This window comes from Amphiura filiformis, chromosome 1, assembly GCF_039555335.1.
Source record: "Amphiura filiformis chromosome 1, Afil_fr2py, whole genome shotgun sequence".
Taxonomy (NCBI): domain Eukaryota; kingdom Metazoa; phylum Echinodermata; class Ophiuroidea; order Amphilepidida; family Amphiuridae; genus Amphiura; species Amphiura filiformis.
Genome location: NC_092628.1, coordinates 56,630,239 through 56,774,417, shown reverse-complemented (window position 1 = coordinate 56,774,417; position 144,179 = coordinate 56,630,239). Strand labels below are relative to the sequence as shown.

The window sequence follows — 144,179 nt, the reverse complement described above, 5'->3', positions numbered from 1 at the left end:
TTGGGACATTAGAGCACATCAGACATATCGAATTGCATTCTGAATACGAAGAATGTCATTCTGATATCAAATAATTTTGATTTTTGAAATTCGCAATTTAATACACATTTTATGGCAAATCATTAAAATTGATATTTTGATATTTAAAAGTACTTGAAGTAAACTTTATAAATCTGATGATTTATACTTTAAGTGTATGTAGGTGGGATGAAAAGCCGACGATCAATTGAAAATTTTGACCTTTCGTATTAAGATATGGATTTTTTTTCCCAAAACACCAAAAAAATTAGGTCTTTTTGGAAAAAAAATCCATATCTTCAATATGAAAGGTCAAAATTTTCAATTGACCGTCGGCTTTTCCTCCGTGCTACATACACTTTAAGAATATATCATTAGATTTATATAATTTACTTCGAGGACTGTTATATATCAACAATTTGAAAAATATCAAATTGTTATAATTTGTCATAAAATTTGTATTATATTGTGATTTTCAAAAATGAAAATTATTTGATATCAGAAAGACATGCTTCGTATTCAGAATGCAATTCGATAGGTCTGAGGTGCTCTCATGTCCCACAAAAATACTGTCAAAACGCAATAGACGCTCATTTTGGATCCCTTAAGAATATGTCATTAGATTTATAAAATTTACTTCGAGGACTGTTATATATCAAAATTGTGATTTTATTGTCATAAAATTTGTATTATATCGTGAATTTCAAAAAATGAAAATTATTTGATATCAGAAAGACATTCTTCGTATTCAGAATGCAGTTGGATATGTCTGATGTGCTTTCGTGTCCCACAAAAAATACTGTCGAAACGCTCAAAACGCTCATTCCAGATCCCTTAAGACATATAGACGTCAACATTATCAATATTATTGTAACTCCAACTTCCACAATTCGCTAATGATACCACATTATTAGTTGCTGCATAGCCTAAATAATACAAAAATAGACACAACACCTCAAGTTATGGAAGTAGTATGAATTCAATTAACGTGGTAAATTTCGAAATTGAATTTCATGTCGTCATCAGAGTCCTACCCATTTGACAGAAATGGGTGTTTTGTAGTTGAAATTGACGTATTCCTGTATCGTTGTCCCTCTGATTATGTATATTTTTAAGTGTATCAATACTTATTATGGATACGATATCGAATAGAAGAGCTTTTCAAAATAGCATTATCAGTGATCCCCATGAAACTCAGAGAGAACTGTACAATGTGGGCAAATAGTTCAAAACTTTATCACATTCTCCCGAGATATCTTTTTCATGAACATTTCCAATAAGAGAGAAAACCGTGTTGCTGCACAAATGTGACGCTCCATTCAATTACGTGTTGCTGTAGTGTCCTTACGGACAGAAACATTCAACATAAACGATATACAAAATGTCAACGTTTATCCAGGGAACTTTAATGGTTTATCCTTCTAAATGTGACTTGCTCTGCTATCATTTTCACTTGCAGAGTACATAATGTATAGAACGCAAACTTATACTTCCTACAAAAAATGATGATTTAAAAAAAAGATTTTTTGATTTTGCAAATAAATGATGGTGCCTTCGAACTATTTTTTAAACCCACATAATCATGAATTATGATATACATTGAATATCGTTTATGAATAAATTGATAAGGATATCTTTCTTTAAATGACACATTGGGGCAAACGACTCTTTTCCTTGGAAGAAATTTGGTAAATGTTCCAACTTACGAAATTACTGTTTCTTTAATAATAATAATTAAGTAATAATAGTATAGACATGATAGAACAGCTAATAATGCACTCTTAAAATCTTGACAGAATGATCTTATCATTCGACAGTTTATTATTTGTAATATGCACATATTTGACGTTTGTCTCTATTCTTGTCGCACCCGAAGATAGCCCTACCACAGGGCCTTTTTTTACACACTATATACTCCGAGACACCATGCTATATCCTAAGAACTGCTAAAAACCCAGTGACAGCTCACAATCCACTAACTTCTGTCCGGCGGTTAGTGGGTTAAGCAGGTCTCGGGATATATAGCGAGCGTGTCTTAGAGTATATAGCGTGTAAAAGAAAAAAGAAAAAATGCCCTGTGGTAGGGCTACCCGAAGGAAAGACAAAGACGAAGGGAATCAAATGTATAATGTAACACCTGAATTAAACCCGCCAAAATAATTCACAAGAAAGATGCTTCAAGCATATGAACCAGATGTCAGCTGCACCCAGACATTTACACTTCAGATGAAAAAGACCTTCATTAACAATTTATATACCTGACTAAATAAAAAATCTACTACAAAGTTCATTTGTAAAACTGTAATAATTTGATAATCGAAAATATATGGAGCACTGTGCTGTCAATGGAAATAAATATAACGTCAATTTCCGCACCATGCAATGCAAGGACTGATTTGGAAGCTGAGTCTGATACTGGAATAGAAACTTAGCCTAGAGATGGAGCTATATTTAGTAACTACTGCTGACTAATGTACAGTACTCGCTATGTTTGCCCCTGAGGGCACTTCAATTTGAAATGGATATAGGTGTAGGGCTGGCGCTTTTGCACTAAGGGGCATTCGGTGAGAGCAACATGTAAAAAATATGGGGTCATTGGGTGAGAGCATGATTTTTGGCATTCGGTGAGAGCAAAATGTTAAAAATATGGGGTCATTGGGTGAGAACATGATCTTTTTTTTTATAATGGAATCTTTGGGTGAGAACCAAAACAGCGCCACAAAAACCTCGAAAATCAAATTTCTAGTTCTAAATGGCTTCAAATTTCTTAAATCAGTGATAAATGAAAGTTGCTGTTCAAATTGAACTTATAAGGGTCTTTGGGTGACAGATCAAATGGAAAAATAGGGGGTCTTCGGGTGACAGAGCGCGGATGTGTTCGTAAAAAAAATGGGGTCTTTGGGTGACAGCGATGCTGAAAAAGGGGGTCTTAACAGCCCTACATACGCGTCACCTCCAAAGTTGGAGTGCCCCCCGGTGTTTGCCAATGGAAGATACATTGAAATGTAGTCATGTTCATTTTGCCAAGTACATTCGAAAATAAGTTATTTTGCATGTGGGAATTTGTATATAAATTGGAGTTCGAGTGGACAATGGGTGTAACACATCCATCGTAAGAATAAATGCATGATAATGAGACCAATTAAAGGGAATAATCGGAAATAATTAGGGTGATTACGTAACTGATGCATGTTTGAACCACATTTTGTAGTTTGTTCTCAAAAATTACAAAAATTGGACAATTATCGTCGTAGGGTGACGATATAAGGATGTGAAGCTAATACTGGTATGCGGCGCTAGTGCGGCGTCGATTTTTATGGTTTATGGTTTATTTTATTTATTTTATTAGTTCTTATTTTGCCTGGGGAAACCCCATCAGTGCAAGCACTGTTTTTCAGGGGTGCCCAGGGGTCAAACAAAATACATCAAAATCTTTTAAAAACACATACATTAAATTTAAATATGAGAAATACAGATAACATGGAATTGCACATACAATATACTTTATAAAAACACCGTGTAAAAATACATCTAAATACCCATGCCAGCTGGGATTACATTAGATGCACATAATTATAGTGAAGGAGCATTTTAAATATCAAAATTGCACGAGGAAAAGTAATGAACTAAAAATGGTGTTATGAATATAATATATGCTTGAATGCTCCGAGACTTACTGGAAGGGGATTTTTTTGCTATTTGAGGTAATTCATTAAATGACACCACCCCTCTTGATATAAATTTGCGTTTGTCAGAATTATTTTTGCATGAAGGGGGGGGGGACCAGATTTCCCTTAGAGCATGCTCTCGTCATGTGGTTATGGGTTTTATGAACATGATGAAAAATATTGCACAGGTTGGAAGGAAGACTGCATGCAAGACTTTTGAAAACCATGACATTCAAATGAATGGAGCGACGATCATGAAGCTTTTGCCACCAAGGGTGCGAAGCAAAACGTTGGTAGGATACCTATGAGGAAGACCGAGAATTATCTTACCTGCTGCATTTTGAAGTTTGTCAATTTTGGAAAGATGCCGTAAGTCTTGTATGCATTCCCCCATACAACGTCACAATAGTCGAAATGAGGGACAACAAGTAATTTAAAAAGCAAATTTAGTGTGTGTTGCGGGAGGATATTGCGAACACGCCTAAGCAAACCGATACGTTTATTTATTTTAGAGACCAATTTATCGGTGTTAACACTCCAAGAGAGAGAAGGGTCTAACTAAATGCCAAGATATTTAAAACAATTTACATTATCGATGGGGTCGTTTTTGATATAAACATTGAGAGACTCTTCGGTCCTGCCTAACTTTTGTTGAGTTGCAAACAACATGGATTTGGGGTTTTTTTCAACTGATTTACCCTTTACAAAAATGGCTGTATCATCAGCATATAAATAGACCTTGGAATCAGTACTCGTAAGGTGGTTAGAGAGGTCATTTACATAAATTGTAAAAAGCAGGGGGCCAAGGATTGACCCCCGAGGGACACCAAAATTTACGGGAGCCTTGGTAGAGTAATGATCTCCCACTTTGGTTATTTGGAAACGATTATTTAAATACGATGAGAACCAGTCAAGTTCTACGCCATGCATTCCTACACTCTGAAGACAGAACTGTCTAGCTCCCGATGATGCACCTATATGCATGGATGATCCTCAAGGACTGGGTCAGCCTGGATGGCTTCAGCAAGCTCCTTGCCTATGTTGGGAAAAAAAAGCTGTTAAACTCATTGACAATTATCTCACCATCATTAATTACTGCATCTTTGACCTTTAAGCTATTTATCGGTTCATGTTGGGAAGCAGGAATCACTGTCTTAATGGTTTTCCATAGTTTACGAGAATCTGTACCAGCTTCCCTAATTGAGGTCTCAAAATATTCCCTCTTTAGCCTGGTAGCTAAATTGTTGACCTTATTTCTTGTTGCTTTATAAGCTGCCCAATCATTCTCAGACCTAGTTTTATGAGCCTTGGATTTTAAGCTCTGAAGATCTTTTATGAGGTGAAGATACTCCTCCAGGGAGGAGGTTTGTTTGGGATCTTAATCTGCTTAAAGGGCGCATGGCTATCACAAACTGGAATAAAAAGGCCTTCAAAAACATTCCAAGCTAAATCCAGGTTATCCGAAACCCCGGTCCAAAACCTCAATTTTACCCCAGGGTATATGTTTTAGGTCATTTATGAATGCACTAGCATCAGAGGAACGATATGATCTTGCTTTAATATTGCGGGAAGGACCCTTCACAAGCTTCTGTGATTTTTTCACAGCAAACACAAGCGAATGATCACTATATGGAAAAGTAATGACACCATTTTTAACAAACATTTCTGGACGAGAGGTCCAGATATGGTCAATACATGTTTCAGAATACTGAGTCACACGGGTTGGACTTGTAATAATTTGAGTTAATTGATATGTATACATGATAGACCGAAGCTTTTTCCATTCCCACTCATTAGGCTTTAACATGTCGCAATTGAAATCACCAAGACATAGGATTTCGGCAGGTGTTCTTGATGCCACACTGAGTTCGCTAATTTCGCCGAAAACCAATTCCAGGTTCTCAAAATATTCATTGCAAACTGAAGGCCCATACACGATGCCAATAAGGACCGGGTGGGTGTTAGGCAGTGTTAATTTCATAGGTTTCAACCTTATTTGGCTTAGGTTTATAACCTTATTTGGCTTAGCTTTAAAACAGATGAATCAAATTTGTCTCAAGCCTGTTATGAATGTATTTTCAACCTTATTTGGCTTAGGTTGAGACAGATGAATCAAATTTGTCTCAAGCCTGTTATGAATGTATTTGTCTCAAGCCTGTTATGAATGTTTTAAAACTGAGATCTGATTTGGGCAAAGATAATCTGCTTCATTGGATTTGGGGCGATAGACAGGGTGTCTTAAAAACTGATTTGGAGGGAACATGGAGTTTAAAAGAAAAAACGATTTTGAGCGGAACTACTACGACAGATCTGTCAAGATGCGAAAGAATAACAACAAGAAGAAGACAATAAATGAGATACATTGGGCCATCAATAACTTCAATGTCGCGTTAGTTTGAAACTTCAAGATATTTCAAGTCTTGAACTTGATTGGAAGAGTGATACTTGGCCCCATGACTTTGTCTGTTCATCACTTCGATAAATGGCTGTGTAACAGTGGATCTACGCCTATGCTGCGTAAAACGTGATGAGGAAAACAAGTTTGGTCAGAGAGGTTTACGCCAGCTCAATATTTTGTGAGTGCTTTATTACCAGTATGCTTCGGTTATATTTCTAAATGCGCTTTTATAAATACGCACGTGACCCATGGGCACGATATACCAAGACGAACAAGCGTGACCATACATTGAGCACTATACAGAAAAGGATAGGAACTCTGTAGATAAATATCATCAAATTTAAGTTGAATTGCAAAATTATTACACACAGTGCGATTCCGAATTTGTAATGTGTTACATTTTGAAAGTATTTGACGACGGAAAAAAATATTCAACGACGGAAACGTTTACAATAAAATCACAAAGTTGAACAAAATAGACTATTTTGCTACACAACAGTCTCATGTTGTTCCGCCTTTGCATTCAAATGTATAGGATTTACTGTAAGATTTACTGTCTATAAGCTGTTATGGCAGCGCGGAGGTGGTCACGTGCGTATTTATAAAAGCGCATTTATAAATATAACCGAAGTACACTGATTACAGAAACACGTTGTATACGTGCATTGAATCTGTCCCTGTAAATAAATGAGAGGAAGTTGCATTAATTTTGTGGTTCATGTTCCAAATTAACGTGTCATGTTGTCATGGCATCGTATTACATAGTTAATCAATACACAGGCCTAGATACTGACGTATAATTAATTCCATGGAATATCACAATAAATGACAAAATATGCAAAATGTCAAGCGCTTTGGGCTTTGCCTAATATCATTACGCGCAATTATTTTCGCTTCTCTAGTAAGCTATAGGTTACAAATTAAAGATGTGATGATTTTCATAAATGTTCATAAAAATCTCATTGAAATGTTTTGACAAGTCACTTCTACAATAAAGGTGCGAATCTCTGACATATATTTTCATCGATTAACTTTGCCTGGAAAAATACAAGTTTAAGGCCAGTTGGATGGCAGGATGCCATATTTTTCTAGTTTTAACCATTTAACTCAAACACTGCAGTGTACATTAATACATCAATCTTATGTGAAATGAGCCAATGAAGCCAATAAAATCGCATTTATTTTTCCATAAGTCTCACGGTTCTGGTGTTAAAGCAAATCAAAACATTTTTATTATATCAAATGTTTTTGGGCGTTCCCCCTCCCAAGAAAAATCATGCACATGGGGCGGAAATGACACCCCTTATATCAAGCCTTAATTAGGATCTCCTTTACCATATGTCTTGTGTGTCAAGTTTGTTTGTCTCAATATTTGAGTGCAAACATGCAGTTCTCCTCCGACCCACCTTCGTGTTAAACTTGTTGAGCTTGCGATATACGTCGCATCATAAACAATAAGAATTCTAATAGACTAAAGGAACCAGTCGGGAGAGACGTTGTTCGGAAAAACCCTCTAATACACTAAAGGAGCCAGTCGGGAGAGAAGTTGTTCGGGAAAACCCTCTAAACAGCTAAAGGAGCCAGTCGAGTCGGGAGAGAAGTTGTTCGGAAAAACCCTCTAATACACTAAAGGAGCCAGTCGGGAGAGAAGTTGTTCGGGAAAACCCTCTAAACAGCTAAAGGAGCCAGTCGAGTCGGGAGAGAAGTTGTTCGGGAAAACCCTCTAATATACTAAAGGAGCCAGTCGGGAGAGAAGTTGTTCGGGAAAACCCTCTAAACAGCTAAAGGAGCCAGTCGGGAGAGAAGTTGTTCGGGAAAACCCTCTAATATACTAAAGGAGCCAGTCGGGAGAGAAGTTGTTCGGGAAAACTAATAAGCTTGGCCCTCCAATAATATTTTTAATAAAATTTATTGCACAACTCGTGTTTTTGTTAAATTTCGAAGAGATTTGGATTTTCCTTGCTTTAAAAGTGCAGTGAACCTTATGTAATATGCATCAATGTTGTTGTAAATGTCGTGAATAGTTTCCAGAGTCATAAAATACAGAATCGTGAGACCAATTTTCTCAGCAAGATCATGAAGATGTTTAACAGGTTTTAACCAAAAACATGGTTTCATTCCTCAGTCGCTTGCACACATGAGTGGCAATGTTTCTTACAAAACGTTTCCTTAATAGAAAAAAAAATCAATTCCATGTTTCTATAAACGGCTAAATGTTTGTTGATTCCCATTATATTATTATTATTAAATTCAATCGGTGACTCGTATATTAAACAGAAACAAGTGATTATAGGGATTGTGTATACGTGTCTTCAATTTAATACCTGAAATTTATGCTTTTTTGAGTTTGCATTAATTCTAATATGTTTGGATATTTTAATAATTCAAAATCGACTCAAGACTTCTGTTTTCTTCACACACCAATTTAGTATTTCTTTTTTGTTATGACCATTTCATAATTTTTTTACAATGTTTTCACAAGATTCTTTTATATTCATAATAAAACTTACTAATAGAAACAACAGAAAACTAAATCAAAGTATGAAGTACCTGCTCACATTAATCGTTAGCACTCACATGGCGGTGGTGTATATCGAGGACTATACCGCCTTATATACGTCTAGCCCTTTTCTATTCACAGATTATCCATTGTATTCCTTTTGTTTGAGGTTCGTTGCCTCGACCATTACCTAGAGTAATGGAGGTAGCTAGCTGCCCAGAGACCATTATCAACACAATAGCTCAAGATGACGGTCTCGGGCAGCGAGCTAAACAAAAGGAATACCATGGACATTCTAGAAACACTATGGAAAGGATCACAACATACATGTAGAATCTGAGTTGGTTACTAGTCTCAGATAGAATTTTGGAAAAAATGCATTTACAGCTCGATTTAAATGCAAATGTTACATGGCAAGAGAAAATTATAGAGGGCTCCTGCAGTCCATATAACAGTAATTCATATAACACCACTGATGCTCAGTTAGATTTATGCAAATTAAATTTTAATTAGCATAACGAAGTAAATATTCATAAGTAAAAAGTAACCGTTTCGTTGAATGTAAACTCAGTACATGTATATAAACTTGCCATTGGTTTTTGGAATCTGCCTTTATCCTTGCCCAAAACGCTCAACGGTCCATGCAAATGAGCTGCTAGGCAAGAACCCCCGGATACTACCCGACCAGGGGAGCTTCGCAAACTAACCTGCGGTACTCATTACAAGTCAAGAGGCTGGGGGTGCAAAGCCTTACTGTGACCTACCCATAATGGGGAGCACCATTGGACACAACCACACCACCACATTGGGTTCGTTACTTTTAATGCACTCGGTGTTTCTACCGTCCCGACTCAAACGATTCTAGAAGTTGTTCTCACAAGCCCCGCCTACTTTCCCTGCCTTCTCGGCAACCCGGAAGTAACTTTTTCCATTGGTTTGTGTGGTGCAAAATGAGGAAAATACCAATATTTGGCAACGAATTACAGGAATTCCATTCATAGATCTCGACTGAAAATGGATACATTAGGTAAGTAACACTTTCATTTATGTCATATCAAAATATTGTTGGAGATCTATGACCAGTTTGGTAGATAATCGAGTTGAAATGTGGGCATGTTTTTGGCATGGTCTAGGTGGGAATAACAGGTTCGTACATGTAAACTCAATGGGAATCTCTTACGACTAGGCTAAAATACAACAATATTTTGTAAATTTTCCTCGTAAAGAAAAGATCGGTCAAGGAAACCTATATGAATATGTTGTCAATACTTCACTTGACCCAAATATATGATTTATTTTTGTAATGAGAGAATCGCACATGGAATTTTAGAGGGATTTTGATAGCAGTTCCCGCACCGTAGAAAAGCTGCTCTGTCATGAGCCGGAAATTCCATCATGAGCCTAGATCCTGATTTGTTTTGCCAATTGAAGCTTCTAATGTTGGCTGAATGTTTTTGATGATATCATGAAAGTCAATCTGTGACAAGATGTAATTTTGCTACGGAAAGTGCTATGACAAAACGATTTTCAGTTTTGGCTTTCTTTATAATCAAGGAGTTTAATTTGATATAAAATGATGCAGTGTTTGATGGCAAAATTTGACTGAATTCACCTTTCAGGGGATGTAATTTTCTTGACGGGGGGTCATGAATATGTCGGTGACTGAAGTCAATTTTTATGACCCCCCCTCCATCGCGGATCGCGGGCTAAAATTTTACGACCCCCTATCGTGGGTCAAAAATTTTAGGGCCCCCTTCTGTCAAAATTTTAGAGCGGAGTACACGAAACGCGTTAAAATTTTTGACCATAAGCGTAAAGAAGGCGCACGGAGAGCGCAAAAATCTTGCATTGTATAAAGATTGTGTGCACATTTTGTTCAAAAAAGTGTAAGAAAAGTTACACCAGTCGCCAGCCCTTAATAATTCTATAACCCCCTATTTTGATTGCTACAAAAATTATAACCCCCTATTTTTGGTCTTAAAATTCTATGACCCCCCAGTATATTCATGACCCCCTTCTGAAGAAAATGATAGCCCCTTATACCTATAAGGGGCTCAGCTGTGCAATAATTATGAGCCCTGGAAGGAGGGTAAAATTGGGGGCAAGCAAGCGATCCGAGGGGGGGGGCAAGCAATTTTGGCACACATTCATGGGGTGCCTTTTAAATAAAATGCTCTAAAAGGCTTAGGAAAACAGTATGGAAACGCTGAAATATGCAAATTTTCATGCTCGCTGTGCTCTCAACATACCTAGACCTTTTAAGGCTTGCAAATTGGGATCCCAAAAAATCTGGCATGTGTTGGGGGCAAAGATTTTTGGCAGGCCAAAAGAGGGAGGAAAGCGATTATTTTGCAGGCTGAGAGGGGGGGCAAGCTATTTTTGGTGGGTCGTTCGGACATTTTATTACCCCCGATAATTATTGCAGCCCCTAATATGGCACATAAATGAACCCTGTGGTGTGCAACCGATGGTGGAGGGGGGATTGGGGGCACCAGAAAAAAAAATACACTTTCATTGCAATCAAGGGAACAGCTAGCTGGGGTAAATCTGCCACCACCGCCAAGGGGGGGGGCTGAATACAGATGCATGTGCTCATTTGGGGAAGTGGGTGGGCAAGGATTTCAAACCAAGCCGCTGTAACAGCCCCATGCGGGGGATTGTGCCACTGTCCCAGCTTTACCCTGACAAATTTTCTAAAATCCTCTTTTTCTTTTTCAGGCCTACTAAAAGGTCAGAGCTACACTGTACAAGTAACAACCAACTGCCAGACACCATTAACCAATGCCACTGTGAGCCATTTCATGTCACATTTTGCAGCGGAGGCAGATGGAAGTCATGGAATTCAATCTCACTAATTGAAGAACAATACTTGTGTTGAAAGTCGGGACTCATAAATTAGGTGTAACAGAATGTGTGAAAATTTATTAAGATCTATTAGAAATATTCAATCCAATAGATTAGAATTCAATCTAATTCAATTTTAATATATGGGATTAAAATTGCTTAGATTGATTTTTAACCCCTTAGATTAAAATCAAATTAGATGTATTCAAATTAGATTTTTAAAAATCCATCCAAATGTTTTTTAGATTAAAAATCAAATAAGATTGAATTCTAGATTGAATATTTCTAATAGATTAGATCCAATTTTGGATTTGTCCCAGATCACAATCACTTAGAGGGAATATGCTGAATTGTATTATAAAAATAAAGACTGCACAAAAAGTAACGCAGCTGTTATAAACATGCCTGTAGCGTTTGAACTAATAATTGTGTTCACAATATTTCAACATAGAAAGAAGGATGATTTATTTACGCGCATTTTGATACCCCATTAGTCCAATCTCGTTCAATAATAACAACACAGCAGTGTTTTTAAAGAAAAATACCCAAATTGAAAGTTGCGGTTATTTGTATTGATATGAAGTCATTGATTGAAACCATTGATTGCTGTAAATGGCAACTTTTAAATTTGTGGTTTTTCTTTAAAAGCACTATGTACTGTGTTATCAGTATTGAACGACATTTCACAAATGGGGTATCAAAATGAGCGTAAATAAATCATCCTTCTTTCTATGTAGAAATATTGTGGAAACGATTACTAGTTCTGAACTTATAGGCATATTTCAGCTGTGTTACTTTTTGTGCAGACTTTTATTGGATATCTTCCATCACACAATAGAGGATACATGTAGTAAAAAATCCCCATCATTTATTATCTATTAAGTAGGTGTGTTCAACTGTTTTGGTTTGTTGGACTTCCTTCTTCATACTTTTTAATGAAAAAAATAGTGCTTTTATTTTTCACTTCCTTACAGATCTCAAAATAAATTAAAACAATGATCAAAGCTACATATTCACCATGCATTTTTTTTTTTTCATGAACTCTTGTCTTTCTAATAATTATGTACCAGAGAAATAGGTGTAAAAATACATTTAGTAATGAAGTATGAGATAATGAGTGCAAAAGACCATTTATTTACAGTCTATTGGCAGCCACTAGTCTTTTGAGAAGGCTTTTGTTCAGACCTTCATTTGGGGGGACCCTTTGTCAAGGCCATTTGGCACCACTTGTCAAGAGGAATGAAGAACACCTTGAAGTTAACAAAGATCAGGGGCACAAAGGCCAAAACTGAAAAACTGCAGGCAATGGCCCTGACTGAAATTCGAGTCCAGCTTGTGTGTTAATATGGTGCCTTCACAAAAGACTACATTGTAGCATTGACTGACATCGGCTAGTCTTTCCTGAAGGCTTTGGGTGTGAATGCATTGATGCACAGTCACAGCTTTCATGAAAGAAACAGTGTCTGCCAATAATAAACTATGAACACTTACACTCCTTTAAAAGCATTTATAAGTCAAGGGTTTACATGTAGGACCTTCTTTTATTTTAGTTTTATGTTAAGGGTTTACATGTAGGGTCTTCTTTTATTTATTTAATAAATAACAGACATTAACGAGGCCTTATCTGCAATAGCTGCCAAGTGTCATATTTTAGATAAATTATCAAAATGTCTATGGGGCAGCTATTGCAGTTAGGCCTTCTGGTCCTAAACCCTTGATTAGTGGACTGGATACTCATCATATTTACGGGATGAAGGTAAACCAGTAGCAGCTACTAAACAATTTGGTCTACAATTACTCTATCCTGCATCCGCTAATCCTAAGGTGCGCTAGTCATAAATGTCACTAGTCCAAGAAAAAAATGGTCGCTAGTCCTAATGGCTGCAGATTTTCCATTGCTAAGGTCTTGTAAACCTTATTTATTTTTGGACTTGTGAACCATTTCCTATTTTTTTCGGACTAGCGATCCGTATTTTTGGACTAGGGAACCTTGGCTATACATTGGTTCCCCTCAAGTTCAGTAGTGACGTAGGTGCATATTTTAGTGGGCGCCCGTATTGAATCGTAAAAGCGATAGTTAATTGTGTAGCAAAAAAGGGTGGTTCGTGTGGCGCAGCCATGAAAAGACATTGATGTCACTGCTGAATTTGAGGCAAACCAAAGAAAAGTGCCTAGAACATTTCCAATAATTCCATGCAACTTTTACAGCCTGTAAGGAACTATGCATTACGATTACATCACATGATGTCAGAGTCATTTGTTGAGGTCCTTATTATTTTAATAATTGAAGCAAACATTTACTAGTTAGTTTATGCACCACATAAATTACTATGCAAGTATTTAAGTTCTCATCAAATGTTCACCCTCCAGAAAAGATTTTCTTCAAAAAATTTAATTGTTGACATAATGTTGGGAAAGTTTTCAATGCATGCGAGTGATAGCCCTACTACGGCCTTTTGACTGTGGTGGTCCAAAACCATGCTATATCGTAAAACCTGGCTATATCCAGAGAACTGCTAAACCCCAGACTGCTAATTCCCCCTTTTGGGTGGAGCGGTTAGTGGGTTTTAGCAGTTCTCGGATATAGTGTGTTTAAAAAGCCCTATAGTACGGCTAGCGAGTGATGCGACAGATAACAGATGCCTGCTGTTGACTTCCAAACCATCATCCTCTTTGTCTTTCACGAAACCAGTATCCTCAGTAGTACTGCTGCACCTGGAAATTGGAATAAAATAAAATAATAGCCAATGATTAATTATTACACATTATTATCAGGATTATGGTATCTAGGCTGTTTGTGTTTTAAGGGGTACTACACCTGCCAATTTTGTGCCTATTTGTGCATTTTTCTCAAAAATTATAGGGCATTGGGGACAAGTAAGATATGTATATTATAGGGGCAAGGACTACAACTACTGCACTGGAAATTTATATCAGCACAGACAACAGTTGTGGAGTTACAGTCAAAAATGAGGGAAAACCAATATTTGATCAAAAAATCAATAACTACATGTACTTGCTTTGAGTTGCTGAATTTTCAGTACAGTAGTTGGGAGTCCTTGCCCCTATACATATCTTACTTGTCACCAATGTGCTATAATTTTTGCGAAAAATGCAAAAAATAAGCACAAAATTGGCCAGGGTGTAGTACTCCCTTAAAGCCTTAATTTAATGTACTATCTTTTTAAATTTTTAGATTTTCCTTCCAAAATGATAAATTATTGTAGCAGAGTCATGATATCTATTTCAATAGGTGTGAGGTCAAAGGTCATAAAGTCAAAAGTAGTCACTTGCAATCATTTTGCAATTTTAATTTTTTTTATGAACTGTGAGAGCGGAGACAGATTTAAAGCACTAATCTGTAATTTACTAAGTCTACTAGTCGTGCATAGTTTCATGGGCATAGCCATCTTTTTTTAGTAAGGAGGGCAAAATAAAACTTAGGTGGTACACAAAAAACTCTGCATTGCAAAAAAGTTGCATCATACAATTATACATAGAGAGGTTGTATGTCTTTGAGCTTCTAAAAAGGCTTTATTGGGACGTAGTACGCAAAAATTTCAGTATTTTACACTATTTTCGGTCATGATCAGGTTAATTTCGGTGAAAAGGGTTCCTTGTCCCTTTTCTTTTCTTTTGCCCTTCTGATTTTCTCTTTTATTTTTTGTCTTTGGTTCACTTTCATTTCATATATACCTGTCGTGCCTGAGAATTAAATATAGGAACACATAGGAATAAGGTACTGGCATTTTGTGCGGTGTGCTGCACCCCCTCGGCTACCACTTTGTAAATGAAATTACTTACATCCTCCTCAATAAGGAAAGCTGTGCTGTTCGGTTGCAGGTGCTTTGCTTCAGCGTGTGTTTATAGTTCAGATTTTTGGAAGATATGCCTTGCTGAATGGACCTTTCGTGTGCCAGTTTCTGGAAATACAATACAGTATGACATTGTAATTAAAGCCATTGTAACATTTGCTAAGGGGAAAGCCCTGAATATTTTTCAAAATTCTGTTTTTACACGATTGCTTTGTAAACATATAGTAGGCCTACATACTCTGCAAAAATCAAGACTTTATGTTTGCTCACTTGCTGTGGGTTGGGATTGAGACTGAAGATGAAGTCAAAATCATATTTTCCTATAAACGAATCAAATTTCACGCATTCCTGCACCTTAATGGCGGCCATAGCCGCTGACGGGACAAACTATCTCACCTAAAATGTGAAATGATGCGCCTTGAAGGATATTTTAAACTGCATTCTACCACCCGTGTTACACGCAGACAAAAGAATGATGACAGTTTACAACACAAAAAGAATCTCACATCAAATTTTAAGCGGGTTTAATCCACCCAATTGGGCACTCACAACACCTGTTTGGTGCATGCAGGGACCCTAATAAGGCCAAATAAAAAAATAAACATGTTTCACGTCCCTCCCGCTTCCTTTTTTGAGGTTTCTTCAAATATATTTTTATTTTTTGAAATTCGGTTATAACTTTTCAAAATATATGTCTAGGAAGTTAGGATGCTTTCTATAGCCTTGTTAAGATACAAGAAACACGTTAGGAAGGTTTTGTGATCATTTGAGGGGTGTAACTCTCCTCCTTTTTCCAGGCATTATTGTATACGCTAAAACACTGAGCTCTAAGTATGGCTATTTACACCAATTTTGTGATAAAAATAGAAAATAAAAAGACCCCTCTTCCTCCTTTTTTTCGAAAACCCGGACGTGAAACATGTTTTTTATTTTACTTGGCCTAATGGCCGACCAAATCCTGACCATGACTTGGCTCGTTGGATTCGTCTATACTATAGCGAATCCTCACTGCCAGTTAAAATTAATGTTGTGTCGTTTAGTTTTACTTGTGCATTAAAAAAATAATGAGTTATAAAAGAAACTCACCTTGCAGAGTCGAGGTACAAACAACACACCCAACTAGACTCGCTGAGTCTCATGGACGCCGTTCCTATGTCCATCATACACCCAACATACTCAGCCAGGAGAACGGTATACACATACACGACATACACTGTATTGCAATGATCATGAATGTACAGTCATGACAGTGCATGAACAACAGATCTGTGTGGTGCAGTGGTGAATGGGACAAATCTCGTCATGTTTTCGTGTAGTCCGAGGTGCTCTGACGATAACACTCCGATCGCCAGGCAATCTACGTTATTAACGTTGTAGTAGGCCAGTGGGACAACGAAAACGCTACGTGAACGAGCTACGTGTAGTAGGCCAGTGGGACAACGAAAACGCTACGTGAACGAGCTAGTTTTCGTGGTATATTCGATGTCCGTGGCCTTAAACTGTCCTTATCCATCATGTCATTTGCTTCTCTAAATATTCAGTGAATTGAATACTAATATTACTATTGCAAACTAGTCCAAGCACGTCGCTAAAATGAGGCAAATAATTCGATTTTCGCAACTGGATACTTCTGTCAGTGTTATGACTGTCGCAAAAACAGCTGATCGAGGTCAGAGGTGAAATCTGTCAATCAAACTACTTTCGCGCATGCGCAAATGGCACACCTGAACTTAGGGAAATATTTTGCCGAAGGCATTGAGGTGGTGTGGGACACAACGTTACTAGGTCTTTCAAATATCTGCTTATAGGCCTACTCACATTTTTCTAAGATATAAATTTCATGGTGTTGAACCAGATTGTAGTCCAACTCTATATAATTTGCATTATTCATTAATCATTTGAATAACAATGGTCACGGGGTGAATAAACTCCAGCGGATTAAAGCAAGTGAATAACCTACCAAACCACTTCAAATACAATTGTCAATTGAGATCAATTCTGTATTGATTTGATTAAATCACTTGCATTTGTCATTAAATAGACTCGCACGCAGGACACATGGGAAGAATATTACACTATCTCGAGGTGTTTTTATTTTGGGAAAAAAACCCACAACTTTTACAAAATAATACATCAGTTTTTTTCCATTTTGTTTTTTGGAAAATGAATACACTTTTACAACAAATTCGTTTATTTTTGAACCGTTTATCTTACATATACGGCGAGCAAAAATAAACGAATTTGTTGTAAAAGTGTATTCATTTTCCAAAAAACAAAATGGAAAAAAACTGATGTATTATTTTGTAAAAGTTGTGGTTTTTGAGCATGTTAGTCGCTCGGAAGGCGAGACCCCGAAGGTCTCTTTATCTACTACATCTCTGTTAGCTCCCCTCAGTTAGCTCCCCTCAGTAAAAATGACATTCATAAGGAAGTAATAAACATAATTTTTCACCAGGTTCACCGTCGCAAATAATAACTGAGTCAGGAAGAAAAAGTGACCCCGACTGGGAATCGAACCCAGGACCTCAGTTTACAAGACCTGTGCCTTAACCACTTGGCCGCGGGAGCTTCGTGATTAGACAGCGGTCACTTAAACTTGTCTCCTCCCCGCAAGTAGCCCATAGTATAGTTTTCCATGTTCATAAGCAAGATTGCATTGACATTTTAGAGGAGCTAATGGAAATAATGGCAGTGTTAAGGTGGTACTACACCCCTTGATAAATTTCTGATTTATTGTCGTGAATCACTGAAATTTCAGTGAAGTAGTTGGATTCCTTGCCCCTATAATATACATAACTTTTTAAAGTTATTTTTGGGGAAAAATGCAAAATTAGTCACACAATTTATCAGGGGGTGTAGTACCACCTTAAGCACCCGATATGTTCGTACTGTTCCGTGATGGGCCAAACTGGCGCAAATGAACTTAATCTAGAATGATAGTGTTGGTGATTGGTCTCCGTGTTAAATAGAAAACACGATACTAAAAAATCGGACAACACGTTTTCAAATTAAATGTCTGCATATGGTCACCGTATTACAATCAGACTCAGAACTTGCTGTGGGGGAAACAAAAACAACCACCTGCACATGATAAAACGTGTCTGTTTATATTCCTGATTTCATCGTCATGTTTTCCCATTGGCTATATATTCTTTACAAAAGTCAGTATTCATTTCCTAAGATGTTTTCTTGCAAAATGGTGAGGATTTTTACAAGAGCTACTTCATACAAGTTTGAATAGCTTTGGATTTTTTTAACGTTTCCATGACAACGTTAATTAACTGATTTTTATCATTTATAATTATTCCAATATTATCAGCCACCCACACTGAAGGATTACATGAATATTCACCCTTGCATTATTTGTAGTTTGTAATCATTTTCTTGGACGTTATATTTCAGTTAAGAAATTGGATAGCAACGTTTGCATAGTATTTTTTGTGGGACATGAGAGCACATCAGACATATCGAATTGCATTCTGAATATGAAGAATGTCATCCTGATATCAAATAATTTTGTATTTTGAAATTCACGATATAATTTAAATTTTATGGTAAATTATTAAAATTTGAAACTTTTGATATTTTTGATATTTAACAGTCTTCGAAGTAAACTTTATAAATCTAATAATATGTACTTAATATAGCTGAGATGAAAAGCCGACCATCAATTGAAAATTTTGACCTTTCATATAATATTGAAAAACAAATCCCCCCAAAAGACCTGCATTTTGTTGATGTTTTTGGATCAAGTTTGATGGCATTCCAGATCAAATTGATCTGAAATCACATAAGTTCATATTTGATCCCGGTTCAGATCAAATTTGATCCGGGCATTTCAAGAGTATACGGTATTAATAAATAGGGCCAACATTTACTAGGGGTCCCTATTGAGCACAATTAATTCCCTTTGACATAGCTCCAAGAAATGAATCAACTGAAGACAATAGTAGATATGCCCTGTCCGCTGTCAAAGATGGGAGTTTGGCATTAGTGGCACTTCTGCACTAAGGGGCATTCGGTGAGAGCAAAATGCAAAAAATATGGGGTCATTGGGTGAGAGCATGATTTTTGGCATTCAGTGAGAGCAAAATGTAAAAAATATGGGGTCATTGGGTGAGAACATGACCATTTTGTAAATGGAATCTTTGGGTGAGAGCCGAAACAGCGCCACAAAAACCACGGAAATCGAATTTCTAGCTCTAAATGGCTTTAAATGTCAAAATAAGTAACAAAATCAGTGATAAATGAAAGTTGCTGTTCAAATTGAACTTGTAAGGGTCTTTGAGTGACAGATCAAATGAAAAAATAGGGGGTCTTCGGGTGACAGAGCATGTGTTTGTACAAAAATATGGGGTCTTTGGGTGACAGCGACGCTGAAAAAGGGGGTCTTAACAGCCCTACATACGCGTCACCTCCAAAGTTGGAGTGCCCCCCCCCCCCCGGGGTGCCAGGAGTATTCTGTTGACGATAAGAGTGAGACAATGAGCCAAAATAGAAGTTGAAAAGGAGGGTTGGAGTCACAGATTGGATACTTGTGACTAGTTGTGGCTACATAACACCCACCTATCCACCACCCCACTTCGCACACCCATATCCGATGTGTTCATCCCCTCTGTTATCAGTAATTACAGTAACAAGGTAGACTTTCCCTTTCCTGGATGACCTCATAACTTAAACCAACTGCGGTATATCAATATCTACACACTCAGCCCATCTGCCCACAAACACACCCCCATACACCTCATAATACAACCCTTGTAACGAATAGATGTAGCGAAGACCGGTTCCGTTGGACCCATGTAAGCCTTTAAAGATACGGAAGGCATGGAAGGTGTTGTTTTTGTGCTGATTATGAATAATTATGCATAGGCCTAAGTAAGTTCAACCATGCTTTCGGGGAATTAAAAAAAACTGAAGCGATTTTCCCTAACATGTCAATGTTTCGTAAAATTGATTCCTGTAATTTGTAGCCCATACTGTCAGGTTTAGAGAAAGTCAGAGTCAGTGTACAAACTTTTTGAATACCCACAAGAAAAAGGCCCCATGTCATAAACTTGATCGATGCTTTTTCTTGGTGACCCCCCCCCCCGGGGGGTACCAGGAGTATTCTGTTGACGATAAGAGTGAGACAATGAGCCAAAATAGAAGTTGACAAGGAGGGTTGGAGTCACAGATTGGATACTTGTGACTATTTGTATACAGAAAGCATAAGACACCCTTTGTCATCTGGTATCAGCAAGTGCCGCATGCAATAACGGGCCGCAATATATACGCTAAACTAACCTAACCCTACTAACACTAAGGGTTGGTAGTATATTGTAGCCCATTTTGGTTTCAGAAAGAAAATAAACGTACCGCATCAAGGTCATGAAGGTAGACGTTCCTACAACATAAACCAGCTATATATCAATATCAACATCTCACCCATGCTTACAAAATATAGGCCTACACCCCACACACAAACATAAAAAAACCAAATAATTTTAGATATACACATGCACCCTCACAAATCCCTCCACACATACCCCAATACACCCAAAGTTAAATTGAATCATTTGGTTCACTTTGTCCGCTGCATGGTTCCAGACAGGGCAACATCAAAGTAGACTTTCCTTTTCCTGGGTGACCTCACAACATAGCATGATGAAACAGCTACGGTATATCAATATCAACACCCGATCCCACCTGCTCACAAATACACACACCAACAAACAAATATTAGATAGTGCTATTATTATAATACATACCCTTACAAACCCACCCCACACAACACCCAAGGTTAAATTGAATCAGCTGGTTCATACCTTTGTTCTCTGGTATGGTATCAGCAAGGGCAGCATCAACAGCAAGGTAGACTTTCCTTTTTCTGGGTGATGTCACATCATAAACCAGCTCTATCAATATCTATACATCCCATCCTACCTGCTCACGAATATACACACACACCCCAACAAACATTACATTTAGGCTACATAACACCCACCCATCCACCACCCCACTTCGCACACCCATATCCGATGTGTTCATCCCCTCTCTTATCAGCAATTGCAGTAACAAGGTAGACTTTCCCTTTCCTGGATGACCTCACAACTCAAACCAACTACGATATATCAATATCTTCACACTCAGCCCACCTGCCCACAAACACACACCCATACACCCCATAATACAACCCTTGTAACGAATGTATGTAGATGTAGCGAAGACCGGCTCCGTTGGACCCATATAAGCCTTTAAAGATACGGAAGGCATGGAAGGTGTTGTTTTTGTGCTGATTCTGAATAATTATGTATAGGCCAAAGTAAGTTCAACCATGTTTTGGGGGAATTTAAAAAAAACTGAAGCGATTTTCCCTAACATGTCAATTTTTCGTAAAATTGATTCCTATAATTTGTAGCCCATATACTGCATGTACTGTCAGTTTTAGAGAAAGTCAGAGTTCGCGTGGACGGCGTGGTACATCCCTGTACAAACTTTTTGAATACCCACAAGAAAAAGGCCTCATGTCATAAACTTGATCGATGCTTTTTCTTGGTGTTGAGCTGGCATTTTGTAAGGAAACGATAATTCAAGCCAAATGAATAAGACTTGTAGGATCTCGTCAAGTCTCGACATGATACTTTTGATTACGCGATGACATTTAGTTTTGTAAGTCTCTATTATAAGGGAAACTATATGTGATACAAAGTTGTAGTTTTACACAGGAACGACATTTGCTGTTTTCTTTATGTACTTTTTAATGGTCGTTTATAAAAACATTACATGAAGCTATTTTTGGATCATGTCTCACAAAGGCTGCGCGTGTAATTTCCTGAGCATTGTGTTATCTTATGAAGAGAAAAGATCATTATACGAGTATTATAATATGTTGAGAAAAATGCAATACAATACTACATTATTATGTTATTTCACTAGTCTATATAAAAGGTTACATACGTCTGTGTTACATACCACTAATAGACCTGGGCGATACATGGAAATACGACTATTTGTTTGCATGACATCTGAAAAGACTGCATTAAAATCGCTGAAATTTATCAAGTTATATAGCCAAAAAAGTACTTTTTAGGGTTTGATGCTTCAAAATGGTATATTTTCTCTCATTATATGACATTTTTGTTGTAATAGTACCAAAATTCATACATACGGCTTCGGTTTTTAGTAAATATTCGCCCTACCATATTGTAACTTTCAGCTTCGAGGGCGCACTGCCATTTTAAGGTGTTTACGGTTCAGTGCGTTAAATCAAGAAAAGTCTCAGGTCAACCTATGTTGAGTTTTTGATCATTTGACATCTAAACCATAGGCCCTATAGTTTCACCTGATATTAGTGGCATTTAACTGTGAGAATTCTGAATATGAGAAAATTCCACCCGAAATTAGCCATTTTCCCATGTGTAATATATAATTAGTGGTATTTAACCATAAGAGTAGGGGGTGGCGTAGCCAGGATTTTAGTCTGAGGGGCAAAGCCAAATTTTTGTCCCCATTTGTCAATTTTTGTCCCATTTTGAGTCATTTTAAGGACACTCTTTGCAGTCCACATTTTATCCCTGAAAAAATCGGGGGGGGGGGGGTCCCCGGCTCTCCCTGGCTACGCACCTAGGACCTACCATAATTCGTACCTGATCGTGATTGGTCCGCTTCCTTCATGTATCACTGATTAACCTTTATTCCAACCCAATCCTATTCAGTTTCACCAAAGTTTGACCTAAATTCAGAACCAATGTGGAAATAATGATGCTCTGTAAAATATGCTAAAAGAACAGGTGCCAGCAGTGTCACACCTACTTTGTAACATGAATATTCATAATCTTTTCCTGTTACTTTCTGTTGCCTATTTTAACACATAAGCCCTTTTTGAGAAGGCATAGCAAAGAAAGGATGAAAGGTGTTTTTAATGCAGACTCATCGTGTGAAATCACGTTGCAGGTGCGTTTTTGACAATTTCTACTATTTTGTGTTACTAGTTCACGCCTTTCTACAGGTGGGTCCCTATATAACATGCATACATTATATCACCATCTAGTAAGACGATACATATGAAAGGATCGTAAATTCTCAATGTTTAATGATTATTATAAAAACATGGCGTCTGCATTCGATATAAAGGTGATATTAACTTTTGACTGAAAACTTGACAAATCAAATATCGGTGAAATACCGTAAAACCTCGTCTACAAGCATATAGAGTGTTTTTGATTAAAGCTAAATTAATACGATACATGCGTAAATATGCCAATACAATAGATTGGTCTTGCAATAATACTTGTTTATATATGCTTGGATCTGTAATTTATTTGCTCAAATTCCATAATGGCACCTGGATTAATTTAGCTTTCATCAGAAGCATTCTATATGCTTGTAGACGAGGCTTTACGGTAGGTGTGTTCATTTTTATCATTATTTGTCTTCAATCACGAGTGGGGAATCCCGTGAAACTTTTCATCAGTGAATACCTAAAATCATAGTATATTTTCACATTCTTCAAATTTATTATACGTTTACATGTAGTTTTGGAACATTTTTACTTATAGGTATCAATCCCCGGGTTGGGATAGAAACTGAATCACATCAGTGTCAAAAGTTGATATGGCCTAATATGCTGGACTTCTATGCATCACATATTCTATAATCTGTGTATGCATGCTGGACGTACATCACTCGCAAGTGGATCTAGCCAGTTCTGACGACATTATCAAACTGAGCTCTTAAAGGAGGATTTCGTGATCCTAGCATCCTCTTTTTATGACATTTTCAGTACATATCCACGAAAAAGCTTATTCCCATAATTTCAGTTGATTCCGATTTTGCGTTTGCGAGTTATGCTTGATTATGTGTATTACACTGCTCCATAGACAATGCGTTGTAATTTTGTTCTGGTGCACCAGAACCAAATTCAAATTTCACGATATCTTTGCAAAACGAATTAATCTGCAAGAAATATTTTGTACATAAACATTATGTAGCCAGAGGTTTCCATTGATATAAAAATCTCAACTTTTTTTGAGAAAAGTGGGGGGATGAGGCTGTGGATCACGAAATGCCCTTTAAATAGTGTTACACTGTAAAAAAATACCGTTATTTGATGGCACTTTTCCGTAAAATTACCGTGATTGATTGACATTATAGCATGATTAGTGACTCGAAATTGCATTATTTTTACGTTTCAGGTACAGTGCGATCAGGAGAATGGTATGATCCTTCTCTCTAAACCATTTTGTTGTCTTTGTTTCAAGAGTAGCAACTCTGGACCTTGTCACCTTCTCCATTCACATCTGAAACTATACCTGTTCTTTTGAGGAAGGAGCATCAGGGAAGGGCAGGCAAGGGTTCTGACTGGGGATTCAATATAGATGCACGTGTTCTCACTCTTCGGTTTACTTAAACCCCGCCATTGCTGGAATATATTAAAATTCATAAAATATATTTTTTCTCATGCTTATTAGTATATTACCTCATTAGTTTTCAGGAAGACGAGCATCAGGGAAGGGCAGACAAAGGTTCTGATTTTAGATGCCCGTGTTCTCACTCTTCGGTACGCATAGGCCTAAACCCCACCAGTGCTGGAATCAGGGTTTTCTTTAAGCATTTTACTGAAGGGGTATTTTCAAATTTTTTTGACCCTTTCAATTGTGAATTTTTCCTCTGAAGGAGTCAAAAACATTGCCCAAGGGGTATTTTTATAATAATATAATTAATAATAAAATATATTTTTAACAACATGTGTGTTTTTGGAGCCATATCCGGATTGGGGTGGTGGGGGGATCTCCCCCAATATTTTGCCAGGGGGATCCCAATGTTGACGCCTGTATGTTGGTTTCTGACCAAATTAATCTCATATTTGGCCATTTTAGCCCCAAAAGTGCACATTTTTGCGCGCTTCTCGCGAATTTATTCCACTTTTGCAACATATTTCAACAGTTAAGCTTCAAAATGGCAAAATTTGTTGTACCATAAACTTATTCTTTCTCCAAAAGGTCCTGGATTCACTATACTTCAAGACACCCCCCCCCCCCACACACCCCGGGTCAAAAAGAAATCTACGCCACTGTTTGGAGCAGTGGCGGATCTAGAGCAGTCAGAAGGGGGTGGGGGCAATTTTGGAAGAAAATAATAATATTTAAAGATGCCCCCTGAGAAGTAAGAAACTTTTGCAAAATGAAGACCCAATTGAAGCAATTTGGTGGATCATTTTGGCAATATTAATGTGTACAATTTTAGTTTAAAAAAGCCGAACATTTGTGAAATGAGCAGTCCATGGAGTCTTTCGTGGACGGCAAGTTTTCCCTATTATGGCAGGCCTATAAATTGTGTTAAACATAAATTGGCAAATGTCGAAAGCAGAAGTGAAAGTGGCCATTTGTTTATCAACTACGCAGGGTGATGTACCCCCTTAGAACTTGGAAAATTTTGCAAAATGAAGACCTAATTGAAGCGATTTGGTGGACCATTTTGGCACTATTACTGTGTAAAATTTAAATTTGAACAGTTGAAAAGCTGAAAATTGTGAAATGCCGGTCCATAAAGCCGTTTGTTGTCCTACATATCGGGAGTATAGGTCCTATGCCAAAAGCCGAGAATAAATACACAATATCAGGTGTTTCTCTATTCAATTTTTTTCTATTTCTCTTGCAATATCTGAACGCGTACGTTTTCAAGATTTTGTACGCATTGGACTTTGGAACTAGGGATTTGAAGGAGTCAGAAAATTGCCTGAAAGCGTAAATACGCGTGTTTTGTGCGTTAAAGAAAACCCTGGCTGGAATATATTATTGTTAAAATTCATAGCAATATACTTTTCCCATGCTTATTACCTCGTTTATTTTATCATTCCGTGCAGGTACATTCATATCAGCTTTCACAGTGTTTTGTTGCGGATTCACGGAGACGACGCCATGCAAAGCCTTCTTCTGGAATCTCTTTGCTGCTATACTACAGGCAATAACATTTATCTTTATCGTCGGCTGGATATGGAGTATTTCATGGGGGATGACATTTGTTACTTTGTCAGGTCAGTGTCAAAGTTCAAAACAACTGAGAACAAGATTTCATATGTGAGATAAAATTACATGATTTAAAAAATGAAGAAGGAGGCGGCCTATATGCTTCACCCTGGCAGGGCGTAAGACAATGCGAAACACAAATTAATATATGCGAGGATCGGAAATAAACGATGCAAGCCCGAGAAATTATAATTTAAATGACGTGATTGGGGCTCGAGCAAACTGGCATATGAAAATATTGAGAGAGAAAAAAAATCAGGACTCAGCGGGAATTGAACCCCGGACGCTGGATTACCGGTCCAGTGCTTTACCACTGTCCTACCTGAGTTCACAGTCGGTACTCGGGCAATCTCAACTTAAGTCCCCATGATAACTCTCTCATTGTGTCTCAGCGGCCAATTATATATATTAAATAATGAAGAAGGAGGCGGCCTATATGCTTCACCCTGGCAGGGCGTAAGACAATGCGAAACACAAATTAATATATGCGAGGATCGGAAATAAACGATGCAAGCCCGAGAAATTATAATTTAAATGACGTGATTGGGGCTCCGATCCTCGCATATATTAATTTGTGTTTCGCATTGTCTTACGCCCTGCCAGGGTGAAGCATATAGGCGCCTCCTTCTTCATTAAATATATATATTGGCCGCTGAGACACAATGAGAGTTATCATGGGACTTAAGTTGAGATTGCCTGAGTACCGACTGTGAACTCAGGTAGGACAGTGGTAAAGCACTGGACCGGTAATCCAGCGTCCGGGGTTCAATTCCCGTCTGAGTCCTGATTTTTTCTCTCTCAATATTTTCATATGCCAGTTTGCTCGAGCCCCAATCACGTCATTTAAATTATAATTTCTCGGGCTTGCATCGTTTATTTCCGATCCTCGCATATATTAATTTGTGTTTCGCATTGTCTTACGCCCTGCCAGGGTGAAGCATATAGGACGCCTCCTTCTTCATTATTTAATATATATAATTGGCCGCTGAGACACAATGAGAGAGTTATCATGGGGACTTAAGTTGAGATTGCCCGAGTACCGACTGTGAACTCAGGTAGGACAGTGGTAAAGCACTGGACCGGTAATCCAGCGTCCGGGGTTCAATTCCCGCTGAGTCCTGATTTTTCTCTCTCAATATTTTCATATGCCAGTTTGCTCGAGCCCCAATCACGTCATGATTTAAAAAAGTTAAAAATGAGAATCTTGCTATTTTAATTGCGATTTTTTTTTTGTATTTGTCCGACAGAAAAGGTATATTGCTTTCATAAACACACGCACAAAATTATGATATTACACTTTTCTCACATTTTTCGCGCCGCGCCCATATTCCAGGTATTGCTTGGCTCGTATTTAAAGATTCGCAAATTGCATCGTATGTCTTAAAGCAATCTTTGCAAAAATATTAGTTCTATGTTAAGCAGGTGTTCTTAGTTGCATGTTTTGAAGAATGACAGATTAGCGTCTGGTTAGATGGTGATATGAGATTATCTGAATGCTGAATCACAGATCGAATCGTGTTTGATCATAATTATGCGAGACTGCACAAATGTACTTCCTGAAATTAACCCCCATTTGGGCCATAATGAGACAAAAGAGCAGAAGATGCAAATCGTAAGATGATATCTTTCTTCTGTTAAGTCGGTCTTTTCATACATCGCGGGTATAACATACATAAATGATATGGTTCTATGTAAAGAAAATTGCTCATGTCAAGCTATAGACTAATATAAGAGCTATAATGTCTGTGATTATGGTCAAGAAAAGAAAATGGGAAAAAACATGTTAAAGGTTACCATTTACCAATTCAATTTGCAATTATTATTAATTTGTTAACCAACCTTTACTTAAGGGAAGGGGTATGAACGTTTGGACAGTATTTATTGTGGGACATTAGAGCACATCAGACATATCGAATTGCATTCTGAATACGAAGAATGTCCTTCTGATATCAAATAATTTTGATTTTTGAAATTCGCAATGTAATACACATTTTATGGCAAATCATTAAAATTGATATTTTTGATATTTAACAGTACTCGAAGTAAACTTTATAAATCTGATGATTTCTACCTAAAGTGTAGGTAGGTGGGATGAAAAGCCGACGATCAATTGAAAACTTTGACCTTTCGTATTGAAGATATGGATTTTTTCCCCAAAACACCCAAAAAAATTAGGTCTTTTTGGGAAAAAAAATCCATATCTTCAATATGAAAGGTCAAAATTTTCAATTGATCGTCGGCTTTTCCTCCGAGCTACATACACTTTAAGACTATATCATTAAATTTATATAATTTACTTCGAGGACTGTTATATCTCCAAAATGTGAAAAATATCAAATTTTAATAATTTGTCATAAAATTTGTATTATATCGTGAATTTCATAAAATGAAAATTATTTGATATCAGAAAGACATTCTTCGTATTCAGAATGCAATTCGATAGGTCTGATGTGCTCTCATGTCCCACAAAAAATGCTGTCGAAACGCTCATTCCAGTTCCCTTAAGACAAATGATATCAAGAACGCTGATTAACATTACACGTGCACCTAGCGAAAATTAACTGCGCAAAAAGTATCATCAGTAGGCTACACTTAAATATCTTAACGACAATAATCCTAAATTATCAAATAAAGTAATCAATAGATGGATCATTTTGTTCTGCGTATATTGACACCTCACGATGCAGCTTTATTTTCTCAAGTATACTGATTTGAATGGAAACACAAATCCTTTGAAGAGGGACACATTTGGGATATTTCTTCCTTCGGGCGATTCCCACCGACTCTTGTAACAGGCTCGTTACAGCGTGACAGCGCAACACACACTCGCCGTGCTCATAATGAACGTGTTTCGAGAGAAAAAATCTATGCAAACATTTGCCACTTTCGAAATGCTCCCTCTTTTTTTCAAATTGGTTTAGGGTCGCTTCTCCGAACTATTTTAAATCATGAAGGATCGCATGTCTGAGTAGGCCCCCTATCATAATTCTTTGAAAATCATGTCCGAAAGATTTTTAATTTCGAGGTCGTTTTCTTTGAATATACATTTACATAAAACCCTTCGAAATATTGGACACAAGTTTGAATCCAATGCTTGGTTCATGCGAAATCATTTGTATTTACGTTCGTGTTGGACATGAATGCCAACCCTGCTGAATAAATACACTCACACATCTTGACCTCAATTTTCTCAACAACTTTGGTCAATATCGCTACAACTTTTTTGTGCGTCAGATTCTAGGTGCATTTTCAGCCATTTAGTTTAGACGAGTCCCAGCTGCACATCACCACTCAAATCAATTGAAAGTTGAGACCCCCCCCCCGTACGTGTATAAATTCACCTGCTTTTAATGGATAGACAATGTTTAAAATGTTGCTTCTTGTCCCGGGGCTTCTTGTGTATCTTGAAGATCGAACTCATCACAAAATAAAGCTTATCTCTCAGTTCATAAATCCTGTAAGAGATTTACATTTACTACATTAATGCCCGAAGGCTGCATGGTGTTATGACAAAGAAAGAAAAAACATTAGATGATTAGATCTAACATGAACAAGTGCAATTTTCATTGCTGCAGTAACATTAACAGCGCATGTTTAATTGCTTTTGTGATGAAGACTATATAAATTTATATAAGAGGCAAAAAATTTAAGGTTATATCTGAAAATGCATTGATCACGCTATTAAAAATTAATGTTTGCAACGTGTATAAATCTTCAGACCTGTAATGTTTTTTTCTGTGTCTTCTTTTTTTTTACAGATGAATATCGTCATGAGAAGCTTCGGGGAAAAAAGAATTACAAACCAGCCGGCTCGCCAACCTAGTCTCTGGTACAGCTCAGTAAATAAAATAATCATCAGATATAACCCATAAAGACTGCAAAATGTTCCAAAAAGAGACAAGGAACAGTTAAAGCTGAGATCCGCACATCCATTGTGATAATTCTCTGATCAGATAAGACTCACTGTTACGTCACTGAACAGAATGTGTGCTTTGGAGAACATCTGCAGAGAAACCTTACAGGTTGAATAGACTCCGGCACAGCTCACAGTCTACTGCAGCTCAGTGATTTGTTTGCAAAAATGTTGTTTAAACTTGAAATAACAAGGAAATTGTATTGTTGTATCGAACAAAAAAATGCATCAAACTGATATGAACATCGTTAAATTTTGGTTAAATAAAAGTACAATGTAGGCCTTGCGAGTGTGAAGATTTTGAATCCGTCACAATAATGCATCGAGCTGATAGTCGATAGTGCAGGTATTTTGTATATTATATGTCAGATGGGTGACAACTTTGCGGATAGTTTTATCTTTAACTCGTCATTTCGTGAAATTGAAAATGTCTGTGAATAGCTGTGAATGCCGAAAGTTGTATGTTGATCCTAGCATTTAAACTTCAAACTTTGAAGTTTATACAGGTAGGCCTATTCGGGATTTATTGTGAAGTTTAAAGTCTTTATATCGTACCATTCATTCATTCGTGCAATAAGTAAATTGCGTTTTCCGAAGTTCGTCGAAATAAAATCAAAACAAATATGGTATTCAGACAAAAAACTTGATATGTTTTACTGGCTCAGCAAACACAAAACGTTTTCGACATCATTCGTAAAAGATTGGAAAAGTTTGTCAGAAAATGTTTAAATGTCGGGTTATCTTGATTATACAAAGGGTACATAAATGGTATAAAACGTTTTCATAACAAACAAAACCTTGTTCTGAAATGGTATTGCAAAATATTCTAACAACGTTGTTTAAGGGCTGGGGTATGAACGTTCGCACTGTCGCACAGTATTTCTTGTGGGACATGAGAACAAATTAGACATACCGAATTACATTCTGAAAACGAAGAATGTCCTTCTGATATAAAATAATTTTGATTTTTTTTTTTTTGCGATATAAGACATATTTTATGGCAAATTATTAAAAAATGATATTTTTGACATGTATTTAACAGTCCTCGAAATAAAATTTATAAATCTAATGATATAGTGTATGTAGCTGGGAGGAAAAGCAGACGATCATTTGAAAATTTTGATCTTTCGTATTGAAGATTTTGATTTTTTTTCCAAAACACCTAAAAAATGAGGCCTTTTGGGGAAAAATGTGTACGAAATGTCAAAATTTCAAATGATCGTCGTTTTTTCAGCTACACACATATCATTAGATTTATAAATTTTACTTCAAGGACTGTTAAGAGCTGGAGTATGAACTTTTGGACAGTATTTTTTATGGGACATGAGAGCACAGTGACATATCGAATTGCATTCTGAATGTCCTGATATCAAATAATTTTGATTTTTTTTAAAATTCGCAATTTAAATATCATGTTTATGGCAAATGATTAAAAATTGATATTTTTAATATTTAACAGTCCTCGAAGTAAACCTCATAAATCTAATGATATGTACCGTCTTAAGGGGTGGGGTATGAACGTTTGGGCAGTATTTATTTTGGGACATTAGAGCACATCAGACATATCGAATTGCATTCTGAATACGAAGAATGTCATTCTGATATCAAATAATTTTGATTTTTTGAAATTCGCAATTTAATACACATTTTATGGCAAATCATTAAAAATTGATATTTTTTATATTTAACAGTACTCAAGTAAACTTTATAAATCTGATGATTTATACTTAAAGTGTATGTAGGTGGGATGAAAAGCCGACGATCAATTGAAAATTTTGACCTTTCGTATTGAAGATATGGATTTTTTCCCCAAAACACCAAAAAAAATTAGGTCTTTTGGGAAAAAATCCATATCTTCAATATGAAAGGTCAAAATTTTCAATTGACTGTCGGCTTTTCCTCCCAGCTACATACACTTTAAGAATATATCATTAGATTTATATAATTTACTTCGAGGACTGTTATATATCAAAATTTGAAAAAATCAAATTTTTATAATTTGTCATAAAATTTGTATTATATTGTGATTTTCAAAAAATGAAAATTATTTGATATCAGAAAGACATGCATCTTATTCAGAATGCAATTCGATAGGTCTGAGGTGCTCCCATGTCCCACAAAAAATACTGTCGAAACGCAATAAACGCTCATTCTAGAACCCTTAAGGTTAAACAAAGTGTTGAAGGGCTTTACCTCCAGAAAAAATATATTATTACCTTATACGTAAGAAAATATGTCTACTTATCATGTGAAATAAAAAATCCGGAAAAATTGTGTGAAAATGTGTTTTTAGCCTATTTTTTTAGCTGTTATCAAGCACTATTATTCGATTTGTTTACAAGCGCCAAGCAACTGTCGTCTGGGAAAGTGATTGACATCTTTATTATTAGAGAAGAATGGAATCTGTATAGTTCATGAATATTCATGTAGTATTTACACAACCTGTATCCCAGCCATTTTTGCCTAGTTATCGTAATCGTTCATATAAGACGCCCATATGATCCATGGTGTTAAACTGATATTCAACAACTTTATATCTCTCGATCTTTGCGATCCGAAATATTGAATTTCAACTTTAGGCACATCTCTAGCAAGGTAATAAATACCTGTCACAAATAGAGGTCTTGAAATGTTACTTGCAACGTTAAAAATGTGAATAGAGAACAAATCGGGTTCAAACATGCTTCAAAAATATGAAGGTAATTGTCAACGCCTACTACCAGAATAGCCGGAAGAGGGCAGACTTCATAAGGGAGTGTTCATATATTTTAGTGGGGACAAAGAATTTGGAACTTATTTCGGGAAATTTCCTGGGTTTTTGGTTTTGTTTTTTTATTTTATCTTCCTGTTCGGGTGTTTCGGTTGGCACATTTTCGCTGCCGTGTGTACTTTTCCCCACGTAGGCCTACAGGGTATAAATCCCGGGGTATAAATAAATAAATGAATAATAACATATAAAAAAAAGAATCTGGAACTTCAACGTCAAAAAACAAGACAAATTGTACCCTGCTAAAAATATCAACCCATATCCTCTCTGAGAATAAAAATAATAAGACTCCAACCTCACCTGCAAAAAATATTTTTTCGGGGATAATTTATAAGGTGAAATGTGTCGTGGGGATGTGCGGCAGATTTGGGGTGCATTTTCAGCCATTTAGTTTAGACTCTGTTGTATTTTTAGCCATGATTTTATTGACCCTCAGTGTCATGAAAATTAGGTTCAAGAAGGGTATTTTCAATAATTTTCTCGAAAAAGTAAATATTTGCGAAAACTTTCAGTCCAAAAGTTGATACAATTTTGGGTCTGTTTTCTTCAAATTTGGTTTAAAATCGTACCGTAGTTTTTCGGAGTCACAGCCTCACATCCTTACCCAAACCAGCTTGAGAAGGTTCCCCGGGTGTGTGCAAATTTGTAATTTATAGGCCTACACTCGTTATTTAAGCCTAAAATCAAAGTGTTAATACCATTAACACTGCCATGGCCCGTTTTGTCGTGATGACTGGCTTCCAAAATGTAGGCCTATTTTAAATTATAAATCTGGTCCCGCTAGAGGTGTGTTTTTACCCGCGGAGGTCTCTCCCTCGGGTTCGTGGATGTGCCACAGTTTTGGGGTAGGCCTACCTTTTCAACGACTATGATGGGTGGGTTTACAGCGAAGACCAACTTTTGGGCGCATTTTGGCAAAAGTGCCCTTAAAAAAGCGCCAAGCTAGGCCACATTTGGATGACTTTGATCCCCGCGGTACAAATGTTTTGAAGAGACCCGCCCGAGGTGTTTTATTTAAAAAATGGTCGGGCCTGCTAAAAAACCCTCCCGGAATCAAGCATGGGTAGGCCTACCAAAATGCCTTGAGACCCCAACCCAGCGCCGGGACCTACATGACATGATATTCTCCGCGAGTCCACCAGAAAATATAAAAATACAACATTTTGATAGGCCTACTATATTTGTCTGTATAAAGAGCTAGGCGTACCGGGATTTGCCGACTCAATGTTCATTTTGAACCATTAATATTTGAGCCACGGCGCTCGGGAATGTGAAAAGCGGGGGGGGGAGTAGGAGCAACAAATTATTCAGGACGATGCGTGAGATTTTACTCATTTTCCAGCTTTTTGCGTGAGATTTATTACGTAGGCGTGAGATTATACTACCTTGGCGTGAGACCGTGAGAAAGTGACCCAATGCGTGAGACTCACGGCCAATGCGTGAGAGTTGACAGCCCTGCTTGTAGGCCTACCGCGTATGTCTACCGTGATGACAGTAGCGTAGCTGCCGGGGGGAGGGGGGCAATTGCAGAAATTGCCTATTTGGGCCCCCGCCCTAGTGCAAGGAAAAAAGAGGGAAAGGGGGGGGGGGGGGGAAAGAGGAAAAAGAGAGGAGAGGGTGAGAGGAGGGGCAGAGAGATGGGGAATCCAAACGATATGCAATGTACAGCTCAATAGGCCTACCATATACGATTATGATAAGCCTGGCAAAATTGTCTATTTGGGCCCCCCGCCCCAGTGGGAAACTTGGTGGATATTTGGGCCCCTCCCCATAGGGCCTACAGTCTTGCCCCTCCTGGAAAAAATCCCAGCTACGCCGCTGCGTGATGATGTTGCAAAGTTGCGGAAGTTCATTCATAAATTTCCCATTTCCACTCGACAACAACAGACCAGCACGCAGCGCGCAGTAGCTAATCCCCGAGCTAATCAGAGACATGTGCGTTTCTCTTTCAACAGAAAATAATGTGACCATGTGACTGACACGATGTAGGCCTACGCTTCAAATAATTATGCTCTCGGCGTCAAAAGTATGATAATGGAAACAATTTATAATGAACACTCCCTTATTTAGCCACACCTTTCTCGTGTTGCCTAGTATATCAACAAAATCCTACACTATCGCCTTCCCTTGGTAAAATCCCTGATAAAAACTCGTGATATTGAAATTGAATTTCAGCGCCAGAACTTCCGTCATTCTAGCATCATGGATGGATAGGCTATGCAGTGGCGCCGCTAGGGGGGGCAGTATTTCCCCAATATTTTTTCTTTCTCATCCAGTTTTTAGGCAAAATCCCCACAATTATGTAATTTTCCACTTTTGCAGCAATTTCAAGTGCAATAAGTGCCCCTGTCTCAAATTCACTTCCCCCGGGCCCCATGCCCGGAAAAAATTCTGGTTCCGCCACTACGGGTATGGCCATAGCTAGGGGCGCCCCCCCGTTGCCCTTGGTTATGCTGGACGTATGAGAAATTTAGAGCTTGTTCAATTCCGCCAATTTTAGAAATTTTAAAGGTAGGCCTATATACAGTGTAGGCATGTATATAGCCTATAGAAAAACGGATCACAGTCAAATAAAATATTAAAATCGTAGGCCCAATAATTTTACTAATGGCATTTATTGAGCTGCTCACTTCTTGAAAATCCTATGGTTTAATATTGATATTATATAATTGAGCTCCTTGTCAAGCTCCTCAGTAGGCCTACACATAGGAGAGTGACTAACTGAGCTCCCGCTATTTTCAGAAATGAAGGCCTGGCCTATTAAATGAATAATTAGGATTGAGGCAGCCTTTTGTTTCATTTTACAGAACTTTTTAATCCCCCAAAATTAGTGGGTTTTTTTAATGGGGAGTAGGCTTTTAAAACGAAATTCAAATTTGGCAATATTTTCCATTGCTTAATGAATTGATCTGCGTGAAAATGCCTAAACATGTGGCCAGAGCGGGATGACTGGTATAAAAATCTTAACTTGTGAGAAAGGACGTAGGCCTATGGGGTTGTATGAGGCTGTGGATCACGAAATGCCCCTTTAATGTGTGCTAGGTAAAGTCATTCTTCCTTTCGACCTGCCAAAATCAGTAATTTTATTCCCTCCCCGGCCCCGGCTTGCCAAAAATTGCTTTCTCGAAAGGCTGTGCAATCAGTACCGGTATTAGCCTACTAATTATAAGCCAAAATTTCCAAGCGACTCGCTAAAATCGCTTGCCTCCCGTCTCGGCCAGCCGAAAATCGCTTGTCCGCACCCCCTGGACTGCCAAATTTTTGTGGCCCCTCCCCTTGGCCTGCCAAAATGCCCCATCCCTTTGCATATAGCCTATATATAGGCATATGCCAATTTTTGGGATCCCCAATTTCCATACCCATACCCATACCTTAAATGGATTTCTAAATATCTACCTGTTGCAAGCGCAGCATTGGCGCTGGATTTTAAGCTAGAAAATACCTAAATATTTTAAAATCCAAACTCAGCAACACCACTTGCCCTCGGCAACACCACTTGGCAAATACAGCCCGTCGTAACAATGTCGTACGTAAACATGTGTTTTAAAAAGAAATGAGAGTGTCACTTCTGTCCAAAAAAATTTCGAATTTTGGCCTTGAGCAGCGACAATCAGAGGTAAGAAAAACACAGTATGACGCAGCTTGAAATATAGAATCACTATATCAATTTTGAAGTGTGTACTTCAAAGCACAAGCCGAAACGAGGTGAAATGGTTCGAAAAAAATTGATTTCGCTGTATCTTTTATCGCGAAACTAGACAATTTGGCAGCAGCGAGTCGGAAAAATAGCAAATATCTCAATTTTCTGCTATCGAAATGAAAATTTAAATAGCACCTGCATGCAGAAGAGGGTTTATAGAAATAATGTAGGTCAGAATTTTGTCTATGAAATCTTGCACGGAATTATTATTACTGGTTACAAAACGACATACAAGTGGAGGCCATTTTACTTCAAATTCGGCCAACATTTTAAGCTTACATAAAAAATCGAGACAACCAATATCAAGAATGAATATGCACATTCTTTTATTGACTTGTTTGTAATGTGCGTCGAAGTTCCCAACAAAATCGCCACTTCCAATGAGAAATTATGGCCGTGTTCCCAAAAATCTTGATGCTCCGGATATTGAAAAAATTTGAAATGTTTGAAAAGTACATTTCATTTTGAGCCAAGTGGAAAATTCAAGCATAATAATGACCCTTACACTTTCAGCTTTTAGACGTAGTTTGCGTTTTCTCTCTCGATATTTATTTCCAGAAATAGATAAGTTTAAAGGGGGCTACGTGCATCCCATTTTGCTTCTGAAATGGCAAAATTGTGTATAACCTTAAAGCGTATATAGCTGGGATGATAAGCCGACGATCAATTGAACATTTTAACCATTCATATTGAAGATATACATTTTCCCTCAAAAATTATTTGATATCAGAAGGACATTCCTCGAAGTAAACCTCATAAATCTAATGATATGTACCGTCTTAAAGTGTATATAGCTGGGATGATAAGCCGACGATCAATTGAAAATTTTAACCTTTCATATTGAAGATATACATTTTTTCCCAAAAAATCATTTGATATCAGAAGGACATTCCTCGTATTCAGAATACAATTCGATATGTCTGATATGCTCTCATGTCCCACAAAAAAATACTGTCCAAACGTTTATACCAGAGTCCTTAAATATGAAAAAAAAAATCAAGTTTTAATAATTTGCCTTAAATTTTTTATTATATCGCCAATTAAAAAAAGAAATCAAAATTATTTGATATCATCAGGATTTTCTTCGTATTCAGAATGCAATTCGATATGTCTAATGTGCTCTCGAATTTCCCAAAAATACTGTCAAAAAAGTGTTGACGAAATATTTGGCAAAAATGTTGCAAAAAATATTTTACAATAACATTTTGACAATATTTTAATAACGTTAATGTTGTGTGTTTTCATACAAAACATTTATGAATCAAAACCTAATTTATCAATTTTCAAACATGGATAAACATGATAAATAGGCCTATTCAATGACACATGAATATTGGCAGAAAACTTCTTTTCAACAAGTTTTGTCTCGTTTCCAGCCGGTGGGACACAGACTCCAAGAAAAGGACAGTCACTTTTTCATTGTCTTGATGCACACATTCGGTCGGTCCCTGTTGTAATGTATTAAAATACAGTAGAGAGATTGCTATTTCCAAACGTAGCATCGAACGTACGTGGAATCCATTCAAAATCTCGTCACATGAGAGTGCTTTTGAATAGATTCCACGTACGTTCGATACGTACGTTTGGAAATCGCAATCTCTCTATTATTATGGAATTTACGTTTGATGGAATTCGGTGTAATAATCAATTGTGGTACAAAATGGTTTAAGCTGAATGAAACAAATGTTGACAAATGAAATTGTAGCCAAAGTGTACATTTGATTTATATTTAGTATATTTTGAGACAAGAGAGTGTAATGAACTGTGTTCTTTGTCAAATAAAAATCCGATAATTATGATAAGCAAATGATGTATCCAAAATCATGAATTTAAATGAACAAAACATTATACAAAATGTTGTAAATTTACTTCATAATCTCAATTTGACTCTGTAGTGATGTATATATATATAGTTATGCTGCATAAATTATATATGTAGATCAATTGTAACTATCATTTGTACATGTATTTATTTGTATAACGTTACTTTGTACGATTATAATTATAGCAAATTATGTGCAGTTACTTCATATTCCAGAATTTTCTGGCAAAATTTGAAATGCTACAAATTGTTTGTATTTTAGTATTACAAATAAATTTCCAGCATTATACAGAATATTTCTTGACAAACCTCTCAACAAACACAAAAATGTTTTGTTATAGTCATGTCATGTTTGGGCTTGGTCAAAAGCGTTTTAAAACATTTGAATGTCGAGTTAAGGGGTACTACACCCCTGGCCAATTTTGTGCCTATTTTTGCAATTTTATCAAATATTATAGCACATTGGTGACAAGTAAGATATGTATATTATAGGGGCAAGGACTACAACTACTGTACTGAAAATTCAGCAACTCAAAGCAAGTAGTTATTGATTTATTGATCAAATAGGGTTTTCCTCATTTTTGACTGTAACTCCACAACTGTTGTCTATGCTGAAATAAAATTTCCAGTGCAGTAGTTGTAGTCCTTGCCCCTATGATATACATATCTTACTTGTCCCCAATGCACTATAAATTTTGAGAAAAATGCAAAAATAGGCTTAAAATTGGGCAGGGGTGTAGTACCCCCTTAAGGGTCTTGAAAATGTTCTGAACACATTTTATATGAAAAACACAAAGTTTTAAGAATGATGTTCAAATGTTATTGTAAAATAATTTTGGACAAACATTATTTGCAAAACATTGTGTTGACACTTAAATATTAGAATATTTTTGCAGCAAGTTTTCAAACATGTTTTTGAATGTTAGTAAAACGTTTTCTATTAAAGCCTGACATTTAAACGTTTGCTGTAAAACATTTTATGTTTGTTGAACATCCATTTATTATGACAAATTTTTATTTTGTCAAATTTAAAATTAGAAGTTATTGGTGAATTAATAATTTCAATGCCAAATTAAAACATGTGAAAAGTTCAACACGTTTGAATTCTGTCGCAAAAGGGTACTTAGGAAAGTTGATTTAGGCATGTAACCTTTGTTTCATCCATTGTATAGGGTGAGATATTAGTGGCAATGAGGGTACATGATACGAGGATGCGAGGCAGATAGTGGCTTTTTCAGCCATTTTGATTTATTTGATGGCCCACATTTCATGGAAATTTGGTTAAGGGGGCACGCAGTATCACTCAAAGCGCCATTTCAGACATTGTTTTGTATTAGGCCTATATCTTTATAAAAGTAATAATGGCAAGTGCATAAATGTATACATTTTCAGAAAGGAAATGATGCGAATAATCCAATTAGTACAGCAAATTTCTGCAAAAAAGAGCAGTTTTTGAGATTTTCCTATGCCATTTTTTTGGTCCACCATAACAACTTAACTTAACTTAAATATTCAAATCAAAGAAAATTGCATATTTGTGTTATGAAGTCACAAAACTAAAAAAGGTTTCTCAAATTGTTTCTTAGGTTTTTTTTATCTTTCTGTGTTTTGTTTTATTTTTACAAGAAATCACACAAAAAATAATTAAATTCCAATCACATAAAAATAAATCAATAAAATAAATCAAATAAGATCACTTTCGTTTTTAAATTTTGTTTCTTCGTTTTAAAAATATGAGTCAAAAAGGATCAAAATGTGCCTTTTTTGTTTCAATTTTGAGCAAAATTTCGGATATTTTAAGGTATATTTTTAAGATGAAGAAAAATGTGAGAAAACCGTTACTAGTTTTGTAGGGGACCGAAAAAATTGGCATGGAAAATTAGATCTGGCTCTTTTCTCAAATAATTGAGAAAAATATAGAAAACAATGTCTAACATTTCCCACTTTGAGCGATCCTTCATGCCACCTTAAGAACGGGTAAGAGCAGAGTCCATAAACGTTGTGGTTATAAAAAACAATAACACCACCAAAATGTAGTAATGACTCTTGTGTTAAATTGTATTCATACATACTCACGATATTACGACGTTTCTGATTGGATTTGCGCTCTTTTTTGCTGGTCATAAATACCGTTTATGACCAGTACGCAAGGCATAAACAAGCTGCGTCACGCAGCGTTGGAACCCAATTAACACGATCCACGATTTGCTAGTGTTGCGTATCGCGCATGTCACCGCGCCCATCTCACGCTGGCGCAAAAAGATGACGCGTATCACGCGTTGACTCCGGCCGTTGACCTCATGAGCCGAGCTGCTCCTGCAAGTAGGCCTACTCATTTTCTTCCAATTTATGAAGGAAAGCGGTATGGAAATGTTATTTAAACTTGTAATCCCTTATTATTTTCATCTATATTGAATTGCTAAGAATGTTGGGTATGTATGAGCAGGGTTCATTCATAGGATTTGGGCATGATCGCTGTTTATGCCCTCGGCTCACGCCTCGGGCATAAACAGCGATCATGCCCTCAATCCTATGAATGAACCCCTAATTGATTATATTATTTTTGTTGATTACACTGTGTAATGCAAAAATCTAATTAAAGGTCACATCTTATTAGAGGCAGAACAAAGATAATTTTTCTTTTCCCAAATGCAAATTACAATTGCCACATGGTCACACAACCAATTTAACAAAGCAAACAAAAGTAAACGTCATATAACGTTGTTTAGTGGAATGTTAATTCAAATCATAATATTAATTTTCAGATGCCAACATTGTTTAGTCCAAATTAAATATCCTTCTGTTCATGTTTGATGTTCTTGTTCCGTAATAAAAAATAAAAATGTGTAATGTGACAGTAAAACATATTTAAGATTTAATTTTATCGCTAATTTAAGGACAGATGAAGTTATCCATAAATAGGCTACTTCATATTTTGTTGCTGTCATATATTTTGTGATAAAATTCATTTGTAATTATCTAAGGTTAACAAAACTTCTCTTTGCTAATAATTGGATTTTATCGATAAACATTGGACACCATTTTATATTTTAATAGATCTTCTAAAATAATTGTGACATTTGATGTCTGTATTTTATATTGATATATTTGGGAATATTGTCAAGTGAAATAATGCATATCATGCATGTATCTGAACATGTAACTTGTTTATAATTCAATGTTTGCCAATAAATTGTTTTTGAAACTATGCTCAGTTGATGCTTTATTATATCAAGTCATTTTCATAGATATGTGCACACAGATCTCAATTGTCATTAAAGATTTCCTCCCTTCAGGCATTTAGTGCCTGTGGAAGGTCATAAGCATGATAAGATGTACAAGGAGGCTGGTCCAATTACATCACATGTTATTTCCACCTTGGTACATGACACTGATCCCCTCTTACCACATAAATTTCATGCCAATATAAATTTCACTCCCAGTTTTTGATATAAGAGCCATTGCTTCCATCTCTAACCTATTCCTAAAAATAAATAAAATACTACCAAGACTCAAACCAGTCAAAGGATTTATACGAGCCAACAGGAACACCATCACACTAGGCAATCTATTGTGGGCTTTTAAATTCATCAACACCAAAATCTCAATTTCAATGAAAAAAAAAAGTGGTGATGAGGTTCAGTCCTTAAACTTGAGTGTTTCAGTATGTGTGTGATACTAGCCCATATCTAGATTACTAACCTAGTAACCTCATAAGGCAGCTGTAAATTATTATAATCCAAAATTGATAATCTCAAAATAGTACTTCAATTTACTTCCATCTCTACCCCTAACCCTAGGAAATAAATAAAATACAAATCGTAAGCTTCAACCAAGACTCTATGATCATCAGATTTTTACTTGCCAACAGGTACACCATCACACTAGGCAATCTATTTTTTTTAAATATAAATACTTCTATCAACACATTTATGGAATAAAACCTGAGCTGTATTAAAGTGAACAGTGCCACTAGCACTTTTATGGTTCTGGACCATAAATAAGAGCTGAAATCTACCAACAATTGCACATTACATGCAATGTTCTTGCATGCTGCAGCAGCATTGTCATTGTGTAGTATCGTTGGGCTAATTCAGTTGATATCCATACACCTCTATGGAAGAAATGAACCTTATCTCCTGCACAGGGGTGAAGATTTAAAATGGAGTCATCAATTAAGGTAATATCATTTGTAATTCACACTCCCTGGGAGGAAGATGTCTTCCATTGCGGTGCATAGATTTCAATTGGAATAACCCATTGAACTTGCAGTTAACAAAACTCGCACAAAGTGGCTCTAATTCTCAATTGTGCTGTCTGCTTAAGGCCCCGTATCCATAGGCTGTTCCCTTGTGGCGTGTGCCCTTGTTACGTGTTCACTTGTTCTCATGTGACCTGCCACACAGACAACGAACCTACGGCCACTAAGCAAAGCAAAGGTTCGTTGTCTGTGTGGCAGGTCACATGGGAACAAGGGCACGCCACAAGGGAACAGCCTATGGATACGGGGCCTTAGGGGGTCTTGAGCTTGGCTTAACATTTTGAAAAAAAACCCACTTCTACACCAAAACAAGTTTTGTGTAACTTTGGGCCTATTCCAGAGAGCCTGAAAATGCATGTTTCTCAGCTGCACTCCACATACCCACCCCGACACTATACTGTGCTTCGCCTCAAATTCGGTAGCGACATAGGTGCGTAGTTTGCTGGTCTCAGTATCAAATCATGTATGTAAAGATAACTGCACAGATGGAGGTTTGTTGACATGCTTGCGACGCAACCTCAAAAAAGCATTGACACCACTACGAAACTTGAGGTAAAACACAGTATATGAAACCCATCATCAGGTTGGGATGTTGAATTCAAAATATGGCATACTGAATCTTGAGATTTTCCAAGAGCAATAAAGAACACCATAATACAAATCGCAACACAATTTGACACAGAGTATGGAGAAATACCGTAAAACATCGTCTACAAGCATATATAGTGCTTTTGGTGAAAGCTAAATTAATCCAGGCATCGACCATCGACAGAATTATAACATTATGGAGTTTGAGCAAATAAATAGCTGATACAAGTTTATACAAATAAGTATTATTGTAAGACCAATCTATTGTATTGGCATATTTTCGGCTGTGTTGTATTAATTTTGCTTTCATCAAAAACACTCTATATGCTTGTAGACGAGTTTTGCAGTATTTTGAGAAGTGGTGGAGACCAATGCTCCATAACATTGATCAGTACTGGGCTACACAATACAATTGAAGCTAATGAAAAAAAATCAGATAATCATAAGTTAATCAACTTTATTTGTTTTTGTTCTTTGTAAACAGACGGACTATATATTTTTTTCTAAATGAGGATACAAGTTCTTTGTAAACAGGAGGATATATTTTTTACTATCTCTACAGATAAAACAATAATAAATTACATACATTGCAGCTCTTTATGGCAAAAGATAACATTGAATCATACTTTCATCTAAACCATTTCTATAAAATTACATACCCATACTTGCTATGATTGCTGTCCATATTTCCTTATAACTTTAAGCTCTGCTTCAATTTAACATTTAAAATCACTTGCTGTACTTTGGTTCATTTGAAGTTGCTAGTGACCAAGGAGCGTATTTTACTGGTTGCAGCATTGAACAGCGCACATAAAGTTAATCATGCATGTGTATGTACATGTGTAAAAAGGTGGTTTGTCAGCACACTTGCGGTACAAACAGCCAAAAAGCCTTGATGTCACTAACACACTTGAGGTGAAGCGGAGACGAATATTCGTCTCAGGGTGAAGCAAAATATAGATCATAAGTCACATATCTAAAGTAAACCAGTCAACACTGTAAAAGGCTACTTTAGTAATTATAGGACATACCTGGAATCCTCAAGTTTTTCTGTGATACATTGTACAGAGAAGCTTATGGGACATTCCCTGGAAACACAAAATGGGGGTAGGGGAAGACTTACAAAAAATGCTGTTTCGTAAAAATAAACCTGTTGTCACAACTTTCATTTGTTATTCATGTTAAATTAAGGGCATTCTAAAAATTTCTGTTGATCATCCAAAAATATGGGTCAAAACGGATAAAAAATATGACTTTTTTTTGTTAAATTTTGACCAAAATTTGGAATATTTAAGCCTATGAAAATAATATGTGACATGATCAAGGGGAATGAGTCACATGTCGGCCCTGGGCGAAAATGAGTTTTACCCATGTTTCTAAAGAGGATATTTAAAGCTCCCAGAAACTGAAAACCCCATGCTGATACGACTTTTCTTTGTGAAGTTTATGTCAATTTATCAATCACTGAAAACAATATAAAACAAAGGAATTTTAACACTTTCTTTGTCAATATCTCATAATCAATATTAGCGACTTCCGACTCATTTCCCTTGATCGTGTCACATATAAGCTTCTAATTCTAATATTTGAGAACACAGTCACTCCTTTAACGTCTTTAGAACATAAATATGCAGTTTTCGTCAAAAATTAAAGGGGGCATGCATGATCACTCTAAATGGGAAATGTTAGATATTTTTTTGTATTGTATCTTTAAGTAATGAAGATAAGTACATAAAAGTGACATTTTCAGAAAGGAATTGATGCAGAAACTAGCACAGCAGATTTCTGAATAAAAATTGGCAGTTTTTGAGAAAAGTGCCAAATTGATTTTCCATGCTAATTTTTTTCATCCACCATAACAATTTACCTTTAAATGATGGAATTCAGTATAGCCAATGAAGGACATAAAAGAGTGTATTTTGATAACTATATGCTTATGAAATAAAACTATTGAAAAAAACAGCCATCTGATAACTATTGGTGGCAACTCTTCCTGCTCCCACCAAAACACACACATATATTATAAAATTAGACATAACTATTTTGACAGAATCCACTTTTGACAGAATCCACTCAGGCCAGGGTCAGCAAATGAAAAATGAGCTATGTGTTATTGCCCATAAAATGTTATAATGTCTCCAGCATACTTGTGGTGATATTTCATGCTTTCTTGAAGCAAAAAGAAAAAAAAAAGATTTGTCTCATGTCCCATGGGAGTTCGAAATCTAATATTTTTTTTATTTTATCAATAAATCAGGTGTTCGGGTTGGGTGGGGGTGGTGAAAACTCACCGGTTTTGTCCCATTATATTTGGCTAATGGCAATTTGTCTTCAGTTCTTAAAAATAAAATAAAAACTGTGAAATAAAATTGTTGAACGTTTTCACCATCAGAAATACAATACGCACGGGGGACATGAGACAAACCTATTTTTTGGCTTAAGTCCGTTGTTGTTTGCTACTTCATTTTGCTTATATCTTTAATTACAAAATATGGCCATCCACTATAAATGGGCTGCTATGTCGGCAAGGCTTGTTTGAGATGTGGTTCATTAAACTTCTCAAAACACAGTAGAAAACAGAGGATTTCTCCACTCTTTTACTGATGTTTTATTACCTACATGTAGCAAACAAGCAACAGGGACATGTAATAAACTCCTCAACAAAAGTTTGGAAAGTTTTATCAAGCATCTGTATCTCAAATTATTTGTGATATATTCATATATTGTGTTGCATATCAATGGATAGCTACAATACTCCCCTTTACAATGACACCCCATTTGAAACAATAACATTTTTCACTGCTGAGTACATGCCTTGTAAATGTAGTGGGGTCTCAAACAGAATTTGCCAAATTGACCATTATTCTGTGCTCAAACAATGCTAGCCTCAATAGAGGGTGGAAAAACTATTGGCAGCCACAATAGTCAGGCACCTTCTCCTCATGCTGCTCACCAACCTGGGTCCCACGTTACTATGGAATGGCATTCCATTCTTCAACAAGGATTTGTCGCAGATCATTCAATGCAGTTGCATATGGGCTTCTCTGGCATGCACAGCACGATCAAGTTGGTCCCACAAGTGTTCAATTGGGTTGGTCTGGCCACCGGGTCTGGCCTGATGGCAGGCCATTTGGACTCTACTACCATATTCTGTAGGTAATCGTTGACTACTGTGGCTATTTGGGGCGAGCGGTGTCATCTTGGAGAATTGCATTAGGTCCCAGATTGTGAAGATATGGGATTGCAGCTTGCTGCACAGAATAACGGTCAATTTGGCAAATTCTTTTTGAGATCCCACTACATTTACAAGGCGTGTACTCAGCCGTGAAAAATGTTATTGTTTCAAATGGGGTGTTATTGTAAAGCGGAGTATTGTACATGTAGCTATCCATTGATATGCAACACTATATGAATATGTCACAAATAATTTGAGATACAGATGCTTGAAAACACTTTCCAAACTTTTGTTGAGGAGTTTATGTCATTGTAAAGTTATTTTGGGGAATTTACCTGTCCAATATCTCAAAAAACGAAAACGCAGACATCACAGCCACTGTGATGGACGGTCACAAATGTGCGACATTGGCCAGAGTGGGTCAGATCATGCCACATTTGTAAGGCATCAGTGTATTGCATACTCTTACATGTTTGACAAGCACATATCTAAATGACCATTAATGTCTGCCTCTGGCACATTCAAAGCACAGACTGGACAAGGCACTGTTTTAGTTGCTACATGTTCTATTACAGTGTCTGGGTTACACGTATCTATATGAGCATTAATGTCCAGCTCTGGCACACTCATATTACAGATTGGACATTGTACTGTTCTAGTTGCTGCTGCATGTCCAGTTACAGTACCTGGCATATTATGTACATCTACCACTGTATTACCACCTCCAGTATAAGATGCCCCTCTTCCAGGAAAGCTGGTAGTACCAGAAATGTGCCTTCCACTCCCAGATGTTCCACCGACTATAAGTATGCTGTTACCAGGATTGTGCTGGTTGCTAGGTGAGGTGACATTTGACCCTGAAAATATTGGTTTAGGTCTAACATATGAATCAGGGGATGATGAGGTACTAGACTGGCTAGAGTTACTGAATGGAGATCCTTGTCTATTACTTGCTGATGGGTTTTCAAACTTGCTATTGTTCATAGTTGGTCTTGTTGGTGGAAGATGTGGATATCCTGAGTTTGTGGTCTTACTAACGCCATAGCCTCCCTGGATCTTGATTCTAGCTGGTACTTCAGGTGATGATCCTGGTATAAGTTTTGTTTTAGAATCACTGAAGACAGAGTTTTGATTGTTAGTTCTGGATGCTGGTGAAGCTGATGAAGACGTATTCGCTCCTGTGAAATTCTTTTTTGGACGTGGTGGTTTTCTAAACACTTCATCATCTGAATCAGAATCACTATCAAATATAGCTAGCAATTCTTTTCTCTTACCACTCCCCTTTCTCTGGTGTTTGTCCTTCTTGCAAGGAGCATCCTTGCCGTACTTCTTTACTACATGAGGATTTGCAAAAGGGTCAATCTTCTTTTTGTTCTTATTCACATCACCATTCAACCGAGAAGTACCAGGCTTAGAGGAAGATGGAGGGGACTTAGATACTACGTTTTTGATACTGTCAGAATTTTTAGAAACCCATTTTTGTAGGGGAGTTGGTTCAGGCTTGGTTTGTTTCGTAGAGTCTGTGGAATTTGTGTCTGATTGCGATGACTGACTAGATGATGGAGGTGCTCCAAGTGCTGCAGGTGGTTTAGTTTTTGGTGTAGAAGTAGAAAAATCTTTCTGTTTGGATTTTTGCTCAGCGATCCACATCTGTAGAAGGGTTGGCTTGGATACTGTACCTGAACCAAGCTGTTTGCCTTTTCCTGGGAAAGGTTCCCCATCCCCATTAGTCGCTTGCCTTTTGGCACCTGTTTGGAAACAAAATTGGATAAATAAATGTTGGAAAAGGATAAAAAACAAACAAGTGTATAGAAACAATATTGGACAACCAATGACTGATTATGGTATGAGATTTAAAACTATATAATTAATTGATTTAAGGAATGACCTAAGACAGTGATAGCAAATGTGTTGTAAGTTACACTTTCAAGTACAAACAATCTATTAACATTTGGTGTTCTTAATTGAAACGTTTAAAAAGAAAAAAAAAAGCACAGTGATTTAGAGTGTGCTACGCACAGGCACAACGCCAATATCTTGATCCATAAGCCTCAGCACACTTAACAGGTTGTCGCTGACCACTACGGCCCCACATCATTCCATAAACCATTTAACAACAACACAGGGACTTTGCTGCCTCAAGAGCACCCTAGGCATTCCACAAATGACCTTCGCAACCAGGATCAGCATAACGCCTACCATACTGCAAGCAGTCTTTTTATTTCTTCATTCCCTTTTGCCAAATCTCTTCTAGAAATTACTCAGACTGAAATTACTTCCTAGCTGTATATAAGATTGAAACCTGACATGATCCAACCTGACCAGTAGCAAAAGCCCTTACCCAGACAGTGAAACTGGTAATACCTGCCCCACTCTGGTCTGGAGGTATTGGGGAAAATAAAGTCAACCATTATATAAATCCAATAACTGGTCTTTTGTCTCAGGTTATTGTTCATATTATAATCTGTTTTGTCATATTCTGTAGTACACATATATATATTTTTATCCTGGGCATAATAAAGGTTCCTCTTAATCTTGCTTATATGTGGCACAGAATTAAACAATTAATCTTGGTATAAAAAGAATTTTGCATAAACTCCTCATATTTTAGTTTAAATTTTCGATTAGTTGAAGAGAAGACTATCTCTGCTCCTACCTTTCTCATTTTCACTGCTATCAGCACCATCTTCATTCTTCCTCTTACTTCCTTTCTTCTTCTCCCCATACCCTTCAGGTGTTTTAATCTTTGTATAAGTTCCTCCACATGTCCTCTGATGGTCTGCCCACCAGGTATCATTCTTAGAGGGCGCTCTATTCATAGCCCGCTTGACGATACCAAAGTAAGGTGGTTTCTTCTGGCATGGTCCACTGCATTTCCACCAGTGCTGACGGTAGTTTTCTACCTCATCATGAAATGTGTGATAGATCTGAAAAGTGATGACCAAGAGAAAATGAATTCAATGTTCATAATGTTTATAAACAGGCAGACTTTCCATTACTAGCACCATTATATTTTAATGTGTCGGGGTGTGTGTGGGGGGGGGGAGTGTGGGGGGGTGTATGGGAGGGGGTTTGGAGTTTTTACTTGATTTTAGGGCTCAACAGACCATTTTCCCTGTATCCGGTACTTGTGATGCATTGCGCCGCGAGAGTGTTGCAAAATACATCATAACTCCCAGGGGTAGAGTTCTGTACATTAGGATTTAGACATTTTGGCTGGTGCCTTCATCGGAGAAAAGGAATGTTTTTCGCGATGCAGTTCATAAATACTAATACTAGGCAAAAAACAACTTTCTTCTTCTTCTTCTTCCGGTACTGTGCAAAACCTCAAAAGAGTATCGACGCACATTGGCATTATTGACATGGGATCTTCGGCAGGGGCACAAATGAAGGGGCACAAAGTTTTTTCGCTTCAGAAAAGTAAAAAAACTTTGCGAACACTAATCTCTTACATTATAATATTATACACTCTATATCCGTATCACTTGTACATTCAATAATCATACTTTGTAACATTGGTGGACTTTACAATGATCCCTAGAATCAGTGTGCCCAAATTAAGACAAAATAATTGCAAAGACACCTCAGTAAGTATCATTTATTGCGCATGATCTATGAGGTTAATGTGTGGACCCTCAACTGACCGACATGACCTATTATCTAGTTTGTCAGTTGCCTGATGAAGTCTGCCGGTTCCAGGCAGAATGTGATGAGCTTACAATATTGATGTGATTTTAATTCCAAACTTTTCTATTCAATTCAAATTGTACTTAAGACTTTTTTTGTTTAACATGTGTTCCGTACATAAGATCCAATTAAGCCATGATCTTTGTATGCAATTTTATAATCTTGTTGGTTGATCACAATTACTTACTGAAATGCTGGTTCCAGTTTCAGTATTTAACCTCTTCATGTGTTTACAAAATTCTGGTCCATGTCCATCATGATCCTGTGGAAATCCATAAGAAATAAAAGGTGCCTTACTATATACAATATTTGGATACATTTTAGTTTCAATGCATTTTGATGAGTTTGAGTTTTGATGAGTTGGCAATTTCTTAAATTTACTGACAGATCAATGATAAACCCAGATGTTTATTTTACTTCATTTCATTTTTGTAATGTAAATATTTTACCAATCCAGGCAGATACATCCACTGAATATTTACAAAAGAGCTCCCAGTTTCACATTTGATGTGTGAAACTTAATTCCAGAAAGGTGAAGCCTCAATCTCACCTGCTTAAAAGTGTAGCAGTGTTGTACTGTATTCTACTTACTTTTAGTAATTCATACTTTAATATCTCACAATGATTACACAAGTTAAAAATGAGAACTGCTTCCATCTGAAAAGTGTGATGGCCCAAGAAAAAAAGAATACTTTTTCTCTGGGCAGAGCGGTCACTGGGGACGTGTTGTTTTATGGCATGGCATAGCTGGTGTGAATTGTTTATCAAAAAGGAAATGCAAAGCAGTGTACATTAATATTTGTAGATTAGGTATAAAATACTACACAAAATTAGCATTGTACAAAATAAAATTTCAAAAAAACGCATTTTTGAATCCCATGGGACATAAGACAAACAATTAATTTTGTTTGGCCAATTACCTTATTCATTCCAATAAGCGCCCATGCCCCAATAAGCGCCCACCCAGGGTATTTTCAATTTGCTAAAGGGTACCATTAATGTTGAAGTGACGGATAGACGTCGATACAGTGAAATAGCTGGGGGATTAGAAGTCCTGTGTAAACATGCAATATATTTTCTGCATCAGAAAAGCTCCTGGAACGTCTCAGGACCCTTTTATAACGTATGTAAATTTGTCTCTAATAAACACCTGTTAGGAAAAAATTGGGGAAAAATTGGGCGCTTATTGGAATGAATACGGCAATTTTATTTGGCCTAAAAACAGCACTTTGGAAAAATGTGGTTGCAGACATTTTGTTCTTAGTAGTTTACATATATGTAGCTGGTAAAAATTAAATTATCACAATGGAGGAGGGGTGTATTATAAATATGAAGTGTAATATATGTCATGTACTCACCTTATTGTTATCAGTAACAAACAAGTAGGCATGGATCATTTCATGCTGAAAGATGATGAAAACAATATAATGATTTGAGTAGTGTAAGGATATTGGAGTAAACAATTACTGAAGATTCTACATTGTAATAGAACTGGTGGATTTTGCAGTGTCAGAGAGGGCCTGCCACACAGCTCTACACACTGAACAAGTGCTAGTTCTACTACAGTAATAATCAGTATAAAGCATTTTATGAACATAAATGTAATAGCACCTATGGAAGAGATTATGAGCACTCTTCCTTTAATTCTGTGGTGTTGATCGGGAGCAGCGTGGCACACTGGTTAAGGTCTTTGCTTCTGGTGCAAGAGGTCCCGGGTTCAACTCCCCACATCCACAGGACCAAAAAACAAAATCTTATCAGTCTCCCCGTGGCTCATCTGGTATAAAGGCGGGGCAGATGACCCATGATAAAAGACCTTGTTACAGTCTGTTCTAATTAGGGTAACAAGCCCAATTATTGGCTACACTTGACTATCCTGTAAAAATTGCCCAAACCAGCTATCTACGGCGACCCCCTTCGTTCACCAGGTCACTTGTGCCTGGCCGAAGATTCGTCAGCGCTGTTAATGCCTAGATATGCTCGACATAAAAAAAAGTTTAAAACTGCAGGAATCAAAAACCCCTACATGTAGATCTTATACATTATTGTGTTCAAGTGTACATGTACCGTACTTGACTGTCCCAGGCATGGATATGTAATTTGATACAAGAGGTTCAATGTGGGTAAAATAATATAGATTGCAAGTTATTTTTCATTACTTTTGTTTTAAATTACGTATTATAAACACCATCAATTTAAACTTACCAGCAAAGTTTCTACCAGATCTTTCCTTGGCCTCAGCTTCAGCAATGGGGTGCTTAGCCTTATGGAACACAAACCTCCACGACCTTCATAACAGCATAGACCAGCACAGCTGAAAATCAAAAATGAACATTGATTACAGGTTAGGATCCTCATGCATTTAAGGGGGTAGGGGAGATTGGGGTTAGTTGGAACGCGGGGTAAGTTGAAACATTGTATTTTTTTTTCTGACACAAAAAATTAATTTGGTAAAATACTGGCACCTAGTAATAGGTATTAGTAAGGGTCATCCACCAAATTAGCAACAGCACTGATGCCCCACCAGTGTTGGCTTGGGAAAGGAATATCTGTTTTTTGACTTACTGACTAATTTTTATACCCCTCAGAAAAGATGCGTTATCTCCATGTTGTTTGAAGATTCGGGGGATTATTTTTTGAGTATCATAAACACTAGTAGTAAGTCCCAGAATAATGTTCAATAAAAGTTTTATTGTATTTCTTATTTTGTGTAATGAACTTTGAAATGTAAAAATAGTTGGGGTTAGTTGAAACTTTTGAAGTGGAGTTAGTTGACACGTGAAAATCGCATAGAAAAATATGGTTAAAAATTTGACTTTTTAAAAATTTGTAACATGTTTACCATTTCTTCAATATTGCTTTAATATGATTAAAAAGCAATAATACAAGCAAAAAGTGCACACAGAAAGTACATTTTATAATATTTTAGGCTTCTCATATTTTGGTCCATGGTGACACTCGTCACCTTGTGTCCAAAGTATTGACCCGCACTCCACATATTTATTTATTCATTTTTTCACACTGATTTTATGTTAAATGGTGCCTTCAAGGGAAGTATAACCTTAACAACACAATAATAATTGTTTTGAAATTTTTACAAGCCATGTTTCAACTAACCCCACCCTATGTTTCAACTTACCCCAGGGGTGGGGTTAGTTGAAACTACTTTTTTTTCAAATTTTCAAATTGGATTATATGAATAATCATAAGCAGGTACAATAAAGTTTAAGGCTGTATTTGTAGCATGTATGTACAAATGTATATGTTTATACTGATATGGTTAGTGTTTCTTGAAAGTAATCGGTTTGCGTTAAAAAGACGATTTTGTGAAAAATGTTTCAACTAACCCCAATCTCCCCTACTACACCCCTCGATAAATTTGTGTCTATTTTTGCATTTTTCTCAAGAACTAATAACACAGTGGTAACAAAAGTTATGTATATTATAGGGGCAAGGAATCCAATTACTACAGTGGAATTTCAGTGACCCAAGACAAGCGGTTCGTTATTTATGATAAGAAATAAGGTACAGCTAGGATGTACCCCATTTCCGATCATATATACTGAACCGCTTGTCTTGAGTCACTGAAATTTCAGTGTAGTAATTAGATTACTTGCCCCAATAATATACACAACTTTTGTTACCAGTGTATTCTTATTTTTTTTTTTTTAATGCAAAAATAGTCACAAATTTACCACAGGGGTGTAGTACCCCCTTAAACAATACTCCGTATAAAATTTATATTGTATACATTTTGTACATGAAGGCATAGATGACAATGACTCAGAAATTGACATACCAATTATAAACTTGAGCATAATGACCGAAATAGAGAGAGCAGGGGTGTTTGCATTTGAGCAGACTTGACCTGTAATATCAGATCGGACAATAATAACACAATTTACACAAATGTGACCCGCTCCATGACAAAACCTGGAACAAGTTGCAATTTTGACATAAATTTCATGATTTGAATAATAAATGTAAGCACTAGACAAATGAAGAAGCTTTAAAATGATTATATAAATACTTATGTGTACCCCCGGGGTGGTGAATTCTCGACATGCCAAAAAACCTTTGCCCCCCCTTTCGATGTTCTCCCCCCTTTCGATGTTCTCCCCATACATGTATGCAAGATTTTTGGGGAACCTGAATTTCAAACCTTAAATTGTCTTATCATAATTATTGCGAGTGCATCGAGCAGGAAATTTTGAAAGTGTTCCTAGTAACGTTTTCCTACACCTTCGACCTGCCAAAATCACTTGACCCCCCCTTCGACCTGCCAAAAATGCTTGCCCCGCCCTCCCCCCTTTGGCCTGCCAAAAATCTTTGCCCCCCTATAATTCCTGGGGTACACATAATTATTGCACCACCCATAATAAATAGCATCAAAACTTTTCAAGATATGGATTATTTTGTAAATGATGCCAAATTGCTATTTTGACTGAGTACATGTAAAATTTTGTAATGGGCTATAAATTAGTTTCCTGTCTGTCATCCATACGTGTCTTATTTTTACACAGAATTGAGGGATTACCATATAATAATAGTTCAACTCACTGTTATTTATTGATTAACTTAACCTCTTTATAAGTAGTTTCAGGACCAGTATTTAAAGACAAATTCCCTTGGGTTTGATTTTTGAACGGTTTCATCATAAAATTTAATTCCCAAAAACTTGATCATCAAGTAGATGACTTACAGTGTCATTCTTGGGCTCCATCTGACTTCGACACCTGCCAAACGACCCCAAAAATACCGATCATTGAACTCCATAAACATGGATCGAACATCAGGACTGGGATCAAGTAATTCCCATCGCTGATCTACGATGGACATAGATTCAGTACCCGCGACTTGCAGATGACGATTTGGTGGACTTTGAAATGATGCAGGATCGAACAAAACATCGTCATTTGAGTCTAGTCCCTGAGCCGCCTCCTGGTCATATTCTGCCTGCAGAGCTTTTGCTAGTTCTAAATCATCTTTGGAAGACATCTTTTCAATTGTATTTTTGCTTCATATGGATCTTCTTCAACTGAAAAATAATAAAAATACGACGAGAGTTCAATAAAAAATACAAATTGAAATTTGACAACTGTAAAGAGAGCCCGTAGTATAAGATGTTGCCAAAGCAAAATAATCCACTAAATTTACGAATTTCCATGAGCCGCGTTTTAGTATGCTTAGGGGCTGTGCAATAATTATGAGCCCTGGGGGAGGGTAAAATTGGGGGGGGGGGAAGAAATTTTTGGCGAGCCGAAAGGGGGGGCAAGCAATTTTGGCAAGCCGAGAGGGGGGGCAAGCGATTTTTGGCACGCATTCACGGGGCGCCTTTTAATAAAACGCTCTAAAAAGGCTTAGGAAAACAGTACGGAAACGCTTAAATATGCAAATTTTCCTGCTCGCTACGCTCGCAACATACATCTAGACCATTTAAAGTTTGGAATTTGGGATCCCAAAAATTTGGCATGTTCAAGGGGGGGGCAAAGAATTTTGGCGGGCCGAGAGGGGGGCAAGCGATTTTGGCGGGCCAAGAGGGGGGGCAAGCGATTTTTGGCGAGCCGTTCAGAAATTTTACCCCCCCGGGGGGGCTGATAATTATTGCACAGCCCCTTACTTGGTGGGCCTATATAATTGGTAGATAAGCCCTCTTCGCCGATGGACAGGACTCTCAATAGATTCTTGAAAGATGCTAGTCTGAGACAATTTTTTTCCACTCTATTGGCAAAGAAATGCCGTAAAATGGGGTAACTTTGGGCACTTTTCTCAGAGTTTTTAAACCACTGCTTCCAAACAAAACCAATTATACAGCCTGTCTCAAAAAAAATTGTGCAAGTGAAAAGCGCCCTCTGCGACAATTAGAAAATACCGTTGTGACATAATACTTACATCAACGTCAAGGGCATAGAATGCCGTTTAGTCTGTTCAATTTGCTTGTTTTAATCTTGAGATATGCTTACTTAACAACGAAAGGGTAAAATCACAATTGTGCCACTTTTACTAGGGAAGAGGGCTGTACATGTAAACCAATGATAGCATCAAGTTTATTAAGAGTTCCTTCGTGAAATCAAAAGAATGCATCAATTAGGGGGCCTACACAACAATGCATAATTGTTTATCATGATAAAGGTATAATGGTTATCTTTTTCCACTTACGACAAATTAAACGATAAATAAATATTTCACATTCTGCTGTAAAATTAAATACATCTGCATGTCAATGATTTTACCATGGTATACTGTTCTCATTCAAGACATGTTAAAAGAAAATATTGCACACTTATAGGTTAATGAACTTTGACAAGTTCGTGAAATTAGACAAATTAATGAAATTAGACAAAATAATGCACGCGCGCTGGTGTTGATGCGTCTAATGCGAAGGGGGAGTGCACTAGACGCATCAACATCAGCTATCATTGATTTACATGTACCAGCCCTATTCCTAGTAAAAGTGGCACAATTGTGATTTTACCCTTTCGTTGTTAACTAAACATATCTCGAGATTAAAAAGAGCAAATTGAACAGAACAAACGGTATTTGAGAGCTAAGACTGTGCCCTTAACGTTTATGTAAGCATTATGTCACAACGGTATGTTCTAATTGCCAAAGAGGGCGCTTTTCACTTGCACAATTTTTTTTGAGACAGGCTGTATTTCTAATTATCTCTTTTTTATGACATTAGGGTTCCCGTCTACACCTTGAAGTTGAAAAAGATTTTTTAATAATTTTGTAAGGGTGCCCTGGCCTAAGGGTTAAAATAGCCTGACCAAAGTTACCCCACATTTGGGGCAACTTTGGTCAGAGTATTACATTCCATGAAGAAAAAAAAATTGGTCACGAGGGCTGATGATCTGAGAATCTTTTTCGCACTGCCCATGGTATTTTACGCTATTTTTGTCCATTATCATGGAAATGGGCTTTATATTTACAAATTATGTGCGAGCGTAGCGCGCAAAAATTTCGCATTTTACACTATTTTGGCCCATGATCGGGCTGAATTTCGGTAGAAAGGGGCCTTCTAAAGGATTTTAGTGTCAGAGGCAAAGTTTTTGTCCCATTTGTCAATTTTTTGGCGTTTTTGTCATTTTAAAGGCCTATTTAGTGATTTGCTCATTCCGAAAATCATCAAATTCGGTTTTGTTCACCTTTGTTAATAGCCTGTTAATAGCATTTATGATGTGAGTATATATATGGTCATTTTCACGGTAAAGGGTGTAACTTTGGATTTTTAACACTTTGATCCGTAGTGGTCTAATAAAGCTACAGAATTCCACAATTTTTGGCCACATAAGTCATCTATAATAGTTAGCAGCTACCTTGGGTAGCATCATCTTTGGGAGTTACTGCGTTTAGTTTTGGCAGGATAAAATGTCCATAAATATGGCCTTTTTGATGTACTAAAAAATAGTAACATTTTTGTAAAGCCCTGTGTTTTTTTCAGTTAGTTCATGTATGATTTTTCTTATGCTGAAAGTCTAGTCATATGCTCAGTAAAACTGCCACATTAGTTTTAATTGTGTGAACAGCCCTGTATTTTTGAGAACCGGACTTCAATATTTGTCGTTTCGGAGGCTTCATTTTCCGTTAACAATTGTTAACAAACTTTGTGGGTATAGCTTTGGTTCATAATTCGTTGTTATTTCTTTATTTCTTCTTGATTCATAACAGTTGATTAATACTTAGCTTGAATTAGGTAACAAACATTGGCCGACTTGCAAGCTTTTTAAGAGGCGATTTACAATTTTGAAGGCTCCGAAACAAACTGTTTAGCTAGCTTGTGCAAATATAAATAAAAGAGCTCATCCAATCTATTTATCAAAATGTAGCAAAATAGATTCTCAAGTCACTTGTTTTTAAACAGTGGAGATATACATCACCGTTTGAAAATGGGACCCAATACAAACTTTCCGTTAAAACTTGAAGCTTCTGAAACAAATGAAGTCTCCGAAACAACAATAAGATTAATTATCATCTTTGCACATCTAAATTGGTGTGTTTCATATTGATATCTGCATTGTAATTGTTACTTGATATGTGCAGAATGTCATAAATTAATTTTTTTTTTGATATTATGGTTAATGTTTGAAAAATATACTGATACCCAAGAAAGCCTGTTTCGGAGGCTTCACATGCAAGTTAACACCATGGGTGAAAAAATTTAAGTGTGATAAATCTTCAATATCTTCTGCATAGAATTATTGATTCAATACATATAAGAAAATAACAGCTTAGATGATCCCAACAGTGTTCTTTTCAAAATAAAACTTTAAAAATATAAAGGTTGGGAAATTTCCATTGTAAATGACACTTGATGTTAAAAATTTTCAAAACTGCAATTACAAACATAGCAAAACATGGTATAAAATTTAACTTATATCTGTTGGCTTACCTTGGAATGGAATTTCACATGTATTCCAGCTTTCATTTCATAATTTTCTGAGCTTATGTAAAATATATTTTTCTTAGATTTTAACCAAAATGTTATGGAAATGTCAAATTTTTTATTATAAATCAAAAGGTTTAAGCCTTGAAACATTATTTTACTGGAATTTAAGTTGCTTCTATGCATGATTTCAGTAAACATAAACATATTTAAGTGGTTTGAAATTTTGACCCTAAAAATCAAAAGTTACACCCTTTACCGTGAAAATGACCATCATGCGAAGCTGAAAGCCGTGTATGAAATAGGACCGTGGCATTTGACATGAAAAATGCAATTTCTCTATACAGTGCAGTAGCGAAACGTATTTGACGAGAGGATTTTGAAAATACTAAGAGAAAAATTCCAAAAGAAAAGACTAATGAAAAAAGAAAGGGCAAAGAAAAGACAGAACGAAAGCTAATAACTTATAAAAAGCTAAAAAACTCAGAACGAAGATTGAGAAAGAATTCAAAGAAAGAAAGAAAAAATATGAAGAACGAAGAGATAAAGAAAGATTTAATGAAAGAAATAAGAGTAGAACAAGGTAAGAAGAAAGAATGAAGAAAAAGAAAAAACCCAGAATTTTTAAATGAGAAAATACAAAATGGATAAAGCAAAAAAAAAAAAAAAAAAAAAAAAAGCGGGGGAAGAAACATTAACATTGAAAAAAAAAGAACGAAAAAAGAAAGAAAGAAAGAAAGGAAATAATATTTTATTACGACCCACTCATTATGAGCTATTGCTTTTATCTCAATTTCAAGTTAACGCCTTCGAGTCATGACATTTAAAGACAGGATGAACAAAACATGACTACGAAGAAATAAGATTTGAAGGAAGGAAGGAAAGAAAGAAAGAAAGAAAGAAAGAGAAAGAAAGAAAGAAAGAAAGAAAGAAAGAAAGAAAGAAAGAACTAAGAAAGAAGAAAGAAAGAAAGAAAGAAAGAAAGAAAGAAAGAAAGAAAGAAAGAAAGAAAGAAAGAAAGAAAGAAAGAAAGAAAACAAGAAAGAAAGAAAGAAAGAAAGAAACAAAAAAGAACACGATGAACTCAGTAGGCTGGACTTGGAAAGAATGGATGAAGAAACTCAAGGAAGGTAAGAAAGAATGAAACTGGAAGGAAAGGAGGAAGGGAGGAGGAGAAAGGGTGAAGGAATTACGGAAGGAGAGCGCTACGTGAGGGGTCAAAAAACTTTCTATTAAACATAAAAAGGAGTGAAAAAAGTTTTAACTCCATGAATAGGACACTGGTTAAAAGCAGTTTCTGACGGTTTGAAAAGCGAGGCAAAAAAGTTTTTATACATGATAAAAGTACACTTTTCAAATTTAGTCCCCACTAGCTAGCTAGGTAGGCCTATCACGTTTCGAATCAGGACACTCAGCTCCCTAGACTTTTATCACAAAATGCCCCAATTTTAATATGTACAGTACAGCTCAGCTCGTAGTCGTATTAATCATAGATCGTCAATGTATTTCACTACCGTAAATTTCAGGGGAATGACCATCAATCAATTAAAAAGATGGACTGGCAACATCAATACTGATAACCTCTTTAACAAGTTTTTAAATAAACGCTTTATACCTCCAGAAAGCAATGAAAGAAAGATAAATGCGCCAATAGAATATTAGTGTAAGAGATTGTTATCCGCCGATCGCCATCTTTGCCGAAGATCCATTTTAGATTCGTACTAATTTGCATTCTCCAGATTCTAGGGAATTTCCTCGTTAATTTCACTGGAGGGAATTTCGCATAACGACGCATCGAAGTAACGAAGAAGTATGGCAGAATATGCTGGCAAATTGGTGGTGTTTGGCTCCGAAGAAGAAGTGAACCAAGCTATTAAACAGTATGAAGAAGATACAATTGCCCACTTTGTTGTGGGACAGAAACTGAAAGGTTTCACATCAACCGGTAAGCTTAAAAAACAAACCAAAAACAAAACTTGGCACTGTCTACAGACTCGCAACATCATGGTCCTAGTTTAGTTATTAGTTAGAGAAATATTTTCTAATCTAGGTCTGGACTCTCATCTGGTGAAGAAAGGTGAAACCCGGGGGGGGGGGTGAAACTGGATACATCATACAGAATCCCAAAGTTGCTCGAGAAGTCTAGCCACAAATTTGCTCTGAGGAGCTTCACATTCGAGGCTAGAGACCATTTCATTCAAAATCTAGTCAAATTCGCTCAGAAGTAAACACAGCCGATCACGTAATGGGTATCACATTAAATGTTGCTAAAATTACACAGCAGTCTTTACTGAAAAGATACAGTTGAGTTGACTCATCAAAATAACTTTGGTCCAAATTTCAACATTAACAGAATAAATTTAAGCTAAATAATATCTGTTGCAAAAAGTGTCAACGCTGACCGACTGAAAAACAATAGGAACATTCTTTAGCATCGAATGCGTAACTATTGTGTGCAAATTCGAAGCTAGATTTCTCGAGTAACCCCAGTACTAATTATCTTTTTTGAATTGATGATTGGCAGACTGATTGTAATAACTCATCTGTTACTGATCACCTGCGGGGGTGAAAATAAGTGGGAGACAGGAGCCGTTTGGCCCTCAAAAAACTCTGATATGGCCCCTGGTTCCATATCAATTTTAGTTGACCAGGGGACACTTTTCTCACAAAACTTGCCCCCCGTGGATAGTGAACCAAAAGTAGCAAATTCAAAGCAATTAGTGCTAATTACACTCATCCACCAAATCTCTATTTTTATAAGCCCCTTGGTGATTGGAAATGGCCCCTGGTTCCCAGTTAAATTTGTTGAACCAGGTGCCATTTTTATGTAAAAGTAGTCCTTGGTCCATCACTCCTTATTTTCACCCCTGATCACCTGTGATATAAATTGTAAGACAACTAATTAACTTTGTGCCTTATGGTTATTTCCATTTCAGAGCTTCAAGTGAGGCGACTATGCTGGTATCTCAACTCTTCTAATGAAGTCAAAGTTCCATATGATGGGGTTCCATTTTCCTATGCAGGCAAGCTGGTTATGAGATGTCATCATGGACCAGATAAATGCAAGAAACAAAAGGTTAAATATATGGAAACAAGGATGAGAGAAGAGGTAGGCTTGAAATAATGATGTAATTGATTTAAATGTAGGTCAATTTGCTTCAATGCTCTCATAATGAAAGTTGATTGTGTGTTTAATATCTCAATATGAGCAATTGAGCATGTATCTAGAAACATGTTATTGTTGAATAACCCTAGCTAAATCTATTGTTTTAACTTCTGTTACCAGAAACAAATCCAGAAAAAAAATTGGTAATGTACTTAAAAAGCATTTGCAGTATGTAATTATGCAGTGTTACTGATTGTCTCAGGCAAACCCATAGCCAGGATGTTTTGCGTAGGAGGTGGAGACGTGGAATTTCCAATATGTGGAGCCAATAAAGATTGCTTACATTTTTTTTTTAAACAGACTGATTATTCAAAAAGTAGTCTCACATAAACATTCAAATCCAATTGTAACCAAACTTGCTCAGGTGCATTATGGGTGTCCTTAATTTTAAAATTTATTTAAAATCTAAAATAACATTTAATAGAGGTTACTAAAGGGCCATTTGTACCCCATATTTTTATCATTTTGGATTCATATTTTTTAATGAACTTTTGAACTATTGTTTGAAAACCTACCCATATGCCTTTCCTTTGCTATTTTGTTTTTCATTTTAGGCTGCTGGTACAAGGAAGTATGGGAAAGCCAGGACCAGAAAAACACCTCTAAAGAAAGTAGATTGTCCTGCTAAAATCAGCATCAAGAAAGTTGTCAAATTTCCAGAATTTAAGGTAAGATACATGTTATAGGTTGAATACCAGAAGGTTGCAAGAGTAATGTACCTTGCATTCAACACTCAATATATGGCTGTTCTTCACTTCTAATTATGTCTTCATTTGTTTGAATTGTTTCATGCGGGGTCTTAATGAACCACAGATTTGTAAAATTACAAGAGCTTTGGGACAAGAATTAACTGAAAGAAGTAAAATTAGTATGTACTAGCTCAGGCTGCTCAGCAACATGAATTACTTGATCCCGACCCTGAGGTTGGAGTTTATGGTGATAGAGGTGCTATTTTTAGATTAAGATTGTAGATTCTGTGTGGAAGTGGAGTAGAGAATCTCTGTGACAATTCATTTGTCAATTTAGAACAAATCCAATGTGGCAGGCCTTGCCGTTTGAGGCGAGCGATTACTCTCGCTCGCCACCGCTCGCCCCCGCTCGATTTCTAGTGAGCGATTTTCAACTCGCCATAGACACTAAATATCACTCGCTGTGAATCTCCCAAAATCAGCCATCGAATCAGCAATTTCAGCATTTAACCGATTCTGTGCCCCTCCAAGCGTAAAAAGTCAAAAATTTAGCGCGCTATGCGCGCATTTCAGCATAAATACTGTTTTAAGACCCAAGCTCACTTGATTATAAGTGATTTTGTGAAAATTTGATCACTCGCCTAGAATCATGCTAGCAAGTGATTAACCACTCGCCTTAAAAATCTAGACGGCAAGGCCTGATGTGGTACACACACCCTTATATTTCCAATAAAAGGAAAAAAGGAGGAAAAGGAAGTAATAAGGAAGAAATAAAGAATGAATACTTTATCCCCACCCCTTTCATGAAATTCTGGAGCTGCCCATGAATAAGGTTGTATTTTATAAACATATCTGGTAGTGGTATCAATTATGTTTAGGAAATCATTGTGGTTTGTTGAAAATTTGATTTGTTTTTCTTATTTCTCATATGTATTTTTTAGTTGCAATCTGGTAAGGAGACAGAATTTGGCAAAAAAATGGCTTCAAAAGCAGTGATGGAAGCTTTGCAGAAAGAACCTAATGGAGTAAAGAAAGAGGTGCGATATTATGTGATGTTTGCTGCCATTACTGACCATAAAAACCATGAGATGGGTGAGGTAAGATACCATTTAAGGACAATGTTGCTCACTTCTTGTCAATTTTGATATATATTTTTGTAAATATTAAACCTAGTACCTAAAAACAACCATAAAAGTATGTGAATTATATTTCATAAGTAGAGGTTTGTTAAATGCAACCACAGTTCAGTTAGTATTCTAGTTCAAATATAATTATATTTTTTCAAATGAAATTTGCATCTATTTTGAGGAACAAAATGTTGGTACCAGTTTTGTCAGGCTAATGATGGCTTCTTCCAACTGTTGTCAAGCAGCATAGTTATGACTCGGTAACCCTTGTGGACATAACTTTTTAGAACAAAGTGTCATAAGCCCTAACCAAATTTAGCAATAAACTTGCTCAGCTTCTATAAAACATGCCATATCTCAATTTGGAGCACTTCATAGAAGTACACCAAAGAGTTGAGAAAGTTTGCTTCAAGGAAACATACCAAATTCATGTACATGTACCATTATCATAATTATGTAATCAATCCATAACATCAAATGAATTAATCAATTTGATTTTTTTCAAAGCAATACTCGCATATAGATGAACAATTCCAGAAATATGATATTTATTTTTTACAATTTTGTTTCAGCTTGCTGCAAAGGTAGAACCAGTTGATGAGCGAGTACTTAATGCTCTTCATGGTTATGCACTCGCTGGGGTAAGATCATGTACTGTTCTACAAAAACTTGGTATCACCTTCGTTGAAAATGAACTCTTCAAAGACAAAGCACCACCGCCTCGAAGTAGAAGGCGATTCTATCCCAGTCTCTCAGACATCAGAAACTTTTTATATAAAAACAAGGAAGAACTGAGTAAAGCCAACAGTGATATGAACAGTCAGTTTATGTCAGAATTAGGAGTTGATGTTGCATCAACATCAACAACTATGCCATCTGGGGATGATGATATGGATAGTGCAGGGATTGTAGCTTTAATGAATGTAGCTGTTAATAACCAGTACATTCAGCAAGATTTAACTACCACCACCTCTTCCACAACTTCAAATGGAATGGAACAACAGCCACCAGTGCCTGTATGTATTTCAAGTAACCAGGCAAAAGTGGCAGAGACTCTTTCACAAGCTCAAAGTGGAGTGCAATCACAAAGCTTTACTCAGTCACATAATGTAGTAACTCTTACACAGACCCAAGCTTTTACAAGGCCAATCACCCAATCAGATCCAATCAGTCAATCAGAGGCTTTGTTTAGTTCATCTGCTTTACCACCAAGTGTTTCAACTCCATATTCAACATCGACTAGTCAACTAGCAACAGTATCTAGTCAAGCTCCAACCCAGTTTAGATCCAATAATCAAACTGCAGTTCAGGAACAGAAAGTTTATGTACAACAATCTCAACAAATTGCAGCAAACACTTTGACACAGCAGCAGTTTACCATGCAGCCACATGATCAACAACAACATGGCAGTCTTCCATCTCACCTGCAAGAAGTAGAAATCCCAATTAGCCATTTACCTGCTGAACCCCAACAAATAGACAGTGCTTCATCTTTGCAACAGCAGGTAGCTAATACTCTAGAACAGATGAGTAGTCTTTCTACTCAACAACATTTACAAGGAGCCGCAACTGTGGTGCAGTCACAACAACAATTACCACAGGATGTATCCCAGCAACAAAGGCCATCAAGACTTAGACTCATCCTAAGACTGAAAGACCTTACAAGACAAATACACGATTATGCATTGCTTGTGAAAGATACAGACAATTTACAAACCCTTGTAACAAGTCTAGAGGGGTTGTCACTGAAGCCAGTGAAATTGCAGCATTACGAATGGAGAAATCAAAATCAAGGGGGAAGAAACGTAAAGCTGGGGATACAACAGGTACACCAAATATAACATCTAAGGTATTGAAAAGTGAAAAAGCAAAATTAGCAGCGCAAATGTCATCTGGACTGAATCAAGTACATTTTAGAACAAGTAACAGTGGACAGGGACAGACCACACAGCTTGTAAATAAGGGACAGACTGCCATGCATGTAAATAAAACCTTTGAGAACCTGTAGATATGAGCAGTCATCAAGAGAGGGTATGATTCTAATTGAAAATGTTCACCAGGACTGTTTATTTGACAAATTATTGTAGAATTTTACATACAACTGGCGCAAACAAATATTTGTGTTTGGATGGTGATGGCCTCCTTTATTCATTGTTGGCAAAGAGAGTGATAGATCCTAAAAATAGATAAAGGAGGCCATCACCATCTGAAAACAAGGCACCACAAATCTATGAACAGAGATGAGGGCAGTACAACCTGAGTCACATATTTAACTACCTGAAGGAAAACCTGTCTGGCAACCTGGTTGTCAAGCAGTAGTCAACAGCTGTACAACGATAACACATCAACAGTAGCATGTAATTGCAAGTGTGAATTATTTGCACTGGGGTATCATATTGAGGATGTTGTACATTTTCTTTACCAAGTGTTTTTGAATGCTAGTATTTTTTTTTCCTAGTGTTTGCAATTGATGGGGTAAGGTTAAAAAGTGTGAATTTCTTCTGTATTTTTTTCCTTCCTAGAAATTGTGTTTGATATTTCTTTGTTGATGGTTGACTCAATTTCATTCTTTTTTTAAGGGAACATTCCTTAAATTGTCCAAATTTTTCTGCACCCAGCATTTTTCTGTACCCAAAAAGTAATACTTTTCTTACAATATGTGACATGATCTGATCCAACAGGCCAGAGGATGCAATTTCATCATCCCCTTACTTAGTAAACAGACTAGGCCTGCTAAGAATACGCGATTTTGGAGGCCAAAAAACGCACCCCGATTTTTTTTTTGCGATTCTTTATTTTTTTTCGCGGATTTGGAGAGTCCCTGGACCTAACATCAAGTGCAACCATCATTAAAAAAAATTTGAAAAAAAAAAAAAAAATAAGAAAAAAAAAAAATAAAAATAAAAAAAAAAAAAAATTTTGCGGATTTAGAGAGTCCCTTGACCTAAAAAAAAGTACTGCAATCATTAAAAAAAAAAAAAAAAAAAAAAAAAAAAAAAAAATGTCAAAAACGCAATTGGAGCCAAAATGCGCAAATAACGCAATCGCGTATTCTTAGCAGCCCTAAAACAGACATATTTTTCTGAAATCCTATCCCTCATACTGGGTTGCAAAGTTATGTGCTTTTATGGTAGTTTTTGTAAATTTTTGCTCCCTATTGTCACATGATTCTCAATTTCACAACTTGCCACCTTTGGCCTGATCAGATTGGATCAAATACATGTAGACACCCGGACCTTTATACTGCCACGTTGCAGTGAGTCATAAGCATGGCCCAGTTATTTTCCACCATTTTGTCAATATTTTTATTGTAGTTTCATTTTTTTACATAGCTCACAATCAGGAGTATAAACTTACAAATGCCTTGCTTAGTGGGTGTGGGAGTTGCCAAGAAGTTGTGGTACAAATAAACTTTTTACTCATTGAAGTCATGGCCGAAATATAAACATCTTGAACATGAAGGTATGGAAGAAATAAGCCCTTTTACAAAATTATAATTTTCATACTTTTCTATAATTCTGTTCATATACATGTAATTTCTCCCATTCATTTTACAATGTCATAATTTTATTAATGTTATAAATAATGTTGTGTGATATCACCCAAGCACATGAAATTCTGACAATGCTATTTTTGTGCAATTTGTGTCAATATTTTCAGTACCAAAGCACTGTGTCATGGGAGAAATGTAATGTAGATTTTGATAAAAAACCAAAGCAAACAATTTGTAACCATTTTGATTTTGAATTTGCCAGTTGCATTTACTAGAAAGAAAAAGATTGTTGGTGCAGTTTGTGTTTGAGTATATTTTTGTTTAAACACTTTTGTCAATCATGGACACACAAGAAATTGCTTTGTAACAATGAATAGATACACAGTAACAGTGGTCATCCGTGCTTGCTAGACAGCACTGGAAATTTCCACAGTTGGGGTACAGGGGTTAGGGGTAAGACATATCAAATTGTGTGTTTTCACTGTAAGGCAAATAAAACTCCAATTGTGTATTTCTGCATTTGTGAAATGTGTAGAATGGGGATACATGTTACTGTAAGTCATGCATGTATGTACATCGATGTGAAACTTGGTATACACCTGCTAACAGGGATATCCCTATTTTAGAGATCACTGATTAATGCTCTTAAAATATCAAAGTGGGGCTATAGAGGTCAGCAAAATGGTCAGAGATGGTAATAAAGCATTTTTACTTTTAGCAACTTTCTGTATTTAACACTGTTGCATAATGTGAAAATACACAATAAATATGAATTTCACCAGCACAACGGGGACATAATATCCCCATTCTGCATGAGGGGGTGTACCTAGGAAAATGAAGATTATGGTACATTGTTATTGATGTCTCCATTTCATGGTGTCATACACATGTACCCCATTCTACATCTTTAACAGAAAGGGGTATCCACATTTGCAGGTGGGGGTGTGTGTACATTATCTGTGTGTGTGCAAAAAAATAAAGTTTGATTTGATGATTTTTTGTTGTTTTGCTCATCTTGTGTGGAGTAAGGCCAACAAAGATTGTTGATTGTCTCGGGAGGCCATGAAGCTGTTAGTGCATTTCTTTTTTTATTAGGTTTTGGAGGTGTTTTTGTTAGTCCTAAGATAACAAAATTAATAAGGGAGCGCAAAAATGCAATAAAAAAGACAACATATTTTGCATAGCCGTAAAACTAAAAAACAAGAAGCAAACTGTTTTGGCTCCTGCGACAAACCTGTTTTTATTTGGTCTTACATAGCGAATTTCTTAAACCACAATAGCATTCCATTTATTAGTGAGTGAATGTAGGAGTTAATGCAGTGATTTGAAATGTAACAACACATCTGGGTACTTTTTACAGCATGTTTTGGAAATAAACCATGGTCAAAAACTATTCAGAGCATAAGTCTTTATGGTGTCTTTTTTTTTTTTGTATTCGTCTGTCCCCCAGTCAGGTAAATAAAACCGGTGGCAGAATGATTTTGAAAGTGGAGGGGGGGGCAGTCAGTGGCTGATGTAGCAAATATAAATAATTTTGCAGCCATTTAGTGGACCATTTTGGTACTATTTTAGATGAAAATTGGTGAAATGAAGGCCAAATTAAAGCCATTTGTGTGCATATTGTTTTTACTATTATTATGCTTTAGAAACATATTGTGTTGGGTACATGTCCAAATCAGAAGTGAGAAACTTTTGCAAACTATAAAAGCTTATAAAGGCTCAATTGAAGCCATTAGGTGGACCATTTTAGCACTAATTATTGTGTACAATTATAGTTTGAAAAATCTGAAAATTGGTTAAATGAAAGCCCACATTGAAGCAATATGTGGCAGTATTATTGTATAAATTATTACTTAAAACATATAGTGTTGGGTGCCCAAAGCAGAAGTGAAAAGGGTGGATTTGTTTACATACATGCCCCCTACCCCCATACCCACTGTTACTACTACAGTCCTGGCTGGCTGCAAACACTTGATTCACTGCCGGATTGACTGTCACCTTCTTTAGGCCTAATATCAATTTGTCATCCTGGCTTTAATTACCCCAGTTTCCACAATATCTTTTTGCTTAAGGGACCGTTCGCAAGCACTTGTTAGGGGGGGGGGGGCTGATGCCAAAAGGGGGCCCCTGAAAATTTTTGACCCTCCTAAGGGGGGGGGGCCTGAAAAACTTTTCCTGGAAAAATTGAGTTTATATGCTTTTCTATGGATGGGGTTGACCCATAATTTTCATGTCAAAAAGGGGGGCCTGAAATTTTCAAGGTCTGTAAAAGGGGGCCCTGAAAAATGTTTGCAATAAAAATTTTTTGCATCAGGCCCCCCTTACAAGTGTTTGTGAACAGTCCCTAAAAGAAAGAAATTGGTAGCCTGTTTTGTATTTTGGGGCAATTTTTGGTCAGCTTCACGGCTGAATTTCTTATTTTTTCTGATGACTGAAAAGAGAAAGAAAAACAAGGCAACAAAACAGTGGCGTAGCTAGTGGGGGGCAGCGCACCCTCCATTCATCACTGCTGTTGGTTCATCTTATAGGCCGTCGGTAGACAACATGCCTTGGCTAAAAAAAAGTTGGGGGTCACAGACAATTTTGTGTGTACATGTTGAAGAAACAAAGAACATCATGTCGCTCAAATACTTTGACTCTTATTTTTAAGCTGGTTCGGTACGGTACATTTACAAGTTGTGCCCCCCCCCCACCCCCACCGGTAACGAAAAGCTGGCTACGCCACTGAACATATAGAAAAGGGCGAAATGCGAATGTTCTGAGTCTTTTTTTTTTAATAGCTTCCATTTCTGATAATTGCTGGCCACACATACCAAAACTATCAAATCAAATATATAGGTATATGGTGTTGTGCGCCCTTAACAAGTGTGAAGACAAGCTGTCCTTACCAACGGAGCCTCAGATCAAAATTTTTGTAGAGAATTTCATCTTTTCGTCCAAATTAGCATGAAATCACACTGAAAATCGGAGAGTCTTGCTTTTTCAGTTTGTGTAACATCTAAGGTAAGTGTTGTCTAAGATCTTACCGCTAGACTGATGTGCATGTATATGAATTACATAATTTTCCGGGACAATTTTAAGCTTACCTAAATTTATCACAAATTTAAGCTTACTTAGAGAATAAACGATAGGAATTTTTGTTTTTACTGTCCTCTACCGTGTGATAGAGGTCAAAGGTCGCCGCGCTGGTAGGACGCGAAATAAAAGAGCTCCGCGAAAAGGGACAATTTATTTTATAAAATCCGTGATTATCTCATCCATCCTGAACTCTTTCTCATCAAATATCAGACATTATAAGTATCTACTGTTTTGTGGATAATTGGGGAGAAATTCTGTGATTTCAAGAAGATATCACCATTTTTTGGACTTGTGTACTTGTTGTGTATAAAACGATTAACGTTACGTTGAAGCTAAATGCAGCGGAGACCAACATAATTTATTACAGGAGCAGTTAACGGAGCAGACCTAAGTTTTTAATATTGTGTGGACTAACCAAGTTTTTAATTATCGTCGCTCATTATAGTCGAGTATTTGTGTAAAGGAGAAATCCAAATTTTAAAATTTTCGCGGGAATCGACGCCATCTTGGAAACCGGAGCTGACACCCAATGAAGAGGAGGAACGCAAGTATTATCAGTATCCTATAGTATTTATGCAGATTCCATAGACTAGTTTACGTGCCATAGTGAATAGCAATAGTGAATGTTATCAAAGCGTTGTAGTAGTTGTACATGTAAAATCATCACACGTATGCAGGACCAAGCCAAGTAGCAGCTATAGCAGAGAGGAGTGTTGTTGGACAAAGTTGTTCCAGTACATGAGTATTTTAAATTAATTGTTTGTGGCCGTGCCCGTGGAAAGTACAGTGGAAAGTAAAATTTTTGTGATAGTAAAGTACATTTTTGTGATATACCAAGAAACTTATTGTAGCCGAATATCCAGCAGTGGCTTCGTTTGCAGTTTACACCGAGACAGACAACATACAGAAGAGGAATTTATTTGGCCAGTGTCAGTGCAATTGTTTTAAAAAAAGTTATATGGTTTGCTGTTGAGTGAAGTGACAATTCCGTATAAATTGTGCAATATATTTTTGTGAAGTACTTATCGTAGCAGGGTATCCAGCAGTGGCTACAGCATCCAAGACAAGCAGCAGAGAAGGAGTGTATTCATCAGTGGCTTCGTTTGCAGTACCCAAGCTAAGCAGCAGAGGAGGAGAAATTTAGTCAGTGTCAGAAGTTAAATATTTTGCTGTTGAGAGAAGTGGTATTTTTGTGTTAGTGCATCATACTTTTTGTGAATTACCGTACCAAAGAAAATAAATGTACATTGTAGCAGAGCATCCAGCGGTGACTACATATAGAAGCAGCAGATAAGACAAACAGTAGTTGGCAGCAGTGAGTATGAAAAGACTTGTATTTGTGTAGTGCAATATATTTTACGGGAGCAAAAGAAATAATTGTAGCAGTGGCAACAAACAGCGGCAGCAAGCAGTGGCAACGTAAGCAACATCCAAGATAAGCAGCAGATAAGAAGTTATTTTATTATATGAAGATGCTAAATGTTTGATGTTGAGTGTAGCTAGTGGAAATTATCGTGACAGTGCAATATTTAGTGGTATGACTCTTTCATAATCATCGTACAGTGTAGAACAATATATTCTTGTGTAGTACCAACTGACATAGTAACTGTTAGCAGTGACATCCAGTGATAAGACATGTTATGAAGCTTTCTTGATTACTGTGAAGTGAAGTGAAGTGTCAATTATATGATAGTAGCAGTGGCAACGAACAGCGGCAGCGAGCAGTGGTAACGTAAACAACATCCAAGATAAGCAGCAGATAAAAAGTTTTTATTATATGAAGATGCTAAATGTTTGATGTTGAGTGTAGTGGAAATTATCGTGATAGTGCAATATTTAGTGGAATGACTCTTTCATCATCGTAGAACAATATATTCTTGTGTAGTACCAACTGACATACTAGTAACTGTTTGCAGTGACATCCAGTGATAAGACATGTTATGAAGCTTTCTTGATTACTGTGAAGTGAAGTGAAGTGTAAATTATAGGTTAGTAGCAGTGGCAACGAACAGCGGCAGCGAGCAGTGGCAACGTAAAACAACATCCAAGATAAGCAGCAGATAAGAAGTTATTTTATTATATGAAGAAGCTAAATGTTTGATGTTGAGTGTAGTGGAAATTATCGTGGTAGTGCAATATTTAGTGGAATGACTCTTTCATAATCATCGTTGAACAATATATTCTTGTGTAATACCAACTGACATAGTAACTGTTTGCAGTGACAACCATATGTTATGAAGCTTTCTTGATTACTGTGAAGTGAAGTGAAGTGTCAACTATATGATAGTGCAATTAATATTGAAGCGTGCTCCAAGTAGACGGAACGTTTCCTGCATCGTTTTATTAACTTTTAAATGATTTTCGTTTAGTGGATGTATCCTGTTTTTAAAAGCGTCGTGCCAGGAGATATTTAAATCGCAGTGCATCATCCTTTTAACATTGCAGTTTTTGGTGTTAATTTCGTGAACTTTGTGAACTAGTGAAATAAATTGTGTTGCAGTGTTTTGAACTTTTTTGGTGTGCATCATAAGCGGGAGTAGGAGCATCACAACGCTCAATCTTTTTCATCGCAACCTTTTTCAACAATGGTAATCCCCATCAATCAGGAAAACCAGCTAGCAAGGGAGTGTAATGTGTGTGGCAGACAGGAAGTCATAACCGTAGATGGATTACATGTGGTGAGTGCAGCCAAGATTACCATGCCAGCTGCTGTGGTGTATCAACAGGTGATTTCAACCAAATCAGAAATGGAAAACAGTGGTCTTGTCCAGAGTGTACATCTCCCTGTACCATGTGTGTTGACAACGTAAAATTTGGAGAGGAGGGCCTGGAGTGTGATGCATGCGGGGCATGGACACACTGTGCCTGTGCTGGAATGGATAATGATACTTATGATACCCTCACAAATAAATCTTTCAACTGGTTGTGTCCGCACTGTGAGATAACTTGCTTCACCAACTCGTATTTTTCTTCAACTGAAGGAGAGACTACTGACAATGATGACGACACTGAAGACAATGACAAGGACAACAAGAGTGGGGACAACGACAGAGACAAAACTGACAGGACCAAAAATAAAAGGAAGCCCGCAAGCAAGAAGAACTTGCGGAGAGAGATGTTGTTTACTACTCTGAACATAAATTTCCAGAGCATCATGAACAAGCGTGCGGAATGGGAGGCTATGATTCATGAACTAAAACCGGACTTCATCCATGGGACAGAGACATGGCTAGACTCTTCAATAGAAAATGCTGAATTTCTGCCAGATGGATACGCTTTGCACAGGAGAGATAGATCTAGTGGGACGGATAGACATGGTGGTGTCTTTTTGCATACAGGAAGGACCTACCAGTCAACCGTGAGACAAGAGCTGGAAACAAACAGTGAGATGCTTTGGTGTCAACTTGATATCCAGGGGAGAAGACCTATATTGTTTGGAACATTGTATAAGCCCAAGCATGATGATATAGAAACGGTCGAAGACCTAGCGGTGATGTTAGAAAACATCAACAACCACTCCAAACTCAAGGACGTAGTCATCCAGGGTGACTTAAATCAACCAAACATAGACTGGGTAAACAAGACGGTGATTGTAAACCATCCGGCATCCAAAACAACTGCAGAGAGGCTGCTTCAGACTGTACAAGAGCATGGCTTAGAACAGGTGGTTGACAAACCAACCAGACTCAACAGCATACTTGATTTGGTTCTCACCAACAACTCTTCCTTCATCAAGAATGTGGAAGTCATACCAGGCTTAAGTGATCATGAGGCTGTGCTATCGGTGCTAAATGGATTTGCTCAAGTAAAGAAGAAACCTCCCCACAAGATCTACCTGAAGCGCAAGGCTGATGTGGAGAAGATAAAGCAAGACATGAAGATCTTTGGTGACTCCTTCAGAAATGAAGCCAACCTCACTGTCCAAGAAAAATGGGACATGTTTGATAGTAAGATCAAACAAGTGATGGAGGAGAACGTTCCAACCAAAATGTCATCCAACAGAAGAAATCTTCCTTGGTTTACTAGAACTCACAGAAGAATGAGCAGGAAGAAGGGTAGAATGTACAGTAAAGCCAAAAGAACTGGCGATCAGAAAGACTGGGAAGAATACAAAGAGTTCTGTAGAACCGTCAAAAGAGAGTTGAACCACGCCAAAAGAGAGTACGTTATGGGTAAGCTAACACTTTCTATGGAGGAAAATCCAAAGGCCTTTTGGTCTTTCATAAAGAAGATCCGCCAGGAAGATACAGGAGTTGCTGATCTGAAAGTCAACAATAAAATAATCAGTGATGATCTTGGGAAGGCTGAAGCCCTTAGTAACCAGTTTGCAGGAGTATTCACCAAAGAAGACACAAGCGAATACCATCACTAGGAAGAAGTAGCATCCCTGACATTCCAGATCTCCGGATTGGTGAAGAAGGTGTGCTGAAGCAGATTAACAACCTGAAACCAAACAAGGCCCCTGGTCCAGATGGTATACCACCGTGGATTCTCAAAATGTGTGCTGAAGAGATAACCCCTGTTCTCACAGACATCTTTCAACAGTCGGTTGAGGAAGGAACTCTACCCAATCAATGGAGAGAGGCAAATATTTGTGCCATTTTCAAGAAAGGGGCTAGAGACAACCCTGGTAACTACAGAGGCGTATCTCTCACAAGTGTAGTGAGTAAAATTCTGGAGCACATAATACACTCACATGTTATGAAACACCTGGAGAAACACAATATTTTGGTGGACAACCAACATGGTTTCAGAGCCAAGCACTCCACTGTCACTCAACTAGTGTTAACCACTCATGACCTTACTAAAAGTATGGAGAATGATGAGACAGTTCATATGGCCATCTTAGACTTTGCCAAAGCATTTGACAAAGTCCCCATGAGAGACTCCTTGGCAAACTCGATCACCATGGTATCAGAGGATCCCTGCTGAAATGGATTAGACACTTCTTGACTGAAAGATCTCAGAAGGTGGTATGCAACGGCATGGTATCGGCCCCAAGGGAGGTGCTTTCTAGTGTACCTCAGGGTACAGTACTAGGCCCCCTATTGTTCCTGTTATTCATAAATGACCTGCCAAACAACATCAGGAGTACTGCTAGATTATTTGCAGATGACTGCGTCATATATACATCTGGGAAGACCAGTAGAGAGATGGACATACTGCAGAAAGATTTACACCAGTTGGAAAAGTGGCAAGAGGAATGGGAGATGTCATTCAACCCAGCCAAGTGTTCAGTCATGAAGCTATCAACTAAGAAAGAAGCGCCCGACAGAAGTTACAACTTCTGTGGACAACCGCTGCAAGAGGTAGACTCTCATCCATACCTTGGTGTCGAAATTGATAGCAAGATGAGCTGGAAGGCTCAATACCAGAAGTTGACATCCAAAGCCAACAAAGTTCTTGGTTTCCTCAAGCGTAACTTGTGGTTTTGCCCGAGAGAAATGAAAGAGACAGCTTATAAAACGCTGGTACGTCCAATCCTGGAATACGCTGGTTGCTCTTGGGACCCGTACAAGAAGAAGGACATCGTAGCCATCGAGGCAGTGCAGAGAAAGGCAGCAAGATTCTGTATGAATGACTACAAGCAACTCAGCAGTGTCACAGAAATGACCAGAGTGCTGGGATGGGAAGCGTTACAAGACAGAAGAAAAGACGCCAGACTCCAGCTCATGTATAGGATCATGAATGGGGAAGTTGGAATTAGAGCGGAAGACTATGTTCAACAGGGTGGAACAGCAGGATTGAAAACAAGAGGAAACAGCAGGAAACTCAAAAGGAGCTGATCAGGAAGGATGTGCACAAATTCAGCTACTTCCACAGAACGACGACCGACTGGAATGACCTCGACGAGACGACAGTGACAGCGACGAAGGGAAATGTTCAAAATAAACTTCATTAATTAGCTCTTTTCGCGACGCGACGCCATTAAATGCGCATAGACCTTTGACCGCGAAGTTGGTGAAGTACAGCATGTCTGGCAATGCCGACTCAACCAGAACCAGAACCAGAACCAGAACCAGATAGACAACAGGCAGGTATGGCCAGGATTATAATCGATTATGCACTTTCAGTTTCCGACACGTTTGAAAGGGAAATTGGAGTGTGCACTTTATTCACCTGTATTCACCTAGTACAAGGTCAAGGAACTTATACGATGTCCTCATTCACAAACTGATACTATCTGTCCATCGTATAAGACTGTCTCCGTACGGCAATGTGGTGAAGGAATATTACACAGTCAAGAATAGGCTCCATCATTTTTTTGTTCTGAACCCTCCCAGTCTCCCAAAACATCAAAAAATCAAAAGCGTTGCACTATACTTACTTAAGACTGTCCTTTTTCATATAACGCAGACAAAGTAGGGCCAACTTGCCTAGAAATGGTCAAATTTTGGCAAGAAATATCTCTGTGTAATCCTATGTAAGTCCCATCACATCGTTATCGGCGATCGAGGTTTTTTTTTTTTTCTGAAGTTTGGTTGGTACCCACCAGCGTCATGCATGTGACGTGACACGGCTAAAATAAGCGATCGGGGATCGTTAAAACGTCAACAAATTTCAAAACATAGAAAGCAGTAAACTTATTGGCGAGCGGTCCGAATTTTGAGCCATAAGTTTACGTGGTGAACTAGTATTCACCTGTCTTCTCGGGCTCTGATGGAGGCTATAAAAAGCCTATAAAATGCCCACCTTAAACATCTAAATTACACTGCATAGCCTAATAAATGAGAAGAAGTTAGTAAACTGACTTCTGCTGCCAATCGGGTCCAATTCCATATGTGTACTTGTTGTACCACTTGGAGAGAGCCGCGTCGACACCATTCTTGAATTCGTTGACTGATATGGCTGTTACTACATCGTCCGGGAGCTTATTCCACGGAGTTACTACTCTTTGGGTGAATGAATTTGACCTTAAGGTAATACACTATTTTAAAGTGTTGCGATTTGGTAGTTCACAACAACTTGCGAATGGTAGTGAGCTTCGGCAAAAATTGCATTGCTCATTTCCTTGCGGCGTGTAGAAGAATTCAAATATCACAGAAATGCTTTTATAGGTCCTGTGGTTCTTGAGTTATGTTGTAAAGAGGGTTGAAACAACAACACTTTTGTAAAATGTACATAACTCATTAACAACAATAAATTAAGCAAGTTTTCAAAGTATATGATTTGTAGAATGAACTTTTGCAAAACATCAAAGTGTTATTTTTCAATAATATATTGATTCAGACAATAAAAATCAATTTTTTTGGCTGCTTCGACCAACAATACCGTATCTACCCTTAAGCTGAGTCTTGAATGCCTCTTCTGAATTTTCATACTATTGCCTAGTCCGAATAATCAGACCGAGAACAAAATATTAATTTCTGACATGATCTTGTACTGGGTCTGAACTGTTTCCATATGAAATCTTGATGGCAAATTGGACAATAGAAGCACATGGTTCTACGTGACAGCTTTTTAATCCCTATTCAGGTTACGTGAATCACGCTATTGTGGACCGTCCTTCTGATACTTCAGTGTTTGGACACGCGGAACGGTTTTTTGTCTACCTCTCTGTTTGTAAACAAACCAGGAGGTCGAAATCGTCCTCCTCGCCGAATACGAAAGTCAGCGTAATAGTACGGCACTAACTATTGCCTCTTGTTCTCCCTTCTTTAGCCAACACAAATAAAGCCTCTTTCTGAACATCATTGAAGCCATGCATTATTTTGTAGACTTGAATCAAGTCACCTCTTACTCTCCTATATGCCAATGATGGCAACTTCAATGCTTCTAATCTCTCTGCATAGCTGAGTTCCTTCAGTTCAGGGACTATCTTAGTGGCTCTCCTCTGTACTTTCTCGACACTCAATCTGTCCTTATGAAATGCTGGGTGCCATATGCAATTGGCATATTCCACATGTGGTCTGACCAGGGTTTTGTAGAGAATCTGAAACATCTCTCTGTCCATATAATCAAAAGATCTCTTGATTACACCTGTAATCCTGTTTGCTCTAGATGTTATAAGGCCAACATGTTTACTGAACTTCAGTGAAGGATCAAATAGCAAACTTTCCCAATGTTGCCAGTTTGGTGAGCATTTGATGATTTTCTCCAATATTTTGAGAAGTTGACGTCGAATATTCTATTCTATATTGTTTGGCAAGTATGTTTAAAGTTGTAATTTTGTGTTTTTTATCGTAAAGATCAGATATTTTTATTCACGATTCGAATTCTGAACCCTTCGCAAGGGTGCTGAATTCAGCAGATGTTTGTTTGATACTTTGCCTTTTTGGACACTAAAATGCATTCGATCCTTAATTTTGTTTCAACCGTGTCTTTAATTTAGCAAGTACAATAAGGTGGACCGTACCAATTTTATAGGCCCTAGATACATTGATGACATTAAATTTTTTTTTTTAATTTCTGACCTGTGCTATTAAATCGCAGGGATGTCAACTTTTTGGAATTGCTAGGCGTGAGACACTGTCGTACCGGGGCGGAATTATTTTTGCTGACAACAATTTTCATTTTGACCTATGATTATATGAGCCATGGCGCTTGAGAATCTAAAAAGTGGGGGTGGGGGGGGGTGGGGACAACATTTTACTCATTTGACAGCTCTTTGCGTGATATTTACTACCTAGGCCTGAGATTATACAAAAGTTTACTACCTTGGTGTGAGACCGTGAGAAAATGACCAAATGCGTGAGACCCACGGCCAATGCATGAGAGTTGACAGCCCTGGCAAATCGTTAAGTGTGTATTTCCCATTGACATGCCAAATGGCGTAAGCCAGTCCTATGCATAGGCACGGCGTATAGGACTGGCAAGCGTTTAGTCCAGGCAGGTCCTGAGTAGTGGATACCGATGCCGGCACAGACTAATTGATAAAAATATTGGACCTGCCTGTTGTCTATCATAGGTAGAGGCAGAGAAGATAAGAAAGAGGAGGGTTAACAATCCCGTAGGTAATCCTGTCGCATCTATTCATAAATGTAGTCCTTTATTCTCAACTAGTTAGACATCCACTTGAAATATCCTGTGATGTTATGTGTGTGACCGCCCACGGTTGACCGATTTGTACTCTAGAATTGGAAATATTTTCAATGTTTTAGAATTTGTTGAAAAGTATGAAACATGTGTGTTAAGGATCTGCTGCTTGATGGGATATGGTACCACAAGTGGATAATACATGTACAAGAAACAAATTGAGTCATTTGAGTGTTGAAAAATTTCCCTCAAAATCGGCCCTTTTTGGTAAATACAGGGTGGGCCAAAAACAACTTTCCCCAATTACAAAGGTTCATATCTCAAAATTGAAAAGTCTGCTTCAAATTGTGCTCACATATTCGTAAAGAACATCTTCTTAAGAGTATTTGGTGAAAAAAACTATCCAAAAATGTATTAAATTAAGAATGTGACGCTAGTTTTAGATCAAAGGGTCAAAATTAACTATGTCCACCCGAAGGCCTACTAGCTGTCGCGTCGCATCACTTGCAATACCGAGTTCGATAGAGAATGAGAACCACTCAGTATACGCACAAATTTGTTCAGCAATTTTATATAACACAATCAAATAAATAAACATAAACAATTTAAATTTCAAGCTACGATATTTCGTCATGATATGCAGCTTTCATGCTGCAAAGATATAAAAACAATTCTCTTCAAATATGCGCAAAAGCAATTGTAACCTTAGACCTCATTTTTTGTCATTTTTTGTCAAATGTTATTTACAAGAAAGTTTGCACTTTTTGCGTTTGTGGTATGTTCGGCCGGAAATTGTTGCGTCGACAATGACTCTGGGGTTGTAGCTGCAAGTTTCCTTTGAACCGCTGCAATATTTGCAGCTGATCGGTCACTTCTTGGACATCCGCTCCGTGCTTTGCATCTATTCATCACACTTCCGAGGTTGTGAAAGTTGTTCATGACTGTGTAGAGTTATGGTAGGTTTTGGCGGGACTCTTACGTTCGGGAAACGAATCCGAAATTGACGCTGCACTTCCAAAAAGCTTTCTGTTCTTAAGTATACAACTGCCATAAAAGTCATCTCTTGTGTTGTCAATTGCCTTATCTTGACACCTTGCAAACCTGTTTAGAAATAAGCCATGCAGTCTCAAAATGCACGAAGACCTATTTAAAATTCAAAACTTGCGCCAGATGAAACTTTTGTAATTGTATAATTTTTATGCTAATTTTTGGTCAATGAGAGTGAAGTTCGAGTACATGACAAGTAAATGGGGATTAAAATCGATTGTATTTCTTCCATGCCTTACTCTTAGAAATCGGACAAATCCCATTGAATTACGTGTGGACAAAGTGATTTTTGACCCTCGGAAGTAAAACTAGCACCATTTTGTTAATTTAGCTTCTTTTGCTTCCATTTCTTCATCACATACTCTCAGAAAGATATACATTTAGAATATGTAACATTATCATGAATAGCTCTTCTATAATTCGAGCATCCACCCTCTGAAATTAGGTAAAGTTGTTTTTGGCCCACACTGTACAGTAAGCCAAATAATTAAGGTACCAGTTACTTTCACCCCCTGTATATCCTAAACAACAACAGATATGTCATAAATGGAACCAACAGCAAATAGCTGTATCTTTTAGGTCGAATTTAAGACCTCATTCGTTGAAATTGTTCAAGAAATAAAGACACGGAGATCCAAAGACCCAAGGAAGACTATGCAAATTTAAAAGTTGCAGTTTGCCACATTTGCATGGCTAAGAGAACAAAGGCTGTGTTTTCATTGATTAGCACGAAAAACTAGCATAGTGCTTTCATTGATTAGAACACAAAAGTGCTACTTTTAATTTCATATCTTCATTAGGTTTTTGGATCACTGTTTCTTTAATTCTCAACCAATTTCAACAAATGAGGTCTTAAATCAGAGTTACAGGCATTGTCTGCTTGTTTTAATTTTGACACATTTAGGATACAGGGGTGAATACAACTGCTACCTTAATTCTTTTTTAGGATTTTTTTTAGGAGTGATGATTGTTGATCATTTTGTTTTATTATTTTATGTATTTTCCTGCCATTTCCTGTAAACCTAATAAAGATATTCTTAATAGGGTGATTCATCATTTACTTTGAATGGGCGGTCTCACACATATTTTATTTGAGGATAGCTAGATCAAGATTCCTATTATTATTGTTTACAACTTCAAGCATATTATGTTGCGATCATGTTGAAATCATGCTATTGCCAATCAGATTATGTGGCTACGAACTACTCGTCCACTCCCACTGACTAAGAATTGTCTATAAATTTAGAATTTTTTTTGGGGGGTGGGGGTGGGAAGGAGGTCACTTAAATATCAAAGTAAAATCGATATCAAAAAAATAATAAAAAATAACAGTAATTATAATAATAAAAAAATAGTGCTATGCATGATTGTTAATAAAATGGCACAAAAGGGTTAGATTTGAACATACAATGTAAAGCAGCATCAGCATCTAGTAGGGTCCTTTTTTGGCTACACAGACATTTAAATTAGGGGTCCATTTTTGCCTATATTGGCCGTCTTCTTTTTGAACCTCATAAATCACCATTTAGGGTTACATTTTGTGGCAACAAAGTATTTGTTTAATTTCTCTCTTGGAAACCAGAGAAGGTTTTGAGTTGATAATAGAAAAGAAAGAATGTGAATTTAGTGTCACCCCTGGTTTGTTGCTCCTTTATATACAACCTGATTTGTTCATCAGGTCTAATACATTGATAAATAATTTTGTTTGTACTCAGATCGTGATGGCTGAATATGCAGGCAAGACAGTGATTTTCAGCAAAGAAGATGACTTGAATGCTGCTATACAGCAGTTTGAAGAAGAGACACTGACACATTTTGTGGTAGCTGGCATGACTTCATCATTCTCTCATTCAGGTATGGTATAAAGTTAACCTCTCTAGGCCAGTAGTGTGGTTGTTGATGTAAATATACAAGTATACATAACTCATGTCGATTTGTGAGATGCTGCGCAGAGTGCTAATAAAATGTACCGGGTACACATTTGCACTCAACAAACTTACATTATAATATAGAGATTTGGGGCTTTGTAAATATAGGCAGTAGGCACCAACTATTGAAACATTGGGATGAACACATGAACCAGAGCTGAACAGTAAGTAGACTTGCTTTACCATTGCCTGCATGAGCTAAATATAAATAATCATACATAAATTTTGATGCTCATTGATAAAATAGTGTAGCAATTACATGTATGTACTTTAATGTGATTGTAAGGCTTGCAACCAAGTTATGCATAAAGCCTTTAGAATGCCTTGACATTTGACTTCATAAAGTCAAACCAACCAACCTGACACGAACACGGTCTTACAGGACCCATGACACGTTCATCTTCTGATACTACTCTTCTCACCGCTCATGTCGGGAAAAATCGCATTGGTGATAAATCATTTTATGTTTCGGCACCCACACTCTGGAACAGCCTCCCAAGAACCATCAGGGAGGCATGCACACTGCCTAGTTTCAAGAAAGTGTTGAAGTCTCATTTTTATCCATGGATCCTATTGACTCTGTTTTTGTTATTGCTTTGTTTTTACGGCGCTTTGATCAAGTTGGAAAGGCGCCCTATTAAATGTTGTTTATGTATGTACATGTATGTATGTTAAAAAAGAGTTCAAAATCATACAGGGGCCAAATTTCCAAATAGCTCAGATCTTAAATCTTACATCAAAATATTCCTCTTATCATTTAACAATTCAGAAAAATGTATAATTTTTCTTACTTCTGATGTATGATTCTTTCCCCTGCCTTAAAACATTGGGAAAAAATTGACCACAATTTGCAATGCGCTTCTTCCTTTTGGCCTGTTTTAAGCAAAAGTCAACCATGTTTATTTAGCCCAATTAAATGTTGAAGAATTTAAGTGCAAATTTTCACTCGATCGAGGTGCATTATCACGGTATAGTAATTCTGGGCATGTTTCAGCAAGGTGACTTTGCAATTTTGATCCCCCTTGGAAATTTCAGCCAGCCACTGTATGTACATAATCAATATATTAAAACAATTAATTCTTTGATCTGATTTGACAGAGTTAATTATAAACACAATTCGATGGCATTTGACTGGATATAAAGAAAGCTTAGAGATCCCGTATGACAAGATTCCATTCTGTTGGGTGGGAAGGAAGTATCTAGTGTGTCAATTTGGAAAGAAGAAGACATATGCCAAGGAAAAGGTAACAAGTATAAGTATATCAAGTGCTTGGAGTATAACAATGCTAAGTTCTGTTTAACATGCTGTTGATGATCCTAGGAAGTCCAATCTGACATCTCAGACATGTCTGTCATCTGATGCTTATGGGTTTTCACATTACAATTCCCATAGTTGAGTGTAATGGAATTCTACAAGTGAATGATTTGAAAAGGTATGAAACATTTTTATACTCCAAGCACTCAAAGTATAAATGTGATGCGATCAAGCTAAATCAGTCGGAACTCGGTAATATTGATTTTGAGATACAGCCAAACAAAGGAAATATTTTCTTTTGTTTCATTTTGTTTTGGACACTCTTTAACTGCTTATATCTTTGGAACTGGTTTCAATTTCAATGGGGTTTTCTGCAAAATGCAGCTTTGTAAATGCTTTTTACTGTCCTATAAGAATCTGAAAATTATTTCCGAGTTCCGACTGATTTTGCTTGATCGCATCACAAATGTGAACTGCATGCAGGTAGTCGAGTGCTGTGTCAGGGTGTAATGCATTATCATAAAGTGGTTCAAACATGTTAAAACAATGATTAAAGGAAACCCTGGTAGGAGCCAAGCTGTGTCTTGTTTTGTATTGTCTTGTTTTGTATTGTCTTGTCTAGTTTTGTCTTATCTACAACTCTGGCGGAAATTTGTTGCCACACCAGCACGTTCTTGTGTTAAAAGCACGCAATCGAAGCTAAATATGTGATAGTTCCGTATTATTTTGTATAATAGTTGCAAATGCACATTCAGATTACACTTGCCCCTTCCCCACCCCCATTTTCCAATGTTGGGAGACTGTAATGTAGAAATGATGATGATTTTGTCCAAATCAACATTGCAATAGGGGAGCGGGGAAGGATGTTGGCCAATTAACGCTCAGGTGTGGCAACATTTTTCGCCAAGGTTGTAATTTTGTCTTGTCTGAAACTATAAAGTGTTACTTTCAGAGATAGAGTTACCTGAACCTCATTGGATAAACAGGTATGACAATTATTTCTGTTTGTCAAAGCAGAATTTCTCTAGCATCCAACCATGGTCTAAGGGGATTGATTAAATCTGTTAACCATAATACACCACAAAGAAACCTGACCAATAAAGGTGCTCTTATTGTCCCCGCCTTCGAGGAATATTTAAAGTTCAGGAGGGGCCTATGAAAATAATGAGCTCTGTCTGTATGTAGATGATGAAAATGTGTGTGGCAAAAATATTAACCCTTCATCTTTTGATGACTTATCTACATGTTTCAATGGATATCAATGTGACTTGGACACCATAATAAAATAAAAATAAATGTAGATATTTATATAGCGCTTTATGCCGTAAACAGCCTCAAAGCGCTTTACATTGATTCCGCCGTCATTAGAATATGTCGGAACCACGTTTGCAGCCTACAATTGGCGCAGGGTTCATCAGTACAACGACTGTGACAACCCCTAACAGCTTCCCATTGCACCTGGGTGGGGTGAGGCAAGCGAGGCAAAGAGCCTTGCCTAAGGGCGCAACACGGTGGTGGTACATTGACATGTGTGATGTCAACAGGTCAGTGATGTAGGCAGGTGGGGGGGGGAAGGTGCAAATATGCCCCCCCACCTGCTGCTGATCATGGTGTTAGAGATCAGGTTCAAAGCATTTTGACCATAATTTTGGGTACTGATTCTGCATTTCATTGTCTTATTTTTAAAACTTTTTTCCAGGATTCAGAAGAAGTGGGCAAACCTCGTCACAAGAGATTCAAAACCACCAAGAAGTTTAATTGCCCTGCTAAAGTAACCATCAAAAAGATTGTCAAATTTCCAGATTTTATGGTAAGATAATCAAAGCAAACAAATTAATTTTGAGAATAAACGAAGTTTTGTTTGTATTAAATGCTATTCTCAATTGTTTCAAGGATTATAGCCAGGTCCAATATTTTGAGACTTCTTAGTATCATTTTCATAACTAAAACTATTTTATCTTAATAGTTACCATCATGAAAATGAATGAAACTTGTTTACAACTTCACTTGTACATACTGCAATCATGCATGGGCATCAATCCCAGGGGGGACAGAGGGCGTGTCCCCCTCCACCTTTCGGCAAAATTGCCCATTCTTGGTCCTTTTCAGCCACTTTGTGACAATTCAGGCCGATTGTCCCCCACATTTCAAGCCGGATTGGCGCTAATGCAATCATGATACACACAACCCAACGATGTGGCCACTGTCGTCTATGAGGCGAAAGTTGACATTGGACTCATTGTCATGGTGTGCCTATATAGAGTGTTAATCAAATGAAGTCATTGGGTAAAGTTTAGCTTGTAAGCGCTAAATTTGATTGGTTGATTAGGCTAAAAAAAATATGTTTGCTTGCCCTCAACTGACCGACCCAAAAAATTGGAAATCTTGGGTCGGGTTTTTCTTCTTTATTTTTCAATCACTTTTTTAGAAGAAACCTTAAATTTGGACAGAATCAAGGACTTTTATATTTGTTATTCACTCATTTCATTTATTAAATGCATATTTGATTGAAAACAAGAAGTATTGCCATTTAAATCCAGTCCAAAAACACACAATTTTTTTTACCAAGCATTTGTCAATACAAGCCTTTTCAAAATGGAGGAAAATTTAGGAAGAGTACATGAAAAAAAAAAGGATTGACCTACCGACCCTCCAAATTTTTGTCTCGGAAGGGCAACCAAACAATTTTTTTTTTTTGGCCTTACAATTAGACAAGAATAGCCTCCAGATTTAAGTTAGATTTTCAGATAGATTTGCAAGTTTTGAATGGTATTTGATTTCATGTAAGTTTCATTTAAATGCATGTTTAACATTCTTCATCATAGGTTGAATGTGACAAGGGTCTCAAGCATGCCAAGATTAAAGCAAAGGACCGTTTGCTAGCTGCACTAAAGAAGGACAGTGACAGTGTGCGTAAAGAAGTCCAGTTTTATGTCAGGTTTTCTGCCATAGAAGAACACAAGAATCATGACATGGGAGAAGTAAGTTCTGAAAGTTTTGTGTATACTTTCTGGTCTCTGTGCAACTTTGGACATGTTAATTTTTAGTTGAATAACATAAATGCTTAGAAAATCTGAAATGTATTAGTTCAAGATATGTTAGATTGTACCATTTTCAGTTATGTTGGCATAACTTAAAAATTGGCTCATGACCTTGCACATACCAGGAATACCTGCTCTGGATGTTGCAATTGTAGATTGAAAGAAAAACAAATCCAACCAAACAGGCAAAGTTTAGTATCATTTGTTGATGAGGGCCAATTGAACCATGAAGTGTGACTGACAAAATTGCTACGTCTGCTCTGCATCTGGTATGGATTTTTTTAAACAGTTTTGATATCTTTTGTGTAAACGCATTAGACACAGGCAATAGAACAATCGGCCCTTTTATTGCCAGGTAGTTCTAACTAAATGTAACCTGCCACCACGAAATGTCACCATGACTTTATACTCATTTCATTGAGTTGGTAGTTTCGAGACATCCGGTCTGACTGAGTTGGTGTTCTTTGTTTGTCACGCATCTGTACAAGCCAGTAGTATTATCCTTTGTGAATGGCCCATTGTGCCCCCATTCACGAAGGATATACAGATATACTTAGTGGCTTGAACAGGTGCGTGAACACTAATGCAGTAGCCAGGGTGTTTTGAGTGACTAACAACTTGCAACTTTTCGCTCATTTCATGCTGACAGGTCATAAATGATAAGGATTGGGCTATGTTTCATTTCACAAAACAGGATAAAAAATTAGTGCTGTATTGTTCTGTAATCAAGAGTAGGTTATAGGCTCTTAATTAGCAACATTCATGTCCTACATCAGCTTCAGTTCGAAACCACGCAATATTTGTTTTAATTAAATTAATTTGATCAAGAGGAGGGTGCGGCCAATTTGCCAAATAGTACCAATTAGGCACCCATCATGTGTGTGAAAGAAATAAAACCTAGTCATAGACAACATGGGGTAATCTTGTTTGAAATCCACACTCCCAGGAAAACATCTCCCATGTAGATGTAGATTTCAAATGGAGTCAGCCATTCAGGTAACCCCATTCAAAATTCACACTCCCTATGTTGAAGATTAAGGTCATGTCTTCCATGGGTGTATGGATTTTAACTGGGCTAGCCCATTATGTGATTTACCATTATAGCTTTTACTTTAAAAACACACTGTTAAATGTTGTGATTTCATTCTTCTACAGGATGCAGCCAAGGTAGAGCCAATAGACCCACGAGTGAAAGCAAAAATAGAAGAACTTGCACAAACAGGTGTGACCTCTTGCAGTGTACTCCATTCACTAGTCCACAAATATGTAGAAAAGGAACTCTTCAAAGATCAACCTCTTCCACCCAAAGCTAGACGCCGATACTTCCCAAAACTAAAAGATGTCCAAAACTTTATGACAAGATGGAAGAAGAAACCTGGCAATGAGCAACCATCTGTTCCTTCTGTATGGGAGGAGGCAGAGCAGGAGGAAGAGGAGATGCTGAATGTTGAGGATGATGGAGGGAATAGGGAGGAGCAAAATGAAAATGACAGAGGGGAAGAAATTGAAACTGAACAAAGTGATGTTTTAGAACAAGTGATTGTTCATACTGAAGAAGTGGACTCAGATAATATTCAAGAAGAGAGTAATATAAGTCAAGATCAAGTGCCTGCATGTACCTTTATAATACATCAAGGACCTATATCTAGTTCTAGCACTCAAGAGTGGGTAATCAGTAATACTCAGGAATTGAGTAGTACAACTCAGGGCCTGAGTAACAACACTCAGGGACTGAATAGCAACACTCAGGGATTGAATAGCAATACTCAGGGACTGAATATCAATTCACATGCTCATATACTGAATAGTACTAATCTGCAACTGAGTAGCAGTACTCAGCAACTGAGTAATAGTATTCAACAACTGAGTAGCACTCAGCAACTCAGCAGTACTCAAGAAATTGGTAACAGTGAAATACAAGATCAGAGTGTTGTCAGTGGTCCATACGTTGCCGTATCTTGTTCTGAACAAGTGAGTAATGTGGGACAACTCTCAGATCAACCTGCCAATGAGGAACAGTCAAAATTGTTAAGCTTATTGTTAAACTCATCCATTCAACAAGTAGCTGTCAGCACGTCTTCCATTCCTGTAGATACAGTAGTGAATCAACAGGCAATACCTAAGAGAAAGGTGCAACGAATTGGGCTTGTACGTCAGATGAAAGATGTGATGCATGATATTTTAGATTATTCACTGCTAGTTAAAGATCTTGGAGTGTTACAGGGATTTCAAGCAAACTTAGAGAAAATGCGCGATGAAGCAAGTAAGAAAGCATGTTTAGATCCGGAGGTTGTGCAGAGAGAACTAGCCAGGAATAGAAGGAAAAGACCTGCTGAGCTTCATGATTTGAATACAACAACAAAACACAGAGCTACTCACTTATCTGATGTTTTATAGGAATTTTGGGTAGTGCAAAATAATAATAATATGTACCGGTATTTATTAATTGACCACTCTTCATTGGACCAACCTCAGTGTAATTTACAAGATTAGAACTAAAGAGTATCAACTTTTGGTGTATCACTCATAGACTATTCCATATACATTCCTCGAGTCAGTTAAATCAAATCAAATTTTGAAATATTCTTAAAAACAGTTAATTTTTGCAGGCATCTGTTATGCTAGTTGGATTCCTTGCATCATTTGCATTCTGAAAATTCATGGATTTAAAGATGCAATAAAAAACAATATCTAAATTACTGACTTGAGGAAGGTATACAGAACAATACTTGGCATATTTAAGCTTTAGCATGACAAAGGTTTGTGCATGCAGAGCTTAGCTTGTTTTTTGGCATCATATATACATTACACGATACACATAGAATGCACAAAAACACACACTTCAAGTCAAAGTTATGCCGTAATAATCTGCCCTCCATGAGCGACACTCAACATGGTACTCTTTGATTCTACCTAATTCATTCAGATGACATCATTATTTATTGCCTTGGTCATCTGTTTTCATATTGTTATGTTTTCAACATACTGATGAATATACTAGACTAAATTAGACTTCACTAAAACTCAACTCGGCCATTACAAAGACCCCTATAGCTTCAAAGGTATTAATCGTATTCGCAACATTTTACAACAGAAAGTTGGGTTATTTACCGTTTATTTACTCAGGCAATTTTAACAAACTAGGTGTCAAAATTACCATAGTTCAATTTTCTTTCTCCTGGTGTTTCAAATACCAAAATACAGTTAGTGTTAATTTATATGCATATTTGTTTACATTGGCTGAGTCAATTTTTGTGAGGTCTTCATATAACTAGTATAAACCAACCCTATATCCTGTAAGGAGGTGCTTTATCCACAGAGTGCAAGAAGTGATCAGAACAAAAGCAGCTTTGCACAGCAATATGTCAGCTTCTACAAAGGGACTGGTTTATTCATTTGTTAGTAGTACCCGGGGTTAGTATGCAGGTATCAAGAAGATATGCAATGCTATTAAGCCAAGTGAGTATTTTGGAGAACAACTAATATTAAAATAGTGCACAACTTCCTCAATTCTCGATTACGAGATGATGTACCTTCTGTGTACCGTTGCATCAGCGTACTTATCATGGAACAACACGAACATGAGACCTCAAAAGATGAACTTGCGCCGTAAGCGTGTGTCTTTGCATAATAGTAAGAACACTCAGCGCAAATATCTGTGCGTACCGAAGTTGGCTCTCATGATTGAGAATTAGATATTTTGCCTATGGTTTAGTGTAATTGTATTAAAAATATACCAATTGAGTGTAACCCTATCCTAAATTTGAGGCATTGCTGACTGAAATTGAGTCAATATAAGTAATACCAGAGATATGAATGAAAAACAAATCTCATTTTTTGAAAACAAAATTTGCACTTCTGGACTTTGCTATTATTTTCTATACATTGAGTGCTCAAGAAGCAAAAAGTACTCATCATTTTCAACATGGTGAAAATGCTTGTAAAAGCAAGTGTGGAAAGTACAAATTGTCTGTTACAAGCCCTGATTTCTCTCTAGTCCGAAGGGTCGCTAGTCTGAAGGTTCTCTAGTCCAAAAGGTTCGCTAGTCCGAAAACCAAATTAAGTTTGCTAATCCAAAGGTTCTCTAGTCCGAATATAGAATAAGGGTTAGGGTTAACGAGCCTTATTCTATATTCGGACTAGAGAACCTTATTTATTATTTGGACTAGCAAACCTTCGGACTAGAGAACCCGATATTCGGACTAGCAAACCTTTTTCAGAATTTGGACTAGCGAATGGTAAATTATGTGTTTGGACAAGCGAACCTTGGGACTAAGTAGCCTTCGGACTAGGGAACCTGAAAAACCCCAAAGTGCAACTCATAAGAGTCATATACATGTAGATTAAATAGTCAATATAACATGTCTTTGTTATTATTTAATCTATTCCTATTCTATTTCAGTTATGTTTAAATAACAAATATTTGATGATGTAAAACCGATAATATGTTATGTAGAGTGTCTGGTGGAGATATTCAATTTTACGTCATCGAACATTCATTAGAAGTTAAAAATTACTGTAAATAGAATGGGAATAGATTAAATAATGAAGATATGTTACATGAATATTCTACATCCTCTAAAAAGTCTGCAGTGGCGCTTTATCTTACTCTTTAGGATGATTTTTTTTTTAAATCCTGAATTCCTGAATCCATTTGGGTCAGCAATCTGCGTGTTTCTACTGGGGGACGGTTACCGGTTAATGTGCCCAGTGGAAACAGATCGGTTCAGAGTGATGCGGTGTGGACACCCGGCAACCGTGATCCACCTCATGAGGTAGAGCATGTGGTGTGACACCCGTTATTTCTGCCAGTGGAAACACAACGGTTAACGGTTGCTGGGTGTTGAACATCTTTTACGTTTTATGTATCACATCGTGACCTTAAAAGCAGCTTGGGGTCAGGAAAATACTTTCAGTACTTCCGGTACACACCGCAACCCTTATTTTAAGCGCCTGTAGAAACGTGGTGGTTGTTGCCCAGTGCTGTACGGTGCAAAACCTGATTGAGGAGCCAATGGCTCCTAACTTTATAAATTTAGGCGCCCAAATTTTGCTCCCAGGTAAAAAATCTGAGGTGCCAACTGAACAGCCACGTGTGTTGAATGTTCATAGCTGCTGTACTCAATCTACATATTCTCATTGAACGCTACATACTCCATACAGCAGGTAGCCTATAGTGTACATGTAGGCCTATATGTTTTCCAGGAAGTCTCCATTGAGACATGATAAATGCATATATTCATAGCATACATTCATACTCTTGAATGCTACATTACATACATGTTTTGCATTTGCTGGCGATTAAAAGCTTCAATAGTTGGTCGCCATTGGCGCCAGGGATTGAATATTTAGTCGCCATTAGAAAAAATCTAGTCGCTAATGCGCCTAAAATGGTCGCACCGTACAGCACTGTTGTTGCCTGAATCGGATTGTGGGTTACCGGGTAATACCAAGTAAAAATACAGGGTGCTCAGTGTAAACACACAGAATTGACAGTAAAGAGAGTGTGCAAATTGAAACTTTTCCAATATCAGATAGTGTTTTTTGTGGGATAGCACATTGGACATTGCATTCTGGATACAAGGAATGTCCTGATGATATCAAATAATTTTGATTGTTTGAAATTCACATATAAATTCACGTTTGAAATTTAAATATGTGACACGATCTGGTCCATGGGGGCCAAAGGAGGCATTTTTGAAAATTGAGTTACTGTATTTATTACATTATACATACAATAGCCTATCATTTACTGAAAACATCAAAGGTCTAGCATACTTGGTTCTAAAGTTATGAAGTTTTTGATGTCTATTTTCTTACATGTATTTTATTGTTTTTTACTCCACATTTTTACCTTTATCTCAGTTTCAAATTAGCCGCCTTTGGTCCCCATAGACCAGATTAAGTCACATATAATATGAATTTTATGGCAAAGTATTTAAAATTGATATTTTAAGATTTTTTGATATTTAACATTATCAATAAACATTATAAATCTAATGATATGTGTATGTAGCTGGGAGGAAAAGCTGTCCATCATTTGAAAATTTTGACATTTCATACCAAAGATATACATTTTTTCCCCAAAATGACAAGATTTTTTTAGGTTTGCTTAATTGTTTCACATATATGTTGATGTTTCATAAATCAGGGATGTGCTGTAGCGGTACACTACAAGATTCTTATTACAGGCCGCCTGCACATGTACACTGCCACCAAGGTACACATAAAGTGCCTACACAGTATCAATGCTGCTACTGCACAGGACCCATCAGGAGTGATACTGCACTGGTATTCCTCTGGCACTGTGCAGTACCAGCCAAGTACCTTGACGACCACCAAGTACCTTGGCGACCTGTGCAGGCAGTCACAATATTAGAATCTGAGTACAGTTTAACTTTTGGGTCTCATTAACAGCTAAATTGTCAACTGGTCTAAAGTATAATAAAATTATACACATTTAGGATGCCAAGGACTTGACATATCCATCTGTGAGGTAAAATTCGGGCCAAAATGCTCAGTTTTGGAGAAAATACCAAAAAAATGTTTTTTGACCCAAATTTTTTCAGGCCACATAACAAAAAATATTCTTCATTAAAATGTTTTTTTTTTTAAATTAATTTTCAAAAACTAGATGTAAATATCTAGGACCTGTTATTTATTTATTTTTAAATTTTGATCCGAAATCTGACATTTTTAATGATTTTTTGGTAACTATTGTTCTTCTTGTACACATGTAGATATAAACTCAACCCATGCTATATATTTCAGTTCCTAATATATCTGACCATCATAATCGTTTCGATACTTTCTGGGTTGAGTTAAGTTTCTTATGCTCACATGTCCTATGTGTATTATATACTGCGCCAATAAAGTATCCTTACACTTGGGAAAATAATCACAATTTCAAAACTGAACAATATTGGGGTAAATTAGTTTTTTTAATAGATGCACTATCTAATCCTGCACATTATGACATCACATTTAATCCAATGTGACCTTAAGAAGTAAAGTTACAAGCAATTGAATAGACGAAGGTCCAGTTTTAAAAGTGACAAACTGGCCTATACAAGGCGCAAAAAAGATTCCAACAAGCGCAACAAAGAGACAACACAGTTTCTTCAATGAAGCGTTATTTAAAGCAGTTTTTATTTCAGTTTTTACTTCTCTGTGCTTTTCATAACTTTCATTTTAATTGTCAGTTCTTTTGTTTCAGTTTTCTTTTGTTCCTTTTGTCTTGAATTAAAGCCAAACGCATAAATTAGGCATTCACCACTCTCAAACCAGATGTCTAGTTTGTGGAGTTTTGAATATAGGCCAGTTTGTCACTTTTAAAACTGGACCTTCGTCTAATCAAATGCTTGTAACTTTGCTTTTTGAAGTCACATTGGATTCAACAGGGTGTCATAATGTGCAGGATTAGATAGTGCATCTATTAAGAAAACAAATTTACCTCAATATTGTTCAGTTTGGAAATTGTGATTATTTTACCAAGTGTAAGGATACTTTATTGGCGCAGTATAGGATGAGTGAGTAGATGGGTGAATGTGCATAACCTTGACAATGGTATTTTGTGCCTGATAATAGTCATTGAATAAAATGGACACATAATGAACTATTTATTGTTGAAAAATTGAAATTATTTGAATTTGTCTTTAATAGAACTTTAAGTTTAGTATGAACCCTGGAATTGTGGACACTTTTGGGTCTAGTCTAATTACTGCTAAATTGTTGGTTTAAATATTGGTTTATTTAATATAACAATTTGACCGCAGTATTATTTTGTTGTTGTCGAAAAAAGTTTTGGTCAAAATCATGCTTTATGATTTTCTCCAATATCAAGCATTTATACATAAATATCAGTTGGATTCATTGAATTATTCCATTCTAAATAATGTATACTTAAGACCAACAATTAAGCAATAATGAGGCCCAAAATGTCCATAATTCCATGATTCTTAAGCAAGACTTGCTGTCTTAAAGCCATAATGTATAATCTTATAATAGTTTTATTTAAGGTGGTACTACACCCCTGATAAATTTTGTGACTAATTTTGCATTTTTCTTAAAAAATAACTACACACTGGTAACAAAAGTTATGTATATTATAGGGGCAAGGAATCCAATTACTTCACTGAAATTTCAGTGATTCATGACAAGTGGCTCAATATACATGTATGTTAAGAAATGAGAAACATTCTAACGGCACCTCTTTTGTACCACTTGTCTTGAGTCACTGAAATTCCGGTGTAGTAACTGGATTCCTTGCCTATAATATACATAACTTTTTGAGAAAAATGCAAAAATAGTCACAAATTTATCAAGGGGTGTAGTACCACCTTAAACTGGACAGAAAACCTTCCCAGCAGTTACTCCTAATATTATTTCAGTATTTTGGGTAACAATAACAAAATTAAATTTTGACCCAAATTGTACATTATGGCTTTAAAGGGGGGTAACCCTATTGGTTTTGGATATGGATTGTCTTTAAAATTACATAATAATATCAAATATCTCCCCCTTTATGCTGCTTTGTGAAAAAACGAGAGCATTTTCAGCGTAAATGTGAATAAATAGCCAAATTTGCAATACAAAACAATGTATACGTGAATTGCATTCTGGGTAGGCATGCAACAACAACAATTCCCGTTCAGATGACTTAATGCTGACATGCTGCAATGCCGGCCCGTATTGAACGGAAAATATTTGTGTTTTTTGTTTTTTTTGTTTTTTCGCATCGCTTTCAGAAAAAAGGAAACAAAATATATTTCCCTTGCAATATGTACATTTCAAATGAATATAAAAAGTTTGGGTTAAAAATGGAGAGGAAAAAAACCTTCCGATACCGGGTTTTGAACCGGTACCTCTCGGTAAAAAGAACGGCGCTAGCCAATTGAGCTATTTCACCAACTGAAATAATCAAGGAATTGTTTTAATTATATACGGCGGACCGTCTCCTCAGCACTTAGCGTAGTCTCCTACACAGCCAGTTTATCGGTCTGACACTCGTCGATCCTCGTGATAGCCACATACAGTCTGGCAGCGAGACTACACTTAGCGTAGTTCGCTTTTTCTCTTCCATGATCCGAAGAAATTTTTATTGTTTACAAACTGGTAACCTGTAAAACCGCTGTGATTCATGATTTCTCCGAAATACATCGACTTGGAGCGTCAAATTTCAGGATAGTAATGAGAAAAATAGTATCTATTATGTGATACCAAAACCTCATCAACAATGAAAAAATCGGGGATGATGCTGTCGATCGGGTTACGGACCTTTAATGTGTACCCACCATCCAATTTGGCACTGATGCACTTCTGTGGGCTTCTGTCACCTTCATTGATGGCCATATCTTTCAGATTGAGTGACCTTTCACTATACCCACTTAACAAAGTGGAGTATGCCACTCTGAACTCTTTGTGTGACCCTTAAGGGTATCCGTAGGGAGAACACTTTGTTTTACGGCCAGGTCTGGCCAGATGCATGTTTGTTCGCAGTCTACAGGTGTAACTAGGTTGTTGTATATTCTATAATTTTCCTGGTGTGTTAACTGTGATTACATCTAGACACCAGTTTATTTTTTATTTGAACGGGACCCTAATTTAATGAGAAAAACGCCGAAAAGAGAGGCCCGGCAAAAGCCGATTTGCAGACAATTTTGTAGCTACAGACAGCTCGTATTCCATATAACAACTACGAAACCAATCAGTGCCAGAAGTGTTGATTTATATTTCATCCACTTAGGTTTGGCTTAACCCACTAAAAGGTAAAACTTTAAGGCTGATCATTTTAATTATAAATGTAGTGTGTGTGTAAAAGTATATTTCTCAAAATGGAGGAGAGCGCCTATGACTATTGTCCGTTCTGTCTACATGGTCTATGATAATTATTGTCTTACCGAAATATATTCACTTAACACAGACCACGGTTGCCAAACAAATGAGGGCAAACAGCGGGTCAAATCATTGAAAAGTCGCCCAATATTGTTTTTATCAACCGTTGGTTTCTATGAGATAAAAAAACTACCAGAAGTCGCGTAAGCCAATGTTGAGAAGTCATGCAATATTTTTCTTAACCATCAATTGGTGTCTATAGGACAGGAAATTGTCATGCGAGGAAAATCTTCAAAACTCATCCTATTGACCTAGGCCTATTACATCGCTGGGTTTGGCAACCCTGCAATATATACAGTTATATAACATCGCACCGCATTGTGAGGTGAACGAACTGAATGTTGACATTGTATTCAGTATTTAAAACAAGAACTGTCTTTAACCAGACAATGCGGTTGGTATAAAACATAGCGTGTGATATCATGATATCAACTTCAAAATCTAAAAACAAAAGTAAAGAAATAATGTAGGACGAAATAAATAAACAGCGTACAGCAGGTGCTATCTTGTCAATAATGATAAGAGGAACATGAAAAAAAACAGCAGAGAGCATGCACCCCAGTAAAGAGTTAAATAAAGCAAGGAAATATCATAATGTGCAGAAGGCCTATTTTTCGGATGATATTCACAGAAACAAAAATAAAGAACTAAAGATCTAAAAACAAAAGAAAAGAAAATGAGGGCGAAATAAATAAACAGCGTACAGCATGTGATGACTTGTCAATAACGATAAGAGGAGCATGTACCTCAATAAAGAGTTTAAATAAAACAAGGAAAATCATAATGTGTAGAGGCCTACTTTTCGGATGATATTCACTGAAACAGAAAAAAAGAAATAAGTTTAAAGAATTATATATGTTAAGATTAGATAATGAACAATCATACATAAAAATGTGACAGGTGTCTGATGATATTTATACACTTAGAGCAAAAAATAAAGAACTACTTAACACGCGACATAAATAAATAGCCATATTTTATGAACGAACTGAATGTTGACATTGCGGACCAGGATTTGAAACAAGAACTGTTTTCAAAAAGAAAACGCGGTTGGTATAAAAACATAGCGTGTGCTATCATGATATAAACTTCAAAATCTAAAAACACAAGTAAAGAAATAATTTAGGGCGTAAATAAATAAACAGCGTACAGCAGGTGCTATCTTGTCAATAATGATAAGAGGAACATGAAAAAACCCAGCAGAGAGCATGCACCCCAGTAAAGAGTTAAATAAAGCAAGGCAAAATCATAATGTGCAGGAGGCCTACTTTTCGGATGATATTCACAGAAACAAAAATAAAGAACTACGTTAGTACGTTTAAAAAATTATATAATTTGAAATTAAATAATGCAAAATCATACATAAAAATGTGACATGTGTCTGATGATAATTATACACTTCACCAAAAATTTAAAAAATACTTAACACGCGACATAAATAAACAGCCATCTATCAAGAATGACAAGAGGAACATGAAAAAAAACCCAACCTAATATATGAGAGCATGCACCCCAATAAAGAATTGCTTTAAAATAAAACAATGAAAAATCATGACATGTGAAATGTATGTTGATACACTTATAAATAATACTCAAGGGTGAAATAAAAACACCTTATCTACCGATATTTCCACAGTTAAACATACTCAGTGATCACTTGTACTAAAACAAAAATAAAGAAATACTTCACAAATGATAAGAGGAACACATAAAAAATAAATAAGCGAGCATGTCCCAAAAAAAAGTAGTAAAAGATAAAATAATGATAAAACGTACAAGAAGGGGCAAAATATTTGTCGCAAAAAACTTATTAAATGCTCATTTGCTCTAAGATATTTAATGTTTGCAATTTACTCCTAGTTTATCATTTATTTATTATTTATCTAGGCTTATATATCTTTTATTTATTTAGCGTAAGTGAAAAACTGTCAGGAGAAAGTGCTCAATTCTTTATTGAAGAGCGTTCTAGTAGTTGTACAGAAAATAACAGTTAAATGTTACATGTTTTTAGTAGTAACTGGCAGTTTCATGCTGCACACGTCCATATAGGATGGCAACAATCATCAGACTGATAAAACAAGTTCATTTTACAACAAAAACATTATTGATCAAGAGAATACATAAAATCAATTATTGATTACAACAAATCAGTTCTGTGCTGGAGGTGTTGCCAGGTGAAAAGTTGCTAGGTGATGCTGAATTGTTCCAGTTTGTGCTTATTTCTGTGCCTGCAATTGGAGATGAGTTCGAGCGCTTGTTAAGAGTTAAGTTTCTTTTATTTATTTATCTATTAATTTATCTATTTATCAATTTATTTCAATATCATTATTATTAAGTGCCTATTTATAATGATATTTAAATCTATCAACATTATGCTTACGTCATCCAGGAGTTATTATCCCACTTGAAATCGCCATATAAACACAAATTAATAAAGAAATACCCAATGGGTGAAATAAAAGCATGATCTATCTTTTCAAGAATGAAAAGAGGATATAAAAATAAACAAGAGCATGTCCTATAAACATGATAAAGAATTATTTAAAATCGTACAAATGTGAAACATGTAATATGACATATACTTAAGGGATCTGGAATGAGCGTTTGAGCGTTTCGACAGTATTTTTGTGGGAAATGAGAGCACATCAGACATATCGAATTGCATTCTGAATACGAAGAATGTCTTTCTGATATCAAATAATTTTCATTTTTTGAAATTCACGATATAATAAAATTTTATGACAAATTATTAAAATTTGATATTTTTCAAATTTTTGATATATAACAGTCCTCGAAGTAAATTTTATAAATCTAATGACATATTCTTAAAGTGTATGTAGCTGGGAGGAAAAGCCGACGATCAATTGAAAATTTTGACCTTTCATATTGAAGATATGGATTTTATTTCCCAAAAAGACCTTTTTGGGGGGGGGAAATCCATATCTTCAATACGAAAGGGCAAAATTTTCAATTGATCGTCGGCCTTTCCTCCCAGCTACATATACTTAAAGAATGTATCATTAAATTTATAAAATTTACTTCGAGGACTGTTATATATCAAAAATATCAATTTTAATGATTTGTCATAAAATGTGTAATTACATTGCGAATTTCAAAAAATCAAAATTATTTGATATCAGGACATTCTTACCGTCGTTTTATCTTTTCAGTTTCTGTTTCCGTATCCGTAATAGTTTTTGTAAGTCATTGTTATTCTGAAGTGGTAGTCTCCCAGGTATGACCAATCTTTTATTCTAGCCTTTTGTTAGTTACTGAAAATTTAAAGCTCGTGGATTTCAGTTTTCGTTTTGGTAAGTTATATTGATTTTTTACATAAAACCTTGAGATGTGCGGTTGGGTGCCAATCTAGACAAAAGAAGAGTCTAAATTTTACGGTCCTAAATTCGCGGTAAATTGTACGGCTTTAATTGACTTGTGTTTGGTGTATATGCACTTACGCCTAGACGTAAGTGGCTCGTAAAAAAAGTCTTGCATTGAAATATATACTAACCATGTTGCCAAGTTATAAGCAATGAGTCATTCATATTGGCGATGAAACGAGCGCCTAAAATAGTCAAATATCGCCCAATGAGGCGCGTACAAGTGGTGATTTGGTAATCATGTTTTATATTGAAATGCAATACAAAAGAATTTGCATTGGAGCAAAGATAATGTATTCTATTCATGGCAAGCTAATCTGATAATTGGTTGGGCCTATCTGCAAGACTCGGGTTTATTTTAAATGTTTATTTTGCAGAGCTTATTTTCAGTCATGGATCATACTGATATATTTCATGAGGGGGAGGGAGGAGGGAGATACTTAAGTTGAGACTGAACAAGCGAGAGTGGGAGGGGTGAGGAAGAAAGAGAGGAGAGGAGAGACGGAAAGACTAGAAAGAGAAGAACTCGAGAGGAGAGAGTAGGGACCGGGGACGGGAGGGAGTGGGGAAATTGATCGGGGGGGGGGGGCAGGAGGAAGCAAAATAGGGAGATAGACATTGATACGAGGGAAGGGCGACACTGTGGCCCTGCACAAGTGCATTGGGGTGCGATATGCTCATAAGCGGGCCTTTTGTGATTTTAGAGCTTATTTTCAACGTTTTTACAGAAAAAAGTGGACTTTGTCATTCGGATTGGCATGCATCAAAGACGAGAGGGCGCTAAGCTATTAAAAACAGCGGTGTTGTCTCTCCCGCTTTTATTGACATAAGCAACTGCCTCTTTTGAAATAAGCTGATTGGTACTTAAAAGTTAACAATGAAGTCATGTTACAGTAAACTTACTAAATCCCTTGCGTTTTCGTATCTGAACAATAGACTTACGGAAACTGAAAAGATAAAACGAGCCCTAGTATTCAGAATGCAATTCGATATGTCTGATGTGCTCTAATGTCCCACAATAAATACTGTCCAAACGTTCATACCCCAGCCCTTAACATAAAACAAAATAAAACGGTCATGATAATATGACATTAAGGGCGAACACCACTAATGAAGCGTCTTGGTTGAAATGCACGTGAAAATTAATGTCTTTCTTTGCTCAATTTGAGGCCTTTTTGGCTCTCATAGTTGCCTGATGTACCCGTTACATTTTATTAAGAAACAAGGTAGTATAGTTTCTCTCCATTGATTTTGCAATAGCGTCTCCAGGAGGGGGGCTCAGAGGGGCTTTCAGATTTATGCGGTGGGGGGCTTAATGGCTAAAATCGCCAAAAACCGCCTGATTTTACATATCCCTCTAGCGTTGGTTGTCAGTAGATTGCAGTCACTCCTCATCAAGTGTTGACAAAGACAACAGTGGTTGTTGAAACGTACACAGTAAGTGCATTTGCTTGGATCAGATACTACGAACTCTGGTTTACTAGTTTACTCTATACCGATCCTGATGAATTTGTTCAATCAATAACGATATCTGGGGACCAATCACAAGCCAGATTCATTTAAAGATGCATTACATCATGACCAATTTTAGTTAGGCCAGAAATTGGCCTAACTCTCCATAGAATCCCGTGTTAAAAAGTTATCCGCAATCCAAAGTCAGTAGTCCACTTGGGAAGCTAACAAACAGAGGCGTGACGGTGACTGAAAAGATTAGATGTGAAAATCTATCAATTGTGCACAAATAATAATCAGAGTTTTAAGCTTAAATGCAATAGCCAGAAGCACAATTGGCAAGTGGAGTACGGAGAAGTCTAGCTACACCCTGGAAGTGAAAAAAACAGTATTTGAAACGAGGAAATGTGCAATATGACTTAATGTAATACATTAGAAAAGGCTTAAAAGGCAACTATTAGGCCCTGATTCATATTTAATCATCATTTAGGCCTGTAAATTAGATTGTCTGTGTAAATTTAGCAGGATCCGACTTTTTATGACGACTTTCAAAATGTGTTACATTTCAGAAACACCAAGCTGTTTGTGAGGTGGCGTTAGCTGTATGGGTTATAGGTTGAACTTTTTACAATATTTCTGGAAAAAAAATCCTGAAATCCATATATTAATTTTTCCAATGGATGTCGTCATCTGACCTTCTGCTTGCAGAAAGGGGAAGTTTTGAAGAACTGAGTTGTTTTCCCGGCCCCTGTCTGTACAGAAAGTCAGTGGGGGTTATTTACTGGTGTGCACCCTAAGAGGCCCTTGTCATAACCAATGGTGGCGGCATGATTTTTCCCGTGCATGAGGGTTTAGGGAAAATTAAATTATATGTCTAAACTTGAGGTTGCATGTGTAAAACATAGTCTTTTTTAACGCATGTTTGGGGTATTGAAATGATATTTTTTGGCTTGCACAATCATGGTAAAGATCCATGTCATACATAAGAGATTATAGGACATACAATACTTGGTAGGCCTAATGATAATGCGTAAACTTTGTACCTGTTAGGGAACTGAAATCAGACTGAAAACACAAACGCTCATTCGAGGCTCTGTCTCACCAGTTGCATTTACAAGGCCCTTGTTATAACCAGTGGTGGCGGATGATTTTTTTCTGGGGGAAGGGTCACACAAGGTTCTGAACAGAAACGTCACATACGGACCAACCCACACTACCGAGAACCGCGAAAAGCCGAGAACCGCTCTAGTTATATATTATTTCAGTTTTCCAACTACCACATATTCGTCTATTGCATGGTTCTGCCATATGCGGGGAGGGCCTTGAACTGGCAATAAACATGAAAGGAAGTACTGCGTAACTTTACGCAATGTTATGACTGGTTCAATTCCCATTCAAGCATGCTGTCAGATTGAGGCTCTCCTCACATATGTTGGAACTGTGCAATGGGTGAATGGCATATACATTTGTACACTAGGCAAGTAAAAGGTCAACTACGTATTTGGTCCCAGTCATAATTCTCTGAAAGTATCTAATTAGTTCCATCTATCACTTTTGTGACATATTTTTGATCCATCTATCACTTTTGTGCTGTTTTAGTGTCTATATCATTTTTTACACCCTCGTGTGGCAGTGATGTCAACACGTTGAGACAGCTGTTTTGTGTGGGTATCTATGCGGCGTCTTTAGGCGTGTGCATGTTAACGCTTTGAGTGTACGCTAGCGACTTGATGCTATGCCCAACAAAATGCGCTGACGTCACTTGCACATCAGGGTGAAAAACTGGTATAGTATAAAGGGCAGTAACTTGATGTGGCCATGGGTACAAAATACATAAAAATATTTTTTTTGGTTAAAAGATAACAACTCAACACAATTAAAACACAAGACATCAGATCTAACTTCTTTACACTTCATTGTGTATTTAGAAATTTTATTATAAATGTGCTTCTACACTTTATTGTGTATTTGGAGTGACATTTTATTATACATGTAACATCACAAAATATAAACACATTGTTGATTCAATACACAATAAATGCAACTTTATAAAATCAATTCTTCAAAACAAAGTAATTTCAGCTGTTGTAACACTTTCTGAGAACATTTCCAAAGTGTTTCAACTTCTGATTTAATTAATAATAATGCTTTAATACCGTCATGACGAAATCAGAAACCTTGGACTACATAATGTTTCCATGCATGCTGCATCAAATTAGTATTTGCTGCCTGTCCCTAGATAGAAATTACAACACACACAACACACTGGCTTATGGGGAATGGTAATACATGCCTTTATATTTATGGCTTTTTATATTAGATATCTATTGAACCACACCTTAAAATTAGGATGCTAGAATCGCAAGTGTCTCTTTAACTTAAAAAGACTTTTTTCAGAATTGAATATTGTGGAATACATTTGACCTGTGGTCCATTTCAATAAACTTTATAAAGCTTCATAAGTCTCGAAATCGTTCGTAACTTACGAGGAATCGCAAGTTCCACTCAACAAACTTACTTACAAATGGTACTCTTCATAAAATGCAGAGTAGGTTAGATAAGTTTTAAAATTTGTATCTTGATTTCATATTATCATGCAAAATGTATGAGAAAAAAATTCTTGTGAACTATTTTTTTTCATTTTTTGTTTGAAAATATCTTCCTTTTTTCTGGATTTGTCAAATAAAAAATTAATTGCTGTAAAATTGCTCACACAAATGAAATGTGTGCAGCCTACAGGAAAATAACTTCTTTTTGTAGCCTAACATGTTCAATTGGCTTCTTCTCCTGAAGTGCAATTGTGACACATTTGGATGGTATATTTTTACATAGTCTGACATCGTGCATGCGCTTTGCCATAGCAACAAATGCAGCATACTTTTCTCTGCAGAAATGGAAAGCATGGACAAGGCTTATCATTTGTACACAAAAAAATCATAGACAAGAACCAAAAACAGCTGCGGAGAATTGACAACACAATATCTTTTGAAACATGCATAGACAAAATGTCAGACTATATATGGTCACATGTCATAAGTTGGGTATGCTAAAAGGGTGGAGGGATTTTGCGATACAAATTTGATTGGCTTTCCGTAACCCCATATCCTACAGCAGTGGTTGATACCTCATTTTAAGCCTAATATTATACTCTTTCAGTCCACTGAAGCATATAATTATAAATTATTCAGTAAAAAAATCACATCAGCAGGCGGATGTGGAGCAGGTGGATGCGGGAGTGTGCAATAGGGCATATATATGTGAAAATTCACATGTTAGCATGTCAAAACTACTGGTTACTTTTTCAAATCTAGGGAGGGTATGATGTATTGACAGCTTTGAATGTTGAATTTGTACAACTAAAACAATTACTGACTACTTAAGGTGGCGCTACACCCTCTGATAAATTTTGCATTTTTCTCAAAAAGTAACTACACACTGGTAACAAAAGTTATGTATATTATAGGGGCAAGGAATCCAATTACTTCAGAAATTTCAGTGATTCAAGACAAGGGATTCATTATATGTTAAGAAGTGAGGTACATTCTAGCGGTACCTCTTTTCTTATCATAAATAATGTACCTCTTGGATTGAGTCACTGAAATTCCAGTGTAGTAACTGGATTCCTTACCCTACAATATACATGACTTTTTTACCAGTGTGATATTATTTTTGAGAAAATGCAAAAATAGTCACAAATTTATCAAGGTGTGTAGTGCCACCTTAAAGGGTTATGTGTTCCATTTTTTCATTTTTAATGAAATCCTAGTTGCATTTTAGTATTTTTAGCAATATGCTAATGTACAATTCTCTTCTTGATATTCATTTCCTCAATAATAGAATAACCATCTCGCTATAATTACTCATAAAAAGGTCATTGACCTTTACAATGTAATTAACATACATACAATTATTTTAAATAGTTCATTTGAAGCATTAATGTTTTGAGAACATATCCTCCAAATCTGATGACATTCTCGCGTAAAATAAAAATTTTGCAGTCATTTTTGTAATTGAGGTCCGATTTGAGAAAAACGCATTTGAAAATTGAGATTTACATAGATGCCTGTGTATTAATTAATTAGTAATTAAGCATTATCTCAAAAATTAAGCAGGTGTTAAGGTTAAAAATGGTGTTAATTATTAGAGATTGTCAATATATACAATATATCAAAGAATACATTTTTTGTCATTTTTTACAATGTAATGGAAATTGTACCAACTTATGACATGCGACCATATATATATATACTAGTCTTAAATAAAGTCTTGTCCCGGTATGTGCTAGGCCATTATTCACTGGGTTTTTTTAACAAAAAATAAATAAAAAATGTATTGAGAAATGTAAAACAACAGGAAAAAAGTGGGCTTAAAAATCACAGTAAAAAAAGAAAAATTCCACATTTGCATACCTTGTTTCACTAACCCCCTTTCTCCCTTTGGGCTGCTGGACCTGATATTTTAAAGGTTTTTAGGTCTTTTTGTTCTTTTTGGCCCATTTTGACCACTTTCTTCAAAGTTTTTCCCCTTGAAAATTGCCTCACCACCTTCCTCAACCCCATCTGAAAAAGTCCTGGCTACTACGCTACTGACACAACATAAAATAGCAAAAACCTTTGGCAAAATGTTAGAGAGACAAACCTCTTTTCCTTTGTAAATAAACAAATTAATAATGTTACTTGATAGTACATCACATACAGGTGTCATTACTAGCTTTCAATACAATTACATAATAAATACATTGCATATAACAATCTAAATCAAAAACCTTGTGAAACATATAAATGATGATTACTTGACTATAATACACATACCTAAACAATGCTACCCTCTTGAATTACTTAAAAACACTTTAATTTATACCAAATAATTGTCCATAGGATGAAGGATCTTTTAAAATGAGTTTGGTCACATTTTTTTTTTCAAACCTGATTTTTTGGCATATTTATAATTATAATGTTTACAGGTCCCAACTTAAACCTAAATTAAAACAAAAAATATGCAAAGACTACCCCCCCAAAAAAATTGGATTCAGCCAAATTCATTGTGTTTTTTGGACAAAAGAAAATATTAATGTTGAGGATAGAGCTCATTGAAGACCCAGTGTGACTATGGAGTATGTACTAATGTAATTTTGTTGCTTCAAACAATAGAGGAGGGTATGTGGTCTCTGATTTCACTAGTTGCCAGAAGGGCACCCTTGGTCAAATTGAGTTATTCAGGTCAAAGGTTAAACAAGGGGATTACATTTTTAAAATGCATGATCAAGTTTTAAAAAAAAGAGATTTCTCTGGTACCAAAGGAATACAAAGGTCAATGGTCATGTATCCAGGCCTAATTAATGAGATATGTTTCAAAATAGGTCAAAGGCTACAATAATAATGAACATGGGTCAAATTTTCAAAATGCTCCAATTTGAATAAAAAATCATATCAAATTTTATACAAAAAAATGTAAAGTTTATTATACCTCATATAAATTCAAAATTCTCCTGCTCACATGGAAATCCCTACATGCACTTGCACCATCTTACATAAACCTAATTGTTACGCCGTATGTGCCAACACAGACTCTAAGATTGTCAGATCTTCTTTCAACACAAAAATTTTCCTCGTATGGTGATGGACATTCGTTGTTGTGTATCACATGATGTTTTTAAGCATCGTTTAAGAATCATGCAACGTCAGCCTGTTTGTTGTCAACAACTTAAAAAAGCTTCATCATCTACCCTGTAATTTGACAGCAGCAGAACAAGAGCTCTTACACCATTAAGTTCACAAGTATCAAATTGACACTGGACTTCCTGCCATCTAAGAAAGGCTTGACAGTTGGTGGGCAGAAGTTCAGGCAAGCTACCCTTCTATGTGTAAAGTTGCTAAAACAGCTATGAGCATATTTCACGGCCCGCATGTTGAATCTTCTTTTAATACTATGGGGGACATTTTAGATGATTCTTCGTCCAGAATGAATATTGAAACATATTCGAGTATTCAAACAGTTAAATATGCACTCAGAGCAAAGGACACAACATCCTTGGAGTATTTCGGCAGAAGTGATATTTTACATGACCCAATTGATTGACGACTGGTTGCAAACATTCAAGTTTACCCGAAAAGGATACAAACATTTATCATCAAGATGGGGAGAAGAAAGTCAACAAATACGAACCAGCGTTCCAACTTGAGAGTGGTACAGAGGACTGGAGCTCAACTGATATATTATTTCAGATAAATGCAGATCGAAGTACGTTGGACAGATAAAGAGTTTAAAGTCATTATTGAACTTCACCAGTACCATGTCAATGAAGGAATTCAACAGAAAGAAGCTGTTGACAAATGGTGGTGTAAAGTCTTTCTTGAAACTAATCCACCATTTGTTGGGACAGTTGGAATAATGTGGCTGTGAAGAGAGTGAAAATATCATACAAAAAGGGAGATGTTGAAACTTTCTTGGCCGTTTCATACAAGTAACCAGAATCACATCCATGAAGATCTTTAGTCAATGATGATGCAGAACTTCATGACCCAAACATGGCAGAAGACAGTAGATACAACATAACTTCTAGTGACAATGATTCATCTATTGAATGCAGAGTCAGTTGGTTGAACTTGAAAAACAAAATGATTAGCTAAGATCTGTGTTGAACAAGACATTGAATAAAAACATCTGAGGACATTCGAGTGATATGTTATATCTTGTGGGGTTGGATCACGCCATGTTTCTGACATAAGTTGTCTTGCCCTCAGCGAGTTGATGGAATAGATTGTGACAGATTACCAAGTCAACTCTGATAAGGTTAATGGCATTCGAAGAAGCACTCTTTGCAAAAGATGCCACAAGAAATCCATTCATTTGATAATTCTGAATCACCAGTGACATTACTGGATGGAACCTCAAAAAACATGTTATGTTATGTAGCCACACTGGCCAGCACAACATCCGGTACACATGGAATCGGATTTAGTGAAGTAAGAACAAAGAATGCAGACATTCTCCTGGAAGAGGCTATTAGCTGTGTAGAAGAGCTATTTACAATAAGCAATCTTGAAAACAATGAACAAAAGATTGATTCATAGTAAAAATGATAAACACTATTAAAGACCATTGCATAGTTAACAAAACATTAGTTAAACTTTTAGAAGATTGGAGGGAAAAAGCTGCCTTAAATTTTAGAATATTGGAACACATTGAAAAGTGAAGCAACAGGAATTATGGCTTCCATTAATGATTTATACTGTGAAAAACGTATTATCTTTAATGAACAGGAGTATGCAGGATCTGCTCTTGCAGACTGTGAAACAGTCATGTCCAATGGAGAGAATCTTGGAAGAGAAAAGCACCTGTTGGACAAGAGGGAAGGAATCAGCTACACTTTAAGCAGTGCATACAGTGTGTGGGGCATATGGCCCAGATGCGAATCAAAGCTGGTGCTCCCATTGATTTTGGGATACTTTGGATCATTGTGGAGAAAAAGTAGACTCAATGCATACTGTGGCAACCGATTTAAGGTGCCATTTGAAAATTCAGGAGCTGTATACTACCATCATTACAAGGGACATTTTAAGGATACCCATTAGTCCCTACCTACAACTATGCAAAAAACTCAGCTGATCTGCTCAGTGATCTATGATATGGACAACAAGATCATTATTGATGGCGATAAGAGATATGGAAATAATGAAAATCCATATTTTGTATACGGCCACTAATGACTATGCTAGATGAGCATTGTATATTAAAACATGCAGCTATTACACCGACTTCATAAGTCTGTATAGAAGTGAATGATGAATCCACAGGACCTAATGAATGACAGTGCTGTTTCATGTTGGAAGACTTGCTTGGAGTTGATGTGCATAAATCATATCATTGTGGACCAGGTAGCTGAGCTTATCGTGGATGATGGTAACAAGGATGAAGAAGGAAGATTTTGTGGATGATTTTTAACCTTATGTGGTTACAGAGCTACCTTGACACAAACAATGGTTGCTAATGAAGTCCGCGCTTGCGACTGGTCGACATGTGATTGACTGAGACTGTGCGGTATGCTCAACACATCTGAGTTTGGCAATATCAAAACAGCTGGGTGTAGTAGAATTTACCAGTGACGATTTTGTGGTGTTTTTACCAATATTGTCTTTTTTTTCAAGCATTTATTTGTAATTAGATGAAATATACCATAAAATAACATAAGGCAGCAGGCTGTAAAACTTAATTGTTGTAATGTGGCCAAGATGACCAGTACAAGTGGGGGAAATGATGTTGATGGTAGAGGTAAGCTTATCACTGAAGTACTCAATGAGGCTCGATCTGTGGGACTAACCGGACAAGATCAACAGAATTTGGAAGAAATGCTACTCAAAATCTTCTCTGATGATAGAGTATCTTCGTCAGAAGAGGAGTCTGATTGCTTCAATTGCTTCCAAACTGGTATCATACCTTCATTTAATATGGAAACCTTCATGTTTTGCTGGTATGATCATACTTCACCATGTAGTCAGTGATCGATGAAAAATTTTCTTGCAATGTACAATATTGAGTGATAACATGTAGGCCTATAATATTCAACATAATGTGTCTGGAAGATACATGTAATGCATTGTAGCAAGAGTAGATTAAAGTAAAAGATACGTTGGAAGAAAGGTATGTATTGCCCATTTGATTTTTCCAGAGTGAAATATACTGGAATTGGAGACCCGAGGGCAAGAAATAGAAGTCCAAGTAACAGGTATGTTCAGTTTTGAAATGTGGTATGTTCATCCATATTATGACCCAAAACAACTTCAACCACCAGTGTAACTTTAATGTGGCAACATTTGGCTTACATCTTTCCCTCAGGTTCTCAGAATCTTCTTTTCATTTAAAGCACTCTCTCATTGATAGAATTAGCCATGTATCTTATGTTTCTAACTTTCTTCGATTGTGGAGACTGTGGATTTGTCAAAGTCATGGAGTCAACCTAAAAGACAACTTCATTACAAGAGAGACATATTTAGATCTTGTCCTCAGCTGTCATGTTGTAGTTCTGCTTATTAAGGCAACAAGGGATTTTGCTCATGGTCAGCCTGTTTTGTTAGAGAAAACTGGCACTGACTGTTGTGAAGATTACTTCAGCTAGAATGGATCGTTCAACATGAATAAGCACACTTACAGCTTTCCGGATATGGTAAATAATCTGGGATCCATGAACGGCTCCAAGAAATAAGGAGCAACCCTGAAGGACTAGTGCTCTACAACTATGATATGTTAAATTATCTCCTTGTTGACTATTGTCATGGCAAAAGGAAAATTACGACTTCAGGATTGTTGATATCAAAAGGTACATTTTATGTTTCTTACTGTAAACAAAGTCCAGTGTTATCTCTATGAAACTAAAACAATGCAATTATCACTGAAATCAACACTGATAATTTTTACATAATAGAAGGCACCACTAAAAATATCACTGAAAAAAAGAATACTGAGCCGCATATTGACAGAAGCAAAAGATGTTGCTCATCAACAAATTTATGAAGCAACAACAACCCAGAATCCCTTGTAGGAAACTGCTTGCACAATGATGCAACTAGCAAGTATCACCATCATTACCAAGACCACCAGGTCACTTAGCCAATGGAAATCAGATGACAATTGGCATGACCAAGGTAGGGAGCGCCAATGCCCAAGCCTTGATGGATGCCATATGGGACAGCATTAATTACATTACCTCTGCTGTAGCTTCCGACAATGATGATAAGCCAGATAAAACAATGGCAGATCATGGTACAATCAATCCCTGTTTCAGCGCCCACCCTTACCAAGCATATATTAGGCATTCTGTAGCCACTCGCCAAGCCCTCGAGTGCTAAGGATAGCGGTATGGAGGTAGTCACTAGCACTCGGTAGGTAATGAATGTCTATTTCACAGAGTAAAAAGAAAAGTAGTAGCTTTCTTCATGTGCAAATCTTAGACCACTTATGGGTCATGACATGATGATACATCACAGATCTGACCTTTCCCTAAAAGTAACTAGCTGCAACTTGTGTATTACACCCATCCCGGGTTCAATCATGTTGTGCTATTTTATTGTCATGTCTAAATTAAGTTTTAAAAATAATTACTTTCAATGACGATAGCTGGATTGACCTTGTAACTTGGGGATATTGTCATGAGATCAAACGCCTCCTAGGTTTGTTTGTGCCTAATAGACGGGGGAATATACGGTTTGACCCCAAAAAAATTGCAACAAAAGGTTTTTTAACTGATTTTGGTACTATGGGACTTCAGGAATAACAGAAAAAAAGTCCCAAGAGATCGGGCTACCGGAAAATGGTTTTCCAAGATGTCGTCCAAAATGGCCGCCAAAAAATCTTAAAATTACTATAATTCATTTATTTTTCACCACAGAGTTGGAATTTTGGTGTCTAAACCCATGTTTTGGGGGTCAATGATTCTATTATGATCAACAAAAATATTGCAGAGTGATCAGATAACCTAGAAATCAAGATGGCGTCCAAAATGGCCACCGATACCCTTTAAAATTGCTATAAATCACTTATTTCTTGTCATAGAGCTATAATTTTGGTGTCTATCCCTATGTTTGTGAGTTCAACAAATCCAATTAGGCCATTAAACTTTCACCAAGTAATAGCATCCATCATGAATTTCAAAATGGCTGCCATTTCTGATATATTTTGCCAAAATGTCAATTTTTTGAAAATAACAGAAGCTATACAGTACATTATATTTTTAATGTTTTATAAAACTGTTTTATTAAACAATTATAAAAATGATACAAAACAAATAAAATGGAATCATTAATTTTATCAATAAATGATTTATTCAATATATTTCCATCAATACGGATATTGATATCTTATGGGAGCTCTCGATCAACTTCAAACAAGCAACTCCTAATTGGCCAGGAATGATGCACACTATCCATAGAGGAAACGAGCACCCGGGCCAGTCTTCGGTTGTGTTTTTGCCTATGATAGACATGTATTCAGGGATAAGACCTGTATTCTTTCCACATTGTAGTTCCTTTGCAGTTTGGCAATGAAATATAACCTGTCACCAATAGTCATATTTGACCAGCCCCTATGCTGAGATCATCCATGATGCACTGGAGAACAGCCCATTGAAAAGGATCGCCTTGATGCTGGGTTGTTTTCATACATTCATGAATTTACTTGGAGCAATAGGTACTCTAATGCAAGGGACAGGATTTAAAGACATCCTAGAATCTGTGTATGGTGAAAATGTTGTGCTTAAGTTCACTTGAAAGTCTGTCCAAAGAGCATTCCAGGGCCACCTGCTGGTAGACAAGTGTCTAAACCAAATGCATCAGATGTGCTGCATGATAATCCCCAATTTCAGACATTGATGGATGAATCTGAAGATGTGTACTCTTCTTTGATGGTAGGGGGAACAACATTGGAGAGTATTGAGACATCTGATATATTGGGCAAGATCAAGCTAGAATTTGAAGATATTGAGAGTGGCCAGAGCGTTGATCATGGAAGATCGCACCGGATGTTGGTCCATGTACCTAAGTGCTGTTGCTGACTGCCTTCCAATTTTTGCTGCAGCTGGACATTACAACTACTTGAAATCGGCATATCTCTACATTCAAGAGATGAGTGAGCTTGAGACCAAACATCCAGACGTTTTCCAGAAACTCTCCAATGACTTCCATATCATTCGCCGCAGTAACCAGTTTTGGGCAGGCCTAAGTTCAGATCTAGTAATCGAACAGACGTTAATGAGATCACTGAAGAGTACTGGAGGCTTAACACGTGAAGCGGTAGGCCTATGAACGAAGAGCAGCGATCACCATGGATGATGTCAACACCCATAACATCTGATTATAACAATGCCATGCAGGAATTCAATCGCCTCCCTACTCTACAAGTGAACAGCATAAAGAGTCAGCTGAATCAAGGATCAATAGAGATACATTAAACTTATCCAAATTAAGTTCAAAGTTGGATACTTACTCACACTTCCCTTCAGACCCTTCCTTAAGAAATGTTGTGAATGGTGTAGTGGCCGATGCCGATGTTAATGTTCATGAGTATGAGTCAGTTGGTATGGCAATTGTAGCCAAAATGCATGACCAACCAGTCTTTAAAGTATCATTCAAGCGCAAAGACAAGGCAAAAACCCAATTTGTACCAATTGCTCCAGATCAGACCCCGCCCTCTTATTTCAACGGTTTGTAGTAGTGTCGCAAACAGGAGAGCTTTCAATGCAAGAGGTTATGGATTACGACCTCATTACATTTCCTCCCACCTTGTTTGATGCTAGAAACATTTTCCGAGAAGCAGATGAGCCTCAAATAGCTACCATTATCACTGAACATTCAAGCAACGTGACGTCAGGTGATTACGAAGTCCTCAAAGAGTCTTATTCAATTACTGATCATTACGTCCTTGATGGCGGTTCCTTGTTGCATCGAGTACCATGGAAAACTGGAGACAGTTATGGGTTGATTACACAGTCATATGCAGACTTCACTGTTTTCCATTATATGGATTGGCAACTGTGGTCTTTGATGGGTATGGTGGAGGTCCATCCATCAAAGACAATACACACCAACGACTCAACAACCATTCTCCCAAACCAGCCAAGGCAAATCATTGAGGAGTTTGGTAGCAAAGCTATATCTGTTATGTTTGCCAGCAATGGGGAGAGTTCACTTGCAACCCTGCGCTACAAAATATTTGTCAAGAACATCTGCAAAATAGTTTGTCACTCCTGAACGTTTTCCTCGTACTGCATCGGCCACCAAATGTCACTGCCTCGGAGTTTACTACCAGATTAATGGGGACTAACAATGGTATGGATGTCTTGGACTGGGGGTGGAAAATAGACAGCAATCAGATGGTTCCGATCATGACTGACATGAAGGCTGCCCCTGATAACCTACTCAAAATGATCCACTGTAATTGCAAAAACTGCCCACCTCGCTGCAGCTGCCAAAGATATCTGGGACTACCATGTCATGCTGGATGTGGTCCCTGCCAAATTGACTCATGTAACAACCCACACAGCAATCAAATAGTTATGGAAGATGAGATGGAGAGTGAAAATGATGTACTATAGCCAATTAACTCAATTAAAATGATCAGCATTTTAGTCCTGCCTGAGTAAGGGACGTCATATGATATTGACAATGAAGGCTTCTAGTAAAACATCATCATCATGTGCCTATATGTATGACTGAGTATACAAAAAATTGTATGAACTCTTTATGCCTATTATGTCAGAGTCTACATAATATTGTATGAACTCTCTATACCAATTATGTCCTATTCTACATAATATTGTATGAACTCTTTTCCAAATTAGACTCTTTGTAAGCCAATGGGATTACGCCTCTACCTAATTTTGACTAGCCAATTTATGACAGCCAACATTTGACCTGCCTATTGTGTCTCACCAATATTGACTTTTATATTATCATTGCTGAAATTGGGCAATCTATTTCAGCTTAACTAGGAGACTTGTCTCAGTACTCTTGCATAGGGATGGTAGGGATATCAACCAACCAACCAACCATCGCACTGCATTTTTTTCCGACTCCATCAGTGCTGGCAACTTTGTAGCTGTTGTCTTTACCCACTGGGAAGTACTTGTAAGATAATATAAATACAGTTCAAGTCATTTTAAGGTTTTTCTCACTTTACCAACCAATCACACGTCACTACCAACCTCAAACGACAGGTAATATATACAGTATAAAACAATTTTGGCGACCATATTGGATGCCAAATTTACTAGTAATTTTTTGGTTGGACCTCCAAACATGGGTGTAGATACTAAAATGTCAACTTTCAATAGATCATTATTATGTTAAAAACTATTACCTAAATTCCAGATTTTAGGCAGCCATTTTGGATTTATAGCTTGCTTATCTGATTAATCTGAAATATTTTTGTTAGTCAAAGAGGAATCCTTGACCCCAAAAACATGGGTGTAGACACCAAAATTGCAACTCATGGGTGAAAAATAAGTAAATTATAAGTTTTTTTTTTGCGGCCATTTTGGACGCCATCTTAGATTTCTAGGTTATCTGATCACTCTGAAATATTGGATGATCTCAGCATAGGGGCTGGTCAAATATGACTATTGGTGACAGGTTATATTTCATTGCCAAAGAAACTCCAATGCCCTGGCTCCAATGTGGAAAGAATACAGGTCTTATCCCTGATTACATGTCTATCATAGGCAAAAACACAACAACCAGCGGGAGAGCGTGGCGCAATGGTTAGGGTACTTGCCTTTAGTGCATGAGGTAATGGGTTCGATTCCGGCGGTGGTGATTTGCTGGGATATTGACTTGGAGAAAAAGTCTGAAATTAATTGGCAACATCTGTAGATTAAATTCAGACTTCCGCTCTCCCCATGGTTCATTTAGAATTGGGTAAATAAATCATGAAAGTACTCCGTCCTTCGGAGGGGACGTCAGCCGTTGGCCCCGTGTGCAGAGAGCCATACCGGTACCTGTACATATATCTCGCAGCCAGTTTCGAAAAGAGTAGGGTGTTAACCCCTGACTGTTCCCAACCCGTCCCGGTGTTCAAATAGACCCCAATGGAAATAAGCTTCAATAGAGGCTTTCTTGGGTTATCCAGGGTTGTCCAAACCCGAACAAATCAAGAGTGTGATCGGAAATTGGGTAACATTTGGTGAAAAAATAGGATTTATTCAAATTTCCATAAAAAATGGTTTTAATTTAGTGGAAAGGATTATATTTTAATAATCTAAAAGAAAAAAGAAAAATTTGTCGCACATATTGTGTTTTCCGTGCCGCTAAAGTTGCGTGCATTATTTGTAGCGTGAGGGACGGACACTATGTTGCATTATTATGAAAATACTTCTCTTAGGAAGAGATTATATGCTATTGTCAATTTTTGTTTACAGATTATTAGTATAACCCTTGCTACAGGAAATATCAATGAGATTTTTAATTGGATGTCTTCCAGAAGATAGGAGGGGTCATGGAAGGTGAACCCTAGAAATTTTGTCCGTCCCTCACAGATAAAAATCCAAAAAAGTTTTTTCTCTGGGAAACATTTCAAGGAATTAAATTAGCATATACCCTATCTATCAATATTAGTGCTCACCTTACTAGAGATAAAGAAACTAAAATTCCCAATCTTTAAATCTAAGAGCTATTAGTCCTTAATTAATGTGAGGGACGGACATGTCCGTCCCTCACACTAACTTATTTTGGATGTACAGGTACCAATGTATGTTGAGTGAAAATATTTTTGTTTACATATCAATAGTGCAACCCCTGCCACATGAAATATCAATGAGATTTTTAATTAGATGTCTTTCAGAAGAGAGTTGGAGGTCATGGAAGGTGAATGCTAGAAATTTTGTCCGTCCCTCACGGATAAAAATCCAAAAAAGTTGTTTCTCTGAGAAATATTCTAAGGAATTAAAATAGCATACACCCTATCTATCAATATTAGTGCTCACCTTACTAGAGATAAAGAAACTAAAATTACCAATCTTTAAATCTAAGAGTTATTAGTCCTTAATTAATTAAGGGACCGACATGTCCGTCCCTCACACCAACTTATTTTGGATGTACAGGTACCAATGTATGTTGAGTGAAAATATTTGGCCACCAAATATTAAACCCAATTCTTCTACCCAGTCAGAGAGTCTGTCTAAAACAAATTCAGGCCAATCCCTGAAGGTCATGCTCCCAAATATTTGGAATTGAAGGTCCTGTTGCTAAAAAAGAGGGTCTGTCCGTCCCTCACACCAACTTATTAAAATTAATATTATTGTAAATAACTGTTTCTTTATCAGTAAAACTACAATTGAGTATTGAAAACAAACAGCATGAAGTAAAACTTCTGTGTAATTTGAAATTAAAAGTGAAATACACACTGAATAAGATATTTAGGCCATCATATGTCCGTCCCTCACAGACAAGCTGTCCGTCCCTCACACAAGTATTTAGGGGTATAATCATATGATATTTCCACTGAACTTGAATTATTTTGACAACTGCATTTCATTTAGATGTCAAGGATAGCATTAGTGGTGGATTTGGAGAAATCTTGCCAAATTTGAAATTTTGTAACATTTTGTCCGTCCCTCACATAGAAAATGTCCGTCCCTCACATAAACTTTGGATCCGCTTCATAGACGCCTTGAAAACAAACCGATTCAAATTTCTTAATTTTTGGAGAGATGGAACATTACTCTTTCATGAAAAGTATATATTGATTAAATATGTGTATAAGTTTCAATAGAAAACTTGAAGATGTAACTAATGGTGGTGATTGCTTATTCTATTGATTTCCGTCCCTCACACGTGAAAATTTTGTATAGTGAAATAATTGATGCACATGTGGCAACATTTTCATGCATGAAATAACTATTGGTTGAAGGGTTATATATTAACCTAACTTAAAGGAATAAATTTTAACAAGGGTTAATTAAACACAGCAATTAATCTATTGATGTCCGTCCCTCACGTGAGGGACGGATTCCGATCACACTCTCAAATCAAATCAAATCAACCGAAGACTGACCCGGGTGCTTGTTTCCTCTATGGATAGTGTGCATCATTCCTGGCCAATTAGGAGTTGCTTGTTTGAAGTTGATCAAGAGCTCCCATAAGATATCAATATCCTTATTGATGGAAATATATTGAATAAATCATTTATTAATAAAATAATGATTCCATTTTATTTGTTTTGTTTTTTTAATTGTTTAATAAAACAGTTTTATAAAAATTGCAAAATATATCAGAAATGGCAGCCATTTTGAAATTCAAGATGGATGCTATCACTTGGTGAAAGTTTTAATGGTCTCAATGGATTTGTTGAATTCACAAACATAGGGATAGACACCAAAATTATAGCTCTATGACAAGAAATAAGTGATTTATAGCAATTTTAAGGGTATCGGCGGCCATTTTGGACGCCATCTTGGATTTCTAGGTTATCTGATCACTCTGCAATATTTTTGTTGATCATAATAAAATCATTGACCCCCAAAACATGGGTTTAGACACCAAAATTCCAACTCTGTGGTGAAAAATAAATGAATTATAGTAATTTTAAGATTTTTTGGCGGCCATTTTGGACGCCATCTTGGAAAACCACTTTCCGGTAGCCCGATTTTTTGGGACTTTTTTTCTGTTATTCCTGAGGTCCCATAGTACCAAAATCAGTTAAAAAACCTTTTGTTGCAATTTTTTTGACGTAACCCCCCTTATTTTCATATATTCCCCCGTCTATAATCTATGATAGTTGACCAATTGTGTTGATATGGCTTGTGCTAAAATAATCATTACAATTGTGGATTTTATATTAATTTTTACAGAGACCACTAACAGTTGACAAGACCGACCCGTCAAGGTTTGCCGGAATTTTGGTTGACAGACGCATACTTTATACACTGGAGCAACAGTCGCTGAGTAACTCTTCAGTAGAGGCGCCCCAGGCTTCCTCCTGAATGGGGTCATAGACCAATAATTAGTAACATCTGACTATCTGCAGGAGGTCAAAAGCTTGCTATTGAATGGAGGAGAACGCCTGAGTATTGCATGCCGTATAACTTGTGGTGCAATCTGGCTTCACTGGGTGCAGGAAAAAGCGAAGGAAGGGGGATATGGAGAGGAGAAGGATGTCAAAGAGGATTCCAGTGAGAGCAACAGTGACAGGGAAGAAGATAGGAAATTGGTAGTGAGGGAGGTGAAGTTAAAGGGGGGTGATATTTATAAAGCAAAAGGACCAGCCGTGGTGATTGAAGTTGTACAGGAGGCGCAGTGGGTGGAGGAGGTTAAAAACTTGCTATTGAATGGAGGAGAGGTAGAGAATGCCTGAGTATTGCATGCCGTATAACTTGTGGTGCAATCTGGCTTCACTGGGTGCAGGAAAAACGAAGGAAGGAGGATATGGAGAGGGAGAAGGATGTCAAAGAGGATTTCAGTAGTAGTGGGAGCAACAGTGACAGGGAAGAAGATAGGAAATTGGTAGTGAGGGAGGTGAAGTTAAAGGCGGGTGATATTTATAAAGCAAAAGGACCAGCCGTGGTGATTGAAGTTGTTCAGGAGGCGCAGTGGGTGGAGAAGGTTAAAAGCTTGCTATTGAATGGAGGAGAGGTAGAGAATGCCTGAGTATTGCATGCCGTATAACTTGTGGTGCAATCTGGCTTCACTGGGTGCAGGAAAAACGAAGGAAGGAGGATATGGAGGGGGAGAAGGATGTCAAAGAGGATTCCAGTAGTAGTGGGAGCAACAGTGACGAGGAAGAAGATAGGAAATTGGTAGTGAGGGAGGTGAAGTTAAAGGGGGGTGATATTTATACAGCAAAAGGACCAGCAGTGGTGATTGAAGTTGTTCAGGAGGCGCAGTGGGTGGAGGAGGTTAAAAGCTTGCTATTGAATGGAGGAGAGGTTGAGAACGCCTGAGTATTGCATGCTGTATAACTTGTGGTGCAATCTGGCTTCACTGGGTGCAGGAAAAACGAAGGAAGGAGGATATGGAGGGGGAGAAGGATGTCAAAGAGGATTCCAGTAGTAGTGGGAGCAACAGTGACGAGGAAGAAGATAGGAAATTGGTAGTGAGGGAGGTGAAGTTAAAGGGGGGTGATATTTATACAGCAAAAGGACCAGCAGTGGTGATTGAAGTTGTACAGGAGGCGCAGTGGGTGGAGGAGGTTAAAAGCTTGCTATTGAATGGAGGAGAGGTTGAGAACGCCTGAGTATTGCATGCTGTATAACTTGTGGTGCAATCTGGCTTCACTGAAGCTACCCTTAAAAGGCACTGACATGCAAACCATTCCACAGGTGGAGCAGCTCCTGTCCCATGTTGTCTGTAAAGAAGCAACTAAGGAACATTTTATGTACTGAAGATAAAAAGTTGAGGAACAGAGCAGCGGAAGTGGGCACCACCCGTCTGCAACCATAAGCACAAAGTAATATCACAGCATGCAGTGGCAGGAAAATAGCACTATCAGTTGACCACATAGGTGTTTATTGAGAAAACAAGAGGCAGGGTTGTTGACTTTGTTGATTTCTTTCATAGAATCAAAGGAATCAGATTTTTGTTATTTGAATGGACTTTTCTTGATTGCAATTCATTTAGATATGTTGAAATTGTTGCCAACTGGCATGAAGCAAATAATGTACGGGCCATTAAAGCATATCGGAAGGCAGTGTCACAGTTTGCAAGACTAGGTCAAGATATAACTATGACATGTTCAATTATCTCCTTGATGACAACATGCCATGGCACAAGGAACAACAACTTCTTGAAGGCTTGTTGATATCAAAAGGTACAGCAAGAGAAAATAACCAATCCTCGCCATGTGGCCAAAATTATTCAGAATGTGCGGTTCTTAGCAAGACAAGAATTTTACCAAAAGAGTGTGCTAATGTTTGTTCTTTTATGCTGATTTTGTTTTAATAATGTTTGTATTTTCTTTTGACAGGATTTTGATTGACAACGTTTGATGTGTTTTACATCGTTACATAATGGCTAACAAAACAGTGTCTTGTTTTCATTTTGAAGATGCGAGGATGGAAATGGCTAAATTGGTAAAGCATGGTATGCAATTTATTATTTTTTGATTTTTGTTTGTTTGTTCATTATTTGACTTATTTAACTTGGGGCATAGACCCTATAAAATATAACAAAAAATCTGCCCACCTTGCAAGAGGCCTCCACAGGGTATTCGCATGATAATACAATAAAAGTTTAAAAGGAAGTTATGAAAGCGAACCAAGGGATATGTGCAAAAGGATGTACTTTCTCAGAAGACGACGGTTCAATCATATTTGGGAGCAAGACGAACGTTCTAAAGAAGAAGCTGACATTTGAATATAAAGGGGTGACCAACGCTACATTTAGCATTAAAGAGATGAAGGCAGCTGTTGAGGTGACTGAGATGCCAACCTCACCAATAAACCTGACAGATGCAGGTATAATGTGAAGTATATAGTTAAGTCATATTTGTTAAGTTTTTAATAAAATGAATTTACGGCACTATATATCAGAAGATGGCACCATCATCTTTGGGAGCAGAACAAATGTTCTAAAGAAGAAACCAAAATTTGAATTTAAAGGGGTTAGCAATGCTAAATTTAGCATCAAGGAGTTGAAGGCAGCCATTGAGGTGACTGAGATGCCAACCTCACCAATAGACCTGACAGATGCAGGTATAATGTGAACAGTGTTGGAATTAGTATCTATCGCATCGCATTTTGTGACTCATTTCTGTAGTATTGCTATTCAATTTGTATACTGTATCGCTTAAAATGCTACACAAAAAAAACGGCATGTCATGTTGTAATTTTCTAGGTTCAAATTGCATTATAATGCACATCATTTTCGAAGCAACTGAACCCCTAAAATGCCAAATTATGGCCTAATTTACTTCAATATTTAATATAATGCACAGTAATACTGCTTTGTGAAGTGAAATTTTAACAAGAAACAAGGCCGTGAATCGTGATATCGGGAAATCCCGGCGGTCGCCATGTTTGTTTTGGCTGACAATAGAGGGCAGTATGTTATTATCACTGACCAGCGGGGGCAGGCGGTAAATACCAGGCAATTTGATTGGAACAATTTTTAAAAATTAGAAAAAAGAAAAGAGAAAAGAAAAGAAAAAAAAAAAAAAAAAGAAAAAAAGAAAGACAAAGAAAAGGAAGAGAAAAGAGAAGAGAAGAGAAGAAAAGAGAAAAGAAAAGAAAAGAAAATTAAATATAATAAACCCGCCCCCACCCAAAAAATAAAATTTTATGGTAGCACACAAATAGATTGAATTTGCTCGACAATTATGAATAGTTGGGACCCACAAGAATTCTTTGGGACCCCCGCCCCATTTATGCATTTTTGACCTAGCGGTAACCCCTGATTTTGCTTTCTAAAAATGCTACACAAAATTGAGGAAATGCTACACAAAAATTTTTTGCATAGCATTTTTTGCTACGCCAAAAATTTGCACTAATTCCAACACTGAATGTGAAGTATATATTTAAGTAATATTTGTTAAGTTTTAAATAAAATGAATTTATGGCACTTTATATCAGAAGATGGCACCATCATCTTTGGGAGCAGAACAAACATTCTAATGAAGAAGCCGACATTTGAATATAAAGGGGTGACCAACGCTAAATTTAGCATCAAGGAGTTGATGGCAGCCATTGAGGTGACTGAGATGCCAACCTCACCAATAGACTTGACACATGCAAGTATTTTTATGAAGTGAAGTATTTTTTTGAAATAATATTTGTTATGTATTTAATAAATAAAATGAATTTACATGATTAGAAATTGTCTTTTTTTTGTGTTCCTATAATTTATATCTTGACAAATATATGCAATACAAAATGTAAAATTTTGACATGTTCTAGGCTTTGTAGAAACAATTAAGACTTTATTTTAAAGGATGCTATGAAAGGGCACCAGGGGATATGTGCTAAGGGATGTCAAGTCTCCGATGAAGATGGCACCATCATATTTGGGAGTAAGATGAATGTTCTAACGAAGAAGCTGACATTTGAACATAAAGGGGTGACAAATGCTAATTTAAGACAAAACTTTCAGTATATAGAACCAGTTGGTACGTAGTGTAATAGTGTTACGTGTCTTATTATACTTTCAGATTGATTTAGGCAGCAATATTGTTCAGTTGGCATCAAAACCATCCATTTTTGTCAAAAATTTGCAGTGGCTGTCTGGAAGAGCGAAGAACTTAAACACTTGCACAGAGGCTGTTGATTTGCTAGCACTAGTATCAGTTCCCTACCTTCTCAGGGAAAACTTGGACAACTTATTATTGTTAGAACCTGAAGATCTTGATGGGGTTGGTGACCTTACATTTTGAAAGGTAGTGCAGCTACATGTTCAAACGCCATCTTGGCAGAGAATATACAGATATGCATGACAGAGTGCATTGTTAAAGCGTTCAGGCTAATGATGGCCACAATTTTATGTGTTCAACTTGGAATATCCAAAGTCTGATATGGTCTCCTTGTATCAGCGAATTTTCTTGAATCACCATTAAAAAAAGGTGCCCAAAGTTGTCAAACTTATGAAGGACATCATAAAAGCTAAATGAGCTTGTGTTTAGAATTATACAAGGTTCCCCTGCATAATTGTGATCAGAGTGCAGATTATTTGGGTCAAGATGGATTTCACATGCAACTGAAAGGACATTCTGGAAAGAGATTCAGGTCTATGGTCATCAATGAGATCAAGGTTTCCAGTACTCACTAGAATGGCTTTAGCTTTATTATCGCGTTTCCATAGTATGAATAATATTGTAGACAAGAAGTTGGGGTCGCGTAGCCTTGAAAGTTTTAACACACTGCATATGGTGAAGTATCATCTGAGATCAGTTGAGATAAGTAGCCCTTTGGTCATGCAGTCAAATGCGCACTATGAAAGCGATGCTCCGTAAGAATCAAGATCTTACATTGCTTTGCTGACCTACTGGTCAACTCCCTTGCTGAATGGCTTCTCACCAAGTGAATTGCTCATTTATTTATTTATCTTCATTTATTTATAACATTCAGCCGAAGCCAGGCTAAACCCAATAGTGCTCAGAGGCTACTAAATTCAAGGGATGCCTCAGATATGACGGGACAGGGATATGTGAAGAAAGTTATGCAATCAACTACCCATCCTTCCAAGCAAGCTACCTTCTGAACCAAAAATGACAGCAAAGACATACAGGGTGTCCCAGAAAAAATTACCGAGTGAATAAAATTGAACGTAAGTCGAGAAGTAGACATTAGAATCAGAAAATTTAAAATGTAGCGCATAGCCTATTTTAATGTGCATCACATACAAAAAATTTATTTGATTCGATTGAGTGGTTGCGAAGAAATTAACGAGTACATAATGTGCGCATCAATGCAGTTCATTCCAAGTTTGATCACATGCGCTTTTTTCATACTCGCTCACCGCTTGTCTATGTCATTAAATTTAATCCACATTATCAATTTTATAATCCGACGGTGTTATGTTATTCATGCTTTCACTGAAGATGAATAACAGTTTGTCCGAGAAAACTTTGATTTCTGTAATTGGAAGCTTTCCAACTTTAATTATTATGGTGTGAAAATATGTTATAGTTTAACTTTCCAAAGAACATTTGAGCCAAGAATGACAATGATCAAGTGCTTACAGTTTACGTGACATGCGAGTTTTGATACCATGCAACATTAATGTTAAAGTTTTAAAAGATTTAAACTTTGCATTACAATTTCTACGAAATATTCCAAAAACGTAAATGTGTGTGAGAAATTGTTTAAGCCAGCTGGAATTCTTTTATGCAATAATTCTTTATGCTACATTTATATCAACATTAACGAAAAAATATAGTTACAAGTCAGTTACAAGTACCGAGCATCATCTTACATGCAAGCTTTTTTTACAATATCGTGCAGGTTTTCAAATTTGAACAAAACCTAATTAATATTTTGCAAGAAACATATTGTTTAAAAAGAACGAAAAGAATTTCACCGAACAAAACATGAAGCCCATTGACAGGTAACCACTACAGTGCGAATTGTGTTGAATTATCTTACTTTCAAACTTGGAATGAAGTGAATTGACGCGTGCGTTATGTAATCGCTCATTTCTTCGCAATCACTCAACCGATACCAGTAAAATTGACATATATGATGCAGAATAAGATGGGCGACACGCTGATGTTTAGATATTAGGATTCTGATGTCTATTTCTCGACTTACGTCCAAATTCATTCGCCCGGTAATTTTTTCTGGGACACCCTGTATAGATCCTTTGCACGGTCAGTATCGATTTTTTCCGTCCGCCATTTGTACGGGGCTCGCCGCAGAGCTCTGTCGACTGCTGTTTTACTACGTTTACAATTACACCGGTCGGTAAATGAACTTACATATCACGTGACCGCGATGCCGTTACTTTTTAACTTTTTTCCTTTATTTGCAAGTAAAAACACATGTTAGACATCAAAATCATTACAATAATATAAAAACAAATTTACATGTGTACAATAACGCAATTTATGTTGAATTATACAAGAAATAGAAAATATTGACAGCCTTGAACTGAACGTTACTCCGGCATATTTCGCGTCCTTTTAAACTTCCGTGTTTACAATTAGAACTGCGTGTGTGAAAAAGCTACAGTAAAACTCCAATTTCTCGCCATGATTTACTCAGAATATTTTAAATCCAAGCTCAAAGGACCGCCAAAACTCGTTACATTGAAAAAATGAAAAATGTGGACTGACAACGGACCCGTATTGCCTGAAAGACGATGCTTGGGATGCTAGACCGGCGACAATTCCCAATATCCGACCATGGGATATTTCAGTGTACATGATACATACGCCAAGTCCGTACACCAAAGAAGCAACAAAGGTAAAGAAACAAACATCTTACATTAATTAAATAATATTAATAACTAGCCTGAATTTGCACGAAATCTGAATAGAATTAGGGAAGGAGAAATAATGCTACGACACGCACATTTTTAATTTTACAACATAAATCATGTCACTGTCATGATCATGAGTGTCAGCTCAGATGACATGGACATGATGGATGCACTTGCTAAAGTTACAACCTGAACTGAAGTTGAACATATTACAATTTACATGTTGAAATTACTTACATGTAACATGATAAGCTTACATTAACTGTTAATGGTCACTACAAGCAGTCCAGTGCAGGGTGATATTAGATAATTAGGTCGGACAACAGCATTATTTCTACTGACCACCTTATATATGCAATGCAAGGATTATTCAGTAAACATCATGCAAAACATTATACATTTTAGATCTGAGAAGGAGTGGCTTCAAAATATCAACCCTGACAACTGATAACAACAATAGTGTCCTGAGCCTTTCACCATTCTTATTCATGTTTTATCTTCACAGGCGTTCAAGGGGTGTATTGGAGCTGACAATTTTGTCGAGGCAGGTTGGGTGAGGTCCTTCGTCTTCATCAATATGGTGATCGGTTCCTTGTGTCAGCGAGAGTCGCCATTCTATGGCAGTAAGAGCAACCCTTACCAGTGTGTGGTTTGTGGCAGAGGCAAGCGGTGAAATCATGGCGGCTCACTGTGATTGTATGGCTGGGTAAGCTACATTATTTTGATGCGTTGACCTACAGTGAAAAGTGTGTGTTCTGATGACCAGAGACTTGTGGCAAAAGTGCAGGTTACATGCAATTGCGAAATTTTTATGAATCATACGCGCCTAATCGCATTTTGGACTTTCACCACGAGCCTCAGAAGAAATCAAGCAAGCAGTGTATTTAATATTCTTCCTAAATAATAATTTGTCCAAAAGCAAATTGAACCACAGACAATCAAATGAAATTAAATAATGATCGGGTCCGACACAGCAACTGAATGTTTCAATTATTGTTTTTTAAAAACTTGCCATTTTAGCAATTCCTGTATGATGGAAGCAGTTGGTTAAAAAAATAATAGTAATTTATATTGAACAAACTGACCAAATAATAGTTACTGCACAGTAGTCGGTACATTTAATTGTCACTTACGTCTACATGCTAGTTTTTTTTTTTTTTGTCCGAAAAAGATATCATTTTAACATTAATGTTTGTTTTGAATTCCAGACTTGGTGAAACTTGTTCGCATGTTGCATGTGCAATGTCAGCTGTTGCCGGGCTGTATTCATTCGGAAGCAAAGTGGATTAGATGCATGCACATCTCAGAAGTGTGAATGGCTTCCACCAACACAAGAGGTGAGTTTTTATTTTTATTTTTAATAGTAAACATACAAGCTTGTTCTCAATGTACATGTGTTTGCCCATAATCCTGGCATGCCTTTTAGAATTGAAAATGTATTATTTAAAAAAAAAAAAAAAAAAAAAAATGTATAAAAAATAAAATAAACAAATAAATTTAATTATCATTCCTTTAGACATTGTATTACCTTGTACTGCAAAATGGCTTTGAACAGACCATTACTTTATTTTGCCTTCAAATGCCTTGCAATGTGTCTAATTAAAGGTGTGTGAATAACAAGATCATTTAATGGAGTTTATGTGTTTACTTTATTTTTAGGTATCTGCTGCAATGGTTAGAGATATAAACTTTTGTTAAAAGCACAAAGAAGAAGAAGGCATTAGCATCATCTCCATCCACCCCAGCAAGCAAGCTCCCACGCATCGCCATGACCTCTCCAAATCAGCAGAGGAATAGCGGCGCCTTTTCATCTCCATCCACCCCAGCTAGGAAGCTCCCACGTACCCCCATGACCTCTCCAAATCAGCAGAGGAATAGCGACGCCTTTTCATCTCCTCCAACTACCCCATCGCGCAAGGCTAAACTTAAATCCATTCCCCGCCAACTAAAGCTGAACTGGGCCAGTGTTATGCGTCACTGGACAGATGCGAGCAGAAGCCTGCTATTCTACGGGTCTTGGATGACTATGCAAAGAACTTTATTCCTGTAAGCCGTGACCCAAGGTTTCCCCGAGCCCTCGGATACCTGTACAACCCAGATACGCTGGAACTTGGCTACTTAGATCTACTGACAGAGTGTGAAAGGGTGTATTCGACTGTGCAGGTAAATAATTTTCTTTGTTGAAAAGTGTGTTTCTAATATTGCATCATGCTTAAGATAAGTATCTACTGTGATGGAGCATTTTGCATAATACCTGGCTTGGTAAAGCAAACAAAAAGGAACACAGGCAAAATAGTTGTCTTGAAAGTTTTCGCCTGTCGTGATCAGAGTTGTAACTGGGGTTGTAACACACTTATTTATCTACTATATGTGCTAACCATTAACCCAAGAGCTGAATTAGTGTAAAACATTTGAATATATCATGCCTGGCAGAATAGTTTAACCATGGCAGGCAATAATGTTCTGCGCCGGTTCTGCGCCACGCCGCCATATTACTGCGTGGCACACTTGTCAATGGTAGAACACACAAAATTATTCTGCCTGGCAAATACAATGCTCTCATCACAATCACCTGTGATGGGAGACTATGAAATTACATGTTCATGTATTTGAATGTGCTGCTATCCTTATCTATTTACAGGTAACAGATGAACAGATCGAGTTGGTGGAGAAAAGCTCCAGGGACCAGGCAAATTGTCATCTATGGTTTCATCCAGAGGAGGAGACGGTATCCAGCGACGATAACGCCTACGGCAATTCAGTCCGGTTTTTTAAACCTGGAACCACCGTATCTTACACACGGCAAAAGACGGCCCAGTTTTTTTTTTCTCTGCGCTCGTGAAGTGCCGCGGTTAGAGACTGATGGGTACTACATGAATTCCTATATCGTGCTGCAAATATCCATGGTGCTCTATATTTAAGCGCTCCTAAAATGTTTTTAATACAGCGATTTCAAATTTACTGAAACCGAATCTGAAGACAACGGGTATCAGCCAAGCTAATAAGGCAACTTTTAGAAAGTACGCGTGCGCAAAGTGCCTATTTCGGTCAAAAGCAGGTCAAAAGGTCATGGACACTGGGTTTCATCAGAGAACTGGACGTGTAACAGCTTCCATCTTTAAGGCAGCATGTTGTACCAACCCAGCCATGCCGGCGCAGAGCCTTGTAAAGCGCATTTGTTATCCAGAAGCACATCGCTTTTCTTCTGCAGCAACTAGGTTGGTATTATTTTAATGTAAATTTACAGTATATGTTGCTGTACTTGACAAAAATCTATTGCATTGTTCTTGGAAAATACTGTGTTTCCCTCAAGTGGTCATTTTGGGTAGGGCAATTATTTGACCACTTTCAAACACCACAACCCCCCCTCCCCCATGGCAGCAAAACCTTCATTCCTTGCTACTGTAAAACACTTTAATTTCAAGGGAATTAAATTTCGCTAATTTGAAATTTGGTACACTGTAAACATTGCCAAATTTTAATTTTGCGGATTTTTGCCTACAGCGAAATTCATGAAATTAAATTGCCCATAAAATTAACTTGTTTTACAGTATTACGTGCAATACTTGGTATCTTTGAAGTGGCCCCTCAACGTGTATTATGTACTCGGATATGAATCGTGAATGGACTGGTCAAGCGTACTTTTTACCTAAGTATGGCTAGTCAAATGATTACAACAGAATGAGCTCGTATCCATTATAATGGTACCTCTATCAGTGGAATTAAGGCATGTTTATTAACATGTTTTTTGTTCTTTTCTACTTAGGTACAGTTGTGAACATGAAGATAAAGCAAGAAAGGCTTTCATCGAGCGACTCGCACTTTGAGCGGCACGAAAACTTCACCTGTAGAGAAGCAGGTTTACACCTCAGCGCAGAACATCCATTCATAGCAGCCAGCCCAGATGGCATTATAAGTTGTGATTGCTGTGGGGAAGGACTTCTAGAGGTAAAATGCCCCTTTACTTACTGCGACAAGGATCTCCCAAACAAGGAGAACTATGATCATGAGGCGATGAAGACTTTTTGCATGGCACCAGACACCGACTCAGATACTCTAGAATTGAAGCATAACCACCCATACTATTACCAAGTGCAAGCCCAAATGAACGTTTGCAAAAAGCCATATTGCGATTTTTGTGATTTGGAATCACAAAGATCTTATCGTTAGACGGATTTATCGGGACACTGATTTCTTCGCAGACCAAATCCCTCAGGTGGAACATTTTATCAAATACGGCGTTCTGCCAGAACTGGTTGGCAAATGGCTAACGAGGCAGGTAGTGGCAGGGCATGATGGGATTGTTCTGAAAGATGTAGTTAACCACGAGGAACCAGCTGATAATGACACAGAGGATACTATGGGTAAGCTGGTGTGCTACTGCAACATGCCAGCCCATGATGAGGAGTGCATGCTGAAGTGTGCAAACAAAGACTGTGCAATTAAGTACTTCCACATGGAATGTCTGAGAATACGATGTCCACCCAAGGGAAAGTGGTACTGCCCATATTGCAGAACTTTGCCAAAGTTTAAGAGGGGAAAACAAAACAAAAAGTGACTGTTACAACTCTCTTGAACATTAAAAGACTGGACTCAGGGCAGATGCATAGTTTGTTTTCTCTAATGCATGATATTGAATAGATTCGTTGGCAGCTGGAACTTCCTTCCTAAACCATTTACTTTTCAGGACTAGAAATTCAACGAGAATCAAGGAATTGAATCTTGCGAGTCGCGACGATTCTCTCGACGATCAGATATGAGAATAAATTTCCCTCATTGAATTGTACAGTACATTGACCAATTTTTGTTAAATTTGAATCTACGCAAAGTGAAATTTCTAGCCCTGCTTTTTGTATGATTTCACAGAAATGTTAACATACATAGTCCTACTGCCAACATGGTTGATGTTACTAGTATCTGTCATGTACAAATAATAAAATAACATCAGTCAAGTTAGCAGTAGACCTCTAGTGTATATCACAATTAATGAATTTCTGAAATGTTACTATAGGCCTACAATTTTGTTTGATGCAAATTCACACATGGAAACATTGGTGGTTTATTTTCTTCTGGTATTTTATTAATACAGGTCTCTCAAAACTCATTCAATTTATTTCTTCTCAGAAAAATGTTTATCACAGTTTGTACAAGTATTTATAATGCAGAAAATATGAACAATTTGTTATGTGTAAAGTAAATTGCGAAATAGAACAATTTCAAATATCACAAAGATTTAAGAATAATTGTGTACATTATTTGCTCATCAGGTTTCACAACTTTGTTAAATGTTTTTCAGTGCAGCAATCTGTACACAAGAATACCACAAATAATTTGATTACATTTTCAATTCATCCAATTTGTATTATTACAAATGGATACATGTTCATGTAGCTCTTATGTGTTTGTAAAATAAGAACAAGCTGAGCCTTCGTGTGAGGACTGCATTGAAATTACCATGGTCATAAGCCCATGTTTCTGCCATCCTTCCTCTATAGTTTGCTTTTGTTCATGCTCTTTTTTTCAATTTTGCTCAACTAAAATCCTTAAAACCTTATCACAATCAAATTACATGAACATGATGATGAAGGATAGTGGAACATTCAGCTATCACCATGGTAACTGTTTTTCTAACTCTTCCCAATTCTTCAGCATACAGCCTGCATGAAGGGTCAACTTGTCCTTAGTTATAATATAAGCAAGTTTAAATTTCAATAGCATGCAGATTTCTGTGTCCTTGAAAAAGACATTTCAATTTGAATGGCAGTCTGTGAATAAAGATATTAAAGATATTGCAAAACTGAAAATGTTGTTTTAATGCATGATCTTTTCATCATTCCCACCTTTATAATGGTAGTAACTAGTAAGTAAACTACAATAAAATGTCAAGTCACTAGTTCAGCAACATTGAACAAAAATGTTAGAGGAACAATGATATACTGTAAAACACTTTAATTTGAAGGATGTTTCTTTTCGTGAATTGAAAATCAGTGACAATTTTATGGGAATATAATTTAGCGATTTTGAAATTTGGTACACTGTAAACATTGCAAAATGTTTATTTTATGATTTTTGCCTACCATGAAATAAATTCGCGAAATTAACTCAAGTGTTTTACAGTAACAATTTCAACAAGCTGCATGTACAAATGATAACCAGTGTTATCAGAATGAATGCAACTGATCATCTCAATCCCAATTTATCAATTGATATTATTTCACCAATTTTTTTTTTGCCTTATATAAAAGTTTTTCACTATAAGTTTTCATTTTACAAAGTTCTAATGTCTCTAGTCCATTGGCACTATTGGAGGGCAGAGGTTGGTGAGTGCACAGCATACTTTCACAAGTTTATCAATAGGGGCATCACCATTTCCTAACATATCAATACCACCAACCATTGAGAGTGGAAGAGTTCCTTGAAGAATTGAATATTTCTGTTTCACAAGCCCGATCACACGTTCCACATGAATGCGAACAATTGAAAGTTCTCTCGACCAGTCAACCTCCTTCTTTGTTAATTGCGCTTTGGCCCTCGTAAATGGTGGAATTACAATTTCGCACATTGCAAGTCGACAGTAATCGCTCACAGTAAATCCACGGTCAGCTATGATGACGTCTCCTGCTTCTAAATAGTTCAATAGTCCACTTGTCTCTGTGATTTCCTTGTCAGATACCCGCCCTCCCCAACATCTACTTATGAAAGAAACAGTTCCTTGTGGGGTGATGCCAATTAAAAACTTAATGGTGTTGTGGTGCTTATAATTTGACCACGTTTGGGCTCGGGCTAAAAAGTCGCTTGGGGTTTCAATAAACACTTCTGTGCAGTCAATAATAACACAAGCCTTTTTGTAAAATTTCAAAAATGCAGTAGGCATGCTTGTCCTCAGAGCAAGTCGAGACGGCCAATGTATTAAGTGTCCAAGTCTTACTGACATAGCATCAAGCACACGGTGATAGGTTCTGGAAACTGTAGAAGTACTAACAAGAAAGCGATACGCTAAGTCTAGATGTCCAAAATTATGAGTGATTTTCATAAGGAACACTATCATCTGCTCAAATGGTGTCAACTTGCAGTTCGCATTTTTTTCTGGCAAGAATGGTGAGATTAGATTAAACACAGTCATTAAAGTTATCCATGATGGTAATCCAGTATAGTATACCAGCTTTTCCGAATCATCTCTTAATGCCTCTTCAGTCAGAGACATTGACTTGATCACTTTATCCTTCTGTTGCACTGTTAAAGGCGCAGCTCTTCACTATCCGCGACTAACTGTCTAAGTTCCTTATCCCACTCAAGGTCAGTCTGGGTTTCTTGCTCCTTTGTCGGCTCTTCCGGTACTTCTGGCGGCGCTTGAGGTGCTTCCTGCTGATGAAAATCGATGAGGGCACATGCAGCTTCATTGGTTTGGATCTGCTTTTTCCTTTTCTTTATTCGCTCATGTCTTTCCACAGACACACGCTTTCCTCCTGACACCGAAGCACTGTTGTGGCCCATGTTGACGGTTGGAATCCAGTCTGGGTGAGTCTTGGATAAGCGGTAGGATGGCTTTCCTGTAAAAACAAAAATTAAACAATAAATTTTAAGTAATTGCTGATTACAGAACTCATCAGTTACGGTATAGAATCTATAGATATGTAGCAAGTTGCACTTTCCGTTATTTATGATCAGTGTGTATCTTTTTACTAGACGCTTCTCTATACAAATGTTGGCAAATGGTCAGGTTACCCAGCCAGAATCACATGAAAGTATCATGGTTGAAGCTTTTTTTAGTCATACATGTTCATGTTGTCATATTCATGTTGTTCACAATTGACAACAAACTTTTTTGCATCGGATCATCATCGCCATCATGATGATCATCATGATGATGATCATCATGATCATGGCTGGGTGACAGGCAAAGGGCTGAAACTAATTTGAACTACATTTTACCTGAATGAAAGTGTACTGAACACACTTTACTGTGTTTAGAAGGTTCCCATGGTTTGTTAGTAGAGGTATTCTTCTCTCGTTTGATGGCAGAAATCCAAGCGGTGCGCCTCTCCGTTGTTATTGCACGTTCATCATCTGCCTGTCTGATGGCTGGTATGGAATAGAAGCTTATCTTTTTCCCACTTTCTTCGACATCTCCGCCCTCATTTGAGCAGCCAATAACACAACAAAAATCAGGCATACTGTAAGTTTATGCTCAACTTAAAATAAGAAGCAAAACTTGTTTGAAAAAGCACCGTTGTATAATTAAAATGAGGAAGATTCTATCGTATTGCGTGTGTGTGTTGACGAAAATCAGCTGATCGAATGGACTTTAAACAACGTGCTGTTCGTGCACTTTGATTTATGTAGTCGCGGCGTGGAAAAATACTCATTTTATTCAAAATGAAAATTAAATAATAAGTCAAGGCTCTTAATATAGTTTTTAATTAGTATTATTACAGCTGTGTTGATAACAATTTTATTTTGAGCGTTTTATTGATAAAAACATTGTTATTTGATTTGCTCAAAGTAACAGACTTCTTCATCAACTATCACGGAAAATACTGCTACATGTCTGTGTTTGGAAAACAATACAATATCGTGCATACACAGCGTCCCGTACAAATGGCGGACAGGTGCAAGATCGATACCGTGTGACGTCACGTGCAAGTGATGTATATAGAGAAGACCAAGAACACAACTTCAATAACAGAAATAAGGCGAAAGACTTATCAATCTTACAGCCATGTGAAGCAGGTCAATATTACCATAAATAATTTTTGTATTGTGCTTTTTACATTTATTTTACATGTATGTACCATTACATTACACCAAGATCTGATCAATGAGATGACAATGACAATCTAATCTGACCTAATGACATTTTTGAAATTTTTGATTCAGATCTTTCATCACTCTTCTGATTTTAATGATATCACATTTACATTAACACAAAATATTATTCCTTTTACTCTGTTTAGCATTATGTTCTTCTCAAGCTGCGGAGGACATTCCACTCTTTTTTTTCTTCGGGCGTTGCGTTTAGTGGACTTTCGTGGTCAATCTTTCTTGAGCATCAGAGTCGGACTACACCATAGCTAGCGGTTGTTTTTTAATATTTCTGTTTGATTTTCGTGTTTTCGGGAATATGACCAAAGCCAAGAAAACCAGACGTGGTGATCGAGGGAGACGGGACAAACGGGCTGGAACAGGTATGTTTTCATCACCTGAGCTGAAAAAACTACTAGCATTGTTTGTTCCCCGTGCTGAGATATCTTCGTGACGACTGACTGTTTGTGAACGAGTGAGTAGCAAAATTCTGCAACCTTCACTAACGAGTGTCGCCGATTGAACAACTGCAAATAAGAACTTGCATAGCTAGCATTGCAACTAATTGCTTCAGTTCAGTGTTGCAGGAACATCAATAGTAAATAATCCTGCTTTTTTATCAGTCAAACAAGTGGCAGATATTGTGAAGGCACAAGTTTCAGAAGCGTTAGGTTCGTTCCAAGTTAATTTTGATAGGGCAATGAATGCCCAGAAGAAGGAGAGTGAAACCACTAAAGAAAGCAGCTGGATTACAGTTCAGGTTCAAAGGTAACAAAGCTCAATTCGAGTTTAATGAGTCAATTTTGATGAAAATTGGAGAAGCACATTGACAAGTTCAAGTTTAGATTCTGTATTCACCGACCTCACCAAAAGGAACAAATTAGTTCACATAGCTGGTAAGTCAGAAGGAGGTGAGTTTAAAAATACAAGATAACAGGATAGGCATTTCTTTACAATCTATAAATGGTTCACAAACTTTAATTTTACTATTACTCAAACTTTAACTTTAATTTTACATTGTATTTCAGAGTGCCCTGGCAGATATTATTAAAACAGAACATTTTGACCTCCTGAAAACAACTCCAGCCTATGGGCTTATAACAGATGAGTAAACGGATATTTCTACAACCAAATCTCTGGCATTGTGTGCACAGTAAGTAAAAACATGAAACAAATGAGTTACCTTTTGTATAGTTCTTAATTCTAACACTGATATATGGACTTATATGGTGGCATTCTACGAGACTACAAGGCTATACAAATGATATTAATAATGTGTCAACTTTTTATTGTATAATTTCTGATGCAGCACAATAGTACCTTGAAAGGGCCACTTTGTCTTTGTGGCTATGTGGTTTTCAAGAAAATAGAATTATGAAGACTAAGTACAACCTTACAATGTCCTGTTATGATCATATTTATCATGTAGGTACCTGAATGAAGGTTATATTATGCTGACATCATATCTGGCCAACATTGATGCTCCGGATGTTTCTGCTGCAGCTAGGGATATAAGGCTATCATCAGTTTTTTTAAAGCCAACGAGATTCCCTTATGCACCTTCTACAGCCTGTCAAGTGAGGGTGCCAGTGTAATGACGGGCCGGTGTCAGACTCTGATCCAGGTTGACTACCCACCAATGCTCGATCCCTATCGTATCCACATTCATTGTGTGGCCGATAGGTAAATATTACCATAAATCATTTTTGTATTGTGCTTTTTACATTTACAAATGTATTTTACATGTATGTACCATTACATTACACCAAGATCAAATTCTATTTTTAATTTTTTTTTTTTATTTAGGCGTTTGTTTCATCACTCTTCTGATTTTAATGACATCACATTTACATTAACACAAAATATTGTTCCTTTTACTTTGTTTTCTCTTTCAGATTAGCATTATGTTCTTCTCAAGCTGTGAATTATGTTCCCATGTAGCTGCGGTTTTATTTAAGGTGGAGGCAGCAGTCCGTCTTGGCTACACAAGAGCTGTATGCACAGAGCAAACATGCCTCTGGAAAAAGTCATTCACAAAAAACGTCGAAGCCACCCCAGTCCACAAAATCAATTTTTACAAACATTCATCCAAAGATCGTCTATTATAGAGTTGCAAGTTTTCCGTGATGTAAAACACCAAATCCTGTGATTTTCCGTGTGGTTTTAAATACTAAATTCTGTGATTTTCCGTGATGTAATTTCAATTCCGTGTTCAAATTCCATGATTAAAAGTCACATTTAACAAATCAAAATTAAATATCAGTGTATGTCTACTGATTCTACTTTATGTCTAGTTGTTTTAAGGTTGATATCTTTGAAGACATACTTCATTTTCATTATTTTTACCTCACATTCTCATTATTTTTTCTACATTTTCTCAACGAAAAACATGTTTTCCACAAATTTGTGTGTTTTCTGTTTTTTTCTTAAATTCTGTGGATTTGTCCGTTTTTCTGTGACACAGAAAACTTGCCACTTTCGTCTATTATTGAAAAAATGACAAAACACCAATTCCTCAATGGAAGCATCCACAGATCAGCAAAAGAAATTCATAGCTGACTTGGGTGATAAAGCTCCTACATGTGTAGGACTAAGTTCTTTTGATGAATAATGTACACCATTCACTCACACAACTCCCATAGCTGAACCTAAATGTATGGAGCTACCACTGAACATGAGGACCTTATATATAAACCAGACAATAACAAGAATGAAGACACAGCAGTAAATGCTGCAGCAACATCAATTAGAGTAAGTCCAGATCAGGTAACAAATCTTAGAGACCAAGCAATGCAGCAGTTGAGTCCACTCTGTGGCACGAGATGCAAGCAGGCAGGATAACATCATCAAATGTGCACCAAGTACTCCATACAAAGATGGACAAGCCATCTTCAAGTCTATTGAAAAAAGTCTGTGGAATAGCATCTGCAGAGTTGCTGCTATTGATTGGGGAAGGCGGAACAAATCTGTTGCCCTTAAAGAATATTTGGAAACTCTACATGCCTGCAATCATCACGGAAATGTGACGGTTCACAAGACAGGCCTATGGCTTAAAGAAGACAAACCATTTATTGGAGCATCTCCGGATGCAATTGTGAGTGTCATGGTACAGGAGTAATTGAGATCAAATGCCCATACAAACATAAACGAAGTGACCACAGACAGCACACAGTGTCTGAAAATAGTAGATGGACAGCCAACAATTAAACTAGACCATCAATATTATGCACAGATACAAACACAAATATATGTGATCCCAACTATGGTGACCTTTTATAAATTATAATGGACTCTTAAAGTAATTTAGTACTCAGAATACTTGAAGCACAGGATCAAAGTTGAGGAGCTAGGATTCCCTGTGGCTGCAGTGGAGCAGTGATAGTAAAGGAACAGGCTTTTGCGGTAGCAGACCATGACTTTACTAAGACGTCGTTAATCCCTTCCGTACAGTTTGTTACTGATATACCGCAGGATATTGAGGGGTCCTTCTACAAGTGAAAGTTGGTCTGAAAGAATCGGCATTCCAGACCTCCTCATTCTTTCCCTTTAGTCGTGGCTCCAAAGATATTACCCAGGAGGGCTAAGATATACATGTGTGAACATGGCAGGTGTGAATGCCAGACCTATTAAGCTACTTGCGGTTCCGCCATTATGCACTATGTGCGGGAGAGCCTCGAACTGGCAGCATACATGAATGGGAATTGAACTAGTCATAACGTTCTGTGTAAGGTTACATAATTCTTCCTTTCATGTATGCTGCCAGTTCGAGGCTCTCCCCGCACATAGTGCATAATGGCGGAACTGCAAGTAGCTGAATTGTAAGGAGGAACATGCCATCCATAAGCAGACGCACTGTAGAGCTAGAAAAGCCAAGTACACCTGCCAACACTGTGAGTTCTACCAAACTGGAAAGAAAAGCCACATCGTCCGCCATGAAAGATGTTGCTCTAATAATCGCAATAGAGTTCCATCCACCGCCACCGCTCCTATGGAAAGAGACGCACATTCCTCTCCCTCCCTCCCCCTCCCCCCTGTGGCCAGCTAGAGGACAGCCTTAGCGTAGACTTCGACCATGATGAGCTATTAGATTTCCTGGAGGCCGCAGTACCTACCACCCCGGCCCAGGAGCCCCATCCCCGACCCACTGCAACAGCTAGCCCGTCTGAGGCTACATATGACAACGAGCCCCCGCAACCCGAGCCCATCCCTTCCCTGTTTTTTTTTTTATATGCCAGTATCAAAAATGTTACGCACCATTTATTTCGGGTGGCCATTTCAAAATTTTGCTCATAAATTCTTTTTTTTTTTCTAATAAAATAATAATTTCATTTTTGGTAAGTTGGGAGTGTGATTTTACTGATTTAAAAACATAAAAGTCTTTGAGCATATTGGTAAGGAGCCCTGTGAGTTTTTTTTCTTTACATATTAAAATTTGGTGTTTCGTGACCAGTATGAGTATCCAGTATAATGCCAGTACCAACACAAGTCAACATCATTTAGAGTTTGCTGTTTGGCTGTAAAAAATAAATTTTCAGGGATTTCTCCCATTTGATCTCCACAGTGAGGCCATTTTTTAAATATATGTCGTGGGTGAGGAGTCTCAGTTTAATTTGGCTCAGAAGTGAGGAACGTGTGACATCCTCTACCTCTCCGAAACGTCTCCGATTTGTTTTGGCCATACAAAGATGATGAAAATTTAGGATAATCAGTTGGTGTTTAGTTAGTAGGTATGGAAGGTCAGCCAATATCTCATTGTTTTTTTTTGCATTTCAAAACTTATTTGCATTAAAATTCTACGCCATTTTTTTTTTTTTACTGAGATACATTCCCTTTGGCACAGCTTTTCAAGTGAGGTACAGGCAACCATAGGCCACTTTGGCCTTTTGTATTAAGTTGTTGTCTTTAATAATTCATGACTATGACTGTAAAAGTCAGTTAAGCGTTGGAAAAGCCCAATTTCAATGTATGTATGGGCTGAGATTAGCCTTTTATACCTACCTAAAATTTTCTTATTCTTTCTACCGGTATATGTGACGTGTCATGTCAAAAGGAGACACTTTTGGGCAGGATAGTTAATGGAGATATAGCCAAAAATCTGCCGGTGGGTGATTTTTTCACAATTTGGGTTTGTTGCGAATTTGTGATGTTATTAAAGTTAAAAATATTGTCTGATAGTTTCAGACCTGAATATAACTGGTATCTTGTATTTTTTGAGACATTTTTCAAGTTAATTCCTATTCTCATCATTGTCAATAATATTTTTAAAGGCCGATATCTCAATTTCCAATTTTATAATACCATGAATTTCCGAACTCAATTTCTTCGCTTAGGAATGTCCGATTTCATTGGAGAAAACGGTGTTGTGGAGCAAAATATCTCTATATTTAAGATATGTAAAAATCTCAAAATTCATAACCTGCCCAAAAGTGTCTCCTTTTGACATGACACGTCACATATTTCAATAAATTATTCTCATTGATAATAAGCCCCAGGTTGCATCTTTTGGTTTATTCATACATGTCAGAGATTTTAAAATGATATGAATTATTTAATACTAACTACTCTACCTTTTGATAGGTTTTGTGTCAATCTGACAAGAAGTACACTTGTAATTTGATTCCAAGCAGATCTTGTCATTGCACAATGTTACATTTGTATTTATTGTGTGAATAGGAATAAAAAGTTATCTCTCATACAGTAAATGTATGAAGTTATTAATGATTTACAGGTTTCCAATACAAAGACATTTAAGTTATTAATGATTTTCAAATATCTAGTCTATTTCAGATATTTAAATGAACCAGACACCAGGACATCAGAATACAGTGAAGTGTTACTTACTAATACATGTATACTAATCTTTTACTTTGTATATTTTTAGGCACAAACAGGAGACAGAAACCCAATCCTGTTGATGTATACAGATGGAGGCCTAGACCACAACAATACCCATGTTTCCAACCAGCTGGCATTGATTGCTCTTTTCCTGATGCTGGACCTTATAACATGTTGGTGGCCATCAGGACAGCACCCCATCATAGCTGGCGAAACATGGTGGAAAGAGTCATGTCAGGCAACATTGGTTTACATGGTTGGAACAAGAAAGACTCACATTTTGATTTTGTAAACCTGCTCTTAATTATAGCATCGTTTTCAGTTTACAAGGCCAAAATAAGATATAGTGAAACCAATATATTTACTCCTATACCACTGCTCTTTATTAATGAAGTAGAAAGATTGAATGAAATAACAACAAATGCAGAAAATGTGCCAACAATTATAAAAGAAAATCAAAATGTCTGGGATGAACTTAAGGTTCATTTGAATATACTGTAATAAGTTATACATAATGTTTTGATAATGTTAACTTACATGTCGTGGCTTTTGAGCCACAATATTGTGGAATAGCAAGTTTTTGAGCTTGATATATAAACTAAATAAAATAAAGGCGTTTCGCCAACCTCACTGAGGTATAAAGAGAAAACAAACAAACATTGGTTTACAGGTATAAGAATATACATTTTTTAGATATTTGAATGCTGATTTAGTTCCAAGCACTTTAAAATTAAATGTTTATTCATATTCAATAGGTTATGAAAGTAATATTGCCTGAGTCTTTAGTATAGGTCTACATCTCTTTCTTGAATCTGATTTTCCTGGTAATTGGGTTAGAAGAATAATCTACCTAACTGAGACTATATGTATTAATACTTGCAAACATGTTTCCTGGGAAAAGTGGTGATTTATTCTCCTCGTCTTAGATTCTGTCAAGGACGCATATTATTTTGATGTCGACAGTTGAGATATTTTTCGTGTTATTATCCGGGCGGAAATATTTCATGTAAATTGAATACTTGTTTTATGTGGAAAACAGATCAAACTTCGGAAATATTATTATTGTGTTTTTTCTGGATCATGACCCGATATTATGTGAAAAATAACCACATTTCTTGACCGAAATTTGAGGCGAATCATATATAGTTTTTCCGAGATGGATGACTGTACCCCAGACTGGACCAAGTACAAGCAGTAGTGCTGGATCAATAGTACAAGAGCACCAGCAACTGTTTAGGCATTCCAGTAGTACAGGCAGAGCAGTGTGTACCACAAGAAAGAAAGCTAAGAAAACATTTAGCCGGGGACTGGTTCTCCTTGCAGCAACTGATGAAGTAGATCATCTCCCAACCTGTACCCGTAAGGCTGAACTTTCAGCTAACGGTCTTGGGGAGAGGACATGCATGTGTATTTAATGAAGGGGAAGACTCAGCATATGTTACGGACATCATTTTAAGAACATACGCTAAGAAGGAATTGGAAGGGGGGTTTGAGTGTTTAACAGCCCTTTCAAGAGTGTTGCTCGGCGTGGTCCACATAGGACCATGCTCATGTGAGGAGCTCCAGATGATGTCCACAAGGAATGCTGCCATCATTGCAATGTAAGCCACACCTACTCTGTGTTTCTGTATGTTGCAACATGCCGCTACAGAGTAGCCTTTGAACGACATTATACTGGCAATTACAAAGCAACAGACATAATTTTGTTGAAACATAAGACTGAAGAGTCTATGGTTGAAATTGGCAAGACTTTTGGACCACCACCCACTTGGTATCTACAGAAAAGCTAGGAAGTTATTCATTGTATTGGGGTATTTTGTCTGTCCAGATAAAATGAACCAACATGTATGAAGAGGATCAGAGTTATCACTGCTACAATGTAATGTGCTCTTTCTTGTCATTAATTGAAGGCGATATAAAGATTCAGATTTTCAACTTGGAATGAGATGATTTTGTAGACATAGCAAAGGAAGACTTACCATCTGAAAAAAAAGTTACATGTAGTGGATTTCTCTTGTATTATCACCTGATCCTCATTTGTATCTGCTTGCAAAATTACATCAATAGAGAGAACACTATTGAAACTCTAAGCATAAGTGGATCTGTCAAGTGATAATGAGACTGTTGAGCTAATTCAACCAACAAGCAAGAATGATCAGAATGCACTTGAACCAGCAAGCAATAGTGATAAGGAACATGCAATAGATGATGGAGGAACAAAAGAGTGAAGAGAAGGAGATTTTCGAAAACAACAGATATGAAGTCAAAACAGCACATCTTGTTTTGTTTGTAATTTATTTTACAGGTGGAACAGGACTTTAAGGTCACTATTGCTCCTCCACCCAATGATAGTATATATAAGTTCACCAAGTGGCAGACTCTGGCCAAAGATGTTTTGAGGTACCCTGGCCATGGTGAAGAATGGAAGGACTTAAATACACCAGTTAAGGTAATATAGTCCCATTTACTGTTGAGCAGATTCCACAAGTCTTTGCGTTGGGGTTGGGAGGCTACTCCCATACCCTGGTTACTATCACATTGTTTTGATGCAAGTTCTTTAGTCTACTTGATCTGAATAAGATTATTCAAAATTTTGAATATTCACACATAGAAAGTAAAGACCTCCCTCGTCCAATAATAATTTGATTTGAGCATTACAGACCCATTGGAGTTCGATGGCGCCTTGGTGCATCAGATGCCCCTCATGTCAATGGATTCATCTGTCCCTAGTCTTAAAATGTTCCTATTGTCACAAAACTAACATGTGCCAAGTTTGAATTAATTCGGAGGTCGTCCTGAGGGGCCACCGAGAGCCTAAAGTTACAATGTGTGTTCCTATGTAGTAAAGTTCGTTGACCCCTGTACAATTCCAATTAGAAGCCGATCGAACAATTTAAAGTAGCTGCCATATCAAAACCGTTTGGATTTAGAAGCTCAAATCTTGGGAGCTAAGCGCACTGATAATCATCTTTGAATCTGTGATGAAAATCCATCTCCAAAGAAATGACTGTGTGTGTTTTATTGTCAAAAGCGCCCCCCAGTCCATATTCTTGGGAAAATCTATAATTTCTGTCTTAACCAAGTGCTATAATACTTTATTTCACACTGAAAGTTGTTAATATGTATTATATATTGATCTAAAGTTCAGAAAATCTGCTTTGTAAAAGTGTAATGACAACCAGGACATCAACATTTGTAAAATTTGAGGTAAAAATTACCACAAAATGCCTATTTCACTGAAATTTTGTATCGAGGGCGCTTGTGCCAATTCCACACATGCTCATTTTGTTGGTCATTAATTTTTATCACCGATTCGAAGATGATTATCAGTACTATAAGCGCAAAAGATTTGAGCTTCTAAGTCCTAACGGTTTTGATATGGCAGCTACTTTAAATTGTTCGATCGGCTTCTAATTGGACTTGTACAGGGGTCAACGAACTTTACTACATAGGAACACACATTGTAACTTTAGGCTCTCGGTGGCCCCCCAGGACGAAAACTCCGAATTAATTCAAACTTGGCACATGTTAGTTTTGTGACAATAGGAACATTTTAAGACTAGGGACAGATGAATCCATTGACATGAGGGGCATCTGATGCACCCTACGCCCTTCACACTATACACAACTGGATCCAAGACCAGACACAAGTCCAACTACTAGTACTAATCCAACACCCGAAACCACTAAAACAAAATTACAATCAGCAGCCATCTCCTCTATGCTGAATTTCTCCATGCCCCAGCAGCCCCTCAACTGACCAGAAGGCACGATCAGGGGCTGCAATGAACTTAGCAGAGCGCACTATATTTCTCCAGAATATTTACGATGCGTTGTGTCAGGTACTCGGGAAGTCATGATAACATTAAGGATAATCTTACTGATTTAATCTACAAAATTCAGAAAACTGACTACACTGTTAGCCCTGACTCCGCCATGTTAATGAGTTACTCATGGAGGACCTGATTATTTCATCATGCACCCAGCAAACTTTGATTATACATACATACAGGTAATGCATGCTTGTGTTCATTTTCCATACAATTGTCTCTTTTGCCAATAAATGCTGGAGGAGC

The 144,179-nt window shown here is 37.0% G+C and overlaps 7 protein-coding genes and 1 long non-coding RNA gene across 8 annotated transcripts in view; 4 read left to right on the top strand and 4 right to left on the bottom strand.

The window, feature by feature from the left end:
- LOC140149474 (protein stum homolog) overlaps window positions 1–31,053 on the top strand; it is a 62,025-nt gene extending 30,972 nt beyond the window's left edge. Inside the window, exons 3-4 of the mRNA XM_072171603.1 lie at window positions 26,090–26,260; window positions 30,011–31,053. Of these exons, the coding sequence (XP_072027704.1) occupies window positions 26,090–26,260; window positions 30,011–30,075 (236 nt within the window). The 3' untranslated portion in view covers window positions 30,076–31,053. The remainder of the gene's footprint in view (window positions 1–26,089; window positions 26,261–30,010) is intronic.
- LOC140149491 (uncharacterized) lies at window positions 13,513–17,009 on the bottom strand. Its single transcript, XR_011858690.1, has 4 exons — window positions 16,662–17,009; window positions 16,330–16,600; window positions 15,233–15,351; window positions 13,513–14,143 (listed from the first exon to the last, which is right to left on the bottom strand). It is a non-coding gene; the product is annotated as an uncharacterized lncRNA (long non-coding RNA).
- A 13,319-nt stretch (window positions 31,054–44,372) lies between the features above and the next one.
- On the bottom strand, window positions 44,373–55,252 carry LOC140149284 (uncharacterized). Its single transcript, XM_072171550.1, has 6 exons — window positions 54,868–55,252; window positions 52,371–52,479; window positions 51,524–51,568; window positions 50,353–50,427; window positions 49,135–49,405; window positions 44,373–48,226 (listed from the first exon to the last, which is right to left on the bottom strand). Exons 1-6 carry the CDS (start codon window positions 55,161–55,163, stop codon window positions 46,944–46,946), a joined length of 2,079 nt encoding a protein of 692 aa, XP_072027651.1. The 5' UTR covers window positions 55,164–55,252; the 3' UTR covers window positions 44,373–46,943.
- Window positions 55,253–60,207: 4,955 nt separating this feature from the next.
- LOC140149275 (uncharacterized) lies at window positions 60,208–66,371 on the top strand. Its single transcript, XM_072171539.1, has 5 exons — window positions 60,208–60,496; window positions 61,488–61,660; window positions 62,272–62,385; window positions 63,348–63,503; window positions 64,106–66,371. Exons 1-5 carry the CDS (start codon window positions 60,364–60,366, stop codon window positions 65,372–65,374), a joined length of 1,845 nt encoding a protein of 614 aa, XP_072027640.1. The 5' UTR covers window positions 60,208–60,363; the 3' UTR covers window positions 65,375–66,371.
- Window positions 66,372–69,903: 3,532 nt separating this feature from the next.
- LOC140149269 (uncharacterized) lies at window positions 69,904–93,966 on the top strand. Its single transcript, XM_072171529.1, has 6 exons — window positions 69,904–70,029; window positions 81,843–81,981; window positions 83,154–83,299; window positions 85,010–85,120; window positions 86,136–86,291; window positions 87,507–93,966. The coding sequence occupies exons 2-6, from the start codon at window positions 81,849–81,851 to the stop codon at window positions 88,746–88,748; spliced, it is 1,788 nt and encodes a 595-aa protein (XP_072027630.1). The 5' UTR covers window positions 69,904–70,029; window positions 81,843–81,848; the 3' UTR covers window positions 88,749–93,966.
- Window positions 93,967–126,083: 32,117 nt separating this feature from the next.
- LOC140168328 (uncharacterized) lies at window positions 126,084–130,106 on the top strand. The gene is given in 7 exon segments (XM_072191699.1): window positions 126,084–126,172; window positions 126,675–126,728; window positions 127,168–127,307; window positions 128,414–128,684; window positions 129,233–129,290; window positions 129,292–129,600; window positions 129,602–130,106. Coding segments are annotated over 7 exon segments (1,344 nt in total). The 3' UTR covers window positions 130,025–130,106.
- Window positions 130,107–131,449: 1,343 nt separating this feature from the next.
- On the bottom strand, window positions 131,450–132,696 carry LOC140149263 (uncharacterized). The gene has a single exon (XM_072171515.1). It carries the CDS (start codon window positions 132,668–132,670, stop codon window positions 131,753–131,755), a length of 918 nt encoding a protein of 305 aa, XP_072027616.1. The 5' UTR covers window positions 132,671–132,696; the 3' UTR covers window positions 131,450–131,752.
- A 6-nt stretch (window positions 132,697–132,702) lies between these two features.
- LOC140168321 (uncharacterized) lies at window positions 132,703–133,660 on the bottom strand. Its single transcript, XM_072191687.1, has 2 exons — window positions 133,399–133,660; window positions 132,703–133,016 (listed from the first exon to the last, which is right to left on the bottom strand). Exons 1-2 carry the CDS (start codon window positions 133,637–133,639, stop codon window positions 132,703–132,705), a joined length of 555 nt encoding a protein of 184 aa, XP_072047788.1. The 5' UTR covers window positions 133,640–133,660.
- Between the last annotated feature and the right edge of the window lie 10,519 nt (window positions 133,661–144,179).

Coding starts and splice junctions, on each gene's coding strand:
- LOC140149284 (XM_072171550.1), bottom strand. CDS start 55,163: ATGTCTTCCAAAGATGATTTAGAACTAGCAAAAGCTCTGCAGGCAGAA. Junction 52,480..54,867: donor TGGAGCCCAAGAATGACACT/GTAAGTCATCTA, acceptor TTTGATTTTCAG/CTGTGCTGGTCTATGCTGTT. Junction 50,428..51,523: donor TTGTTACTGATAACAATAAG/GTGAGTACATGA, acceptor GGATTTCCACAG/GATCATGATGGACATGGACC.
- LOC140149275 (XM_072171539.1), top strand. CDS start 60,364: ATGGCAGAATATGCTGGCAAATTGGTGGTGTTTGGCTCCGAAGAAGAA. Junction 61,661..62,271: donor AAACAAGGATGAGAGAAGAG/GTAGGCTTGAAA, acceptor TTTTCATTTTAG/GCTGCTGGTACAAGGAAGTA. Junction 62,386..63,347: donor TCAAATTTCCAGAATTTAAG/GTAAGATACATG, acceptor TGTATTTTTTAG/TTGCAATCTGGTAAGGAGAC.
- LOC140149269 (XM_072171529.1), top strand. CDS start 81,849: ATGGCTGAATATGCAGGCAAGACAGTGATTTTCAGCAAAGAAGATGAC. Junction 85,121..86,135: donor TCAAATTTCCAGATTTTATG/GTAAGATAATCA, acceptor TCTTCATCATAG/GTTGAATGTGACAAGGGTCT. Junction 86,292..87,506: donor AGAATCATGACATGGGAGAA/GTAAGTTCTGAA, acceptor ATTCTTCTACAG/GATGCAGCCAAGGTAGAGCC.
- LOC140149263 (XM_072171515.1), bottom strand. CDS start 132,670: ATGTCTCTGACTGAAGAGGCATTAAGAGATGATTCGGAAAAGCTGGTA.
- LOC140168321 (XM_072191687.1), bottom strand. CDS start 133,639: ATGCCTGATTTTTGTTGTGTTATTGGCTGCTCAAATGAGGGCGGAGAT. Junction 133,017..133,398: donor TTCAGTACACTTTCATTCAG/GTAAAATGTAGT, acceptor TTGTTTTTACAG/GAAAGCCATCCTACCGCTTA.